This window comes from Schistocerca nitens, chromosome 6 (genome assembly GCF_023898315.1).
Source record: "Schistocerca nitens isolate TAMUIC-IGC-003100 chromosome 6, iqSchNite1.1, whole genome shotgun sequence".
Taxonomy (NCBI): Eukaryota; Metazoa; Arthropoda; class Insecta; order Orthoptera; family Acrididae; genus Schistocerca; species Schistocerca nitens.
In genome coordinates, this window is record NC_064619.1 from 252,508,029 (window position 1) to 252,652,207 (window position 144,179).

Here is a 144,179-nt window from a genome sequence, read left to right on the forward strand (position 1 = left end):
AGTTACTTGGATCTGAAGAAGCTTGCAGAGCATAGAGTAGCACGGAGAGATGCATCAAACCAGTCTCTGGACTGAAGACCACAACAACAAAAACAACAACAACGAATCTCATTTCAGATTATTTTGTTATGCAGTATGTTGGGGGCACAGGTACAAGTATTGTGACTATTGGCACCTTAATATGTACCCACTTTAGTGAGTTAGTTGTTTTTCTGCGTGTAAAGCAATCTTCCGCAAACACGTCACATAATTTACTGCACGATGTTTTGTACACAGCCGTAACTGCCCGACGAAGTGGACTGTGCCTCTCGGTATTGACTATCCATTTTGGATCCACACGTCCACATTTTAATTCCTGACCTGCTGCCTATGGGAAATAAACGTTGATGGCTTACTTGTAACTTGCGTAATTGGAGATACCAAACAAGCAAAAACATACAGCTTGTAATAGCTATAATTATTAGTCTGCATACGAAGTTAAATACTGATGTAACGTTGCTCAGTACGCTGTCATAAAAAAGTGCACTTATACTTATAAGCATATTTTCGCCTTGGGTTACACAGATGGTGTCGTTACCGATTTCGAATTATTACCAAGTCGTCATAAGGTGATTTCTTTGGAAATAAAGAAAGTGGATGGTATTACACTAGGAAGGGCAGTAAATTACAAAACAAACTAACTTTTGTACGCAGCAGTATGTACTTGTGTACGTTGAATAATAGCTCATAAACTGCGCTTGCCCGGAGAGACGTTCACGATGTAAAATAATCTGCCCTCTCATTGTTGGAAATGAAGGCTACTGTAAATTGAATAATAGCAAACAGTTGGTAATTCATAACTCACCAGCCATCGTAGCCGAGGTCGGTAACGCACATCTGTGCTGTGGTGCTTAACACGGAAGTTTTCAGATCCTGATGGTGGATGAAAGTGTTGTCAGTATTTGGCCGCCAAGGGCACGAGAAATGATGGCGTAAAGCTCCTCATAGTCAGTCTTTGGGCCAATGCCCCGGATTTAATTCCGTATCTTTCCGCAGCGTCTCACGAAGTGAGGGCTTGTGGCACTGTTGACGGTGATCCGTCCTTCGATGGGGACGTTAAGTTCAGCGGCCCCCTGAGGGGCTCGAGAGGGGTAGCCTATCTGCCAGCACCAGGTTTCATCCTCTCTCCCCTTCTGTCATCAACACCATGCAATACAAACATAGCACTGTACTACACATGCATCCATTACACTCACCTACACTGAACAGATACACATACGACACAACTCTCAGAATGCTGCAAGGAAAGAGACCAATGTGCGCGGAGGAAGAACACCCTTTCCTCGTGGGATATACCAGCCAACAGTGCCATACGATATGATTTTCCTACGAAATACAAAATATATAAAAATTTTCGCAATATAAAATTGACTGGAAGAGAAAGCCTTCTCAAAATGAAAACTGGTAATAAATTAATCAACTACCAGTAAATACGAGCTACACGTACACTTTAAGCTGGAGTGATGACGCACGCCTTCAGAAGCGATCGGCGAGTACCAAGATGGTAGTTGGTGCTGGGAAGTGTATGCTTACCAGCCAGAATTAATCTGCTGTTAAAACTAGATACTATACATAAGAGGTATCCGGCAAAGAGAGTAACTTAAACAACGGGAAAAAGGAAGAAAAGAGAGGGAAGAGACAATTCAAAAGGTAAAAGAATAGTTTCGAAAAAGGTTTGACTGCGGACATAGTTTTGATCATTCAACAATTATTGAGTTTCTTTTTAAAAATCAAGAAAAATTTCGAGCTCTCCAAATGTATTCAAATTGCATGTTTTGGGAACATAATGATAGCGAAAGGAAGAGTTTTGAAATGGACCAATGGAGTACGAAACTGACCAGCGGGAGGTCAAGTTTTGAAAAATAAAAATTAATTGTTTGAAAATAAGCAGGGTAATTAAGAAAAACTTAGTAATTTCAGGGAAAATTAAAATAAGCGAACAGCTTCTTCTAGCTGTGTAAATGAAATAGCAGTAAATATCAAAACACAGCACAAATTGATACTTTTCTGCTTTCTCTTGATCCACAGGATGACAACCAAATCGTAAAAAAAATAGAAGTGAAAATGAATGATAGTGATGACAGTGCAGGGGACATCAGTCAGTGTTACAGCTGACTATCTCCTAAGCACCCCTCCTGTGTGGCCGGGATCTGGGGTCAACTTTGCATTTTCAAATGGCAACCCCCATTTTTATTCTATATTCGGATTCTACGCAAAAAAAAAAAAAAAATACGTACCGTTTACTCCACTATTTTCCATTCGTTGTAGATGGCACTGTAATCGACAAATATCAAGTGTGTCCTTTTTTGCAGTTAAGAATCGACGCGTCTGATTGCACATTTCATTTACGATGTAAATGTAAACATTTGTGCTCTATAGGTTGAAATTTATGTTCGAAATTTACTTTAGTGTTCCATATTTGACTGTACAGTACGACATTGTTAGTCGTTTGAATGTCACGTTAGAAACTAGGGTTTAGAGTGATCTAGGAACAACGATGTGGATGTAATAATTTCTTTGTTCCCATAAAACCAAAATCAAGCACCCAAGTGGTGAGAGCCAAGGAGACTCACCCAGATCAAGCATCCAAATTGTTAGAGGTAAGGAGTTGCATCGAAATCAAGCACCTCAAATGGTGAGAGGCAAGGGTGACTCACCGAAATCAAGTGCCCAAATTGTTAAACGCAAGAAGACTCACCGAAATCAAGCGCCCCAGCGCTGAGAGACAATGGGACTCACAAACATTAAGCACCCCAATGGTGAGAGGCAATGGGACTCACTGAAATCAAGCACCCTAATTGTGAGAGGCAAAGGGACTCAACAAAATCAAGCACGCCAGCGGTGAGAGACAAGGGGACTCACCGAAATCAAGCAACCCAACCGTGAGTAACAGGAGGACATCAACATCAGGCATCCTGATGGAAACAGAAAACTAACACATCCAAGTCGTTCTTCCTAAACGTAGCTTCTAACAAGACATTGAAATGGCTAACCATATTGTACTGTACAATCAAATTTGTAACACTAAAGTAAATTTCGAACGTAAAAATCAACCATTAGAACATAAAAGTTTAGAGTCACATTGTACACGAAATGTAGAATTAGATCCATCGGTTCTTAGTCACAAAAACAGGCATACTTGATACTTACAGATAACAACGCCATCTACCACGAATGGAAAACAATGGTTGGAGTAAGCCGTAGGAAGTTTTTTTGGAAGAATCCGAATGTGCAATAAAAATGGGCGGCAGGGGTTTTCCATCTGAAAATATAAAGTTGGCCGCGGCCACGCTCGTGGGGTTGCTAGGAAGTGACCATTTGTTGCACAGACAGATGTTTACTTTAATAATACTAACTTTTGACCTATAACATTTTTTTCGAACTATGCGTCGTTTTCGAGACCTGTAGTTGTCTCAAGTTAAAACAAACACCCTGTATCTATTCTTAATAATTATATAATATCGATCGATATTTAAGTGTATTGAGTTTAATGCTTTCTATACAAGACACGAAAATTAAAAATGTTTGCGAAATATTTTTTTCTAATGTAAGAAATAAAATAGATTAGAGAAAGGTCTGACCCGCCTTCGAAAGTTGCTGAAAATCATGTAAGCAAATAAGGTGCCCATTGAGAATTTAAAGTTGAATGTTGAACTCAGAATCTAAGAATTTTAAAGAGTCCTGGAGGATATTTGTCTGGCGACATTTCACTTAGTGTGTCTTTACGCCGGTAAGTTATGAGTGTCTCAGCTGCAGTATATGATTTCGAACATTATTCAGAAAGCCGATCAATTATTTCTCTAATATATTATGTTTATCAATTTTCGACAAATGATTTCACGAAACATTTGTCTGGCTGTTTTTGATTTTTTTTAAAAAGAGAACCATAAGTTGTTTTGTCACTACGTGCTTAACAATTTTTCCTAAAGCGGACATCAAAAGAGCTTCCGTTAGGCCTATGCAAAATCTCAGTCAGGAGCCACGTTTTATGTTAGACGCAGCTGACTTCGAGTACTGACCGAGGTGATTTCTGCTTTAAGAGGAGCTGTGAGAGGCGGGCACAGCGGTAGCGAGGTAGCGAGCGCACGCGTCAGCGCGCCACCCCGGAGGCGCGGCTTCCACCCCCGGCCGGGTTTCGACACCGTGGCGGCGGGCGTGATCTGATGATCCGGAACCGCCGCCTCCGTGGTGGCCACGGCGAGCGCCTATAAAAGCGCCGCCTCTGCTGGTCAGGGGCACCAGTGCGCTCCGCTCCACCACAAGAGTCACCACTCCTCACCTGCTCCACAATGAGAACCGACAAGGTGAGCCGCTGCCGCCCGCCGCACCGTACCTCTCACGTCATACGGCGCTCGTCTTTCTAGCTGTCGACAAGTATCACTAGGAACAGAAATTCTTTTCCCTTACCACGTAAAAATCATCAAGTTGACCCCCATGAACCGGATCATCAAACATCTACATCTACATCCATACACCGCAAGCCACCTGACGGTGTGTGGCGGAGGGTACCTTGAGTAACTCTATCGGTTCTCCCTTCTATTCCAGTCTCGTATTGTTCGTGGAAAGACGGATTGTCGGTATGCTTCTGTGTGGGCTCTAATCTCTCTGAATTTATCCTCATGGTCTCTTCGCGAGATATACGTAGGAGGGAGCAATATACTGCTTGACTCTTCGGTGAAGGTATGTTGTCGAAACTTTAACAAAAGCCCGTATCGTGCTATTGAGCGTCTCTCCTGCAGAGTATTCCACTGGAGTTTATCTATCGTCTCCGCAACGCTTTCACGATTACTAAATGATCCTGTAACGAAGTGCACTGCTCTCCGTTGGATCTTCTCTATCTCTTCTATCAACCCTATCTGGTACGGGTCCCACACTGCTGAGCAGTATTCAAGCAGTGGGCGAACAAGCGTACTGTAACCTACTTCCTTTGTTTTCGGATTGCATTTCCTTAGGATTCTTCCAATGAATCTCAGTCTGGCATGTGCTTTACCGACGATCAATTTTATATGATCATTCCATTTTAAATCACTCCTATTGCGCACTCCCAGATAATTTATGGCATTAACTGCTTCCAGTTGCTGACCTGCTATATTGTAGCTAAATGATAAGGGATCTTTCTTTCTATGTATTCGCAGCACATTACACTTGTCTACATTGAGATACAATTGCCATTCCCTGCACCATGCGTCATTTCGCTGCAGATCCTCCTGCATTTCAGTACAATTTTACATTGTTACAAACTCTCGATGTACCACAGCATCATCCGCAAAAAGCCTCATTGAACTTTCGATGTCATCCAAAAGGTCATTTATGCATTTATGTATATTGTGAATAGCAACTGTCCTACAACACTCCCCTGCGGCACACCTGAAATCACTCTTACTTCGGAAGACTTCTCTCCATTGAGAATGACATGCTGCGTTCTGTTATCTAGGAACTCTTCAATCCAATCACACAATTGGTCTGATAGTCCACATTTAGCTGGCTTTGACGTCTAAATCTGAATGCTACATTTGACGACCGAAGGCCAATGAAACTTTCATTTTGACCTATCTTAAAGACTACAAGCAACTCTGGACGCATCTCCTTCAGTTACAAGTAGTCCTTCTGTCAGAATTGTTTAAAAATGTTTTCACTGGTGAATACCACAAACAGTATACCTACATCTATATTTACATATCTACACACATACTACGCAAGCCACCACATGTTGCGTGGTGGAAAATACACTGTACCACTACTAGCCATTTCCTTTTCTGTTCCATTCGCAAACAGAGCGAGGGAAAATCGACTGTCTATAAGCCTCCGTACTAACCTTTAATCCCTCTAATCTTATCTTCACGATTCTTACGCGAGATGTACTCTGATGACACTAAAATCGTTCTGCTGTCAGCCTCAGATGCCGGTTACCTAAATTTTCTCAGTATCCCTTCTAGAAAAGAGCGTCGCCTTCCCTCTAATGATTTTCCCTCCATTGATTTCCCCATTTCAGTTCTCGATGCACCTCTGTAGTACTTGCGTGTTTTTCGAACCTACGGGTAACAAATCTAGCAGCACGCCTCTGAATTACTTCGATGTCTCCCTTAAATCCGACCTGGCGCAGATCCCAAACACTAGAACAGTACGCAACAGTGGGTCGCAGTAATGTCCTACATGTGGTCTCCTTTACAGATGACCCACACCTTCCTAAAATTCTCCCTTTAAACCGAAGTCGGCCATCCATGCTCGTTCCATTTCATATCGCTTTGCAACGTTACGCCCAGACATTTAAGCGAGTTGGCTGTGTCAAGCAGCTCACTAGCAGTACTGTACCCGAACATTACAGGTTTGTTCTTCCTGTTCATCCGCATTAGCTTACAGTTTTCCACATTTAGAGCTAGTTGTCATTCACCACAGCAACTAGAAAGTTTGTCTAAGTCGTCTTGTATCCTCCTACGGTCATTCAATGACGACACCCTTCCACGTGCCATCACACCATCCGCAAACAACTGCGGACTGCTGCTTAGCCTTTCCACCACATCATTTGTGTATGGAGAAAAAACACCGGTCCTATCACACTTCCCTGGGGTATTCCTGATGATGATACCCTTGTCTCTGATGGACACTCGAGGTCGAGGACAGCATACTTGGTTCTGTAACTTAAAACAAGTACAGACGAAAATGCTGTGCGTTGCTTCAGTAGCAACATTACTTTCTTTTTGGGCGCTTTCCTTTGTGCTTGAGCACGTTACATTAGGAAATGAGGTACTAAAAGTAGTAGACAATTTTTGCTATTTCGTTATCAAAATAAGTGGTGAAGACCGACGAGGATACAAAATACTGACTGATAATATTTTCTAAAAAACGAGAAATACGTTACCAGCTTTCACTTGTTAGCATTTGTTCAAAATGAAGCCTTATATGGAAATCAAACGTTGACAGATATACGGTGGAGAGAAGAGAAGAATACAAACGTTTGAAATTTTATGTTGCAGATGACTGCTGAGGATTAGGCAGATCGAATAACTGATGTAGAGGTACTCAGTTGTGTTGGAGAGAAAAGAGCTTTATGGCATAAGCAGACTAAAATGAAGGGATGGACTGACAGGACATATCACTCTTCACTGTGAGTGGAATCGCAAGTGGTCGTAAGGAAAATAAACCTAACAGTTTCGTGGAACTCAAAACCCTGAAAGCTGAAAACATTATTGCGAAAATCCTTGGCTGAATATTTGATTGGTGATCGTAATTTCCTATTGAATAATTTGGGCAAATACGACGAGTGAATGATTGGTACCTAGAAGTTAACGCAGCCAAACTTTAGAAAAATCCAAGATTTTACTATGGCGCATGATTGTGTGCTATTAACTAAAACTTTAATAAATAGATAATTTGCACAGCACTGTTGGGGGATTAGAGCTGTTTCAGTGATCCATTGGACATTGACTTTCAAGTGACATTCATTCAGTTTAGCACTTCAATTTTACGTTTACTTTTTTTAAGTTAGCTTGTGGAGATAGGAATTAGTGGACTGTGCAGTACACTGGCGTACCTTTCAGGTCATAAGGCGCCCGTCTTTCTAACTGATGAGAAAATTTTAGACTCACTAGGACCACTACCAGTGGCACAACGTAGTGCACGCTTGATGTAGCACCCCCGTTCTGTGTTGCCCTCACTGCGCTGAGTTTCGATACGCCTTTGCGAGCCACGTTTTCTTCTTGAATACAAAAGTATAAGATGTACTAAACTAAGAGCTACCAGTTGAAGGATACATACTAGATTCGCAGCGAAACAAAGATGTCAGCGCCCGTCGAGTAACCTTGATTCATGTCGATTCAGCTACCGCTCCGACGGTCTACAAGAAGTGCGAGAATAATAGGCTGCAGTACCTACGCAGAGACGAAGAGACTTGCACAGCACAGACTAGATTGCAGAGCAAAGAATCCAGTCTTCGCACTGCAGACTGCAACAGCAACATTGCGTCCACGGCTGAATTAGCAGGTCGTAGGGCACATTAAAATTCCTATGCAACCGAGGTGGTAAAGCACGCTTGTGATGCGGCGCCTGACTCGGAAGTAAGCTGGTCCGAATCACTGTTGTAAAATATTTTCATTACCAGTATTTGGCCGACGGGGAGGCAGGCGCGATGGGGTAAAGTACCTGATCACCAGATTTTTTGCCAATTTCCTGGCTTGCATGACACGGCAATTCACAGCGTCTCATCAGGTGAGGGAATGTGATATTTTGGATGGTGATCCGTCCGTCGGATGGGGAGTTCAAGCTCAGCGAAACCCGCGATGCTACTCGAGAGAGACAGGCTACGTGTTGGGTTTCACCCCCTCCCTTTCCTTTATCCATAACGACACAAACCCAACACTGCACTGTACAAGCTCTCATCATAATTTGAAACAGATACACGCTTGACACTTCGTAACAGATCGGAGGCAGGCAGAGGTAAACCACCTCCACAAGGACCTTGTCGATTTCTTGAGTACGGGACTACTCTGAGGGAAAATAACTGCCTCTGTGTTCTGCGCCAGCAGGTGGGAGCTCTGGCTGCGCTGCTGCTGTGCGGCCTGGCAGCTGCCGAGGTGGGCTACGGCAGGGGACCAGCCGGAGGTTTCGGAGGCGGCGCTGGCGGCGGAGGCTTAGGAGGCGGCGGCTTCGGAGGCGGCGGCGGCTTCGGCGGTGGCGGCGGCGGTGGTTTCGGAGACGGCGGTCCGGTAAGTCATACAGTGCAGCTACTGGCCTTGTGAAATAAAAGCCTTTATTTGCAGAAACTGTTTAGTCAGAAACTCCACTGTGTTAATTCAAACCACTACTCATTCTGAAGTGCAGTTCTGTGATAGTGTTTCACTTGAGCACATGTCAAAATATTTAAAAATATCTGACACGTATATACCGAGTATCTGTCCTAAGAGTCTAACTACTGCTCATCACAAGTTTCGCGCAAAGCCAAGAGTCAAAAGAAACTGTCGGTTTGTTTCCCCTTACATAGAAATCTATTTTTAAGTGGAACTTTACGGACGCATTCGACAGAGCGGTCCTAAGTTAGTCTAGTGCGAATTTCGTTTTGTCGGCATGTATTAACTTCGACACTAAAACACAAAGAATAACAAATATTCCAGAGGTGATTCGCGTGCCACTCTACCACCATGCAACAGCGCTACTCAGTCGCTGTTGGAGTGCTGATTATTCGTCCATTTTTACTGTCGTCGTTAACACATGCCGATACAACTAAAATCGCCATAGACTAATTTGGGGCTGCTCTATCGATTAGGCACATAAAATTCAGCTTTAGATATCACTTTCTTTGTGATTCGAGCCAACGACGAAGACGCTGTGGTAACGCCGGTTCTCGTCAGATCACTGAAGTTAAGCGCTGTGGGTCTGGGCAGCATTTGGATGCGTGACCATCCGGTCTGCCGATCGGGGTGCAATCAGCCCTTGTGAGGCAAACTGAGGAGCTACTTGATTGAGAAGTAGCGGCTCCGCTCTGGGAAACTGACATACCGCCGGCAGAGCGGTGTGCTGAACACGTGCCCCTCCTCATCCGCATCCAGTGAGGCCTGTGGGCTGAGGATGACACGGTGGCCGGTCGGTACCGTTGGGCCTTCGTGACCGGTTCCGGTGGAGTTTAGTTTAGTTCTTTGTAATGGGAAACAAACCGACGTTTTCCGTTGATTCTGGGGGTCGCATGAAACATGTGTTAAGCAGTATTTGGTTGAGTAGTCTCCATATTGCAACAACGGAATTGCAAATGTCTTGCGAAGCACTAGAGAAAGTGCACCTAATGACTTTTCGGAGAGACACCCCGTACGTCACTATTAATTTAAAAGTTTTGACATGTGCTCAAGTAAAACATTTTCGCAGAACCCAATATGAAATTGCAAAAGGAGATTTTTATGAATAATTGGTTTTACAGTCAAAGGCGACCTTGATATCTTGCAAAAACGAAACACCGCCACGAAAAATTAAATGACTTCTCCATTCAGTTTCCATTCTACACTGGAGAACATCCGAGTCCATCGCTCTGAAACAGGGTTAAGTTATGTTGACGATATATTTTTACGAGACCATCTAAGAAACACGCTAACTTGTCGATAAAAGAAAATACTTTAGAAAGTACTATTTGAGTAGCATTACTTGACAGAATGAGCTATGAGTAATGACTGATGCATTAATTTCCACCTAGAGACATAAGAACATTTGTTCTTATAAATTTCTGTTTTTAATGCGTAACTTCTTTTACTTAGGTAATCAAGCAAGCTGTTTGTAGCTATGGAGCATTACGCTACTGTCCGCCCCACTGTCTTGGCAGGTATTATCCCCTCAAGAATGAAATATTAGAAAAAACACTTACGTAAAATACTACGATGAAACCCTTCCCCCTTCCCCTCTCAGACTTTCTTCGATAGATCTGCTTTGTATTCCATTTCTCTTGATCACTGACTGCTGCTTCAAGCAAAAACTTCGAAATTTGCAAAGCAAGTGAACGAACAGTTCTTAATGAATAGATGAACGAATAACTTGTAATCCAGAGTAATTTTCCTGAGGAGCGTAGTCAATCACATGACTATTGAGGTCTATGTGTGTTGACGTTTCCGTCGATGTGCTATATGGCAGAAGCACACATGAAATTCAGTGCCTAGTTATGCACCTAGAGGTAATTTCTTGTCGCTATCTTGTCGCAAGTAGACAAGCCTTATATTTTCTTTCCCTAAACCATGTCACGCAAGAATCGGGATGGTTTCATAATCAGCACACGACAGGTTTGTCTCCCCCATCCTTGTCCGACCATGCTAGTGACAGCGGCTCAGACATCAGTGAGACCACGGTTTCCCCCTTAATGTTAGGGCCTCGCCTTCAGTTTCGCAGCGCTCCAGACGGCGTGTTGTCCGCAGGCGCAGCCGTACAGCTTCCAGTACGAGGTGCAGGATCCGTACTACGGCACCGACTTCGGCCAGCAGGAAAGCGGCCAGGGAGGCAACGTGCAGGGCACGTACCGCGTGCGGCTACCCGACGGGCGCGTGCAGTACGTGCGGTACCGAGCCAGCGACGCCACCGGCTACGTGGCCGACGTGCAGTACCAGGGCACGCCCACCTACCCGTCCGGTCCAGGGGCGGGAGGATTCGGCGGAGGAGCAGGTACGTGTCCAGTCTCCAGCACTACGTGTGTCCCAAACCTTTGGAGGTAAAATATTACAGATCCGAAACGCAGTACTCTGAGATAAGCAATCAACGGCTACCACCGATTATTTGTTTTACTGCGACTCAAACGACTAACACTTTGCAGCACTAACTTAGGTCATAGCAAATGTTCAATATATGGCCTTCAGTCTAAATGCATACATGCATAAATCACTGATTTGGTTCAAAATCATTCGAACCTATTACTTCGACACGTTTTTACTGGTAAGTATGGAAATATAGATCAAGCTGTACTCTCCACATTGTATTTGTCAATGTGTACATTTCAGGGTCTAACAACCCTACCACAACAAAGGTCAAAAATTAATTATGATTGTAGTGTTGCTCACGCTGCTAAATATTGCATTTTCGGGCAACAACAAAGTTATATTATGTGGCAGGTGTCATTAGAGCACAGTTAATAAAGCCATTTCATGAAATAATGGATATACTAGGCACTCATCTTTTCGTGTTTCCCACGCTGGTCTCGTTGTGAACTCATGGCTCAATCGACGAAAATTAGGTAGTGCTGATTCCAACCTCGGATGCAAAGAGGCCTAGGTGTTATTCTGCGATAATCAAAAGTTTTATAGATGTGTTTCATAAACCCATCTTGAAGATTAAAACTTTTGCAAGTTAAGACGATGGTGATGTAAAAAAGTAATCAGCACTCCGAATTTTAGTTACACTTCTTTTTTATTACTTTTATTGCAACATCACTTCACAATATAAAACATACTGCAACATATCTTCCTCACTGTTAAAGTTCACATTTCATGAACAAACTACAACTTGCGTCTTTTCAACATCAGAGTTACAAGTACGTCAAAGATCATATTGACAAAAGAAAGAATACACATAAGAATAATATCATTGCAATATAAACATATCGATGTATCAAAGTACCTCTACATTAATGAAATCAAATCTGAATGTTGTCACAGAAATATGTTAACCATTTTACAGAAACAGGGTAGAATACTGCTGGTATCAAGAGGTTGAGGTGAGGTGCCGTAATGGTTACGTAAATCAAGTACCATTACAAGGGGCAATATGACTGTTGTTTGTTGATGAATCTTCTACCACACTATCGAATAACACCTCCTCAAATTCTATTGTGCGGAAAATTCTTTCTCAAGAATCTTTCCCAACTGTCTGTGGCTTGAATGAGGCCACGTATATACGATGATACCCACCTAGAATAATGTCTGTGGCGACAATTTCCTCAGTACTTATATTTGGCTTTTCGGATGCTCCATCCTGGTGCAATGTGCATTTAAATGGATCCTGCGTATTCTTGTAACTAGTAATCCTCGATCTTCAAACAGAGTCTTGAAAGAAAACGGTGGTTCGCAATGCACCGTGTACACGTTACAGCCGATTGTGTACTGTTTTCAATGTATCACTATCCAGCATCAATGTAGAAATTTGGAAATTTGTTGTAAGGTTCTATGGGACCAAACTGCTGAGGTCATGGGTCCCTAGGCTTACACACTAACTAATCTAACTTAAACTAACTTACGCTAAGGACAACACACACACCCAAGCCCGAGGGAGGACTCGAACATCCGGCGGGGGAGCCGCGCGAACCATGACAAGGCACCTTAGACCACGAAGCTACCCCGAGCGGCGTCTATGCAGAAGTCAGTGGTTTGTCATGAAACAACAGCAGTCGACAGACATGTAATTCACACAAATTGCTCGCTCAAGAATTCGTATCATCCAATTATTCATTTCCGACCATTGTTTCCTGATCTCAAAATAGTTAGTTTAGCATCCTCCATCAGCTGTGTAATTCAGATCCCAAAGACTTGTCACAGCTTCAATAAGTCTTCATAATTTTTAACTAACATTGAAATAACACAGTGGATTCCATAAATGTAAATTTTGCGCTGCCAGTAATTTCGTAAGAAAACACATCATTGATAAATGGAGACAATGAAACTACTGGGGTCACATTGTGTTTGTTAAAAATTTTAATGATCTTAATCGCAAGAGAATACAGTAAGAATACCGGTTTAAGCTGACTGGCAATCATCCTCAGATCCATGAAAATAAACGGAAATATTGCTCTTAGGAAACATATATTTTTATAAAAGTATTAAAACATAAAAAGTATAAAAAATTACCACGCATACTCAAGAACCGGTAGCTTTGTAAAATGTTCCGTTTCTTTTCTTATATCTGAGGAGGGTTGTTAGACAGTCGAAACCTTTAATCATCAAGTTGTCATCTTGTGGTCAAGACCATTAAAATATTTATTAAATAGTATAAATCTCTTTGTCTCCTACATTTGACGATGTCGTGAGGTCTTAACACACACTGTGTTTTCATCATGCTCATATCTTCGATAGAGCCAGCTCTCCATGCGCAATAGCAGATCCCACAAACATCTTATACACGTCCTAAGAAACGGTGGAGATGCGTTTTCACTACGAGTGGAAAAAAATCGGGGTGGGTTTCTTGGGTACTCAGCCAGGTGACACCATTCAAATGGTGCCACATTCCGGCAAGTTGACTCGTTGTCTTCTGCAGGCTTTCCATATGACACTCTTCTGCTGCCGCTGTCTAAAATCACACATTTCGGCCATCATTAACATGTGTATAAGAAAAAACGTCTTTTCAAGATTTTGTTTAGTTTTTACGCTGGTGATGCCATATGTGAACGTAAAAAGAAAATTTTGGCAGTTGAGGCTCTTGCATAGTGCAAGAAGCGCGAAGTCAGGTGAAAAGACCCACAACCATTAAAATTGTATCAGGTAGACAGATGAAATGCTTGACATAAATTGTTTTAAATTTTCATTATTTTACCTTCTTATCACGGAACTTGCTGCCGAAATCTGTTCACATAGATGTACTGCAACATCTTAGTTTGTTTGTTTTCAGTGAAGATAAAATTTTCACTCTTACGTTTGAGCACCATCTAAGACCTGCTGCCGTGATAACCTCAGTATAATACTAGGTTAGGTCACTTGAGAGTTACTAGATTCATTCTTTACGCTTGATTTCGAATCGTTGATGTTTCAGCTACTTTCATTTCATTTCCCACTTCCCTCTTGCCTTTATGACTGCATGCATATGATACTCCTTGTTTTCAGGACCCTGTGATAAATATTCCATTCGCCGTTGCCCCGTCAGAACATGTTTGACGAATAACATTACAATTTTTCTAAGATCGACTATCTGTTTCTATTCAAGTTTTCATCAAGTTCAAAAAATGGAATTCGTGCATCTTCCAACTTATTTACGGAATCCAGATTTCTACAATAACACATGCAAGAACTAAAATGGTGGCTTAAGGAAACCTACAGGTAGTGTAGCCTTACCTATTGAATACAACTTGCACTTGTCCAATTAATTAACCCAGTACTTCTCTAATACTATGTATTATATTACTCCCCGTTATTCTCTTTAGGTTATTAATCTATCAAAGTTCATTTACTCCGTCTGTTTTAGTCCGATGTGTTCAGGAGAAAGGCATTTCAAATCCTCACCAGACCGCCCTTATTTAGACTTTCTGAATTTTCCCGTATGTTATCTTGGCCGACTGTTGAGTCGGTTCTTACAGCATCGCGTCCTTCTTGCTTTTCCATCCTTTCCAACCGATCTCTGTTTAGTCGCTGTCGACAGAGTGTGAAATTCCTACGTTAATTCCTATCTTCTTCCAGAAAATTTCCGCATTCGTTCGTCCTCCTCGCCTGCATCCTGCTTGATAGACATGTGTACTAAATTCCGCTTAACGAAATTATTTTATTACATTTTTCCAGCCTTGCGACACAAAAATGGTATCAGAACCGGTTTCGACTTCATTCCTTTCCGAGGCTGGAAAAATGCAAAAAAATAATTTTTTATACAAGCGCGGTGTTCTTGTAGGTACGGATGGCCACTCTAAATATTGATCGTTGATGGCGACAGGTGGCGGCGGAGGTTTTGGTAGACCCGGAGGCGGCTTCGGTGGTCCTGGAGGCGGAGGTTTCGGAGGCCCTGGCTCCAACACGTACCTCCCACCTGTCGGCAAGTAGAGGGCCGCCAACTGCAGAAGCCACACGGGTACGGCGAGACTTGGAAGACCACAGCCGCAGGGTTCACGCAGCACAGCACTAGTTCCACGTTGGAAGCTTCCACCATCCACACAGCTGCACTGGAGAGGCGATCAGACTGTGAAATATCACGTTGCTCGCACGGAGCAAACAGTTTCCACGGTGGCTACTCCGTCGACTGTGCTGCGTAACCCACATTAGTCGATAATTTTGTAACTATTAGCACTGTTGAAAATGGTTTTATGTATATTTGTACTAGAAGCGCAGAAACGGCAATAAACGGTATCGCCTGCACAAGTTGCCTTTTGATTTATTTACATTAAGCTCATCCTAAGTCGAAACAAGCCACCTGGAGTAGGCGATACTCCTTCCGTACCACTGTGATCCTTGCGAGAAGGTACCACGACAAAACTACTGCAACTAGCAAAAAGATATAAAAGACAAAAGAAAATCATGAGATTTCCAAGAAGAACAAACTATTTATGAAAATCTCTCGGGTTTCCAGCCGAATGGCAGCGTTACGGCAGCGTCTCGACGAGTGTGGAAGACTTCGCCAGAACATGATCAGTATGATGGTCGTCGAAACGTCGCGATAACTTAACGCGGCCACCCGTCAGGAAAGCCGTGAGTTTTCATCATATTTTATGCACACGGAGAGTCGCTGTTCACAAGAAAATAGTTGTTCCAATTCCAAAGAGAGCTGGTGGCGACAGGTACGAATATAACAGAACCATCAGTTTAATAAGTCATGGCTGACACGAATTATTTACAGGAGAACAGAAAAACTGGTAGAAGCCGAGCAAACGAAGATCAGTTCCGGTTCCCGAATAATGTAGGATAACACGAATACGACTTATCTTAGAAGATAGACTGTAGAAAGGCAAACATACATTACTTTTATAGCATTTGGAATTAGATTAGAAAATGAAACACTAAAAGTAACGGATTAGTTTTTGTACTTTGGCGGAAAAATAACTGACACTCGCAGAAGTAGAGAGGAAATAAAGTGAAATTTGGCAATAGGAAGAAATAGGGATTTGACAAATTGAAACCTGTTGACGACAAATAAAAATTTAAGTGTTAGAAAGTTTTTTCTGAAGGTATTTATCTGGGGTGAAAACTAGACAATGGACAATTCAGACAAGTCGAGAACAGAAGCTTTTGAAATATGGTTCTACAGAGAAATCTAAAGCTTAAATTGGTAGGTTGGTTAATGAGGAGGTACTGAATCTAATTAGGGCAAAAAGAGATTTGTGGCGCAACTTGACTAAAAGAAGGGATTGGTTGATGTGAAACATCGTGAGATGTCAAAGAATTGTCAGTTGGTAACGGAGGGAAGTGGATACTTGTGTGGGAAGACGGGGGGTTATGTTAATAGAGAGAGAGAGACAGGAAGAAAGAGAGAGACAGAGAGAGAGAGAGAGAGAGAGAGACAGAGAGAGAGAGAGAGAGACCAATGCTTGGCTACAGTGAGCAAGTTCAAACGGATGTAGGGTACTGATGTTATGCAGAGATGAAGAGCTTTGCATAGGACTCGCTAGCGTGAGGAGCTACAAGACATCAGACCAGTCTTCTGACTGAGGACCATAAAAACAGCAGTACTAATAAAGCTTTTGGTTCATAAGTACCAAATATTTTTGAGGGAGTGTTAATGTGAAAACAGCCAGAGGACTAGAAGAAGAGGCGAAGGAAATTCAACGTAAGTGAAATTAAAAAACGCAAAATTCTGAGTGCGACTTAATGGAGAGTTTCAAGTTAGGTAAGAGAATTCTCCGAATACAAAACGTTTTTGAGAAGATAGTAAATGGACATAACTGAAACTACTCTAAAAGGAAATTTGGAGAGTTCGTAACAAGTATTATCTGGAGGACGTTGATTTTATATATGAAACCAAGTCTGATAATGCGAAGTATAGGGAGCATCTGCCGTCAGCAGAGGTACAAAGTACAGTTAGTCGCTGGGCACGGAGTGTGAGGTCATCAGAAGGCGGTTAGGCGAAAATCCGTGATTTGCAGCGGTCGGGGAGACCATCCACGGCTGTCACACCCGACATGTTGCAGTGAGCTGATGTTGTCATTCACGATGACAGACACTTTACGACTCAGAAGTTGGCGCTGCATCTGTCAATCAACAACAGAAGTGCGGATACAATTATCGCCGTTCTTGGATATTCAAAAGTGTGTGCAAGATGGGTCCCACGGTGTCTAACGATAGATCACAAATCGCACAGAAAAAATATTTGCCTTCATTTGTTGCAACATTTTGAAGCCGAGAGGGAGGACTTCTTGTTTCGGATTGTGACAGGTGATGAAACCTGGGTTTACCATTTTGAGCCCAAAACAAAACGACAGTCGATGGAATGGCGCCATTTTCACTCCACACAGAAGAAAAACATTCAAAGCAACTGCTTCCGCCGGTAAGGTCATGATTACCAAGTTCTGAGGCTGTGAAGGTGTGATTCTCATTGATGTGATGCCAAGAGGCGGTGCCATTAATTCAGAAGTGTATGTCAACACATTAACAAAACTCAAGACGCGCTTTCTCCGATTTCGGCACCACAGCAACCCAGGAGATGTTTTTGCTGCAACACGATAACGCTCGGTCCTACATAAGAGGACTGCTGAACACATCGGAAAATTGGCCTGGACGTTGTTACCCCATCCACCTTACAGCCCTGAACTAGCCCTCTCGGACTTCCACGTCTTTGGGCCATTAAAGGATGCCATTCGTGGTAGACATTTTGAGGACGATGAGGAGGTGATTCACTCATGAAGCAGTGGCTCCGACACCAGGATAAGGACTGATACCGACGGGGCATACATGCCCTTATTTCGTGCTGGAGGAAGGCCATAGAATGGGATGGAGATTACGTGGAAATATAGGGTATGTAGATAAAACACCATTATTTCGTTTGTGTGTAGTTCTCATTATGTTCAATAAAGAGTTGTTGAAGAAAAAATTACGCTGCATTACTTTCTTGGCAACCCTCGTACATCTACTGACCAATACTCATCAAATGACGCTCATTTCAGCCATTTCCTGCAACAAAGAGAAAGAAAAAACAAAATTCCTTAACCAAAAGTTTTCAATAGCGAAATCTTACGTTACAAAGTCTTGCTCAGTGAGACTCATTTGCGGAATTCAGGAACTTTCAACATCCACGATTTAAATGCTACCGCAATACAGAAGGCTACGTCGACGTGGCTGCACTGTCGTACTTGTCAGGAAAAATATGTAGTGTTGAGGAATACTTTTGCGTGAGACAATTAGCCTAAAAGCAACTGCTGTGAAGATGCGAACGTCTCAGAGCATCATAACATGGCGCCTGCCACTTCACTTACATCCTAATGAACCCGTAATAGTATCGTATCATCTGAATTCTAAATATCGTGTGCATTATTCGAGAATCATCAACAAATGGGAATATGTTGTTTACCTACTATAATAACTTCAATCTAGGAATAACTTCAATCAGGAACTGTATAAGCAAATAACTGAAGCTATGTTTGTTGTCTTCCATATATAAACTGTTGGAACTGCTGGGTGTATTATTTACAGTTCTTTTGACCACAGCGGTGACGTCAGTTCTTTGTCCCCCTTCCGTAGCACGATTTACGCCCCTGAATTTCCTCCTGAGTTTCAAAGGTTAAAGAAAACTAAGAACTGTATATGTAAAGTCGGACAATGAACTCGTGATCCAGTAGTACAAACGGAATTAAATAGACTAACTATGCAACCTATTGAAAAAAACAAAACAACATGAAAACGACGCATAACACTACAGATCTAAAAATATGATAAACCCAGGTTCATATTTTGTCTGTAACGTTACTCGAAAAATCTTACGTAAGCGGACCATTATTCAACCAGTACATGACAGACCTACTACTTTTACTTCGTCAAGAAAAAAAGCGCATCCTGCTCAAAAGAAATGTATCTTGCTTTCCTCCAAAGAATGCTCCTCCCGATCCCTGCAACATTGTTACTGCTAATGACGCTAACGTCAATGACATCGACAACAACAACGAGCACATCGATTCCACTAATCTTTGGGAAATGAACAAAGTTCTTTCTCGGCTAAAATCGATTAAACCTTCCTATATCGATGGAGTAAGCAACATGATGTTAAGAAACTTGCTTTCCAGTCCCATTGTAAATTCAATGTTAAAATTAAGGGATTTTCCCAATCATTGAAAGGATACCAAGGTAACTGCTATACCCAACCAACTAAACGTCGTAGATGTCCCAAAACTGCAGGCCACTTAATTTCGTAACTAGCTGTACAGATCATACTTCTTCGACTCCGCAAAACAAGCAACAACAAATCAGTACCTTGACCGAAACATTCAGCTTCATTACAGTTGTTGCGACTAGTGGAAGCAATTACAGTCAGCTGTAATGGTGCTGCATTTACAGTGGTCATATACCTGAACACTGCTCCAGCCTTCGATGGGGTATGGCGTAGTAGTTTATTGTACAAGTTAATAAAACTGAAATTCCTATAGTATGTTGTCAGATTAATTAGTTCTTGTCATAAAGACCGTACTTTTAGTGTATTCATTCGTGATGCTGCTTCTGATGTCTACCCTATAAGCTCTGGAGTACCACAAAGCTCCGTTTTGCGACAGACATTCTTTAACGTACATGTATCTGACACACCAGACTTGCTTGCAGTAGACATAGCTTTCTTCGCTGATGATACAACGATGTATTACTCCGACGACAACGCACCGGACATTCAAGACAAACTTCAGCGACCTCCGTTACTACGTAAAATGCGGTTTACGGAATGCCGAATCAAAATAAATATATGTTTAAAAGTCAATCCAAGGAGAAGAAATAAAAACGTTGATGTTTACCGATGATATTTAAATTCGGTCAGAGACAGCAAAGGACTGGAATGTACACTGTCTTGAAAGGAGGATATAAGATGAAAATCAATAAAAGTGAAACGAGGATAATGGAATGTAGTCGAATTAAATCAGGTGACGCCGAGGGAATTAGATTAGCACATGAGACACTTAAAGTAGTAGATGAGGTTTGCTACCTGGGCAGTAAAATAACTGGTGGTCGAAGTAGAGAGGGCATAAAATGTCGACTGGCTATGGAAAGGAAAGCGCTTCTGAAGAAGAGAAATTTGTTAACATCGAGTATAGATTTAAATGTCAGGAAGTTTTTTCTGAAAGGATTGGTATGGAGTGCAGCCATGTATGGAAATGAAACATGGACGATAAACAGTTTAGACTAGAAGAGAATAGAAGCTTATGAAATGTGGTAGATCACGTAACTAATGAGGAGTTACTAAACAGAATTGGCGAGAAGAAGAATTTGTGGCAAAACTTGACTAGAAGAAGGGACCCGTTGATAGTACACGTTCCGAGGCATCAAGGGGTCACCAATTTAGTACTGGAGGGAAGCGTGGAGGGTAAAAATCCTAGAGGGAGATCAAAAGATGAATATACTAAGCAGATTCAGAAGGAGTAGGTCGCAGCAGTTACTCAGAGATGAAGAGGCTTGCACAGGTGAGGGTAGTATGGAGCGCTGCATCAAACCAGTCTTTGGACTCAAGATCACAACAACAACTAATGTCAAGCTACACTTTACACAAGAAAAAGTAGTAGATGACGTGCTACAGACGCGAAATTTAACCGACCGGAAGAAGATGCTGTGATATGCAAATGATTAGCTTTTCAGAGCATTCACACAAGGCTGGCGCCGGTGGCGACACCTACAACGTGCTAGCATGAGGAAAGTTTCCAACCGATTTCTCATACACAAACAGCAGTTGACCGGCGTTGCCTGGTGAAACGTTGTTGTGATGCCTCCTGTAAGGAGGAGAAATGCGTACCATCATGTTTCCGACTTTGATAGAGGTCGGATTGTAGCTTATCGCGATTGCGGTTTACCGTATCGCGTCATTGCTGCTCGCTTTGGTCGAGATCCAATGAATGTTAGCAGAATATGGAATTGGTGGGTTCAGGAGGGTAATACGGAACGCCATGCTGGATCCCAACGGCCTCGTATCACTAGCAGTTGAGACGACGGGCATCTTATTCGCATGACTGTAACGGATCGTGCAGCCACGTCACGATCCCAGAGTCAGCAGATGGAGGCGTTTGCAAGACAACAACCATCTGCACGAACAGTGCGACGACGTTTGCAGCAGCATGGACTATCAGCTCGAAGACCATGGCTGCGGTTACCCTTGACGCTGCAGCACAGACAGGAGCGCCTGTGATGGTGTACTCAACGACGAACCTGGGTGCACGAATGGCAAAACGTCATTTTTTCGGATGAATCCAGGTTCTGTTTACAGCATCATGATGGGCGCATCCGTGTTTGGCGACATCGCTGTGAACACACATTGGATGCGTGTATTCGTCATCGCCATTCTGGCGTGATGGTATGCGATGCCATTGGTTACACGTCTCGGTCACCTCTTGTTCACCTTGACGGCCCATTGAACAGTGGACGTTACATTTCAGATGTGTTACGACCGTGGCTCTACCCTTCATTCGATCCCTGCGAAATCCTACACTTCAGCAGGATAATGCAGGACCGCATGTTGCAGGTCCTGTACGGGCCTTTCTGGATACAGAAAATGTTCGACTGCTGCCCTGGCCAGCACATTCTCCAGATCTCTCGCCAATTGAAAACGTCTGGTCAATGGTGGCCGAGCAACTGTCTCGTCACAATACGCCAGTCACTACTGTTGAACTGTGGTATCGTGTTGAAGCTGCATGGGCAGCTGTACCTGTACACGCCATCCATGCTCTGTTTGACTCAATGCCCAGGCGTATCAAGGCCGTTATTACGGCCGGAGGTGGTTGTTTTGGGTACTGATTTCTCAAGATCTATGCACCCAAACTGCGTGAAAATGTAATCACATGTCAGTTCTAATATAATATATTTGTCCAATGAATACCCGTTTATCATCTGCATTTCTTCTTTGTGTAGCAATTTTAATGGCCAGTAGTGTATGTTGCAATATGTGACTGACATTTATAAACATCTAGATATACACCACAAATCAAAAACTCTGTCGTAACGAACGGTGTAATGGTTCTCCCATAAAATATTATCTGTTCCGAACTCATTACATATCCCAGAGGTGAGTAACAAAAATTTCGTATTACCCGGAGTGTCCTCGGCTTCGGGTGTTCTGCATTAGTCCTAGCTTCTGTGTGAGCTCTGTTATCTGGGTTTCTTTTGGTCTCACCGTAACCTTGCAACCACGTTTGAGTAACAGCTAATTTGCGTGTGTTTGCATAATTACTTATAAGAACGTGGGAATGTGTCCCATCGAAGGACGGCAGTGTACTCAACTAGCGAAATCCCACGGACCAGCAGTTCTCAACAGGCAGTCGACACATGCGTTCGCTTCGTGCTTCTGTAGCGGTAAGTCGTTCTGGAGAACCACAGAGTCTCTCTTTTCTGAGTTCTCTCTTTTAATTCTGTTTCTAAATATTCTTGTATGATGCATGATTATTATTTTCCGCTACTTCATAACTGTCTTTCATCCTGAACAGTGGTTTCACACAGTGTGCCTTCTAACTGTTCTACGAAAACTATTTGTGTATGTGAAAAGTTGTCAGCGCCAGCATTAATGAAAAAAAAAAAAGAAATCTAAAACAGTTAATATTAATTCACATTAATTCAATATCTGGAAAAAAGACCAGGAATCGATTATTCAATCCATAGTTGCAAACTATGTGATTTTACTAATCCCAGTATGTACATTTAAAATCTAATTGTGCTAATCGCATTTATCTTGGCCGACGTCAAGTTATGGAATGCCAAGAAGAACAACATCCAAGTAAAGAGAGGAAATGACAGAAATTATCGACAAAGTTTTCACAATTCACATTATAATACCTTTTTAACAGTAATATATTATACCAAGACACTGAAACGAAAAATTTAAGACTACTTGTCACTGTACTAACGACGTACTTGACGACATATTGTATTACGTGTTGTAGCTGAATTCTGTCAAACTAAAAACTGTTATTAAAAGAAAGACATAATCTATTAGTGCTCATAAACCACGTTAAACCCCATACTCATGAAGTTGTGCAAGCTATGTCGTTTACTATTACGCTAATGGTTTCTAGGTAAATACAGGTAAACAGTTATGTTGCATGGTAATTTTAAAGAAGCAATGCAATTGATGCCAAGGCATGCCACTGAGCGACATACGTATATCGAACGCGCATCCCTCGAGGCGGCAGATATGGGTGGTGTTTACAGCTTTGACAAGAGCGAAGACAAAAGACGAATTTTTCGTAACTAAAGTAATTTCACTTACTTGTCAGCCACATCATCAGCGTGGACAATGCTGCGAGTGGTGGAAGCAGCCGAGAGCAATTCTTTATTTTCCACAGCCAAGATATACTATTGATATCTCTCTAAGAAATATCAGCAGAGTCTGACACGGAAGAGTTTTAGCAAATAACTGTAAATTGTGAAGTATAGATACTGGAAAATGTATAGCTAGTCTCAGTCTCCCGGTCGGCCTCCTCTCATAACTGAGGATTTCAAACACAACCGCTCAGTATTCTGCGTGTGGACCGGAGAATCGTCGGAAGACACAAATTCAACGAAATGGCTCACAAGTTCGTGATCTATGCCTTCTTTTTTCAAAGTTTTATAAGACTCCCAGCCGGCAGTTACAGCTTTGGTTCCTGGCAAATTGAAGTGCCTTTTAAGGGGGCCTGATATTTTCTTACCTCTGGAGTGTACTCGAAGTATAAAGCAGTTCCTACACTTCCATTCAATTCCTCGAAAAACCCAACATGTTCTATTTCGCTTTTGCGGAAGACGTCCTCTCCTGTACTTCTGAGAGGCGATATGTGACTTCTAAAACCTTGTTCTCACCATCGACATGGTTCATATTGTTCAAATGGCTCTGGGCACTATGGGACTTAACACCTGAGGTCATCCGTCCCCTAGAACTGATACCTACTTAAACCTAACTAACCTAAGGATATCACACACATCCATGCCCGAGGCAGGACTCGAACCTGCGACCGTAGCGGTCGCGCTGTTCCAGACTGAAGCGCCAAGAACCGCTCCCACCGGCATGGGCACTTCATTCGTGGTAATAACGTAGCACACATTACGGCAAAAAGCGTAGTAGTCCCAAACAGTATTCACTGACACTTCTCGATGCAGTGACTTGTAACGTGTAGTATTTTACGCAGCGTGACACTATAATAACCCTCTCCTCGATGGTTAATTTTGAGATATCATACCACGTGTTTTTCCTAATGGAAATCCTTTTTTGCATTACCTGTAGTGCATCTAAAAAGGAAAGTTTGCATCTGCGTCACGCATGTCTCCCCATGACAATCGACGCAATTGCTCAGATTGTGGTTTGGCTACAGCCCTTACTCCCAACAAAACTGTAAACAACAGGCTACACTACACAGTAGCGGAATTAACTTCCGCCGCATGAGACTATTCGAACTCGATACTACGCCGGATTCAGTCATCATTATAAACAACTTTACTCAACGTTCTGTTGTCAACGCAAAAAACAATATCCTTATTTGCCGCCTCGAGTGTTGCACGTTCGATAAATATCGGCTGAAGGCAGTCCGTGACTTCGATATGCAACGCTTCTTGGAAATTATCTTGTACCTCAGCGCATTGCCACTGAGCAAGCGGTTAAGATTAGCTGTTTGTATTTAAAAATGCCATTATTTATAATGGTCAAAAATTTAAGCGAATTTAATTGTTACAACAGATTTAAGGTCCGAGCTTGGGGAAACGGAATTATGCTTCTGAGCAGATAAAAATTTCTGTGCACACAATTACGTACATATCGTACCGTTTTCTACTTGCCTGCGAATTATGTGTTAGGCTTTAACTAATATGCTCTGATAGCAGGCTCTAGGAACGGTTAGATAATGTCTGCATCTTTGCCAGTCTGATAGAGCTGCAGAAGTAGGATTAATTAAATGATTGCTGCCCAAGTAATTGTATACTTTTTTTTACATCGGCATGGTTCCCACTGCAGCCCAATGAACGCAAACGTAATCCACATCACAGCTTCTCGTAGCGCTCAGCTACATACAACCATACGACGCATAGAGGGAAGGTTGGTAGAGCGTTTCTTGTGTCCAGAGATCGTATGTACACCGTAATTTCCAACAAAACCCTTTCGCTGCAACTAAATAATGTCTGTCCGGTGACTAACATAGAATTATGTATTATTGATTGTGTCATCCGTACGAAACAAGTTATAATAATTTTCTGAGTGTTAAAACAGTTTTACGTCCGCAGTACATTGTCAGAATCTTTGTACAGACGAACTTTGTTACATCACGTAACATTACATTACTGGACATTTTTGGCTTGTGACCATTTTCAAATCCCTGCAGCATCATATATCAGTGAGTTAACACAAGGTAGAAACATAAAAAAACTTTTGTAACTCCCGCCACACTTTGCAAATTGCAACTTTGTTACGTTACTTATAGCTAGGTCGGTGTATGTGTGCCATTGTATTTATTGTTGCCTGAGAACAGAGACTTTCTCCCAGACAGACGTCATAAATTTGCATGTATGTTCTTGAATGCCACATAATTTCGTATGGGAACGCACTGTGGAGCACGTTATATAGCGAAATTGATAAATGGTTTCCAAGTCCTTACCGAAGGTATTTATCAAGACAACGTGTCCTTTCACTTCTAGATATGTAAAGACAGTTGCTATGAAAACGAGGGAAAGGGTAACGCTAAAGGAATTTCCTTATAGCGTGGCATATCACAGAGTGTCGAAGTGTATCAACAGATAGAGTTACAGTCACCTGGCTACAGCGTTTACCCCTTAAGTGCCCTGTCATTACTCTTTAAAAAAACATTGCGTAGTAATTGCTTACAACAACGCTACGAATTCAATAAATTACACTTGTTACAGCTGTATGAAGTATACCATGGTTTTGTTAAAATTCTTCTATGCCATTGGGCCAGTTCTTAATGTTCCATCTTTTTCTTTAAGGAGGAAGAGAAAACTGGAAACTTTCATTTGAATTGGTACTTTTGGATGCTGTTCCATCCTTGAAGTCCGAAGATACTATTTTTTCATGGTCATAGTCATAGTCTATCAGCGGACGTAACTGAAAATAAAGCGACAATTCTTCGTTACAAAATCGGTATTTTTTTGTTCTTTACAGGGAGAATGGTCAAGTACGCTACTGGCCATTAAAATTGTTACAGACGTGAGATGACGTGCTACAGACGCGAAATTTAACCGACGGGAAAACGATGCTGTGATATGCAAATGATTAGCTTTTCAGAGCATTCACACAAGGTTGGCGCCGGTGGCGACACCTACAACGTGCTAACAAGAGGAAAGTTTCCAACCGATTTCTCATACACAAACAGAAGTTGACCGGCGTTGCCTGGTGAAACGTTGTTGTGATGCCTCGTGTAAGGAGGAGAAATGCGTACCATCACTTTTCCGACTTTGATAAAGGTCGGATTGTATCCTATCGCGATTTCGGTTTATCGTACTGCGACATTGCTGCTCACGTTGACCGAGATCCAATGACTGTTAGCAGAATATGGAATCGGTGGGTTCAGGACGGTAATACGGAACGCCGTGTTCGATCCCAACGGCAATCGTATCACTAGCGGTCGAGATGACAGGAATCTTATTCGCATGGCCGTAACGGATCGTGCAGCCACGTCTCGATCCCTGAGTCAACAGATGGGGACGTTTGCAAGACAACAACCATCTGCACGAATAGCTCGACGAAGTTTGCAGCAGCATGGACTATCAGCTCGGAGACCATGGCTGCGGTTACCCCTGACGCTGCATCACAGGCAGGAGCGCCTGTGATGGTGTACTCAACGACGAACCTGGGTGCACGAATAACAGAACGTAATTTTTCCGGATAAATCCATGATCTGTTTACAGCATCATGATGGTCGCATCCGTGTTTGCGACATCGCGATGAACGCACATTGGCAGGGTGTATTCGTCATCGCCATACTGGCGTATCACCCGGCGTGATGGTATGGGGTGCCGTTGGTTACACGTCTCGGTCACCTCTTGTTCGCGTTGACGGCACTTTGAACAGTGGAAGTTACATTCAGATGTGTTACGACCCATGGCTCTACCCTTCATTCGTTCCCTGCGAAACCCTACATTTCAGCAGGATAATGCACGACCGCATGTTGCAGGTTCTGTACGGGCCTTTCTGGATACAGAAAATGTTCGACTGCTGCCCTGGCCAGCACATTCTCCAGATCTCTCACCAACTGAAAACACCTGGTCAATGGTGGCCGAGCAACTGTCTCGTCACAATACGCCAGTCACTAATCTTGATGAACTGTGGTATCGTGTTGAAGCTGCATGGCCACTTGTACCTGTACACGCCTTCCAAGCTCTGTTTGACTCTATGCCTAGGCGTACCAAGGCCGTTATTACGGCCGGAGTTGGTTGTTCTGGGTACTGATTTATCAGGATCTATGCGCCCAAATTGCGTGAAAATGTAATCACATGTGAGTTCTAGTATAATATATTTGTCTAATGAATACCCGTTTATCGTCTGCATTTCTTCTTGGTGTAGCAATTTTAATGGCCAGTAGTGTAATAAGGCTGCACATAAATCGCACCTCATAAATTTAGTTACCATATCTTTTTGTTGAATTCATGTCAGTTTTTTGGTATGTGACAAACAAATTGTCTTTCATTTAAATGAAACGTAAGTCCTTTGGCGTCATGAGAGGGAAATGGGGCACCTGGAATGCTAATTAGGCACTTCGAACCGGATTTAGCATCTTTAACCCTTTGTACAAGGTCCTTTGTTTTTAATGATGTGTCAAATTTATTGTTAATTTTAGCTTTGTGACTTGATGTCCTCATTTTCACTAAAGTCTTTAGTTAATCTTAGGGGGGGGGAAGTCATTTCCGCCCCTTTCTGTGAGTCGTAAAAACTTTGCGTGTCGACGTATTTTTTAACTGCTTTTGTATCGCATTTTCTGAGGCGAGATTCTGGAGTAACCCAGCGTCTAAACGAGGGTGCAAAATCACCTTAATATCATACCAACCCTAACCGGTGTTTCACACCAATCGTCGTTAAGCCGCGGTGCGAACTCGATACGTGACTAGTTGGCTCGCATCCTTGTCTTGCTGTACGTTAAGCTATGCGAGCACGTCGAATCTTACACAATGAAGGTGTGGCATTCTTGCTGGCCGTGAAAACGTACAAAGTGCCAGTTGTGTGTCGGATCGTGCAACGCAGAGTGAGGTCCGCTAACTCAGAGACACTGAGGCCGAGCGTGTACTGGGACGCAGTTGTAATTACCGACCGGTAACGACAGAGTACGTATTGTCCTTGGGCGTGAAAATGACTGCGAATGAAACAGCGCTCTGTTAGCGGCGAAGGATCTCGGATCTCTTCTGATGAAACATTTTCGGCAAGTGGTGAGGTGATGTGTCGTATCCATTTATGGACAAAGAGACCAATCAGACGAGGGCCAGAGGGTAAGGGCGTGAGGCAGAGCGGTTTGTGGAAACCCGGCCAAGGACTGACCCGCGAGCCGCCTCCGGATGCCGACCCGGCCACTGTGACATCCGGGGGGTCAGACCGTGTGAGCGGAACAATGGCAGCCGGCGGCGTGGGAGGGCCCGGGCGTGGGCGTACCGCCTCCGCGACCTCCACCGTTCCTCATCTGCTGATCGGTAGGCGGCTATCGAAGGGAGGAGAGGATGTAACTGCTCACACCACATTCCATCTGGCGCGTTTCGGCAGGTGAGAAGACTAAAGCCTCTGCATCAGTATTTCGTCCTCTGTTTACTTACCAGCAGGCAAGTTCTACATCTACATCTACATTTATACTCCACAAGCAACCCAACGGTGTGTGGCGGAGGGCACTTTACGTGCCACTGTCATTACCTCCCCTTCCTGTTCCAGTCGCGTGTGGTTCGCGGGAAGAACGACTGCCGGAAAGCCTCCGTGCGCGCTCGAATCTCTCTAATTTTACATTCGTGATCTCTTCAGGAGGTATAAGTAGGGGGAAGCAATATATTCGATACCTCATCCAGAAACGCACACTCTCGAAACCTGGACAGCAAGCTACACCGCGATGCAGAGCGCCTATCTTGCAGAGTCTGCCACTTGAGTTTGCTAAACATCTCCGTAACGCTATCACGCTTACCAAATAACCCTGTGACGAAACGCGCCGCTCTTCTTTGGATCTTCTATCTCCTCCGTCAACCCGACCTGGTGCGGATCCCACACTGATGAGCAATACTCAAGTATAGGTCAAACGAGTGTTTTGTAAGCCACCTGCTTTGTTGATGAACTACATTTTCTAAGGACTCTCCCAATGAATCTCAACCTGCTACCCGCCTTACCAACAATTAATTTTAAATGATCATTCCACCTCAAATCGTTCCGCACGCATACTCCCAGATATTTTACAGAAGTAACTGCTCCAGTGTTTGTCCCGCTATCATATAATCATACAATAAAGGATCCTCCTTTCTATGTATTCGCAGTACATTACATTTGTCTATGTTAAGGGTCAGTTGCTACTCCCTGCTTCAAGTGCCTATCCGCTGCAGATCTTCCTGCCTTTCGCTACAATTTTCTAATGCTGCAACTTCGCTGTATACTACAGCGTCATCCGCGAAAAGCCGCATTAAGCTTCCGACACTATCTACTAGGCCATTTATATATATTGTGAAAAGCAATGGTCCCATAACACTCCCCTGTGGCACTCCAGAGGTTACTTTAACGTCTGTAGACGTCTCTCCATTGAGAGCAACATGCTGTGTTCTGTTTGTTAAAAACTCTTCAATCCAGCCACACAGCTGGTCTGATATTCCGTAGGCTCTTACTTTGTTCTACAGGCGACAGTGCGGAACTGTATCAAACCCCTTCCGGAATTCAAGGAAAATAGCATCTACCTGGGAGCCTGTGTCTAATATTTTCTGGGTCTCATGAACAAATAAAGAGAATTGGGACTCACACGATCGCTGTTTCCGGAATCCATGTTGCTTCCTACAGGGTAGATTCTGGGCTTCCAGAAATGACATGATACGCGAGTTCACGATTGAAAGAGATAAAGAGATTCCTTAAGATAGCTGAGGCACTCGTAGCACCAACACAGTAATGAGAGCGCAAAGGTGGCGTGCGAAAAGCCAGTGTTTTCAAATATGGATTACGCCACAGAGAAACATGGATTACCTTGAAATGACTCTGGTGACACAAGTAGCAAATCTAAGGAGTTGCTTCTGTCTTTGTGAATGTGAGGCTGTACAAACCTCAGGCAGCGTCCTGCACTGTCGCCTATGCGCGGTGTCGCGCTCCATCGAGGACTTAAGCAAAAGGTACCATCAGTGCACTTTAGGTTGTCAAGTTCTGGTCTGCAAATTTCTAAAATTTGTCATGTTATATTGCGTTCTTAGTTAAATAGGGTGGTCAGAAAGCCTGATAAGCTTGTAAGGGTGTCACAGGGGAGGTTGCGCTGAGAAATAATTTTTTGCGCCGTTTCCAATCAGGTCGTTGAGCTCACAGACTCAAACACTTGCACTCGCTGGAATCCCATAATGCACAGCCTTCTGTGGGTACGTGAACTACCATGTGTTGAAATGCTCGTTACCAGTTAAAATGTAATTGTTTCGGAAGCCATAAATTTAAGGTAGGTGAGAAAAAGCTACGTTTGTTCGGTTTGAAGAAACCGGAGGAAGACCATTTTTGGCGACACCGCCTCTGGCACGCTGCTTGAATTTGCGCGCGCGATGTCCTGATTGACTAACTTCAGTGATAAGTAATTCGGAAACATCAGAACGTATCGAACTTTTTTCTCAACAGTTATTTCTCAGCGCAACCTCCCCTGCAATGGCCTTACAAGCTTTTCAGACTATTTTGACCACCCTATGTACAGGGTGAAGAATAACTCTCGCACTCGGGATTCGTAGCGTGATTCCTCACACACTGTCAACACAAAAATGTCTATCATAAAATTTCGTCCTGCGCGGTTTTCGAGCATTAAATGAAACTTAAAGTTTTGCAATCTGGCAACACTGTAAACACATGTACGATAACTACCTCTGTCGGGAGGCAGAGCACCGCTTAGCATTTTGCGCAGTGGATAGCGTTTTGGGTTAGGATGCAGGAGGTAGGTGGTTCGATTGTGGGCACGAGACTTATTTGTTTTTATTTTCTAAAAGTAGTCTGCGTGGCACGATGTCTGGCGTCTTAATCGTCATACAGCAATTACAGTGGGACAATACATTTGCAGTTACGTGCTAAAGAAATGGAAGTAAAATCGTTTTCGTTGGTCAGCTTTTAAAGAACCGTTTTGCACGTCGTGGACGCAAATTGTTTCGAGCTACTGCATCTTACTAGATTCCAAACCTTCTTCTGTGTTCCCTCCCCAAAAGGTCCCATCAAAGTTATATGCAAAGCGCGTTTCTAGCCCTACTGCTCACGTAAAGCCCTAACGAAATGTAATGGACTTGAACGTGGCAGGTAGTTGCTGTTAATCGATGGGACCACTGGGAGGGGTACACACAAAAAGGGTTTGGAATCTAGTCGATGCATTGGTGCGAAACAATTCGCGTCCCCGACGTGCGAAAGATTTCCTTAAAAGCTCACCAGTGAAAACGATTGTAATTCCATGTATGTGTTCGTAGTACGTAACTGCAAATGTTATATAGAAGACCCACTGTAATGGCTGTATGACGATTAAGACGCCAGATACCGTACAACGCAGACTACTTTCATCGAATAAAAACGAACAAGACTCGACTCAGAATCGAATCCTTGACCTCCTGCATTCCAAATCAAAACGCTATTCACTCCACGAACTACACAGCAATGGTCTACTTCCTGACGGAGTTACTTACCTTACATGGGATTGTTGGCAGATTGCCAGTCTTTAACGTCAATTTACTGCTCGAAATATGAGCGGTACGAAATTTTGTGAGGGGCATTTTTGTATTGTTAGTGTGTGTGTGTGTGTGTGTGTGAATGGGTGTGTAAGTGTGTGTGTTTTGTGTGTGTGTGTGTGTGTGTGTGTGTGTGTGTGTGTGTGTGGTACGTTACTTCCTTCTTACATGTAAATAGGTTCACGGGACAAAAAAGTTAATTATTCTTTTAAAAGTGCATACCAGTCGCTTTGGAGCGCTCTACATGACGTAAAAATGGTACCTGGGGATCTTGTGATCACCAACCGCACACATAAATTATGACAGTAAAGTTATGTCTTGGTGTCACTCAGCACAATAAGATAGTTCGACGTGATACAATATCAGAAAGGATCCATCATGTTTGTAGGCGCTCGTGACTACTCGATAGATGAATTTGCGGATGTATCGACGTGGACTGTCCAGTGTGTCTACGAAAAATGGTGTACCACTCACAGTCATGTAACACAGGGAGAGAACAGCATTTTTAAACATATCGTAACCGCCAGGGAACGGAGACAAGTGTCACACCTGAAATGATAATTAAATCCTTACCTTAAGCTATCGACAGGCGTTGATATACATCAACGGGGACTGTTGAAAATGTGTGCCCCGACCAGGACTCGAATCCTGGATCTCCTGCTTACATGGCAGACGCTTTATCCATCTGAGCAACCGAAGGCACATTTTAATGTCCACACACTACATTCATAGTGCCCCTGCCACGTAAGCAGCAGATCCCGGGTTCGAGTCTTGATCGGGGCACACATTTTCAATTGTCCGCGTTGATGTACACTCCTGGAAATTGAAATAAGAACACCGTGAATTCATTGTCCCAGGAAGGGGAAACTTTATTGACACATTCCTGGGGTCAGGTACATCACATGGTCACACTGACAGACCCACAGGCACATAGACACAGGCAACAGAGCATGCACAATGTCGGCACTAGTACAGTGTATATCCACCTTTCGCAGCAATGCAGGCTGCTATTCTCCCATGGAGACGATCGTAGAGATGCTGGATGTAGTCCTGTGGAACGGCTTGCCATGCCATTTCCACCTGGCGCCTCAGTTGGACCAGCGTTCGTGCTGGACGTGCAGACCGCGTGAGACGACGCTTCATCCAGTCCCAAACATGCTCAATGGGGGACAGATCCGGAGATCTTGCTGGCCAGGGTAGTTGACTTACACCTTCTAGAGCACGTTGGGTGTCACGGGATACATGCGGACGTGCATTGTCCTGTTGGAACAGCAAGTTCCCCTGCCGGTCTAGGAATGGTAGAACGATGGGTTCGATGACGGTTTAGATGTACCGTGCACTATTCAGTGTCCCCTCGACGATCACCAGTGGTGTACGGCCAGTGTAGGAGATCGCTCCCCACACCATGATGCCGGGTGTTGGCCCTGTGTGCCTCGGTCGTATGCAGTCCTGATTGTGGCGCTCACCTGCACGGCGCCAAACACGCATACGACCATCATTGGCACCAAGGCAGAAGCGACTCTCATCGCTGAAGACGACACGTCTCCATTCGTCCCTCCATTCACGCCCGTCGCGACACCACTGGAGGCGGGCTGCACGATGTTGGGGCGTGAGCGGAAGACGGCCTAACGGTGTGCGGGACCGTAGCCCAGCTTCATGGAGACGGTTGCGAATGGTCCTCGCCGATACCCCAGGAGCAACAGTGTCCCTAATTTGCTGGGAAGTGGCGGTGCAGTCCCCTACGGCACTGCGTAGGATCCTACGGTCTTGGCGTGCATCCGTGCGTCGCTGCGGTCCGGTCCCAGGTCGACGGGCACGTGCACCTTCCGCTGACCACTGGCGACAACATCGATGTACTGTGGAGACCTCACGCCCCACGTGTTGAGCAATTCGGCGGTACGTCCACCCGGCCTCCCGCATGCCCACTATACGCCCTCGCTCAAAGTCCGTCAACTGCACATACGGTTCACGTCCACGCTGTCGCGGCATGCTACCAGTGTTAAAGACTGCGATGGAGCTCCGTATGCCACGGCAAACTGGCTGACACTGACGGCGGCGGTGCACAAATGCTGCGCAGCTAGCGCCATTCGACGGCCAACACCGCGGTTCCTGGTGTGTCCGCTGTGCCGTGCGTGTGATCATTGCTTGTACAGCCCTCTCGCAGTGTCCGGAGCAAGTATGGTGGGTCTGACACACCGGTGTCAATGTGTTCTTTTTTCCATTTCCAGGAGTGTATATCAACGCCTGCCAACAGCTTAAGGTCTTCATTAAATTATCATTTCATTCTAGAGAGCCGCACGGTCACCGAAAGAACAGATACCATCTTCATATAGTGTCAAATCTTGTCCTTTGCAGCTAGGTTTAAATTCGACACTAATTATTGCAGTTAGTGAATGCGGATGCATGTCCACCAATCTCTGAGCGCATACTGCAATGTACATGAGGAGTCCGGTCCTTCGAAAAAGCCATTGCTCACAGCTGCAAATGATGTTGACCGGCTTCAGTAGGCCAAAAACGACACAGAAACTCTACAGTGCCTGACTGGGGGCGTGTGGTGTGATTCAGTCATGGTTTTGCCTGTGTGCAACGACACCTCAATGAGAATTTTAACCTGTAGTGCGTGCAGGGTTTAGTTCAGACCGGATGAGGTTCCGCGATGTTTTGTGGGGGGTTACCGTGAACATAAATCACAATGTTTATTTCAACATTCTCGGTGACCAGGTGTTGCCCTTTCTTCCACATTTTCATGGTGAGTGTACTGTGGACGATTCCGTCTTCCAAGACGAGAATACCCCAGTCCACAGCACCACACGCATACGTGCCCGCTTTGGTGTTCACTCAGCCACCTTGCCACACTTCGACTAGCTTTCTGAATCTCACTATCTTAATCCTATAGAAAATGTGTAGGACTGTTCAGGGCAGTAGATGAAACGACCCTAATCCCAAATAACATTCCCCCCCCCCCCTCCAATTTGGTAGTTCCGTGGGATCTAAACACCAAAATGCTTCAGCTGGATATCGCGTACCTCAAGAGACCCATGTACTGTCTTCCGCGCCGAACTACGGAGATCATGATGGCTACACATGGTGTTTAATGGTATAAGTGTGATGTCTCGTGGTGGTGACAAATTTGTTCTGTGGTTAAATAAATAAGCAGATGATATCCTGAAAACGTCCGAGAAAGCTCTGTCTCACTGCAGCTTTTACATTATGGGAGCATTGCAGTAGTATTTTTTCTAAACTGATTACTATATAATGCATTTGGCCAAAACGCTCGACAGTCTAGTGCCCTACAGGCTTAGATTTAACACTGAAACTCACACTGCTTTTATAGATACTGAGAAAACTTTCGATTGATTTGATCGAAAAGATTTGTGAGCCATAATGAATGAGACTGCATACCCATCACGCCTCGTTAGGGCAACCGTGAAACAAAAATAATAACAAATACAGGAAAGAAATAAAAATCATTCAACGAGTAACGCAAAGGTGTTTTCTTTCATCCAGTCTTTTTGTTATTTATGTAGGCGATAACATAAAAAAACTGGAAGTCAGAGACTAATGCAAGAATTAAATTAGTTAATTAATACCATTTATGGGTGATCAAATAATAATACAAGAAAGTGAAGACAAAATCCTGCTAGCAACACACCGGCTAAACTACGTATCTACAGAATTCCATCTAAAAAGCTTCATTACATAATACGAAAATTATGGGCTTTCAAGGAAAATACCTAGAACAGTCGAAGATACCAGTTAGCAACAAAATTACGGAATTGGTGTCACATGTGAAGCGTCTAGGATGCAACATGAACTATGGTGTTAATAATGATGTAAGTGAAAACTGTACAGGTTTCAAGTAATATATGTAACTGTAAATCTAGAACTGATGAAAATTTGAAAATTTATAAAACTATATCGATAAAATTAGTTTAATATGGAAATGAGATTCAGTTAAATAAAGGAAAAAGAAACTTCCTGGTAGATTAAAACTGTGTGCCGGACCGAGACTCGAACTCGGGACCTTTGCCTTTCGCTGGCAACTGCTCAACCATCTGAGAGTGCAGAGTGAAAATCTCATTCTGGAAACATCCCCAAGGCTTTGGCTAAGTCATGTCTCCGCAATATTCTTTCTTTCAGGAGTGCTAGTCCTGCAAGGTTCGCAGGAGAGCTTCTGTAAAGTTTGGAAGGTAGGAGACGAGGTACTGGCAGAAGTACAGCTGTGAGGAGGGGCCGTGAGTCATGCTTGGATAGCTCAGATGGTAGAGCACTTGCCCGCGAAAGGCAAAGGTCCCGAGTTCGAGTCTCGGTCCAGCACACAGTTTTAATCTGCCAGGAAGTTTCATATCAGCGCACACTCCGCTGCAGAGTGAAAATCTCTTTCTGGAAAGAAAAAATACATTGGAAAAATACAAGCAGTAGAGATGAAATTATTGAGGACAGTTAAGACCTGTACAAGAAGACATGTAACTAGAAATGAAATCATTCCTTGTGAATTGGCTGTCTGTGCTATCAATGATGAAATAATTGAATAAAGTGAAAGGTAAGCTACATAAAATGAACGAATGAGACACTGCCCAAAACATCATGAACGGTGTCCGAACGGATGAAAAAGCAAAGGTCGACCATGGGAACGTTGGAAATAAATTCTATGAAGGTGGAACAGTCACGTGCCTAATCCCTGTATGAATGACGAAACAAAACTCGTATCTTGTGAAGGATCTCCTAGTATCTTCCCTATGCGATACGGCACTGAATGTGAAAACCTTTCTTAAAGAGCTGTACAATTCAGTGGTGGGGAGGCTTGCGTGCCTCAGCGATACAGATAGCCGTACCGTAGGTACAACCACAACGGAGGGGTATCTGTTGAGAGGCCAGACAAACGTGTGGTTCCTGAAGAGGGGCAGCAGCCTTTTCAGTAGTTGCAAGGGCAACAGTCTGGATGATTGACTGATCTGGCCTTGTAACAATAACCAAAACGGCCTTGCTGTGCTGGTACTGCGAACGGCTGAAAGCAAGGGGAAACTACGGCCGTAATTTTTCCCGAGGGCATGCAGCTTTACTGTATGATTAAGCACAACTTCACCAGAGGAAGAGATCGGTTGGTAGGACATGTTCTGAGGCATCAAGGGATCACCAATTTAGTATTGGAGGGCAGCGTGGAGGGTAAAAATCGTGGGGGGAGACCAAGAGATGAATACACTAAGCAGATTCAGAAGGATGTAGGTTGCAGTAGGTACTGGGAGATGAAGAAGCTTGCACAGGATAGAGTAGCACGGAGAGCTGCATCAAACCAGTCTCAGGACTGAAGACCACAACAACAACAACAAGAAAACTTGTCAAATACGCAAAGTGTCGACGCTGCACGATGAGGAATGTGGTTTCAGCTTATCCCATCACTTACAAACACTATTGATACTTTGCTATGAAAGGTAAATGTAGCGGTTGTAAGTGGGCTGCTTCTGTGTTGGCAGCGCTGTGTAGCGCTTTTCATTGGATCTCGGACTGCGCTTTCTTTGGAAGAGACTGTGCCTGGTTGGACTCTTTGTTGAAAGTTAATCGCCAGTAGTGTTGGGCAGTTGGAAGTTAGTCGCCAGCAGTGATGGAAGTACTGTTGGGCAGTTGGAGGTGAACAGCCAGCAGTGATGGATGTTAGAAGTTAGCATTGATGAAAGGTAGAGGTCTGAAGTGTTAGCGTAGGCTAACGATCTGTACGTGTTCGACTCGGGGATTGAATATTATTCATGATTATATACCTTTGTACTAGATGTCAATGAAGATTTATGTTTGTGTCTGAATTGGATGTCACATTATTAACATAAAAAATACATTATTTGGTTTGCAACAAAATCTTTCCTTTGCTAACCACATGCCTATTAGTAGTTAGTGGCTTAGTAGTTAAATAACTGGCAGTATTGACGTTCGCTGTATCGCAGTAGTTCACGTAATGAAGATTTTTGTGAAGTAAGTGTTTAATGAAATGTATAGGAAATTTTCAGGATTGCTTCTTATTCAGGGCCATTACTTTGTATTAATTATTTCAAGTCAAGTTGTAATTTTTTTGAGCAGTCAGATTGCGTTGCGCTAGAATACTGTGGGTCAGTGTTGACATGATAAGAAAAGGTAAAGAGAAAGTAGGCTCAGTACGTTCAGTTTTACTCAGCTGTTTCAGAATCAAATAACGTAGACGTTTCATTTTCTCAGTCATTCAGCAATTTAAGTACAGACACACTCATTTAAATGAAGAAGTTTCACGGTTTAGCTCCATTACTAGAGGTTTCGGTTTTTCATTGCCGCCAATTGCAATAGGTGAACTGTATATAAATCACAACTGTGCCGTTCGGGCGCGTTTAGTTATCGATAGTTCCCGCTCGTTATTCGCCTCTTCGAAAGTGATGGCTTCTCGAGCGGTTTGTCGTCTGCAGAGGGCAGGACAGGTCATTGGGGCAGCACTTCAGCGCTGTTGCGGCCAGGAGGTGCTCGCTCACGCGGTGATGGGCGTTTGAGCGGTGTGTTTTACAGCCGCTGGAGTAAAACGCCGTGACGTCTTGGCCGACAGAGTCCTTGGCCCGCTGCTAAAAGTTGCGTTTTTGGTCAGAGCGGTTTCGGTGAGATTGAGTGTCGGCTGGGGACGAGGCTATGGCTCGTTGTAAAAGCTCTGCGCTATGCACGGATTTTAACTTGTTCCTGGCATTTGAATTTGGAAGAAGCTTATGTCCATTGTGCAGCCGGGTTGGGCTCCTATCTGCCAGTTTCAAGTATCGGGTGCACGCGCATCTGGTGAATAGCATCCGTTGTTCCTGATTCTTACCAAACTCGCCGTAACGCCTGCTTGATGGCAGCCCTTGGTCGAGCGGTTCTCAACTTACGCTTCGATCTGCTTGAAACTATGGTGGCCGGCCGGTGTGGCCGAGCGGTTCTAGGCGCTTCAATCTGCAACCGCGCGACCGCTACGGTCGCAGGTTCGAATCCTGCCTCGGGCATGGATGTGTGTGACGTCCTTAGGTTAGTTAGGTTTAAGGGGCTCCGGAACGCCCTATACTTGCAATGTTAAAATAACGCTTATAAATTACATCTTTCCTCACAAAGTATTTGAGGTAGGAAGTTGAACTTTTTACAGATTATTTATTGGAATATGGGCTACAACTTAACACAGGGATTTTACAAAATTTTAGTTCAGTTATTAAAGATGATTTGCAGGCCGTTGTGGTCGAGCGCTTCTAGGCGCGTCAGTCTGGAACCGCGGGACCACTAAGGTCGCAGGTTCGAATCCTGCCTCGGGCATGGATGTGTGTGATGTCCTTAGGTTAGTTAGGTTTAAGTAATTCTAAGTTCTAGGGGACTGATGACCTCAGATGTTAAGTCCCATAGTGCTCAGAGCCATTAGAACCATTTTAAAGATGGTTTTTTTCAATTGTAATGAAAATTCACAACATTTTTTTGCAATTTTTTATTTATATATTCAAAAATATACAGTTTTTTGGAAAAAGGCTGTGTTAAATTATGCAGAAGGTACTGTGTAACATTTACTGAAAGTTTGAAAGAAATATGTTTGGAAGATCCTTAGAAAACATGTAATTAGTATGAGAAAATAAAAGTTTTGGGAATCGAGCGACAAAGATTGGATTAACTTTTTAGTGCATTCCAGGTCCATAGGATGGATTATCTTCATCCTCTGCAAACTCCTCCTCCAGCTTCTTCTTGTTCCTCCTCCTGTTTACTCTTGCTTGTATTTCTAGACTCTTTACAGCCCTGTCTGTAGCCCGAAGGCGTTCCTTGTCTACAGAAAGCATCGCTCGTTGTTGTGTTCGTAGATTTTGCTACCATTTTCTTCAGTTGCAGTTACTGCAACACTGTTCCAAAAGGTGGTCATGTATGAACACTTATCACATTTCAGTTGTATTTCACTAGCAAGTCCTAAGTGCTTTATTATGGAGATTTCCAGACCAACTTCACTACAATGAATACATCTTACACAGTTTGAAAAAATTCCTTTGAGAACCGACATATCAAATATTTCATTCACATCCGATTCGCCCATAAAACATTCATAGTTTTCACTCATTGAACCAAGCTTCTTCTGTGAAGTATTTTCTTTCCCACTTTGACTGCTATGGGCAGGTGTACTTGAGAGGTTAGGTTCACTCACTTGGTTATCGTCTTTATTGTTTACAGTAATAACACATACCTTTGGCTTTCCAACATTTCTCCTTTTCTTAAAAGCCTTCAGAGGATTTCTAATAACTTTACTTTTACTCATTATTATACTTCAACAAAACAGAGACTCAAGAAACAGAATTAATTACGAATATTTTCGAGATAACGACAGAGTAAATAAACATGAAACAATCGACAATCACACCAGCGATATATATTGAACCATCACAGGTTAGCCACAACACATACTTTATCTCACATCACTAAAATGTACCTGATGAACACGGACGTTAATAAGAACACGATTTGACAGCAGTTTAACAGCGCCACAGTGGGTCACGCGCATGTAGAACACATTTAAAAAAAATTTAAAAATAGTTGTAGTCTTCGGAATTGAATAAATTATATATCTATTAAAAGGTAATAGTCTGCAGATTCAGAAAACGCAAAAAAGTAAAAATTGAACTTTTCATGATTTTGAGCCTTTCCGGAGCCCCTTAAGTAGTTCTACGTTCTAGGGAACTGATGACCTCAGATGTTAAGTCCCATTGTGCTCAGAGCCAAATTATGGTGAGCGTCAGATAACCGTGCAGCGGCTATTCTACACTGAAGCGCCAAACAAACTGCTATAGGCATGTGTATTCAAATACAGAGATATATAAACAGGCAGGAGACGGCACTGTGATCAGCAAGGCCTATATAAGACAACAAGTGTCTGGTGAAGTCGTTAGATCAGTTTTTGCTGCTACAATGGCAGGTTATCAAGATATATGTGAGTTTGAACGTGGTGTTGTAGTCGGCGCGCGAGCGATGGGACACAGCGTCTCCGAGGTAGCGGTGAAGTGGGGATTTTCCCGTACGGCCATTTCACGAGAGTATCGTGAATATCAGGAATCTGGTAAAACATCATATCCGACATCGCTACGACCTTAAAAAGATCCTGCAAGAACAGGATCACCGACAACTGAAGAGAATCGTTCAACGTGGCAGAAGTGCAACCCTTCTGCAAATTGCTGCAGGTTTCAATGCTGGACCATCAGCAAGTGTCGGCGTGCGAACTATTCAACGAAACATCATCGATATGTGCTTTCGGAGCCGAAGAGACACTCGTGTACCCTTGATGACTGCACGACACAAAGCTTTAAGCCTACGCTTCACATGGGCCCGTCAACCCCGACATTGGACTGTTGATGACTGGAAACATGTTGCCTGGTCGGACGAGTCTCGTTCCAAATTGTATCGACCGGATGGTCCTGTATGAGTATGGAGACGACCTCATGAATCCATGGACTCTGCATGTCAGCAGGGGACTGTTCAAGGTGGTGGAGGCTCTGGTGTGAGGTACGTGCAGTTGGAGTGATATTGGACCTCTGATACGTCTAGATACGACTCTGACGGGTGACACGTCCGTAAGCATCCTGTCTGTTCACCTGCATCAATCCATTCCGACGGACTTGGACAATTCCAGCAGGACAATGCGACACCCTACAAGTCCGGAATTTCTATATAGTCGTTTCCGGAACACTCTTCTGACTTTAAACATTACCGCTGGTGACCAAACTCCCCAGACATGAACATTATTGAGTATATATGGGATGTCTTGCAACGTGGTGTTCAAAAGAGATCTCCACCCACCTCGCACTCTTACGGATTTATGGACAGGCCTGCGGGATTCACGGCGTCAAATTCTTCCAGCACTACTTCAGACCCTAGTCGAGTCTTGCTGCGGCACTTCTGCGTCCTCGTGGGGCCCTACACGATATTAGGCAGTGAAACTCGCCATACTGGTTGTCTATCGTGACCTGTAAACATTTTCAATCACGAATACTTTAAATGACCTCACTCAAGTTACATTTCTGTGACTAAACTAGTGGTGCTCAAGCTGTTTGACTAACTTTGGCAACACCTGTAATTAAAATATGTCATTTATTCTGGAATCAGGTGCTTCACGTGCAACGTTCGTCTTTCTCGAGTGTATTTGCAAATGTCTTTTTGTGTAGTAAATGCAAATTGCTAATTAGTGGTTCGTATTTTACATGATACCTTGGTGTATCTGTTGTTTATATTGTGGGTCCAGCTAAAGAGTCGTGGGTACGATAAATTCCTTTACTGAGAGTGTCTATCTCTTTATTGGCGATCGCAAGAAAGAGAAATGGCTTGGCTCTGCAAATTCCACTTGTATCATACTTTGAATTTAATGTTATCAGGCTATTCAGACTGCTTGGATACAGTGATATTCCTTCTAATTATCTGCAAACAGTCACATAATAGTGGGAGGTTGATGTTAATGACTTTTTATCTACTCACAATATGTTTTTAATCTTGTAATGTGGAATATGCACGTTAATTTTATAGACAAGCACCTCTCAATTTTTCAACTTAATGTTTTTTTTCAAAAAATAATTTTTCAAATTTCATTCAGTCACTTCTGAAAGTTATATAATATTTACCAACAGTTGTGTTTTTGGAATTTAATTTAATTTTTTCCCAAGGGAGCTGCTCAGATTGTCTTGCATCACTATTTGCGTTTTAATAAATTGGTTTGTGTTTTTAGTAAATATGTTAATGAATTTATGGCCCAGCATCCCTTCACTCAACACCAGCTCCCGAACACATTGCTACAAGAGCGAAGCTAATTAGACTGAAAAACACTGAAAGTCCTGCATTACGTTACAGTTTGTGTCCAAAATAATTTCTGTGAACTACAATATAAGTTTTTGAGTGCGACATTTTGTGACCACCAATAGTAAGCTATGTTCTGCTCCGAGGAGGAAATTCACATCTAGTAACTAAACAGTTAAGAACAGGAACGGGAACTTCGTCCTGAAACATTGAAGATTTAAGCTGATTGTCTCAGTGTACTTTCTCTGTCGGTATCTCGCTCCTATTTCGAAGTGCTTACTTTGTGAAAAAAAAAACAAGATATTTATAGTTCATGACTCCACAGCGGTTCAGCGATAAATTCAGCTGAATTGCCGCTACCGAAAGGCAGACGAATTTACACCAGTGAAGAAGTAACTGCAGCGAAAGTTCACCACCGGTCGTTGTGGCTGTGGTTTCCGTACCAAGCTTCCGCGTTTGAGGTCGTAATTGGCAAAGACCGGTCAATTCTGCAGTCACGTTTCGTAGGCGCGCCTCTGAGTTTCTGGTGGCTGACAAACCAACGCTAACTCTTTACTCCAACGAGCAGTCAGTAGAGGGATCACCACACCGATTAATCACCTTGGTCGGACCGTAAAAATAATAATAGTGTTGTTCACTGCGAGAAGTATGCCACTGAAGATCGGAAATAATTCGCCACATTCATTAATTTAAATTCTTTTGTACAACGGTACTCAGTATGAATAATCGCACCTTCAGCACAAAGGAAGTCCAATCTACTATAAATATAAAGTGACAATTAAAAACTATAGAGCAGCCACGAGTCGCGTGTAACTTTTTATTTTTACATGTTTCACTCGACCAACGTGAGGATCTTCAGAAGTTTTATAGCCGAAGGCCACTAGTCACAAATATAGGGCTGTGTGTAGTGGCGTCGTCATATTTGCATGTAGGAAGGCGCGGTAGTGAGTGAAACACGTAAAAATAAAGAAAAAGTTACATGCGACTTATGGTTGCTGTACAGTTTTATCTTCTAACGGCCGCTTTTCACTTCAGGCAAATACCTCCACGCGCTATAAAATGACAACTTAGCATCTCACACTATGAGTAATCTCGAATAGCGACTTTAAGAAACACTCTACAGTAGAGGTTGAAAATACTGCTTCAGTTGTAAATTTCTTTATTTTCACACGACCGGTTTCGGACTGTTATAAGTCCATCCTCAGGTGTCGTAGCTGTGCAGTGGTCCCCGAGCGCCACGTGTACCAGGCGCGGTGGGCTGCCTATGAGCGCAACTACGACACCTGAGGATGGGCTTATAACAGTCCGAAACCAGTCGTGTGAAAATAAAGTGATTCTACATCTACATCTACATCCATACTCTGCAAGCCACCTGACGGTGTGTGGCGGAGGGTACCTTGAGAACCTCTATCGGTTCTCCCTTCTATTCCAGTCTCGTATTGTTCGTGGAGAGAACGATTGTCGGTATGCCTCTGTGTGGGCTCTAATCTCTCTGATTTTATCCTCATGGTCTCTTCGCGAGGTATACGTAGGAGGGAGCAAAATACTGCTTGACTCCTCGGTGAAGGTATTCTCTCGAAACTTCAACAAAAGCCCGTACCGAGCTACTGACCGTCTCTCCTGCAGTCTTCCACTGGAGTTTATCTATCAACTCCGTAACGCTTTCGCGATTACTAAATGATCCTGTAACGAAGCGCGCTGCTCTCTGTTGGATCTTCTCTATCTCTTCTATCAACCCTATCTGGTACAGATCCCACACTGCTGAGCAGTATTCAAGCAGTGGGCGAACAAGCGTACTGTAACCTACTTCCTTTGCTTTCGGACTGCATTTCCTTAGGATTCTTCCAATGAATCTCAGTCTGGCATTTGCTTTACCGACGATCAATTTTATATTATCATTCCATTTTAAATCAGTCCTAATGCGTACTCCCAGATAATTTATGGAATTAACTGCTTCCAATTGCTGACCTGCTATATTGTAGCTAAATGATAAGGGATCTTTCTTTCTATGTATTCGCAGCACATTGCACTTGTCTACATTGAGATTCAATTGCCATTCTCTGCACCATGCGTCAATTCGCTGCAGATCCTCCTGCATTTCAGTACAATTTTCCATTGTTACAAAATCTCGATATACTACAGCATCATCCGCAAAAAGCCTCAGTGAACTTCCGATGTCATCCACAAGGTCATTTATGTATATTGTGAATAGCAACGGTCCTATGAGACTCCCCTGCGGCACACCTGAAATCACTCTTACTTCGGAAGACTTCTCTCCATTGAGAATGGCATGCTGCGTTCTGTTATCTAGGAACTCTTCAATCCAATCACACAATTGGTCTGATAGTCCGTATGCTCTTACTTTGTTCATTAAAAGACTGTGGGGAACTGTATCGAACGCCTTGCGGAAGTCAAGAAACGCGGAATCTACCTGTGAACCCGTGTCTATGGCCCTTTGAGTCTCGTGGATGAATAGCGCGAGCTGGGTTTCACACGATCGTCTTTTTCCAAACATATGCTGATTCCTACAGAGTAGATTTCTAGTCTCTAGAAAAGTCATTATACTCGAACATAATACGTGTCAAAATTCTACAACTGATCGTCGTTAGAGATATAGGTCTATAGTTCTGCACATCTGTTCGACGTCCCTCCTTGAAAACGGGGATGAACTGTGCCCTTTTTCAATCCTTCGGAACGCTACGCTCTTCTAGAGACCTACGGTACACCGCTGCAAGAAAGGGGGGGCAAGTTCCCTCGCGTACTCTGTGTAAAATCGAATTGGTATCCCATCAGGTCCAGCGGCCTTTCCTCTTTTGAGCGATTTTAATTATTTCTCTATCCCTCTGTAGTCTATTTCGATATCTAACATTTTGTCATCTGTGCGACAATCCAGAGAAGGAACTACAGTGCAGCCTTCCTCTGTAAAACAATTTTGGAAAAATACATTTAGTATTTCGGTCTTCAGTCTGTCATCCTCTGTTTCAGTACCATTTTGGTCACAGAGTGTCTGGACATTTTGTTTTGATCCACCTACCGCTTTGGCATAAGACCAAAATTTCTTAGGATTTTCTGCAAAGTCAATACATAGAACTCTACTTTCGAATTCATTGAACGCCTCTCGCATAGCGCTCCTCACACTACATTTCGCTTCGCGTAATTTTTGTTTGTCTGCAAGGCTTTGGCTATGTTTATGTTTGCTGTGAAGTTCCCTTTGCTTCCGCAGCAGTTTTCTAACTCGGTTGTTGTACCACGGTGGCTCTTTTCCATCTCTTACGATCTTGCTTGGCACATACTCATCTAACACATATTGTACGATGCTTTTGAACTTTGTCCACTGATCCTCAACACTATCTGTACTTGAGACAAAACTTTTGCGTTGAGCCATCAGGTACTCTGAAAACTGCTTTTTGACACTTTTGCTAAACAGAAAAATCTTCCTACGTTTTTTAAATATTTCTATTTACGGCTGAAATCGTCGATGCAGTAACCGCTTTAAGATCGCTGATTCCCTGTTCTGCGTTAACTGTTTCAAATAGTTCGGGTCTGTCACCAGAAGGTCTAATATGTTATCACCACGAGTCGGTTCTCTGTTTAACTGCTCAAGGTAGTTTTCAGATAAAGCACTTAAAGAAATTTCACTGGATTCTTTGTCCCTGCCACCCGTTCTGAACGTTTGAGTCTCCCAGTTTACAACTGAAGCGGTATTTTCAGTCTTGATATAATGCTCAGTTGCGGGTGTTCTTCCAACGGGATTGTTTGTAGTAAAACACTCTACAGTTACTTACATGTACGAAGGAAGGAAAATTAGTGTTGAACGTAATGTCTTTGATTAGATCATTAGAGACTGGGCACAAACAAGTACGGGTTGTCCAAGGTTTGAGGAAGCATATAGGCCGTGAGTTTGTCACCTCAAAACAGTTACGAAAGCCATGTATAACATAAAAAAATGACTGGGCCCACTCCTCGTCAGTGCAAGCACAGTGGATTAGTTCAGCGCTACATCGAACTCTCTGTCGATATAGTCTACTAGCTTACGCACTAGTTTGCCACTGAGCGTGTGCCTTATGTGTGATTGAGAGGACTTCCTATTTCTGCATTCTACTGAAAAAATATCAGAAAACTTCAAGAAATACTGTCAGAATATTGTCAAATAATCTGGTGATACGAACTTTTTTGGAGAAAATGCTTGTTAAGATTTTGTGGCCGCAGAGAACTACATGACATATGCGCTGCCTTGTCTATAACCTCAAGCAGAGCTAGGAATATGGTGACAGAACTACACTTTCAAGGTTTACTGTGTTAATGTGTTGAGGCGCTGAGAACAATAAGGGCCTAAGGTACACCATCATCAATTTTTGAATGCTCCTGATATTTGTTGGTCTTACGGTGAACCAGATTTATCTATATCTGTAACCCCTCATTGTGTACATGATCAACCACGAAAATCTGCCTCTCCGATTTCTCGGATATTCGTTTGCATATGGACCCAAAGAACAAAGTATAATTTTTTTGCTCTGTGATGCTCAATTGTTATCTTGCAATGACTGTATCATTTAGTGTATATGTCAAGTACTTGGTGGTAATACTTCGTAATCGGAGGTTATCAACAGTTTTATCTAAACCTCAATCCACAAATGGTTCAAATGGGTCTGAGCACTATGGGACATAACGTCTGAGGTCATCAGTCCCCTAGAACTTAGAACTACTTAAACCTAACTAACCTAAGGACATCACACACATCAATGCCCGAGGCAGGATTCGAACCTGCGACCGTAGCGGTCGCGCGGTTCCAGACTGTAGCGCCTAGAACCGCTCGGCCACACCGGCCGGCCTCAATCCACAGAATGTGCATAATGAAAATGTTGATAATGAGGACCATGAACTAATGGAACAGGTGATAATTATATATTGTATAGTATCCGTTATTTCTGTTCTGATTATAGTTTCACAGTAATTATAAACTTACCTACTGTCAAAAGACGCTATTTTCAGTAGCCTGCGTATGGAGCTTCTGTGAATTAATATTAATAATAAATAAAATTTTTAATATTAATTAATACTTCGTAACAGAATGCAAACGTTATTTGTTTATAGGAAGTTTAAGATGTTGAGACTTGATTAAAACACGATTCAGACCTGTGAGACAGGTGGTTTGTCCATAAATTTTATTTCGAGAAATATCTATTTTTCTGAAAACATTGGTTCTGTGCTTTGGACCATTGCGGTTCTCTGAGCCTCAGTTGATAATGCCTAATGACCTTTTACAGATTATGTTTTTCTCTTTTACGAGGTTTCAACATACTTCTTTTTCCTTTTCAGAGAGTCTAGCCCTAGTTTTCTGTTTGTTCTTTTTCACATTTTCATTGATTCAGGAAAAGATAGGTACCCGACATTACTCCTTGCAAATATTATCTGCGACATTTACATTACACTTTTATGTCATGGAAAGTGGCCGCATCAGTTATGTTGAAATATATACAAAATTGTTGCATAGCGTACTGGAAAATACACAATATACACATTCACAGTTGCTATTCCCAGTGATACATGAAACCCAAGTCAGAACCACATAGTCAAAGAAAATTACATGAAGGAACTTATCCGTGTGGCAGCATTAAAAGACGCGATCAAGGTATCAGATGTTAATTTTATACAGAAAGGCAGAGATTGAGCTGAGACTAGCCCCGAAACGTGGAGCCCAGCGCTAAAAAAAATAAAAAAGTGTTGCTTCCACGTGAATGAAACACGTTACAAGAACAGAAGATTCCTCATGTACTGGGAGTGCTCAGATACCAACCTACACGACGTGGCCCTGACCACTCCTAAACTGGTATAATCGTTGTCAGATTTAACAAACTTCTTCAGAAAAATGCCACTGAATAAACATTAACTAACCAAACGATCAACCGGAAACAACAAAATGAACAAAGTGGAGCTGTTTTGTACTTGTAACTTGTGACTCCATAGCACTCTGCTGGCCTGCGTGGTGTATGATGTTGACTTAACCAGATCTAGGACACGAATAATTGCTCCCCATGCATTCCATTTGAAACTTACGCCAAAAGCATCTGACATAGATAACCCAACCACCTCAAAGAACTTAGTGTATCATTCTCCCACCGATCAACTTGTCACAAACCGTTATAAGTCCTGTCAAAAGGAAACTCATTGGACCTCAATCCGTGGCTGTTGGCAGGATACGAACGACGAGAAAAGAAGGGAAGATAAGACTTCTTTCATTTGCACTGTTTAAAGCTTTGGCTTAACGACATCTCAGTGACATCACTAACTCAGCGTCGATTTTAAGCCCAGCAATGTAAAAAAAAAAAAAAAAAGGAAATTAGGCACGGATATACTAAGATAACAAAAGTCATCGGATACCTCCTAATATCTTATCGGACCTCTGTAGACGTGGCATGGATCACCAAGTCCCCTACAGAAATACTGCTTCTGTAGCATTCCATAATTGCGAAAGCGTTGTCGATGCAGGATTTTGTTCATGAACTGACTTCTGGATTTGTCCCATAAGTGTTCGATGGGATTCATGTCGGGTGGCCAAATCATTCGTTCGAATTTTCAAGAATGTTCTGCAAACCAACCGCGAACAATTATTGCCGAGTAACATTACATCGTTGTTTTGGAACATAAAGTACATGGATGGCTGCAAACGATCTCCAAATAGTCGAACGTAACCATTTCCAGTCAACGATTGGTTGAGTTGGACTAGAGGATCCAGTCAACTCCATGTAAACACAGTCCACACCGTTATTGAGCCACTACCAGCTTGCAAAGTGTCTTGTTGACAATTTGGGTCCACAGCGTCATAGTACTGCGCCACACTCGAACTGTACCATCAGCTGTTACTATCTGAAGTGTGGACTCATCTGAGCAGGTCAGGGTTTTCCAGTCGTCTAGCGTCCAACCGGTAATGTCACGAACCTAGGAGAGACGCTGCACGGGATGTCGTGCTGTTAGCAAAGGTACTCGCTTAGGTCGTCTGCTGCCGTACCCCATTATGCCAAGTTTCGCCACTCTTTCCGGGAGATACGTTCTTCGCACGTCACACATTGATTTCTCCAATTATTTCATGCAGTAACACTTGTCTTTTAACACCGACACCTTTACGCAAACGCCTTTGCTCTCGGTCGTTAAGTGAAGGCCGTCGGCCACTGCGTTGTCCGTGGTGAGAGGTGATGTCTGAAATGTGGCATTCTTGGCACACTCTTGAGACTGTGCATCTCGTAACATTGAATTCGATAACGATTTTCGTAATGGAACGTGTTGTGTCGATTCCCTAAGGTCTCGACACAATGAGTGGCTAGGTGCACGCGAAGCTAACGCAGACGGGCGTAAATTCTGAAACAGGAGACTGGATGAAAACTATAAAGAAAAGAAGAGAGATTTTAATATACTTAACTTTAATGTAGTCTTGTTCTTGTTGAAATACATCTCTTGCATAGTAGTAAGCAATTAGCAATGATACACATGGCGCCTTGCTAGGTAGAAGCGATGGACTAGCTGAAGGCTATTTAATCTGTCTCTCGGCAAATGAGAGGAAGACGTGATACGTCTTGTCGCAAGCTATGTCGTCCGTACAACTGGGGCGAGGTCAAGTCCGTGTCTTGTGACCTGCCCTGTGGTGGCGCTACGTTTGCGAATACACAGTGGCGACACGCGGGTCCGACATGTACTACAGGACCGCGGCCGATTTAAGTTACCACCTAGCAAGTGTGGTGTCTAGCGGTGACACCACAGAACGTCCGACGCAATTAGCTCCAACTCCCCTTTCGCGTTTGAAGTCCGCTAATTCCCGTCGTGTGGCCATAATCACATGGGACACCTTTTCACATGAATCACTTGTGATCAAATGACTGCTCCACCGAAGGACTGCCATTTTATACCTTAAGTAGGACATACTATCGCCATCTGTGTATGTGCCGTGACTTGCGTCACCACGGTGTATGTCAGTAGTGTTTGATAGGTATTCCTGTACAGGATATTTACACTCCTGGAAATGGAAAAAAGAACACATTGACACCGGTGTGTCAGACCCACCATACTTGCTCCGGACACTGCGAGAGGGCTGTACAAGCAATGATCACACGCACGGCACAGCGGACACACCAGGAACCGCGGTGTTGTCCGTCGAATGGCGCTAGCTGCGCAGCATTTGTGCACCGCCGCCGTCAGTGTCAGCCAGTTTGCCGTGGCATACGGAGCTCCATCGCAGTCTTTAACACTGGTAGCATGCCGCGACAGCGTGGACGTGAACCGTATGTGCAGTTGACGGACTTTGAGCGAGGGCGTATAGTGGGCATGCGGGAGGCCGGGTGGACGTACCGCCGAATTGCTCAACACGTGGGGCGTGAGGTCTCCACAGTACATCGATGTTGTCGCCAGTGGTCGGCGGAAGGTGCACGTGCCCGTCGACCTGGGACCGGACCGCAGCGACGCACGGATGCACGCCAAGACCGTAGGATCCTACGCAGTGCCGTAGGGGACCGCACCGCCACTTCCCAGCAAATTAGGGACACTGTTGCTCCTGGGGTATCGGCGAGGACCATTCGCAACCGTCTCCATGAAGCTGGGCTACGGTCCCGCACACCGTTAGGCCGTCTTCCGCTCACGCCCCAACATCGTGCAGCCCGCCTCCAGTGGTGTCGCGACAGGCGTGAATGGAGGGACGAATGGAGACGTGTCGTCTTCAGCGATGAGAGTCGCTTCTGCCTTGGTGCCAATGATGGTCGTATGCGTGTTTGGCGCCGTGCAGGTGAGCGCCACAATCAGGACTGCATACGACCGAGGCACACAGGGCCAACACCCGGCATCATGGTGTGGGGAGCGATCTCCTACATTGGCCGTACACCACTGGTGATCGTCGAGGGGACACTGAATAGTGCACGGTACATCCAAACCGTCATCGAACCCATCGTTCTACCATTCCTAGACCGGCAAGGGAACTTGCTGTTCCAACAGGACAATGCACGTCCGCATGTATCCCGTGCCACCCAACGTGCTCTAGAAGGTGTAAGTCAACTACCCCGGCCAGCAAGATCTCCGGATCTGTCCCCCATTGAGCATGTTTGGGACTGGATGAAGCGTCGTCTCACGCGGTCTGCACGTCCAGCACGAACGCTGGTCCAACTGAGGCGCCAGGTGGAAATGGCATGGCAAGCCGTTCCACAGGACTACATCCAGCATCTCTACGATCGTCTCCATGGGAGAATAGCAGCCTGCATTGCTGCGAAAGGTGGATGTACACTGTACTAGTGCCGACATTGTGCATGCTCTGTTGCCTGTGTCTATGTGCCTGTGGTTCTGTCAGTGTGATCATGTGATGTATCTGACCCCAGGAATGTGTCAATAAAGTTTCCCATTCCTGGGACAATGAATTCACGGTGTTCTTATTTCAATATCCAGGAGTGTATAACGATAAATTCTTATCAAAACATAATCTTTTCACTGCAGTAACATATTAAGATGCTGTCTCGCTGCAGTAGAACACTTCCATAAATGTAAAACTGGAACAAGGTTCACTGGTTTAATTGAATATAATTATGTTATACTACTTTACAAAACGATAGTCTTCGTTTCTGTATATCAATGAACAGAATTAACAGCAAAAATTATAGCTGCAGCACGGACTTATTTATTTGAAGCTGAAAATGTTATTAGACGATCAAATAATCTGTAGTCTTCTTGAAACTCATTTAGCACAGTGCAAATCTGCAGCACATTAATCAATCTCTTTGTTCTGATACTGATGGACATGTGTAACACATAATAGATAGAAAATAAAACATAAAATTGTCACGTCTTACAACAAGAAAACCATGTAATATTTTGGCGTCGGCCATTATTCGTTTATTTATAACTGTTCTTTTTAATGGTTTACGTCATGGACTTATTACCTAACTTTCTACGTGACACTATTCTGTGTTACAGCACTGTACAAAATCATCCATTTTCGTCATTGTACATCAATGAATAGCGTTGACAGTAAATGTTCACTGCACGGGCTTATTCCGGCACCATTATGTCACTTGAATGTGCAATGATCCGTCATGGTGAAGAACCAAATTCGGTCTCATTGCCAAAGAGAAACTTTTCAGTGACAAGAGAAATTTAATTTTCAAGAAGCCTGAATGTAATATCTGTAGGACGATTTGCCTAATAAATATTGTGAAACATGTTCTACCAGTCTCAAGTTACTGGCTGAGAAGCGTTGTAAGTGATTGCGAGCAATAATAAGAGCCTTTTCGTAGAATCAGTAAAGTGTGTTACGAAAGTTATTTACTCCGTTACGAGTGAGAACAACTTCATCAACGAACGCCATTAATGGAACTATTCAACGACCGGGAATGATACAAAATCGCGATCATCCATGCACATTTGTTTTTCAAAATTGGAACACCTGTTAAGGGAAGGGATAAAGCCTCCTGAAGCAATTATTTTCATCCATAATGGCTATGTTTGTGCACCGTGACTGTGTGGCATAATTATTTATTTCAAGTTTCTGCTACCAGTCACTTCTTATTTTATGCTTAATTTAACATAATACATCGCGTTTCGAACATGTTCTCTTCATCTTCAGGCGTTTATACATACATACATATAGAGGAATGTTACTTAAAAATAAACAGTCTTAAACTAGATTAATCTAGAACACTTTGTTCATTGTTTTTTACTGTAGCTGCTGCTGTGGCATTTGGGGAGAAGGAGGGGGGGCAGTGTATGTCTAGAAATCGAAATCAGTGATGTCTTCTGCTGGTTTTCTTCCTTATGGTTGACTGTGTATATCACAGCAATTTCATCATCTTGCTGTTTCACTTGTATCACTGGTGTAATGGCGGAGCTGTTGATTGACATTACACTATTGAATATTATATTTTGTCATTGATTGCCAACGTAACTCACTGCACAAATTGCTTCGATGTTATACACACAACACATTACACCAGCGATGCAAGTGAAGCAGCAAGATGATGAAATTGCTGTGATATACATAGTCAACCACAAGGAAGAAAACCAGTAGAAGACGTCACTGATTTCGATTTCTAGCCATACACTGCCCCCCCCCCTCCTTCTCCCCAAATGCCACACCAGCAGCTACAGTAAAAAACAATGGCAAAAGAGCTCTAGAATAATCTAGTTTAAGACTGTTTATTTTTAAGTAACATTTCTCTATATGTATGTATGTATGTATGTATAAACGCCTGAAGATGAACAGAACATATTTGAAACGCGTTGCATTATGTTACATTAAGCATAAAATAAAAAGTGACTGGTAGCAGAAACTTGAAATAAATAAATTTCCTGAAGCAAGATTAACCTTGCCTTTCAACAAACGTTTGTAGAAATTCTTCGTAAGATGGACGTGACACTACGTTCTACTTCTACTTGTTTCTTCGCGTATTCATAAAATATGGACCTAATGGATGTAGCATTAAAACGACATACCTTGTTTTTCTACCTTTCTTTCGTTACAAAACTTACACTCGTTCTTTTCCGCTCTGTATCTAAAAACATTTTTCCGCTGTCGATTCTTCTTTTTCGTTTAGTATTTCTAACTTCCTGTTTGTCTTCTCGGATCCAGATTGTAGTTTCGTTGGCCATTGTCATTCATTCATTAAAAAGCTTTGTTTTTTTTATATGCTTTAATATACTTCAGCTTTTCTTTTCAGTTTTCAGTCTTTCGTGCCTCTTCCTTCACCTACATTTTCGTTTTATTCTTCTCACAAATACTTCTAGTTGGTATGATTTATGATATAGTCCTTGGCACACGCTTGCACGAGACATTCACTGCGGAATTGTAATTTGTAAATTTTTCTGTTCTAGATATAAATTTCTTTGTTAATATCCTTAGCTATTCCACACGATCTTTCTTTTTCATTCATCCTATAACAAATTTTTCTGATTCGATTGCTTGCATTATCTCTCCTGCATACTTGAACTTTTTTTCTTTCCTATGTGATCAATGTATGTCACCAAAAATTTTGCTGCACATTTTATGTTAGAAATTTCTTTGGAGATTCTTAAACATGTTTTACTGGCTATCTTTCCTAAGATGTTGACTTATGACCCTGTGCCTCTTAGATTTTTAAACATGTAGTGGTTAATAAAAAAGAAAAAAAAAGATGAAAAGAAAAGGAAAAGGTTGAAAATGTGGTAAGAAATGGTGAATAAAAAGAGGGATTTAAAATCGTAAATGACCGTGAAAAAGGGAAAGAATGAAAAGCAAATCGGACTTCGTGTTACAGAAAAGCTATCGGACTTCGTGATTCGGAAAAGCTATTGTTGGGATTGTCCTTGTGGCGTTTTTGAGCAAAAGTTAAACCAATTTCCACTACAAAAATTATTGAAGAAGAACAGAGAATAACAAAATGTAACTGGCAGGGGTACATGGCGTAGCTTAGAGTTAATTCTTTACCATGTTAACATGTCTTCTTGTTTCGTGCGGCGTTCAGGTCTTCAAAAATCTCCTACTTCATTTCTGCGTGAAAAGTCTGCTCCGAAATCTTGCAATAAGTTTCATTGTCCAGGAATTTCTAATGTACACAAAACCATCTTGATATTAAATGAAATTTATTTTACGTTGCTTCCATCCTCCAAATTTCATAACAACTTCCTCAATATGTCTACACATTAAAATCAGATCAAGACTAGCTATTAAGTTTTTTACGTCAGCCTCAGATCACGTCTGCATTAAGCTTCCACTCTCGAGAGACAATAGAGAAACGGATAGAAAAACAAAAAAAGTTACAATTTTAGTATTTTCTCTGCCGTCGAGCGCTCATACCACTGCGACCTTATAATTTTTATCTGAGGGAACGTGTGTAGCGCGGCGAAATTCAAAGTCCCGCTACATCGCCCCCTCGACTGTCACGCTAAAACATTTAGCGTGGCAGGCTAGCAAATAATATAAAAGATATACCTAAACGTCAATATATACATATTTTCATAGGAAAGGCCACGTGCATTCATAGGGAATAATCTTTGTCAATACTTACACTTTCTAAACCTATATACTAAATACAATTGTTACAGTTTTGATCCTTTTTACGAAATTAATATACATATATTTACATAGTGTGTGTTTAAGCAAGCTGCTCGCCAGCGCAGTTAATGTTGTGCGCTTCCAGCGTTGGTTTCCCAGTGCATCTCTGGCAGCACGTAGTCTTTGCGCATGCGCAATAGCATCACTGAATTTCGCGTGCGGCAGTTTCAAAATGGCTGTGCTATGACAGTCTTGCACAGTATTCACTTTCACATAGTGTTCATTACAAGTTGTTATTCCAGCATAAATGGCATGCTAAGTCCGGTGACACCATAAGATTGAGCGTGTGCGTGATCTGAAGCAATGTCCATGTCTTCTGTTACGACACAACTCTCCAGGTCCTTGTGCGTTTTCATGACTATTGTTCCCGGGGCATATATGGTCGATGTAGGTTTTAGCCTTCACATCGCCTACGACAGGTGCTGAGTTTTTTGTCTCCAAAGCATCTGAAGGCCGGCCAGGAACAACGGCGTCGATGTTCGCAAAGGTAGGTGTATCATCACGTTGTTTACACTCGCCAACAAACGTTCATTTGCAGTGTGAAAATCCTCATTATCGTCGAAGTAAATTGCAGTTTATATCAATTTACAAACAGTTATTTGGTTTATGCACCATAAGTTTCACAAATAACACAAAATTCGTCGTTTATAACGTTTACAGTTTAACACAGTTTGCAACACTTTTTTTGCCATATTTAAATTTTAACAAAGTTCACTGTGTCCCAGCATGTTTACATTGTTAATTATGAAAGCTTACATTTCGTGGTCACATTTCAAAATATGTTGACAATATGCAAAGTTTTAACACATATACAAATACATGTAAATTTACAAGAATATGCATGTGAAATATTTACACTAAAAAATATTATACTAAGTCCCATTGGCTTTCTTTTATTGGGGTATTAATTTTTTTTATTCAGATTTGGGCGTGCCAAGGGATATCAGACTTAATACTTAAAGCACGGGCTTTCCTTCATTTATTATTTCTTTCTTTCTTTTGATTCCATATCTTGGCTAGTGGTTGACCAGGTTTGTAATGCCATCAATATTCATGTCTTTTTATTCATACCTGAAAGTTTACTGTCACACAACTTACTCTTACATTCCATAAACAAACAGACCCGCTACAAACAGCTCAGCAAAATTATCTGTAAATAACAATCCCTTTATTTGAATATATTACGTCCTTCTTCTCAGCTTTATTGATAATAACAAGAGTCAACAACTTTCTTTTTATTCGTTAGTCTCAGTCTAGGACAGCAGCATCGTGTCTCCCAAAGGAAAATTCCTAAATATACAGACCAAAAAGTAATTACTGTAGAGGAATGAAATTTCGGGAAAACATTTGTCTGGGTAACAAAATTAAGTTATTAACAGTACAAGATCACAGGTTAATGTAAGCGTGAGATACGTCTTTGCTAATGTGAAATGGTGGCAAGTTATCAACCGGAGTAAACAAATAGAATGCAAGCGTGCATACATTGTGTTTTGTAGGTGCTGGATATCAGTTTGTGGAATGGAGTTCCGTGCCTATTGCATTTTGTTGGTCAGTACAGGGACGGTTAACGTTGTTCGTGGATGACGCTGGAGTTGTCGTCCGATGATGTCCCATATGTGCTAGACTGGAGACAGATGCCTGATGGTCGAGCAGGAGAAGGTGACATGTCGACACTCTGTAGAGAGATTTGGGTTACAACAGCGGTATGCGCGCGAGAGTTAACCTGCTGGAAAACATACCATGGAATGCTGTTCGTGAATGGCGGAACAATAGGTCTATTTACGAAATTGACGAACAAATTTGTAAATAGGGTGCGTGGGATAACCATGAGAATTATCCTGCTGCCGCACGAAATTGCATTCCAGACCGTAACTCCAGGTGTAGGTCCCAGTGTGTCTAGCATTTAGAAAGGTTCGTTGAAGGCACTCAACTGGCCCCCTAACGAACACACGACTATCACTGGCGACGAGGCAGGACCAGCTTTCATCAGAGAACCCAATAGACATCCACCCTGCCGTCCAATGAGCTCTCGCTTAACACCAGTGAACTCGCAAATGGTGGCGGTTTGGGGTCAGTGGAATGCACGCTACGTGGCGTGTGCTCGGTGCTTTCTTTGAAGTAACCGATTTGTAACAGTTAGTTGAGTCACTGTGGTACCAACTGCTGCTCAAATTGCTGCTGCTGATACAGTATGATGCCTCAGAGCCATACGCAGAACACGATGGTCTTCCCTCTCATAGAGCCACGTGGCCGTCCGGGCCCCGGTCATCTTGCGACCATACGTTCTTGTGACCGCCGCTGCCAGCAGTCATGTACAACAGCTGCGTTCCTGCCTAGTCTTTCTACAGTATCGCAGAAGGAACTTCGAGCTTGTCATTGTCCTTTTACATGACCTCGTTTATACTCAATGAGGTGCTGATAATGGCGTCTTTGTAGCCTTAAAGGCATTCTTTGCTAGCATCAGCTTATCACGTCCGATTTCAAAGGTAACTAACACTCAGGACCGTCACAGTGCGTATTTAAGGCAAACCTGATATGCATCCTCGTAGTGGCACTATAAGCACCACTCTTGAGCGATTGGCGCGAAATTTGAACAGGCGTCATCTTTCACAGGTAAAAACACTTGTACCAACTTTCGTTTATGTCGCATAACTCTTTCTTGGTGTTGTGTTTTTTTCCGTCGGTGTAAATGCTATATCGAGCTATTCAGCACTTGAGGAGATATACGACATTGGCAAAAACACTTGTTTCAACGAGCAGTGACATGCTTTATCTGTAAGTTATAAGTCGGATATCCAGATACATATCACCGGTTGAGAACTTGTGGCAATCTGTTCGTATGCCGCCCATCAGCAGTATAACACAGGTTTGCTGTGTGTTCATCTCTGTATAACGGCTCGGTTTGCAGGAGTACTTATATAGCTGAGGCAGATTCAGTATTTCACATTTTTGCTCTTATTTCTTCCCTTCACAGACATTCTCTACTGTATCTACAAGACCATCGTCTGTGGAAAAAAGGACGAGGCCACGATTGGCGCAGAAAGAATTTCACCTCGCGGGCAACCGCGTGTGTCCTGATAGAAATCCTTCGAACCTCGGTTGCGAAGAAGCGCTCCGTGAGCGAGTCATCACTCAAAACCTATGCGGTATTGCTGCAGTCAAATGAAGGCCCATTAGCAATAACTGTTGCTAGTTGATTGTATTCTCCTATCCTCTACCAAGCCATAAATACTGAAAGTGCTCATGAAATTATATTTTAGTACAAGGCCGGCCCGCAGTAAAGCATTTTCCAATTACTTTGTTAGTATTTGGTGCGCCATTAGCAGAGACTATCAGAGAAACCGACCTTTTAATTATAAGGATTATTTCAGTCAAACGCTCGAGTAAATTCTTCAGAGGCTAAATCAGTTTTGAATGACTATTCACTAATGAAGAGTATATAAGAAGACTTGTAAAGACACGACATGAAGAAACTATAGGAACACCTAACTACACTGCAGAGTATTTTAAAAATGATACTATAAATATTTCTTAACAATTGGCCGCGCCATAGAATTCTAGGAGTCAACATTTCCATGAGGCTCCTATCACAATGATTGGCGCTAGTCATTGGAAGTCCTTGTGTGACTGTGGAAGTTGTTGGAATCGGTTTATATACTGTACATGATTTAAAATGAAGATAAATGAAGTTGAATCATAATTTACGATAAATTATAGTAGTCAAGAATTATTTTCACGATTATGACGTGTTTTAAAACACACACACACGCACACACACACACACACACACACACACACACACATATATATATATATATATATATATATATATATATATATATATATATAAACAGAGTGGGGGCCCATTTATCCACCTTTACCTATATATATATATATATATATATATGTTAATTTCAGGTGATTATACTAAAAATAAAAGGTGTTATATAAAAAAAACAGAGTGGGGGCCCATTTATCCACCTTTACCTATATATATATATATATATATATATATATATATATATATAGGTAAAGGTGGATAAATGGGCCCCCACTCTGTTTTTTTATATAACACCTTTTATTTTTAGTATAATCACCTGAAATTAACATAAAACATTTCTCTAGTATGTCCGGCAATAGTTACGACATGTTTTGGTCCAACTTTTTAATATTTAAAACAAAATTTTATTTTTTTGCTGATACTCTGCATTTTGTTGCGTCAAGAATTTGTGCTGGTAATATGGGTCCCAAGGTAGTTTGAAATAAAAAGAAACAAAAATTTGAAAAATATAATTTTTTTAATTTTTCTGTATAGTGAAAGAAAGATTCACTCTGAAAATTGTTAATTAGTCTACTGGTGGGATGATTTTCACAGCCCTCGCCTAGCCTATTTACAATAGTCACACACATAAGCATCTTTTTCGCATCCAGCGCATTCGTTTTGAGCCCACATCTCACAGGCTATACACTGGACCCAAAGTTCACCTTTTGTGTCCTTTGAAGAAATCCCTTCACAAAATAGACATACAGCGTCGTCAACATCAGGGACAGAAACACCAACTTTTTATTTCTTGTGCAAAGCTGGTAGGCCATGCGCCTGACGTCATTTCTGGTAAGGCCGTAGAATTTGGATTCCATAATGAGAAGATATTTAACCAGTTCGTCCTCAAGTCCATGTAAAACCGGTGGAAAGCCTTTCGAGCGTAGAACACTTTTTTCAACCCCATTTTTTTCTCTTTAATAGCTACAATAGCATTTGCCATATTTGCTTTGTCCCACGATTGCCGTTTCGATTTTTTTGGGGGTACAAGATGTGTTCGAGGCATCTGAAACATAAAGAGTAGCAATATCTGATAGATTTTTCGGGGCCCATAATACCAACAGCAAAAGGGGCCCATATATCCACCCTCGCCATCTTGGGAAAAACGATCTTGCCTACGGTTAGTTTGGTTCGTAACCGACGTTAATTAACGTAAAACGGTATCCCAACAGCAAGCCAAATACGTACCTTACCTTAGTTCTACTAATAACATGTTAGAAATTTGAGTTTTATTCAAGTAAACACTAACCTCTCAAACTTTTGATGACAACGAAAAAATTCATAGCACAACTACTCACAAACCATGACAGCTACTACGTCTGCGCACTGTACAGTGAAGTTTGGCAACTAGTTTTAGTAGATCATGTGCTCTCCGCTAGAATTCGTGGCCTGTACTTCCAAATATGTAGGGGGCCCATAATACCAGCAGGGGCCCATTTTTCCACCTTTGCCTCTATATATATATATAATGTTTCGACGCTTGTATGATGGTCCCCTCCAAAGATAAGATCTCATTAGTGCTTGTTGTTTTTTATAGTCAGGTCGAAGATGAAGAAGTCGGCGATGTACCTAGTGAACATATGAGCTGGCAACAATTACTTGCAATAGAACACCTAAGCAAGCTGGGCTGCATAGTTTTTCAAAGCGACGGCGTCGTCAACCGTGCTTTCTAAGTATAGAGCTGTGTTCGTTAAACTTATTTCGCAAGAGTCAATATTGGCATTGTGTGGCTGCACCTCAGGTCGCATATGCACTGGATCCAACTATTAATTGATAATCTACATAAATTGGTATGTTATGAGCCCCCAACTACACTATCTGACCCAAGTACCGCATGTAGGCACCATTCGGAACTCTTCGTGTCAACAGTGGTTTGTTTCAGATTGCTCCCGACTTCAGCGATCTGACAGTTATGACACTATAGTTGCATTGCGGAGAGTTGTCGGTTTCATTAAGAGTGCGAATGATTTGATTAATAATAGTATTTCTACTTACATTTAAATGCACTGTCGAAAATGAGATACTATCACAAAAATTTGATAAATTACAACAGCCTTAATTAATTTAATGTTCTTAGCTACAAATAAGTACCACATCTGATTATGACTTTCTCTGTAATGCGCATTGATGAATCCATGTTTCGTCCATGTCAAAATTTATACGATAGTGGCTGATCGGTACGATAGATACATAGATATGAGTAGTGTCTGCTCTGTCATTCATGAGCGACAGAACAGACACCACTCATCATAATGTTAATACATGCACACAAAATCTGAAGTACCAATTTTTAGTATTAATTATGCAAGGCGCCCAATGACCCTTACAAAGTCGAAAGGTATTTGCCATAAATGTGTACAAAGAAAAAAATAATGTATGTAAGTAGCCGTTAAGGTGGTGAAAGGAAGTAGAAGCTTTTTCATAATACTGAAGTTACATTCGTTCTCTGTCACGCATTAAAACCTCCGATACCTGAACATCGAAAATTGAAGGGCTAACAACCTCCGCCCTGCGCACCGATCAGATGCTGTGGTAGAAATGACACACGAAAGTAACAACATTTCCTGAAATCGCATTCTAGGGGCTTTCATGTTTGCGTGGTTAATTTGCAGTAAAACATGCATACAAGGCGGTTGCAATGCGACAACTGCTAGGTAGATTACATTGTCAGCAGTGAAAACCAACACATCTGTAAATAACATTGTATATTGGCGTCGTTATTCCGCTTACTTTTCTGTAAGAGTGACTGTATGGTCATTTGCTGTCATTACTAGAAAACTGAAAGTAAGTTCCTAATTTTTAATTTCTTCATTTTTGAATAATCACGACTTTCGACTTTCCTTATTATGCGGAAACTATACTTGCTTTAGGGTATGCCTAGAAGAAGAATGTCAACGGGTCAGAATGAAAGACGCAGAGCTAGACAGACACAATTTTTGCGTAGATAAAGTAATAGTAATGTGGGGACTCATTATGATAACGCATTTGCTTTATTTAACTATCATAAATTAGTATTGAAGTACCGATTTTTAAAATTAATTTACAGGGAGGAAAGGAACTTTGTCGTATATGTGCACAAAGGAAAAAATCATGTGTATACATAGCCATTAGGAGAGATAAAAGGAAGTAGACACACACATGAGAAAAGTTTTCCTTCGTCTCTGACATTGCTATCAACTTTTACCAAGCTTAACAGTCGGGTACTATGGTAGAAAAGACACACGAAAGTAACAACGTTTCTTGAAGTTGCATTATAGAGACCTTCATTTTGAGACAGGCAGATACTTCTTTTGCAGTAGCACACCCGTACCGGACAGCTACAATGCCGCAACTGCTGCGTCGTTGATGTCAGCTAAGGAAAACGAAATGTTAAAAAAATGGTTCAAATGGCTCTGAGCACTATGGGACTTAACTGCTGTAGTCATCAGTCCCCTAGAACTTAGAACTACTTAAACCTAACTAACCTAAGGACATCACACACATCCATGCCCGAGGCAGGATTCGAACCTGCGACCGTAGCAGTCGCGCGGTTCCGGACTGAGCGCCTAGAAAACGAAATGTAATAACGAAGCCGTCGGGGGCAACAAATGATGTTTATTAGCGTCGTTCTTTCACGTACTTTGTTCTAAGACAAGCTGAACTAACTCTGAGTTCGTTTACACCGTCACCACAAAAATTAGAGTGTTCGTAATTCTCACTGTCTTCATTTTGTATGGCTACAACATTTCTTATTATAAGGAAACTAAATTTGTTTTAGGCTATGCCTCAAAGGAGAACATTAACGGGTAGGACTGAAAGACGAAGGGCTAGAGAAATACGATTTTTATGTAGAAAAAGTAACAGGAATAATGCAAATGTTGATAGCGATAATTCTATTGCCGTTCTGTAAGATACATTTAGATGTACATTGAACATAATTCCAAATAATTTTGAGTACTGTAAGTGTGGTTTAATGAATTTACAGTGCAGATTTTGTAATGCAAATAATTTTGCGTCTAAAGTGACTTTACGCGATACAACGGGCATTCACTTTGTGTTGTCATAAGGTTAGTTTGCCACCACTAACACAAAATTTATTTTTGAGCGCAGTGTATCAATGACTCCCTACCAATATAGGAAGACTTACAGAGAAATCAAAGTTTATATCAAGAATACACTTAGCTACAATGCAGCATTTGCCATGGATGATTTCTGCGGCTAAAATTTCAGACACTTCTTCATGAATTACGTTTACTATCACAGATCAGGTCCACTGACCCGGCTGGTCGAATTTCGACCACAGGCGACACTAGTATCTGTAATTCTACGGGCACGACGACTGTTTGATGAAAAACTTTCATTGCGGATACACGACCAAAGTCCGAAGTACGGGAATCAGTAATCTTGGAGTAGAAAGTTAGTGTGCAGGAGTCGTGAAGCGAGAATGAGATGGGAATTTTAGTCTGCCGTAAAGCGTGTCCGAATGGCCCAGGCGACTAAGGCAACCGTTCTAGAGGAGCGGAGCACCCGGATTCGAGTCCCGGTCAGGCACAAAGTTTCAACTCTCGCCGTTGCATTGCCGTATTGCCCTGTACAACTGGAAGCGTCATTATTTCCCTCCTAACCCTTTCCGCCGGCTGGTGTGGCCGAGCGGTTCTAGTCGCTTCAGTCTGCAACCGCGCGACCGCTACGGTCGCACGTTCGAATCCTACCTCGGGCATGGTTGTGTGTGATGTCCTTACGTTAGTTATGTTTAAGTAGTTCTAAGTTCTACGGGACTGATGACCTCAGATCTTAAGTCCTATAGTGCTCAAAGCCATTTGAGCCTAACCATTTCCCATCCCGTTTCCTTTCAATTGCTTTGATCCCAAATGTACATAATGGGAACGACTCGCAAACGTAAATGAGTTATCAGTACGGAAGATAATCAAGAGAACAGTGCCCGTGTACATACTCTAATCCCAGGATAGCGGGCTGCTTACTCCTCTAACACTGAGGTGGGCGGTGAACTTTACTTAGCTCGTGGCCAAATTCACTAATGTTAATTAAAATTAAGCACACTTTATTACTGTCTCTGTATTTTTTGTTCTTTACTGAGTGGGAAAATTCTGATCCTAACGTTAGTTGGCGTTTTGAACTCGGTTGTTAGTTGCTAGATGCATATTATTATGAAATATGGCTGAGAACCGCAGACCGCGCGCATACTTGATTCAGAGACCGAGCACCAGGAAAGAACGAGTAAGGAAGGCCATCGTGTCCTTTTCTGAGGAACCATCTCTGCGTTTGCCTAACTGATTCAGTGAAAGCACGGAAAAATGAATAAGAATAAAACAATCTCAGCAAAGACATTATTCTCAAGAAAATCTTGATAGAAAATATTTTTTTATACCTTAGACATTTCAGGAATATCAAAAATTATCATGACTTCCCTGCATGTCACTGCGTAGAAAATCAGCATGGCCGAGTAGGGATTTGAACTGCGTTTCTCCGTCGAGACTAACATTCTCTTACGGTAATTTCAAAAGTACCGAAAATTATATTGCTCGGTCACAGAGTTCTCTGTTAGCACATAGTGAATTTGATTAATTCAAACGACAGTTTGTGCTTCTATTGTTCCAAATTCGTCAGACGCATCTTTTGCCAATCCTTCTCGGTGACAACTATAACTATAAATACAAGAGCTGGTGTTCAATGAGCTTACTCAACAGTGTTGTTTAAACCCTGATGATGCCATTTTCCCTCTCACGGATTGAAATAGCTTCAGATAAGGTACCATCAGTGAAACCTAAAAGGAAGGAAAGTATTTCAGAGAAACAAACCTTAAATGCGCACATAGACCTTCTTGGAATGTCTCCACTCATCGAGTATTTCGTTCCGGGAAAGTTTTGCCTGTCTGTAAATTCGTAGTCTAATATCTTTACGATCGATCTAAAAGTGTTTAAGAGTGTTTGCTGATTAACGTTATTGTTATCTGTTTCGAGGATTCCACATGGTGTAGTATTTAGAATAAAAAACGACGCTGACGTAAAATTTCTCAAGGAATTCAGCAGAATCCAGTCACGTAATCAATATTTCTATACATGTTTTACACAAAGAATATTTAGCTGTCAATGAAATTAGAATGATTGATCACGCGTGTGTAGAAACTGCAAGGTGTATGAAACTATTGGTACGGGACTTTATGGATATACAATAATAGATGAACCCCGTACAACATCAGCAAAAAATTTCCGGATTCCTGAATTTATAGTTGCATTAATTTAGATTTACTAGAACTTGGTTTCTTAGGTCTAACAGCTCCGTGAGCCAGAATTATGTACGACCTTTTCCAAATAAGCTACTCAAATGAGATTTGCGCAACATACACAATTGGAAACGTGACTAGCCTTAGACTGAAGGGGAGCAGGGAATAAAAGAATAAGCCGAATCCAACAATGGAAGGCAGTCAGTCAGAAAGCTCAGATCATTTCATATGGGTGAAATCGAAATTGATGCTGACGTGAGTAACTTTCAACATCGTTTTAATCCACACTGGGCATCCTCCTTAGTATGCTTTTTACAACGTGGTCGATACTTTGCTGTCCAGGCCTGCGCCACTCTTTGACTTGTGCCTTCCTTAGATCATGCAGGGCGTGAGTACGTTCACCGCATGACTGCAAGTTGCCAGCGACCTCAAACGTTCACAGTTGGTTCATGCCAGCCGGCACCGCAGGCCATTCCTTTGCGCTGAAGTCAGCAGCGGAAAGGAAAGTGTTCATGAGACGGAAGCTGTGCGCTGGTGTATTATAATCGCTGCCCTGTTGCCAGTCGGAGTCGACAGTAGATTGGGGTTCCCGCACAGTACTCAAACTACCCACGTTAGCGATAACACGCGTCCGATGTCCCTTACACTTAGGTGACAAAAGTCACGGCACAGCGATATTCACGTATTCGGATGGTGGTAATCTCGCGTACATAAGGTACAAAAGGGTACTGTATTGGTGGATCTATCATTTGTACTCAGACGATTCACGTGAAAAGGTTTCCGACGTGAGTATGGCCGTGCGACGGGAATTTACATACTTTGAACGCGGACTAGTGGTTGGAGCTATACGCGTGGTACATATCAGTTAGGATTTCGTTAGGGAGTTCGATATTCCGAGATCCACAGTGTCAAGAGTGTGCTGAGAATACCACATGTCAGGCATTACCTCTCACCAAGGACAACGCAGTGGCTGACGTCCTTCACTTAACGACCGACATAAAAGTAGATATCTTAGGTGGTGCGAAACAACTCAAATCACTTAAGAAAGGCAAGTCTTCCGGTCCACATGGTATACCAATCAGGTTCCTTTCAGAGTATGCAGACACAATAGCGCCTTTCTTAGCAATCATACACAACCGTTCACTTGACGAAAGGTCTGCTCCTAAAGACTGGAAAGTAGCACAGGTAACACCAATATTCAAGAAAGGAAATAGGAGTAACCCATTGAATTACAGACCCATATCACGACCTCAATTTGCAGCAGGAATCAGGAGCATATACTGTACTCGAACATTATGGTTCAAATGGCTCTGAGCACTATGGGACTCAACATCTTAAGTCATAAGTCCCCTAGAACTTAGAACTACTTAAACCTAACTAACCTAAGGACATCACGCACACCCATGTCCGAGGCAGGATTCGAACCTGCGACCGTAGCAGTCCCGCGGTTCCGGACTGCAGCGCCAGAACCGCACGGCCACCGCGGCCGGCTCGAACTTTATGAATCACCTTGAAGAAAATGACTTACTGATATATAACCAACACGGATTCAGAAAATATCGTTCTTTGCAACACAGCTTTATTCCCATGAAGTAATGAGTGCTGTCGAGAAGGCATCTCAGATCGATTCCATAATCCTAGATTTCCAGAAGGCTTTTGATACCGTTCCTCACAAGCGACTATTAATCAAATTGCGTGCATATGGAGTATCATTTAGGTTGTGTGACTGGATTCGTGATTTCCTCTCAGAGAGGTCACAGTTCGTAGTGATAGACGGTAAATCATCGAGTAGAACAGAAGTGATATCTGGCGTTCCGCTAGGACATGTTCTTTCGGACATGTGCAGATGTACAAAGTGTCCGAACTCTTACGGGAACTGACAGTAAAGCCGCGAGTAATGAGTATAATAGGCAGGGGCATTATGAATATAGTGCGGGACAATAAGTTGGGAACGCACGTCTCACGGGAGGCGTGCCAGAGATACGTCCCTACAGTCGCACTGTCTTCTGTGTCCTCGGTGGCACAGATAGAGCGTCTGCCATGTAAGCAAGAGATCCCAGATTCGAGTCCTGGTCGGGGCACACTTTTTTAACTGTTCCCATTGACATACACTCCTGGAAATTGAAATAAGAACACCGTGAATTCATTGTCCCAGGAAGGGGAAACTTTATTGACACATTCCTGGGGCAGATACATCACATGATCACACTGACAGAACCACAGGCACATAGACACAGGCAACAGAGCATGCACAATGTCGGCACTAGTACAGTGTATATCCACCTTTCGCAGCAATGCAGGCTGCTATTCTCCCATGGAGACGATCGTAGAGATGCTGGATGTAGTCCTGTGGAACGGCTTGCCATGCCATTTCCACCTGGCGCCTCAGTTGGACCAGCGTTCGTGCTGGACGTGCAGACCGCGTGAGACGACGCTTCATCCAGTCCCAAACATGCTCAATGGGGGACAGATCCGGAGATCTTGCTGGCCAGGGTAGTTGACTTACACCTTCTAGAGCACGTTGGGTGGCACGGGATACATGCGGACGTGCATTGTCCTTTTGGAACAGCAAGTTCCCTTGCCGGTCTAGGAATGGTAGAACGATGGGTTCGATGACGGTTTGGATGTACCGTGCACTATTCAGTGTCCCCTCGACGATCACCAGTGGTGTACGGCCAGTGTAGGAGATCGCTCCCCACACCATGATGCCGGGTGTTGGCCCTGTGTGCCTCGGTCGTATGCAGTCCTGATTGTGGCGCTCACCTGCACGGCGCCAAACACGCATACGACCATCATTGACACCAAGGCAGAAGCGACTCTCATCGCTGAAGACGACACGTCTCCATTCGTCCCTCCATTCACGCCTGTCGCGACACCACTGGAGGCGGGCTGAACGATGTTGGGGCGTGAGCGGAAGACGGCCTAACGGTGTGCGGGACCTAGCCCAGCTTCATGGAGACGGTTGCGAATGGTCCTCGCCGATACCCCAGGAGCAACAGTGTCCCTAATTTGCTGGGAAGTGGCGGTGCGGTCCCCTACGGCACTGCGTAGGATCCTACGGTCTTGGCGTGCATCCGTGCGTCGCTGCGGTCCGGTCCCAGGTCGACGGGCACGTGCACCTTCCGCCGACCACTGGCGACAACATCGATGTACTGTGGAGACCTCACGCCCCACGTGTTGAGCAATTCGGCGGTACGTCCACCCGGCCTCCCGCATGCCCACTATACGCCCTCGCTCAATGTCCGTCAACTGCACATACGGTTCACGTCCACGCTGTCGCGGCCTGCTACCAGTGTTAAAGACTGCGATGGAGCTCCGTATGCCACGGCAAACTGGCTGACACTGACGGCGGCGGTGCACAAATGCTGCGCAGCTAGCGCCATTCGACGGCCAACACCGCGGGTCCTGGTGTGTCCGCTGTGCCGTGCGTGTGATCATTGCTTGTACAGCCCTCTCGCAGTGTCCGGAGCAAGTATGGTGGGTCTGACACATCGGTGTCAATGTGTTCTTTTTTCCATTTCCAGGAGTGTATATCAACGCCTGTATGCAGCCAGGAGTATTTATTTCACTGTAATTTCAGCCTAACATGAATGACACACTTCCTTGCTGCAACCGTGGTATTGCATGCCTGAGAAGTGTGAACTGGTACATGATCCGCTCAACACTCCTTTACGATGATTGTCAGGCGTCAGACAAACGCTGGACTCATCGATTAAGAGAACCCTACCCTACTGATCCAGTTTTCAGTCATGGTGCTGCCTTGCCCTTATTCTTCGGTGCACCTCGGTTGTGACAGGTAAGTTGCGCGTAATGGACATGTAGAGGCAAAATTGATCGTGAGGAGATAGTTGCCAACACAACCCTTCCAGTTGCTTTCAAAAAAGTAAGACACAATTACGTTTTGCATTCTTCTTAGCTTATCTAAGAGGCATAATTTATAAGTAGCTGTGCCCAGTTGGTGCTGTTGACCACGGATGACCATTGCGAGATACATTTTCAGTGTTTGGTGTCTCACAATAGCGGTTAAGCGTTCGAATGGTATTACTGTGGTGTAAATCAATTCGGCGGACCACTACACTAACAACCCTTCTTGCCATCAAGTGGACGTGCACTCTTAGACAATGCTTGAAATGTTTCGTCGAGGTTTGATGACAGACGGAACAGTGTCAGAATTCGCATTTCTCCGCTTCATGATTGCAGTCAGAGCGCATTCTGCTAACTGCTTTGAGAATGCACTTTTACTTTTATATCGTTTTCCTAGGTGATTGACTGTAGCAATTTCCTCGGATCAATATAGCATTACGGAAGAACTTTGCGCTCACAAACACTTAACTATTGAAGGCATGAAGGTGACGCAAAATTTTTTTGGGACCGTTTACTTTACGAAATGTTGAGTGTTGCATTAACCTTCCCCAGTGTTTGTTCGCGCACAGAAAAATTTCCTTCAAATGCAATGATCAACAAGTTAAAACGAGTTACCTCATAAATTGGAAATAATGAGAACCTCAGCTTTTAACCTACGTGTCTACTTATTTATTCGTCGCTGTGGGGCTTCGTGTTGCGTGTAGTTGTTCCGACGCATGTACACCCATAACTTCTCTGCAGTACGAAGCAATGAGAGTCTCGTTATTTCGTTACGATAAACCAAGAAAGAAAATGGGTTATATCTCTTTAAACCAACGCAAGCAGAAATTTATAACGTTCTGTCAGAATAAAAACTCATATTCCTATTTATTTTTACCACGGCGAGCTCATATTTGTTTCGCCGCAGCGTAATGAAATACCACTACGGCGAAGATTGCAGCACGCCTCAGCACGAAAAAGACGAACTAAGGAAATCTCACCCAGCTTCCCAAAAATCTGGATAGTCCAAGTCGTAATTGCAGCGAGTACATATTCTCAATAAACAAAAAAGATTGTGGTGAATAGCGTCGCATGTTCCTTGACGTAACCCGTTGACGACTCTGCGGGCTAAATATGCAACGCCAGAAGGGTACAGCCAAATGCAAGGAGTCATACAGAGGATCGACGGTTGGTGCAGGGCCTGGCAGTTGACACCAAACGTAAGTAACTGTGTTGTACTCTACTTGCGATAAATCACCGGAAACAAAAAATGGTTCAAATGGCTCTGAGCACTATGGGACTCAACTGCTGAGGTCATTAGTCCCCTAGAACTTAAAACTAGTTAAACCTAACTAACCTAAGGACATCACAAACATCCATGCCCGAGGCAGGATTCGAACCTGCGACCGTAGCGGTCTTGCGGTTCCAGACTGCAGCGCCTTTAACCGCACGGCCACTTCGGCCGGCCACCGGAAACAATAACAGTCGTAAAATAATTGGGGCTAACAGTCTGGAAGGACCTAAAGTGGTATGAGAGCGTGACGCTAGCTGTAGGAAAAGCAGGTGCTCGGCCGGGATTCGTTAGAAGAGTATTATCGATAAGTAATTCATTCACGAATGAAGCGACTGACAAAGAGAAAATCATTAGGACACGGATATCTGGACATACTGCAAGACCGGTTATTCACAGTGACGATTGAGTAACTGACGCTTATTTTACAAAAACAGATTTGCTTGCATCATACTAATGTACCCATATTGACACCTAGCCCTTTACATAGGTGACGCCAATGAACGAACGCACAAATACATCAATGAAATGCTGCATCACACCTATCAGTATACATCGCCTGTATCGCTACGGGAGATGAGCCTTAAGATTTCGAAACGAGTGTGGTGCTAATGGCGAAATAAGTAAATCTAAAAATATTAACTGGTAACTCATCCACTTCCCGCATCTTCTTCTTTTCTTGGAGCACCTACGGTCGAAACGCATTAATGTGAAAAGCCAGTCCCAGCATCCATGCACCTCTTACGGTTCATCCATTCTCTCCCGTCAGAAATTCAACCAACTCCACGCACCCAAAGATGAAATCCATCCTTCTAGTCCTGGTCATAAAGCTCAACCTCACCCCATAGGACAGTCCACTGAATGGACAACTTAGTAATAAAACTAGCCTACTGTCTTTTCAGTAGCGTTCTATGTTTTGTGATCTGTAACGTCCGTTATTAAGCTTATCCATCATGGATGTTTTAGAACGCGTAACTGTTTATTCAATGTAAACACATAAAACTGCAACCAGTCACTTTTTTGAAATAGTTATTTTTTATTCCATGAATCGCTTTTCCATCCTAATCAGGCTCATCTTCAGATGGTTTTCCAGAAGTTACTTAGCTATTTCAAGCATAATGCTGTGCTGGCTCTGTGACAAGAAGATGGAACATCCTTTAACGCGTCGCCATGAATATTGTGTATCTGTTGATTTAGATCCAAAATTTAGTTTTGTACTACGGCGACAGTATGGGTGGCAGCCAAATCGACAGATAAACAACATTCATGGCGATGTATTAAAGCATATTCCACCTTCTTATCCCGGAGCACTGGACAAGAACAGATTATTATATTTCTGTAGAATACTTTATAAGTAATAAATCTAGTTAAGATGCGTTGCATAACAGGCAAGTTACTTTTTAGCTTTGTTCTACTGAAATATCGTAGTAATTTGTGATGATCTTTATAAACTGTAGTGGTTTTTTAAAAACCATGTAAAGAACATGTTACTTCATTGTGATGTAATTTGCGACAGAAACCAGCGCAGTTCGCAGGTAAAAATAAGAAGCACTACTTGTATTCTTCTGTAATTTTATACAGGTTGTTAAAAAAGTATTCCATATTTTGAGAAGTGGTAGCATAGATAAAAACAATTAAAATTGTACCTTAAACTTGGGCTCTGGAATACATACCTTAAGAGCTATGAGCACAGTCTAACATATGTCTGTTGCAGGCTCTTTGCTGTTACGATCGATCAACAGAATCTTATAAACAAATGAGAAAACGTTATTCCGTTACTGTGAAACAGCAGAGTTTGTAATGTAATATGCTTGCTATTATACACTCCCTGGGCTTGTGAACCATTTCTAAAGGATGTGCTCAATATAGTAACCCTTCAAGACAGGGCATGCTTCTGTCCGACGTGTAAGGGGTCAACCACACCGTGAAAACTTCAGATTCATCAGGGATGCGCTGGCAGGCACTCACAACTCTTTGAGAAGCCGTAGTGTCGCAATGTCTTTGTAGCATGTTCGGTAAACAAATAGTGTAAATGATGATTTGTGTGTGTGATATTCTGTATAATGAAAGAAGCACAATACGTGTAATTAGTCAAAGAAAAATACCATTTCTAACATTGGCGTTAAAAAACACTCGAAGATTCATTTTGTCCGATTTTCTGATTGCAGTCTAACTTTAAAAAGACGCAAGGAAGGCAGAAAATCACACATGAAAACATCACCAAACATATTCATGTAAGCAAATGCACAAATGCTCAAATGAACTTGAAAATGAGAATAAATTCTCGAATCTCTTTGTGCTAAGCATCGAAAAATAAGTAACTGGTGCAATTTTCATTATTTAAATCATGGATGATCCAGTTGCAGGCTTTCCTGAATCATCTAATGTGATGAACGAAATTAAGTACATAATTTATTTCATTTATTTTCTCTAATTAAAACAGTTATTTAATTAAAAACTTGGGCTGAAGACAGGTCGAAAGATTGTTATAGGATGAGAAGTGGCAGTTTTGTGTGCGATATTGGCAATAGTAAGCACCTTTCCTGAGTTCACGGTAGAGGAGGTTTTCTGGATTCCAAAGTTTATGTTGTTGTCAAGCAGTCAGTCTGCGGGAGACGAGTGATTTGGTTGTAGAGCGTGGTTGGAAGCAGATGTATGTAGCAATGCAGACGTATAATTTCGGAATGCTGTTGCTGTAATTTGTTATTTATCAAAGAAGGCAATATCTAGCCACGCGCGCCAGCTTTGCAAAAAGTGGGATGTAGCATTTAGGGAACATTTTCCTTTTTATTTTGTAAATTTTCGTAACTCGCATTGTTTGCCTGTTACGGTATTGTTCTTTCGTAGTCTTGTAAATACATGAATTAAAGAAAGAAACACATCACTCTTTTCTTCTTTTCACTTTTAAATGCTGAATATAAGTTTCATGAAAATTTTGACGTTGAACTAACTTACTAAATTTACTGTTCATTTCCAAATTTCAGTATTTGTTAATAACAATGACCAGTGATGTATGTTCATATTTGGTTTTCGCTAAGCAATACAAAACTGAAGTGAAGTTGGTTTCCAAACTGTTTGAAACTGAGCCTCTACATCTCACTTCCTATTCAAAACATTTTAAAAGTGTTTCGGACTCACATTTAATTTCGCAAGTTCCGACTGTTAACTGTGTATTGAGCTGCCGCAATATCTTACATTGAAAATGGGAAGATTTTGTAAGAGATGACAAAGCAGCGTGACATATTTCAGGCGAGAAGCTGCAAGACATAGTTGTGTACCTGTTGTCGGACAGGTCAGCCAACAGTGACTATTCGAACCTGAATTGAACATTGCGTTGAGCACTTAAGGAAAAATGATTATCCACTCGATCATATTCATGATCTGATGTTATTCATTTCAGTGGCTCTATAAGTGTTTTGCATTAGAGACCAAATATTGAGCTTACTCGCATGTGATAGGCAGATGAGTTTTGCTCATGAAGACTGCATACAGTGTACGTAGTAACGCATATAGGCACTTTCAACGTAGGAGCTTCATGTGCAGTTTAAGTAGTGATTGCATGCAGCCACTAGAGACCATAAAATTACAACGCTGAATACGTATTAGTCTATACTTAGAAAATTTACAAGGTTTTATATGCTGACAGCACGCCCCCTAGTAGAAAATTGAAATAAAAATAAAAGGAAATGAAATACATCCCAGGTTTGATAGGACTCGCGTACTGAGGAGTCCGTACATACTTAATTATGTGCATAGACAATTTATCTATTCCGGCAATCGAGGGTATTGACTTTTTTGCCTGTTATCGACATTGATACTGGCAAGATCTCGGTCCAAGAGATTCCAATGCTTTCCAGAAATTTTAATTTCAAGTCTGAAGTCGGATAACAAATGAGTAAAGAAATATTTTTTGTGTGATGTAAATACTAACAATTTCGAATTTTCCACTGTACTTGTACTGTGAAACCTTTCTTCTTGTCAAATATCATGATGAGTGAATTTTCGTGTATCAAAGTTTGGGACCTAAATGGCCGTATCTTTTGATTGAAATGACTTAAAAGCTTAAAATTTTTGCACTTGCAAGGGACCGTAGATCTTAGTATTTGACGCAAAGCCGAACTTGATAAGCTACACTCATCCAGAGAAAAAGGTTCTTAACAGAAAACAGACAGACGGATAAAAATGAGAATTTTTTTTTTATGTTATATAATTCGGAATTACCAATTACAGGATTTGTCCCCTCACTTGTACTGTCGAACTGCGATTCTTGTCAAATTTCATGATTGCAAAAAAATGGTTCAAATGGCTCTGAGCACTACGCCTTAACATCTGAGGTCATCAGTCTCCTAGACCTTAGAACTACTTAAACCTAACTAACCTAAGGACATTACACACATCCATGCCCGAGGCAGGATTCGAACCTGCGACCGTAGGTTTTCATGATTGCAGATCAACGGCAAGTACCCTATAGGTTTTGATGAGTGAGTTTTCGAGTGTCAAAATATGTGACATAAATGGCCGTAACTCTTGATTGCACTGACTTAAGCTAAAAATTTTTAGACCGCCGAGGAACTATTGATTTTAGTGTGTGACATGAATTTTAACTTGATCCGTCGAACTTTTCCAGAGAAAAAGGGTCTTAACAGGCGGACAGACAAACAGTCTGACAACAAAAGACAAAAAATATTTTTTTCTTGTGATATAATAACAAATTTACAGTTCTTGGATATTTGGCTTTGGTTGTACCGTGAAACGTCGCTTTCTGCCAATTTTCGTGACTCTATGCTAATAGGAAGTGCTCTATAGGTTCTGATGAGGTACTTTTCGAGTATCAAAATACGAGACATAAATGGTCGTACCTTTTGGTTGCACTGAGTTAGAAGTTTACATTTACTGCAGCGCCAAGGGCCTATAGACCTTTGCGTGCTACAAAAAATTCAACTTGATACGTCTGCCTGTTCCTGAGGAAGGGGTAGTTAACACACACACACAGACACGCGCGCGCGCGGAAGGACAACAAAGTGATCCGATAATGGGTCCGTTTTCATAGACTGAGGCACGAAACGATAAATGGAAAAACAGAGATAATTGTTGCGATTTATTTTGTTCGTAGAAGAAGATCAATCTTCTAAATACGGTGCCATGGAGTATATACAGGGTGGTCCAATGATAGTGACTGGGCCAAATATCTCACGAAATAAGCGTCAAACGAAAAAACTACAAAGAACGAAACTCGTCTACCTTGAAGGGGGAAACCAGATGGCGCTATGGTTGGCCCGCTAGATGGCGCTTCCATAGGTCAGACGGATAGCAACTGCGTTTTTTAAAATAGGAACCCCCATTTCTTATTACATATTCGTGTAGTACGTAAAGAATTATGAATGTTTTAGTTGGACCACTTTTTTCGCTTTGTGATAGATGGAGCTGTAATTGTGACAAACGTATAAGTACGTGGTATCATGTAACATTCCGCCAGTGCGGACGGTATTTGCTTCGTGATACATTACCCGTGTTAAAATGGACCGTTTACCAATTGCAGAAGGTCGATATCGTGTTGATGTATGGCTATTGTGATCAAAATGCCCAACTGGCGTGTGCTATGTATGCTGCTCGGTATTATGGACTACATCATCCAAGTGTCCGGACCGTTCGCCGGATAGTTACGTTATTTAAGGAAACAGGAAGTGTTCAGCCACATGTGAAACGTCAACCACGACCTGCAACAAATGATGATACCCATGTAGGTGTTTTAGCTGCTGTCGCGGCTAATCCGCACATCAGTAGCAGACAAACTGCGCCAGAATCGGGAATCTCGCAAACGTCGGTGTTGAGAATACTTCATCAACATCGATTGCACCCGTGCCATATTTATATGCACCAGGAATTGCATGGTGACGACTTTGAACAGTCGTGTACAGTTATGCCACTGGGCACAAGAGAAGTTACGAGACGATGACAGAGTTTTTGCACGCGTTCTTTTTAGCGACGAAGCGTCATTCACCAACAGCGGTAACGTAAACCGGTATAATATGCACTATTGGGCAACGGAAAATCCACGATGGCTGCGACAAGTGGAACATCACCGACCTTGGCGGGTTAATGGTGCGGCATTACGGGAGGAAGGATAATTGGCCACCATTTTATCGATGGTAATGTAAATAGTGCAATGCATGCTGCTTTCCTACGTTATGTTCTACCGATGTTACTACAAGATGTTTCACTGCATGACAGAATGGCGATGTACTTCCAACATGATGCATGTCCGGCACCTATCTCGAGTGCGGTTGAAGCGGTATTGAATAGCATATTTCTTGGCAGGTGGATTGGTCGTCGAAACACGTTCACTGGATCTGACGTCCCCGGATTTCTTTCTGTGGGGAAAGTTGAAGGATATTTGTTATCGTGGTCCACCGACAACGCCTGACAACATGCATCAGCGCATTGTTCAAAAATGGTTCAAATGGCTCTGAGCACTATGCGACTTAACTTCTGAGGTCATCAGTCGCCTAGAACTTAGAACTAATTAAATCTAACTAACCTAAGGACATCACACACATCCATGCCCGAGGCAGGATTCGAACCTGCGACCGTAGCGGTCGCTCGGTTCCAGACTGTAGCGCCCAGAACCGCACGGCCACTCCGGCCGGCAGCGCATTGTCAATGCATGTGCGAACATTACGGAAGGCGAACTACTTGCTGTTGAAAGGAGTGCCGTTACACGTATTGCCAAATGCATTGAGGTTGACGGACATCATTTTGAGCATTTATTGCATTAATGTGGTATTTACAGGTAATCACGCTGTTACAGCATGCGTTCTCAGAAATGAAAAGTTCACAAAGGTACATGTGTCACATTGGAACAACCGAAATAAAATGTTCAAACTTACGTTCTGTATTTTAATTTAAAAAACCTACCTGTTACCAACTGTTCGTCTAAAATTGTGAGCCACATGTTTGTGACTATTACAGCGCCATCTACCACAAAGCAAAAAAAGTGGTCCAGCTAAATTATTCATATTTCTTTACGTACTACACGAATATGTAATAAAAATGGGGGTTCCTATTTTTAAAAAATGCACTTGATATCCGTTTGACCTATAGCAGCGCCATCTAGCGGGCCAACCACAGCGCCATCTGGTTTCCCCCTTCAAGCTAGACAAGTTTCGTTCTTTGTAGTTTTTTCGTTTGACGCTAATTTCCTGAGATATTTGGCCCGGTCACGATCAGTGGACCACCCTGTAGACGTTAGCATCCCGATGGAAATTCTTTGACCTGGACCACTGACGAACACAGAGCCGTGTCTCTGGCTGGGCGACAGACTGTCGCTTTGCGGGATGAAGTACTTATCAGAAGCTAGACATCTCGGACGAAATGAAATTATGCTTCACGCCTGGCGGAAGTCGTGACGCTCTCGTAGCTGCTCCGCGCGGCAGACGAAACGGGCGCTCTGTGAGAACTGGCTGGCGGGGCGCGGTCGCCGCCTTGCGACACTGGCGCCCGGCGGCGTTATTACGGCCGCTCAGCGAGTGGCCGGTAGCCGCAGCGGCTGCGACAGCGGCAGGTGGTGTTTCGGGTGGGTGGGGGTGGGCCGCATCCCGGCGCGGCGCGGCGTCCCCGTTGGGTAACCGGAGTGCGCAACCTTCAACCGCAGCCGCTGATAAAGTGAGAGGCATCACGCCTGCGGCGGGGATGCCGCTCTGGTTCCATTCTTGACCCGCGTGACCTCTCCCCTGCCCCCCTCCTCGCCGTCGAGAAGAAAGAAGCGCCTCGGATGCACCAAAAAGCGGCGCTAAGAACCGCCGACGAGGTCCGCCCTCCCCCTCTTCCCGGATCCGTAACACAATTATTCACTAATGTCACGCCCTGATCTCCCTGGGAACTAGCGGTACGGTATTCGGGTAGCTCGTAAATGTGTTCGCTATATAAGCTCCGCGAGATGAGCAGGCGGGCATCAGTCAGTCGCAAGCACCGCATCGAGCAGCACCTCATCCACTCTTCTGATTGACACCGACAGCCGTCGACATGATTAGCTCGAAGGTGAGAATTCGGGTCTGTATTGCCTCCGTGTTGAAATAAACACCCAGTCAACTTCACGGAATATCAACGTCTTTCTGTAGACAAATGTCTTGTCACGTAAATGTCTGACCAACCAGTTAGGTTTTAACATCTCATTCTCCCTCCGCACATCACCGTATGATGTCCCACAATAGTGACCAGGTGAATTTGTTGTTAGTTAGCGACAAAGAGCATCAACTTTAAAAAAAAATGTTTCTGCCTCTTTTACATTTTATTTATTTATTTACTTATTACGAAAATCCCAACGGAACTCCTACCTGGATATAAAACTGTGAGCGAAGAGTTGCGGATGAGCCCTTAGTTTAAAGCGTCCACATTCGTTCATATAGTACACATCGGAGAAAGAAGTAGTTTTTTGAGAACTGAGGACATGGAAGAAAGAACTAACATGTATCACTGGTTTCGTCCCCTCTGGCATATATTTTCTCGGAATACTATTTGACGATTATGCTATATAGTTCCTTCCTCTTCGGAAAAAAAAGATAGTGTGTAGTGATGTGTAAAGAGATCGAAGTCAGTTTCGAACAACATTCATACGAAATATCAATAATTTGGATTTGTGTAATTATCCACGTTAGTCAAGACACCATTTACTTGTAAGTAAATTCAACGTTTTGTAAGAAATGAAGGAATATTTTGGTGTAAAATGTAATTGGCGATGAGATCAGTGCAAATGAATCATAAATTTTGATTGTTATACGAGAAAAGAATAGAATTTACCTTGTCCTGTTCAAAGAAAAAATCCTAGCAGTCATCTATACCCAAACTGGGGAAAACGCAAAGCCTAAATCTGGGTGGCTAGATGGCATCTGAGCTCCACTCGTCACTTAGGCCTAAGCGCGGCCTCTGAATATACCGTTGGTATATCACAACTTTCTTAACAGTGGGGCGCGTGGACTCAGAACTGTCGGTAGGTGCAAATTCAGTTCAGGAGCAGACACGGCATATGGTGACCAATGCAGTCTTTGTTGCCAGGGAAACGTTTCAATTGTGAACAGTAGTCTAGTACTAATGTGGCACAAGATATGAATAATGTTCGTTTTTTTACTGCTATAAAAGCAAAATAAATATGACATAAAAGTTACGACAGTGACATGTGATTCGGTTGTCAGGTGGTCCCCGAGAAATGGAAACAACATTCCTCCACAGCAACTGCTTGAGCTTCGCTGGCATCGAGAAGACAGTGTGATGCTTAGCAGGTTCTAGCTGGCTCTAGACATTTACTGTTGGTCCTCTAACCAGTAGTTGTACGGTTAGAGGCTACTTTGCACGTAGGACATTTTCTTCCCGTTACAGTGACTTGAAATCCATTCATTATAACCGGTTCACATGCGCTACAGTTTTGTCTATTCAGTCGACTGGGTGAACAGTTTTCTAGGTGGGAAGAATGAAAGGGCACGCCACCTCCAGCACAACTGACGCCAATGATATCATCCTTTTTTTCAACTTATGTCTCTTAATTCCGCCTGACATTCAAATTTATCATATAGGGTAATGGCGGCGTTTTTGTTCTTTTGTATGTTTATAATGTCTTTGGAATCTCTAGTTCTACTTTTATTAGCCATCTTAAACACCTAATTTAATTATGTTTTATTCTCTGTGAATTGTTATATTGCCTTTTATGAGTTATTTCTCATATGTAGCACGTTTACATATTTAAGATATTCAACTCGATAATGTTGTCTCAGTAGCTAATTTTATTGATTCCTGATGATCTGCATTTAAATCGAGGCGATCTGATATTCAATTAGGTCGTTGTGGGAAATTTAATGGAATAAATTGTCCGTAGCACTGCCAAAGGAACCGTCGCACTACCTTCTTGGACTTCGAAAGTCAATCTGGATTCTGTACCAGATAGGACTGATAGAGGAAATAGAGAACATCCAAAGAAAAGCATTGCATGTCGTTACAAGAGATGCTCAGCTTTAGTTGCAGACGCTGGAAGAGAGGCCTTCTGCTCCACGGTGCTGTTTGCTGTATGCGTTCAGAGAGCATACGTTCCTAGAATAGTCATCTAATATACGTGTTCCTTCCTCGTAGGTACGTCTTTGCAAAAGACCATGAAAGTAAAGTTCGACATTCTAGCCTACACAGTGGCTTACTAACAATCGTCCATCACGCGGACCATTCGCGACCTGAACAGAGAAAGGGAGCAAGTAACTGTGGTACACAAAGTGCCTTCCGGCGCACATCGTGAGGTGACTTTCGTAGTATAGAAGTAGTTGTATAAGTGAGTTAGGGAAAGAACTGAAGAGGTGTTAAATTGACCAGGCCAGTATTTGAACCGCTGCTGGCCCTTTCATAACGTGTCAGCACAGTGGACAATCATGATGGAGTTTAGCCAAATGTATCCTGCGAGACTCTGATAGAACGGGGACGTATGGCGATTTTGATGATTCTTTCTTGGGATCTGAAGCCAGAACTCGGCAGTATTCCAAATCCAAGACAGGTTTCCAGTAAGTGGCTTTCTCATTTCTTGTGATTACTGTTCAAATTTTAAAAAAAAGGAAGAAATCATAATGTCTCACAACCAATAACTACAGATAATTACAATTGGTGAGAGAGTGGTAGTGGAAAACTACCTGAAGCTTGATATCTACTGCCGCAATTCTCAATCTAGGGTTACGTGAGCTCGCTTTGATTTGAAACCAGCTAAACTTGTAAGAGCAGGGCGTGTGTAGTGAAGTGCAACGTGCGTAACGCAGTGTGTGTTGCAGATGCTGGTGCTGTGCGTTTTGATGCTGGCTGCGGCGCCGCTGGTGGTGCGCGCTGACGTCGGCTACGGCAGGGGTCCCGGAGGCGGCGGCTTCGGAGGCGGATTCGGGGGCGGCTTTGGAGGCGGCAACGGTGGATTCGGAGGCGCGGTGAGTATTGAGACTTCTGTGACAGATGAGGCCGAAAAATGAACGGAATTCAAAATTCTACGACTCATCATTCTTCTACTTCTTTCCCTTCGTCAACGTTCCAGGCATGTCTTCTCCATTGTCCTCGGTCCCAGCCTCGCCTTTTCCTTAAATGTTTCTCCCTCAGTTCCTCGCCTACACAGTGCATCCATCATCTTGCTCTGTCATCTTCCACCACAATTTCTACTATTCTCTTACCAACATAGCGGTCGTACCTTTTCATGAAATGACCATACCATTGCAGACCTCTCTCTTGAACCTTATTTGATATTTTGTCACTTTAGCGCTGCCTCTTGCCTTCTTGTTTCTGAACCTTAGTCCCTGCTGACGCTACAAATCCTTCTCAACATTCTCAAAAAAAAAAAAAAAAAAAAAAAAAAAAAAGGGGCTTTGAGCACTATGGGACTTAAACTGCTGTGGTCATCAGTCCCCTAGATCTTAGAACTACTTAAACCTAACTAACCTAAGGACATTACACACATCCATGCCCGAGGCAGGATTCGAACCTGCGACCGTAGCGGTCGCGCGTTTCCAGACTGTAGCGCCTAGAACCGCTCGGCCACTTCGGCCGGCCTCGGCCTAACATTCTCGTTTTAGATATATTCATTGCCTTGCAATACGCCTTAATCATGCTCCTATCTCTGCTCCACTCAGCATTGCAGATCTCACTACTACGTACACACTATTTATTTAGTCTTCAGATCTATTCCTCTATCGCACAATACACCTGAAGCCCTTTTCTAGTTCACCTAAACTATCTGCATTCTACAAGCTATTGCTATGTATGAATTACCACCGGTAGACACTGTTGATCCTAAGTATTTAAAGCTATCGGGTTTCTTTATGTTCTGTCCATCCGACTGATTTCTTACCCTTGCCTTTTAAGCACATATACTCCGTTTTCTTCCTATTTATTTTCTCTCATCCGCCTTCCAAAGCTTTTAGCCAACTTTTCAATCTGATTTCTAGATCATCCATGTTGACACTACATAACATTATGTCATATGCGAACGTCATATACCAAAGAACTTGCTCTTTAACTCATGACAAGACTTATATATAGTGGCTCAATGCAGACCTTTGATGCAACTCAACTTTAGCTAGTATGCAGTCTTTTAGCCCTACACTGCTTCTTAACCGCCCGCATTCTGGTACCATTACACAGTACCAGTCCTGAATAAGACTTACATATTTATCTGGCATCCCCCCCCCCTCTCACACTCCATCAGATTTATTGCGGTAGCGCCCTGTCCTAGGGCATTTTTAGTTCTATTAAAACCATATGAAATTGCTTCTCCTTCTCCATGTGTTTGTCTGTTAGTTCCCGAAATCCATAGACTGCACGCATCCCTTACTCCGGCATGAATCTTAACTGTTCAACCCATATTGCTGTTTCTTGCCAGAGCCGTCTTTGTACTATCTTCTCCCAGAGTTTCATAAAAAAATGCCATTAGTTTTATTCATCTACAATTACTATAATCCTCAATTACCCCTTTTCTTGGAATAAGTGGATTACGACCAGTCATGAGAGATGGAAAAAAAGTTCGGATGGGGAAGGAAGGAGAGTGAAACTGGAACTTTCCATGTCAAATGAGTCATCACAGCATTTGCCTTAAGCTAAGTAGACAAACCAAGAAAAGTTTTAATCTGGCCGCGGAACTGAATTGCCGTCCTTCTGAATGCAAGTCCAGGGTGTACCACTGCATCACCTCACTCTGTCTCGGCTCCCAATAGGGGAAAACTGTAGAAAATGATTGCATTTTTACGGCGTTACGTTTAGACTTGTGAGCGACCTCGCCTAAGCGGTAACACCGGTTCCCGTTAGATCACCGAAGTTAAGCGGTGCCGGAATTGGCTAGCAGTTGGATGGGTCACCGTCTGGGTCTGTCCAGTGCTGTGGGCGAGGAAGGTGCGCTCAGCCTTTGTGAGGCCAAATCAGGGGCTACCTGATTGACAAGTAGCGGCACCGGTGACGAAAACTGACAACGGCGGTGAGAATGGTATGCTGACCACTTGCCCATCCGCTTCCGGTGATACCTAAGAGTGAGGATGACACGGTGGCCGGTCGGTACCGTTGAGCCTTCAAGGCCTGTCCGAAGGAGATTTTTTTGTATTGTTTGCACGTTTAGACCGGGATGGAGCTGAATTCATCGCATTATGGAAGTCAGTCGACTGATTCCATTCCGCTTCAGTTCTCGGTCCTTCAGAATGAAGATGACATTTGTAGCGTTTAAGAAGTTCGTTTTCAATGACGCTGCATGCAAAAGAAAAATATCACATAAACATGGATATTCATCTGGTGGCATGTCGAATGTCATGTCAAGAATACAAGACACCTGCAGATCCCACAGAGGGAAATGTTATTTTTTGCATGGTGTTTGGATTTCGCGTTCCTTGAAACTGCCGCCGTATTGAGTCTGAATTAGTGGACATACTGATTATTTTCGAGTCAGTGTTCATCGTTTAGTCGCTTGACGTTATTGAATACGTCCAAGGCTACCATGTCCTACGGCATTTATGCATCGGAAAAAAATTATGGTGACGTCAGAGTAATACCATTACTTTTTGTACAGAAAAAATTATTTCAGGGGGTTGGAAAGCAAAGGAATCATTCCTAGCTCGTAAATATAGTACCACCGTAGAATTATTGAATATATTCTCAATTCTAGAATTATATGTCAATTGGAGATACATTAGTTACTAAGGGTGGGAAACTGAATAGCTGATAGAAAAGTCACCACCATGCCTCTTGTCATATGCAGTTTTGCCCACAGTGATGTGACATAAAGGTATAGTGGCATAAAAAATGGTTCAAATGGCTCTGAGCACTGTGGGACTTAACTTCTGAGGTCATCAGTCCCCTAGAACTTAGAACTAATTAAACCTAACTAACCTAAGGACATCACACACATCCATGCCCGAGGTAGGATTCGAACCTGATACCGTAGCGGTCGCGCGGTTGCAGACTGTAGCGCCTAGAACCGCTCGGTATGGTGGCATAAGATGATGATAGAACCACCTGCAATGGAATTATCCAGGACACTAGTGAAGCATACATTCGTGAACTGCTTTGCCACAAGAACTTTGTAGGTAAGACAATAACAGAAGCACATAAGGGATGTCATAGTGTAGCACCCTAAAGATGGTATGTTTATTAGAGACGGTAATAAGTAGTGGCTGAATACGTACAAGTGAATTTTCATTCCCATTCCGGACACCCTTAAATAATTGACTTGTCTCTGGAATATTTCTCAGGCCCACGCGTACTGACATCAAGCGATAAATTACTTACATATATAGTCTGTTCTAACCCCAACATTCAGTTTGAGAAATGATAGAGAGATAACACTGAAAATATCTGCTTCACGAGCATAGTGCGGCCTTTTGTCAGCACAAAAGGGACGTCTATTCGCTTGCCAGCCAGGATGTTTACCTTTGTCGTGAGCGCGAGATGGGAGGATGGCTACAGCCGGATGACAGATAGCATCTTTTGGGGAAACTGGGCGACTCCCGCGGCGAAGGCATCATCTCTGGGACCGCGTGAAAGTTCATGGACGTCCGTCTTACTTTCTAGCTGTCGTTAAAGCCTCGTTTCCTCCTTGTCGTCGGCTGCGATGGCACGGCACGACGCGCGCTTTTCAGACATTCCGTCAGCTGCCACTACTGCCCATCATTCCCTTCTAATGGCTCGGAAACTACCTGAGTGCGCTTTGTGAGGCACGAGCTTCGAAAGTCAGTTACCGAGCAGGCAAGGTCTCCAACTCATACGGGAGCTCGCTGGAATCTCAGAAATGCCAACGACGTCTTACACGTTAACCTTAAACGGAAGATGTGTACCGAAAGAGAACTATTTCACTAAAGTTCACTCACGAGGAGTTCAGTACTTCTGTCGTTCAATTTTCCATGTAAAGACATGGGTAAGTTATTGCATTATACGGTTACGCATATTTATAGTATTGCTTTCAGACTGAATCTTTCCTTCTTGCATAAGGACATGATTTGCAGTAAATACTGTAGTATACAATTATATGGAAACTCGAAATGTGCCATCTTACTCGTAATCATAAGAAGGGGGTAGAACCTTCCAAAACCATTGAGCGATTCCGTTGCCATCTTTTTCAAAGGAAGTAATTTCAAAGACCTTATTGAACATCGTAGAAAAACAGGTGGATCTTCCAATGGGTGAGCATGAAGGAGAATTCATAAAACAGAGATCCTGCGTAATGCGAATCACTTAGCTCTTGAGGATTTTGAAAGTAAAAACTATCAGGTAAAGATACATGGAACATTTGTGTTCCTTGATTTATGAGAAGCGTCCGAGTTGATCGTAAGATAGACAGTAGTTTCTCAAAAATTTGGCAAACTTCGCAGTAGATATAATGACAAGACCTCGTATGTAAGACATGAACGGAATCTCCGAAGGTAAACGTTTCATGGGGAAGTCATTTGAGAAGCAGACAAGAGTAAGACAGGCCAATGATTTGACCCAATTCTTGAGGAACCACAACCCAGAAAAAATAATTAGAGCACGAAATATTACAGTAATGGGAGGTATCTGTCCGGGCAAAAAAGAAACTGGCGCTGAAGGTAGAGTGTGCAACATTTTTTAAATGGCCTGTCATTAATAGCAAAGGGTAAAGAAGAAGTGAAACGACATGAACGTATGGGAACCTATGTGAAGTTTGGAAAGTAAGACAGAGGTACTATCAGAATTAAAGAAGTGACCGCAGGTCGTGAGTCGTGTGCTCAAAATTTTCAGTCTGCCAGAAAGTTTCAGATCAGCACACACTTCGCTTCAAAGAATACTTGAAACCATGTGTGATGGCTATTATTTTTCAAAGTCCGATCGGTGGCGAAATGGAAACTACAATGAAAATAAAAAATGTTTTATATGCAACATCTGGCTACATCTTGCAGCTACTTTTCTGTGTAGCCGCCGCTCTCACTTACACACTTGCTGCAGCGTTGTACGAACTCTCCAATATATTCGACATGGAAACCAGTGGCCAGTGCTTTCAGTTAATTCGGTTCCTGTGCAAAATGTTGTCCTCTTAGCCACATGTAAGCAAAGAGACGAAAATCAAATGGAGCCACAAACGGACTGTATGGGGATTGATCAAACGCTTGCCATCGAAAACGCTGAAGGGGCGACTTTGTTGCAGCTACAGTGTGTGGCTGAGTAGTGTCATGAAGAAGAACAATGCCTGACAAAAACGTTACTCTTCGATTGTTCTGAATTGTCCTTCGAAGACGATTTTCTCGATTCACCTGATCCACTCGCTGAACAAGATCATCTACTGAGACCCGCATCCTTCTCTGACCTCCATAATTATGAACGTCCGTACCTCCTGTTTCAAAGTTTCTGTACCACTGCCGCACTTTTTCTGTCACTCATAACAGTTGCGTTATGCGGGCTGCGCGGAAATCAGGCGGAACCTCTCAACATGAAGAAATCGAATAGTAGCAGAACTTCACACACGGCGGGAGACGGTACTACACGTTCCCGATATACTGTTGGTGGAACAGCAACCTATTCAACATTGAAAAAGTGGATGTTTTTAGTCTATAGTCGCAATTTATTTATTTATTTCTGTGGGTTGCAGCAACAAAATTGGAGAATGATACGACAGCAAAGAATTAAATGAAACTCTGAAAGTGAACAACATAAATAAGGAATTATAGGTTACATGTTAAACAGAGCTGTGTAAAGATTTTAAAAAATCACCAGATAACGAAGAGATTAGAGATCAGTATATAAGTAAATGGGTGAGTAACTGTTCCACATGCAGACATAGAAGAAGCTGTAAGCATGTCAAAAAATAGGAAGTCTCCAGGGAAAGATAGGAAACCCTACGAATTACTGAAGTGTGGAGGATATCCACTAACTAAACAATTAACCAATCTGGTTAACAAAGTTATAACTGGTAATGAAATTCCAAACGACTGAAGAACAAGTATCACAATTCTCATGTACAAAAAAGGAAATAAGAAAGATCCATCCAACTATAGAGGGTTAAATCTGCAGAGTCCTTAAATTTAAACAAAAATAATAGGAAATAAAATAAAAAGCATTACTTCATTTGCAGAGGGGCAGTACGATTTTAGATCCGGTAGGTCATGGACAGATGCAGTATTCATTCTTAGAAGATTCTAGAGAAATCCATTGAACACAACAGACCAGCTTTCCTTTGTGTTATTGATTTACAGAAGGATTTCGATAGGATTCAGTTAACAGATGTGGTAAACCAGCTCTACATTCAAAAGATTCCTTCCAGCTTAATAAAACCAGTTGTAGGCATTTATTCCAACAATAACATCCAGGCGAAAATTGGATCCAGGTTAACTAGCTGCATAGCAGTTAACAGTGGTATTACACAAGAAGACTTTTTGAACCCGCTATTTCTTAATATAGTCATGGACGAGATGATAAAAAAGTTATTGGCTAGCAGTGGTTGTAGAATGGGGGATGAAGGAGTAAAAGTCAGTTGTAATGCTGACGATGCATTTCTGTTGGCAAATGGCGACGATAACCTGAAGAAGCTTTTACGTGTTTTTAACGTGACAGCCAAAAACATAAATATGGTGACACTCACTCAAAAACACAAATGTTTTATGACATCTGTGGAATCAGTTGGACGCAGACTGGAAATGGACGAAAAAATTATTCAATAGGTAATGACACTGAAGTATCTTGGTATTGAAGTGTCCAGTAGTGGAAAAGTCAAATAGGAAGCCAGTAGCAAAAGCAGACAAAGGGTGTTTCAATGATACTTTTTGAAACACACGGACACAGGATTAAAATGGCTCTAAGCAATATCGGACTTAACATCTGAAGTCATCAGTCCCCTAGACTTAGGACTACTTTAAGTTAACTAACCTAGGGACATCACACACATCCATGCCCGAGGCAGGGTTAGAACCTGCGACCGCAGCAACAGCGCGGTCCCGGACTGAAGCGCCTAGAGCCGCTCGGCCACAGATGCCGGCTGACACAGGAATAGAAGCAAAGGCAAGAGTATTCAAAACAATAGTCAGTCCAATTGGGACATATACAGGTGAGGCAAGACCGGAAAAATTGAAAACAAGCAGACTTCTGGAAACCACGGAAATGAGAATTTTCCGAAGGATTACAGGGAAGACAATGCGAGAAACAGAGAGAAGTGAAAGCATTAGGAAAGGATGTAAAGTGAACTCCATTAATAAGTGGGTACATAAGAGAAATCATGAATGGTAAGAAATGGTAAGAAATAAATTAGAAGTTGGTAAAAGAAGTACTGACTGTCGAAGGAAATGATGGAGCAACATCCTCGGGGTAGGCTGAGCGGTACTGAAGTGAACAGGCTTTGGCCTAGGAAGAAAGGAAGAAGAGTAAGAAGAACATGTATTTATTGTATACTGCCTACCGTTTTCGGACACAGTACCACCTTCAGGCCATCCCCTGGCACGGATTCATCACACTCTGTCGTTCAAGGCACCTTTACGTGCTCATTGTGCACTCAGAACTGAAAAGTGCGGCGTGACACGATTGACTGGCATACTAGAGACACTGAACAACACAGCTGCACAAAGATTCGTCGGACTTTTAAATAAAGCTCTTATGTTACTTTTTGGACAAGGAGAAATAGTCTCATTTACGTGATATATGGCTCACGTACTGAAATGCACGTTTGTTTTGTATTCCCCTGCAGCCGCAGCCGTACAACTTCCAGTACCAGGTTCGCGACCCGCCGTCGGGCAACGACTTCGGGCAACAGGAGAGCGGCGACGGGGCGGGTAACGTGCGCGGCACGTACCAGGTGCTGCTGCCCGACGGCCGCAACCAGGTGGTGCGCTACACGGCCAGCGACGCCACGGGCTACGTGGCCGACGTGCAGTACTCCGGGGGCGGCGGCGGCGGCTTCGGGGGCGGCTTCGGAGGCGGCGGCTTTGGCGGCGGCGCCGGCTCGGGCACCTACCTGCCGCCCTTCGGCAGGAAGTGAGCCGCCCACCGCCCCCGTCCACCGACGCTGTACAGGACGACGCGCCGCCCTCGCCGACCACCCCGTTGTTCCCCCACTGAGAGTCAGACGCGGAATGTTACATTTATTAATCTTTTGTTTTAACACCTCCTCCGCATTACTCTTCGTTCAGCGCGGCCGTCTTCCCTGCCTGGCCGCCTGATTAACAGTACAAGCGTGGGGATCTGGGATCACCGCTTGTTTCCTACTCAAGTTCCTTGCAATAGCATCAGCTAACACTGAAAGTAGCTCTCGATATGACAGCTGTCTCGTTAGGCAAAAGACTCTGACTTCGTACTGTTTTTGACACAGCTATTGCCTGGTTCGTTGAGGAGGAAACAGCCCCGCGCAAGTGTTTTACTCTGTATGCTGTAGACTGAGAACGCTGCTTTATGTAGCTAGTATGTATTTTAAGCATGTTTTAGTTCATTCATATAATAAATTATTTTTGAGCATATAACGTGGTTTTACTCTTTTAACAAGTTACAAAATCCTGGCTAATATTAACAGTTGGTGCTGTTTTTAGTCACAAGACTACTTAGATTTTAATAAGTTCACCCGTAGAATTTAAGGAGTATCTGCAGTGTCACACCAATTCCACTGTCTATTGACAAGGCATCTGACACTTTAACAACACACTCTGCACCTGCCATTCACCGAAGTGGTGTTTGCCATTGTTTGCCATATCGAGGAAAGTGTCCTCTCTATCGTGATGAAAAGCTACAGCAAATATCTATAAACGACACACATGAAACACCGACAGAAAATGTGAAGCATATTGTGTTACAATAACCGAGACATTTGAAAGGTATTGCACAATGGGCTAGTGGTATTCTAAGATCGCGATTGCCATATTTGGCACTCGAAAAATACTGAAGAAAAATCTTATGTTACGGCGCTTCAGAAATTTCTAATAGCAGTGAAAAATCCTACACCATAGAGCACACTGGAATCGGCAATGCAATGGAACTTACAGATGAAGGATGTTCGTTGAATTCGGTACCACTTTCCTAAATACAGTGGCGTGACAAAAATCATGGGATACCTCGTAATGTCGAGTCGAACCTCCTTTTCCTCAGCATAGAGCAGCAACTCGACGTAGCATGGACTCAACAAGTCGTTTGAAGTCCCCTGCAAAAATATTGATCCATTGCTGCTGCTATAGCTGTCCATAATTGCGAAAGTGTTGCTGGTGCAGTATTTTGTTCACGAAGTGACCTCTAGATTATATCCCATAAGTATTCGTGTCGGGCGATCTGGATGGCCAAATCATTCGCTCGAATTGTCCAGAATGTTCTGCAAACCCATCGCGAACAACTGTGGCACGGTGACAAGGAGGATTGTCATGGGAAGATTAAGTCGATGAACGGCTGCCAGCGCTCTCCCAGAAGCGAAACATTACCATTTCCAGTCTATGGTCGGTTAAGGAGGACCAGAGGACCCAATCCATTCTATGCAAACACAGCCCACAGCATAAAGGAACCACCACCAACTTGGACAGTGTTGGTGACAAATTGGATCCATGGTTTAATGGGGTTTGTGCCACACTCGAACCTTACCATCAGCTCTTACCAAATGAAATAGGGTCTCATCTGACCAGTTCACGGTTTTCCAGTCGTTTAGGGTCCAACCGATATGGTCACGAGCCCAGGAGAGTCGCTGCAGGCGATGTCGTGCTGTTAGCAAAGGCACTCGCGTCAGTCGTCTGCTGCCGTACCCCATTAACGCCAAATTTCGCCGCACTGCCCTAACGGATACTTTCGTCGTACGTCCTGCCTTGATTTTTGAGCCTATTTCGCACAGTCTTGCCTGCCTGTCAGCACTGACCACTCTACGCAAATGCCGCACTGCTCTCGGTCGTTAAGTGAAGGCAATTAGCTACTGCGTTGTCCGTTGTGACAGGCAACGCTTGAAATCTATTCTCGCATACTCTTCACACTGTGGATCTTGGAATACTGAATTCCCTAACTACACTGCTGCCCAAAATTTAAGCAACAAACCGCTGTTTCCTCTCCTATGTTTAATTCACTAAAATGTCCGTACGCTCATCTTCTGCACGGGAGATGGCATTTCGGTCAACGGAAAGCCACGCCAACGATGACGTCAGGGCATCTATCAAACGGCTTGTATCGGTTTTTCGGGTAGTCCCACATCCACAATCGCTGTGTACACAGTCACAGATGGTGCAGTATGGCACGGAGAAGACACCCACCAGGCTGTCTGCGGCGGAGGACTATAGGGAGGATGGAAGCAGAACACCGGCAAAATCATGTAGCCCGATGGCTTAACGTGAATCCTTCTGTTGTCTCTCGGATGTGCCGACAGTTTAGAGAGACTGAAACTGCATCACGGAGACCAGGCCAGGGCCGAATACGTATCATATGAGAAAGAGAGGACCGTTATTTGGCTGTAAGGACACGAGGGTACCGCCTTAGTAGTGCATAGCAACTGGCATCGGAGCCCGCAGCATCCACTGGACGTGTTGTATCGAGGCAAATGGTGTAGGGGAGGATTCGACAGGGTTGCCTTTACTGTCGGAGATCTGCTGTATGTGTGCCTCTGACGCGTCTCCTCAGAGGGAACATCTGGAGTGAAGTCGTCAACATGCCACTTAAACAGTCGAAGAGTGAGCCAGTGTCCTTTTTCACAGATGTCCTGATTCGGTCTGGAGAGTGATTCTCGACGGATTCGCATCTGAGGGGAATGTGGATCACGATTTCGAGATCCGAACATTGTGGAAAGAGACCGATTTCGAGGAGGATCGCTAATGCTGTGGGCATGGATTATGTTGACCATTCTAACACCTCTTCATGAAACCGTGCGGCTGAATCGGAAAGGTTTAACTGCTGTCAGATACCGTGACAATGTCTTGAGACCTCATCTGTGGTTGTGCGCCTAGACTTCGAATTGATGGATTATAATGCTCGACCTCGTAGAGCTCGGGTGGTTGATGTTACCTTGGAAACGGAAGATACTGCAGGCATGGCATGGCTTGCTCGCTCTCCGCATCTGAATACCGTTGAGCATGTCTGCCATGCGCTAGGGACACGGGTTGTATCACGTCAACATTCACCAACCACTCTCCAAGGCTTGCGAGCAGAATGGGCGTTATTACTTCAACAAGACATTGATGACGTCAACATGACATTGATGACTTTATTCACAGCACACTCCGTCGTTATCAGGCCTCTATTGCTGCCAGCGGCAGTCACACCCCACAGTGAACACAGTAACCAGTTGTCGGAATGTGTGTTCAAGTATATTAAGTTAGAAATAACGAAGAACATTTTCGTCCACTGTTATGCATGTTGCAGTTGGCTAATGGTTCTAATGGCTCTGAGCAATATGGGACTTAACATCTTAGGTCATCAGTCCCCTAGAACTTAGAACTACTTAAACCTAACTAACCTAAGGACATCACACACATCCATGCCCGAAGCAGGATTCGAACCTGCGACCGTAGCGGTCGCGCGGTTCCAGACTGAAGCGCCTAGAACCGCTCGGCCACTTCGGCCGGCTATGTTGCAGTTGTTGATATTCTGTTTTCTTTACACTGTTTCTACTTTGCTATCACCTGTCTATATTATTTTGTGGCAAAATAAAAGCAACCTTGCTAAATTTCCGTTTATTGAATTAATGTTGGACACCAGTGTATTTCCGAAAAGGACTGACCCATGAGTCTAGCTCCACTACCATTCCGCGTTCAAAGACCTAATTTCAGTCGTGCGACCATAAATGACAGCTCAGCTAATGCACGGACCTTTTATACCATGTGTACGCTATACTACTGGTATACTATTGGTATTCCATGACTTTCGTCACAATAGTGTACATAGATCGTTAACTTGAATGTGTATCACGTTGGTGATTCATCCAATTCTTTTACAGTCAAATCAAACAATTGCCTAAAACACGTATTTAATTGAATTTTAATTGCCCTGTAATCATATAGCAGCCTCTGCTCCATGCATGTTAAGTAAATTGTACGGAACGCATATTATAAGGTGGACAATTTGCTGTGACATTTTTCTTTCCAGGTCTCGCTGGAAAAGGTTTGGGATAGTTTGCGTTAGCTCTCGTAGCACAATACCAGGATCGCCCTACTAAAAAAAATGGTGGGATAGAATACTTGTACGTTCCTGAGTTACCTACGTGACGTGCATGGCGTACGAGAGTTGAGAAGTGAGGTTTCTCGCCTATTCTGCCAGGGAAGACGTTTCATTCACTCTTTTAGACTCACTGCAAAAGCTTGTAGTGTTTTTCGAGAACATTTTTATATTTTCGAAGGTGCCAAGAACGTCTTCCTCCTGCGCTTTCCCGCAGGTTCTGATTGGACCAGTAATACGCGCCTTAGAGAGTGGCACTGGACTGGTCAAATACGATTCACAGAAAGCGCGTACGCATAACTCCACTTTGGAGAGAGTCAGGCGAGGTAGTGCCAGAAGTAGAGTGCAGTAGTCGGTAGGCAGGCGGGCAGCAAGCAGCCAGCACAGAGGAGAAGACGATGCCTGAGGAAGTAGCCTCTGCTAGCTGAGTGTGTAAGTCGAAATCCAATTGCAAGTTGGTTTTGGTAGAAGGTTAGGACGCTATGGAACTTAATAGTATCAGAGCTTTCAGGAACAGAGAATGTTAATAGTCGTCCACGTTAGTTTCAGTGAGGAGAAAATAGTCATAGCGAGTCAATCCTGGTGTCTACGAATGTTGCATGGCCAGATATGTGGAAAAGTAAGGGTCTTTAGTAACACATGCTGTTACCGTGAATCAATACTTTGTTTAATGGAACTCTAACCTTTCTCCTCGGGTTGAAATCCATGCTCTACTGATAGAACATTTCGTTAATATAGCCAAATGTGGAACAACGTCTCCTTTCATTGTGAAACGGTGCATTCTTAGTACCCACATGTCTAATAATCTTTCTAGTGCTACCATCTTGAACAATAACCGCTTCGCTGCTCTTGTAAATAATTCATTAAACGATCGGTTTCGTAGCCTAGGAGCCACATTATCAGTGGCCAGTCCATAGCTGGCCACTTTCCCGCCTACATCTCCATGTATTGCGGTCTGTTGTATTTATGTCGCTCTGGATGGGTTGGACCTCTATTTCTAATGGTTAACAGTTACCTTCGGCCTACTGTAGTTTCTTTGGATTCGTGGCACTGTTGAGGAACTGTGGACCCATACTTTCCACGTACCTCACGATTGCGTCATTTATTCATAGAAAACGAATGTTCCGCCCCGTCCATGGTTCGCCATATTTAACTGATGATGCGGCTTCTAGGCTACGAAATCAGTCGTTAAATAAATTATTTACAAGAGCAGCTAAGCGGTTATTATTCAAGATGTCTACTTATGGCTGCGGTTGTCACTCTTACAATGGTAGACTACAATCCCCTTCAGCCCCAGAGGTACTACTATGCTGATCATATTGTATGCTGTATTCATTTCTGACAACAAACTCGTCACGACAGTATCATTGAACCAACCACAATGATTTTATTAATTGCTTTGGTGTTATATATTTAGTTAACGTCAATAAATTGTTAGTTCGAGATCCACTTTGTTCAGTACCAGATAATCTCACCATGAGCCCCGCCCTGTTCTCCTTTTTGCTTTGGCAATCTAAAATACATAAGGTCTGAAAAGGTTTTTGAAAACAAGATTGTTGTCTGTGTTAGGCTGCACTGAGTCGAGAGTTTTCCTTGCACAAGTTTAAACAGGGATGAGACTCTTTTACTTTCAGGGTTAAAACTATTCATAAATTATTTACGACTTGGTATAGCCATGGCAGTTGTGCTGAAAGACTAACTATACGTAGAGAGAGAATTTTATTAGAAGCATTTCTGATGTGTTGTTCTAGGGAAGTATGCAGTAACAGACTAGCGTTTCATGTCACTTTTAATTTCGACCATCATTATCTTCAGTCTTTTCACCAACCATGGGCTAAACGAGACAACTAGCACCTTTCAAAGACACAAAACTGTATACAAGGGTATATGACTGTCAAACCTAAATTTTGAGAAAACTGCAAGTTTATGGCATAAAATTCTGTAAATTTTGTGTTTTCGTGAATAATGATTTAAGACCCATAGTTTCCACAGTGAGTCCCATCCCATTGCCAAATTGCCAACCTCTCTCTGCAGGCCAATGTGTGGCAAGACGGAGTGCTGTTACTAATACGAGGTGCATTCAAGTTCTAAGGCCTCCGATTTTTTTTCTCTGGACTGGAAAGAGATAAAAACATGCGCATTGTTTTAAAATGAGGCCGCGTTCATTGTCAATACCTCCTAGAGATGGCAGCACCGTACGGCAGATGGAATTTTACCGCCAGCGGCGAGAACGAGAACTGTTTTAAATACTTAAAATGGTGACGTTTTCCTTACTTGAACAGTGTGCAATCATTCGTTTTCTGAATTTGCGTGGTGTGAAACCAACTTAAATTCATCGACAGTTGAAGGAGACATGTGGTGATGGAGTTATGGATGTGCCGAAAGTGCGTTCGTGGCTGCGACAGTTTAATGAAGGCAGAACATCGTGTGACAACAAACCGAAACAACCCCGGGCTCGCACAAGCCGGTCTGACGACATGATCGAGAAAGTGGAGAGACTTGTTTTGGGGGATCGCTGAATGACTGTTGAACAGATCGCCTCCAGATTTGGCATTTCTGTGGGTTCTGTGCACACAATCCTGCATGACGACTTGAAAATGCGAAAAGTGTCATCCAGGTGGGTGCCACGAATGCTGACGGACGACCACATGGCTGCCCATGTGGCATGTTGCCAAGCAATGTTGACGCACAACGACAGCATGAATGGGACTTTCTTTTCGTCGGTTGTGACAATGGACGAGACGTGGATGCCATTTTTCAATCCAGAAACAAAGCGCCAGTCAGCTCAATGGAAGCACACAGATTCACCGCCACCAAAAATATTTCGGGTAACCGCCAGTGCTGAAAAAATTATGGTGTCCATGTTTTGGGACAGCGAGGGCGTAATCCTTACCCATTGCGTTCCAATGGGCACTACGGTAACAGGTGCATCCTACGAAAATGTTTTGAAGAACAAATTCCTTCCTGCACTGCAACAAAAACGTCCGGGAAGGGCTGGGCGTGTGCTGTTTCACCAAGACAACGCACCCGCACATAGAGCTAACGTTACGCAACAGTTTCTTCGTGATAACAACTTTGAAGTGATTCCTCATGCTCCCTACTCACCTGACCTGGCTCCTAGTGACTTTTGGCTTTTTCCAACAATGAAAGACACTCTCCGTGGCCGCACATTCACCAGCCGTGCTGCTATTGCCTCAGCGATTTTCCAGTGGTCAAAACAGACTCCTAAAGAAGCCTTCGCCACTGCCATGGAATCATGGCGTCAGCGTTGTGAAAAATGTGTACGTCTGCAGGGCGATTACGTCGAGAAGTAACGCCAGTTTCATCGATTTCAGGTGAGTAGTTAATTAGAAAAAAAATCGGAGGCCTTAGAACTTGAATGCACCTCGTAAATAAATGCGTAATGATAGTTGAAATACATGTAACATCAATGTGTTAGTCTTAGCGCACAAAATAAACAAACAATATTAAGCCAACATTTACATGACAATTACCATTTGGCGTTGGCGACAGGCGCAGTATGCTATGCTCGTTCCATAGATATTACTGCTCTTTGAGCAGTAACTACAAGCACAGTTGCTACAATTTATTCATACATATCATGAATGAATTGAATATTTTTGCTCTGTTCGTCATATGTAGTAGTTACAGAATTGTGTACACACATTTACAAAATTTTAATGTTATGCAGTTTATGGACTTTACTGAGGTAGAGGATATGAAAGAATTGTTTCATTTATTTATCGAACAAAACACAATAAAGCAATATTAATACGTAGCTGCATACTGAATCTACTAAGGGGAAGTAGCCACAACGGATATCTTAACGATTTTATTTACCTTCCTTGACAACATTACAAACACAGCATATGTATAAAAACCTTTTGCTGACAACGAATGTACATATTTGCTTCGACAAAAACGTGGTTAAGAACAGCTGAAACTCACTGTACTCATTTCAAGGCGTTTACTTAATGTTCAATTGACAAAACAGTGGTGTACAAAGTAGATGGTGTGACTAGTGAACGCGGCCACAGTCTCTGCCGAAGAGAAGGGACGCTCGCTGGTGAATAAGCAGTAGGGCGATGGAATGTGATAGACGAACACAATTTCAAAGTAAGATAAGGATTTTTTATCCAGATATTTTATCTTTATAACAGTTAATTTGAAAAATTTCAGTAAATATAATTGACGATAGCCAGATGATAAGAACCTGTCTCTCAAAATGCATAGTTGCCTGTTACAATAATTTACGTTGTGTTGTCTCCTAAATAAATGTAACAACATTTACACAATTTTAAAAATAAAATACTGAATCAAAATTCGTTCAGTTTTATTTCTCTCGCAGCCAACTGAACACAGCTACTAGCATACAGCACGTGATGATGAATTCCGTACACAGGTGAACAAAAGTTAATCTGTCTTTGAGCATAGAAGCTTGTCTTCTAAATTTGTCAAAGAGTGTGGATAACTATGGACTGGACGTCGATATGCACAAAATGCAATTTATTGTCTTCAACATTCAATGCTCACTTCACCTGATTGTGGTAGGCCTTACAGACTTTGATTGTGACTGCATCGTTAGGACGTACAGAGGTAGCTCAAAAATATCATGCGTTTTGTACACTATTTTCATAGGCTTCCTAATAATTTGCGTCCGATTTCCGAAAGAGATAAAGGCAAGCGTCACAACTTAGATTTTATTACTTTTTCATTATAGGAAAAGAAAGGAATCCAGTGACATTTTTGACCTTACCGTATTGGCGCCCGTGGGTTCTTAAAAAATTAAGCTGCGGCTGCATTGCGAAGTCGCTTCGTAGTACGCCCGTGTCCCGAAAACCATACAATTTTGTGTTATGACGAGCAGTAAATTCTTTCCCTTTGCTTTCGATGTGTTTTTAAATTTTTAATTTTCCTTCACTACCACGTAAATTAAAATATTTATCTCATATCGTCATTCTCCGTGTCAGTGTACTAGTATTTAGTTTCCTATCGCGACTACTTCAAACTAAGTACGATGGATTGGAGATCTGTATAATCCGGAGATAATGGCTCAGACTGCGATGTACACATTTTGTCAGTAAGTGAAAAATGTGTATATGTCCAACAGATTAACTGGTAACACACTCCCACACAACAGATATCACCTAGCATCTGTCTCGTAAATATATGGCCATACGCTCACACAAATTAGCTCTGCTACTCTATCCAGCCATTACACTACGTCTCATATCTGTATGATAACTGGAATTAGATCTTTGTGACACTTACCTATCAAAAGTAATCTATCCCGTTTTGACGAAATTCGAGTTCAAGGAGATTGATGTTATGAATTAATACTGATGTGAAAATAGAGTAAATGCGCGGAATATTAAAGTCTATGTTTTAGCGCAAAATGTTAATAATAGTGTCATACTGTCACTACTTGCGTTTGATGTCGGCCACATGCGCAGTAAGAGATGCCCGCTCCAATATACTGGATGTATCAAAAAGAATTATCCGGTTTAAAAAAATCATAACTATTATATTATTTGAGACATGCGCGTGAACAACGTACTGTTGGAAAAAGCAAACTCTCGAGTTTTACATGGTTCCCTCTAGATAGCAGCAGTGTACGTCCATTTCAGTTCTAGTAAAAAAGGCGTCGGGACAACAGAAAGCGTTCTGCGTTCTACGTTTGGCGCAGTGTGGGTCAGTAATAACTGTTCACCGTGACTTTCGTACTAGGTATGTTGTGGATCCTCCTACAGCACAGGCGATGGAATGAACAATTGCGAGAAAGAGGTTGTTTGTGTAACGGCAAATCTCTGCGCCGTCCCCGAGTGTATGACACAGACGTCGAACGCATCCGCCATAGTTTCACAAGGAGTCTACAGAAATCCGTTCGCCAGGCTGCTCGACAGCTCAGCATGCCTCCGATGTCCGTCTGGCGTGTGCTTCGTCGACGGTTACACATAAAACCATACAAAACTCAGCTACTGCAAGCTCGTCGTGAAGGTGACAAACAACAACGTTTGGAGTTCTCTAATTTCGTTCTTAGTAATATGGAGGAAGACAGTTTTCTTCCACGCTTAGTCTTTAGTGACGAGGCAGCATTCTATTTAAATTGAAAGGTGAACCGTCTTAATGTGAGAATATGTGGCACAGAACAACCACATAAAGTACAACAGTAGAGGGGCTCTCCAAAATTTAATGTGTTTCCTGCAGTTTCACGGGAAAAGGTGTATGGTCCATTTTTCTTTGCCGAAAACACTGTTACGGGAAGCATATATCTCGATATGCTTGAGAATTTTCTTTTCCCACAGACTGATTTGAACAACTTCATTTACCAACAGGATGGCTCTGTCATCTGGAAGTGTGCGAATCTTTAAATCAAAGGATTACTGAACGATGGATCGGTCGCGCTGGACCAAATGATTTAGCCTTACATTACTGGTCTCCAAGGTCACCAGACCTGACTGTATGTGATTATTTCTTGTGGAGCTTTATAAACGACTCTGTTTATGTGCCTCCGTTGCTAGCAAAGATGAATGAACTGAGACATCGCATAACAGCGGCTGTGGACGCTGTAACTCAAGACATGCTCGCTGCAGTGTGGAACCAATCTGGATACCGCATTGACGTATACCATGTATCTAAAAGGGGGCATATTGAATACCTATGAAAAGGTATGGAAACAAACTTTCTGAGTTTCCCGCTCATCAAATAACAAAATTCATTGTATATGTTGATTAGTTTCAGAAATATAGACGTGCCAAATCGGATGATTCTTTTTGATACACCATGTATTCCTACTCTGCAGTATTGGCATGGAGGTACTAGTCTATATCTCCATCTATATCTACATAGATACTCCGCAAGTCACCGTACGGTGCATGGCGGAGGGTACTCTGTACCACTATTTGTTACTTCCTCTCCTGTTCCACTCGCAAACGGAGCTAGGGAGAAACGACTGTCTATGTCTCCGTATGAGCCCTAATTTCTCGTATCTTATCTTTATGGTACTTACTCGCAATGTACACTCCTGGAAATGGAAAAAAGAACACATTGACACCGGTGTGTCAGACCCACCACACCATACTTGCTCCGGACACTGCGAGAGGGCTGTACAAGCAATGATCACACGCACGGCACAGCGGACACACCAGGAACCGCGGTGTTGGCCGTCGAATGGCGCTAGCTGCGCAGCATTTGTGCACCACCGCCGTCAGTGTCAGCCAGTTTGCCGTGGCATACGGAGCTCCATCGCAGTCTTTAACACTGGTAGCATGCCGCGACAGCGTGGACGTGAACCGTATGTGCAGTTGACGGACTTGAGCGAGGGCGTATAGTGGGCATGCGGGAGGCCGGGTGGACGTACCGCCGAATTGCTCAACACGTGGGGCGTGAGGTCTCCACAGTACATCGATGTTGTCGCCAGTGGTCGGCGGAAGGTGCACGTGCCCGTCGACCTGGGACCGGACCGCAGCGACGCACGGATGCACGCCAAGACCGTAGGATCCTACGCAGTGCCGTAGGGGACCGCACCGCCACTTCCCAGCAAATTAGGGACACTGTTGCTCCTGGGGTATCGGCGAGGACCATTCGCAACCGTCTCCATGAAGCTGGGCTACGGTCCCGCACACCGTTAGGCCGTCTTCCGCTCACGCCCCAACATCGTGCAGCCCGCCTCCAGTGGTGTCGCGACAGGCGTGAATGGAGGGACGAATGGAGACGTGTCGTCTTCAGCGATGAGAGTCGCTTCTGCCTTGGTGCCAATGATAGTCGTATGCGTGTTTGGCGCCGTGCAGGTGAGCGCCACAATCAGGACTGCATACGACCGAGGCACACAGGGCCAACACCCGGCATCATGGTGTGGGGAGCGATCCCCTACACTGGCCGTACACCACTGGTGATCGTCGAGGGGACACTGAATAGTGCACGGTACATCCAAACCGTCATCGAACCCATCGTTCTACCATTCCTAGACCGGCAAGGGAACTTGCTGTTCCAACAGGACAATGCACGTCCGCATGTATCCCGTGCCACCCAACGTGCTCTAGAAGGTGTAAGTCAACTACCCTGGCCAGCAAGATCTCCGGATCTGTCCCCCATTGAGCATGTTTGGGACTGGATGAAGCGTCGTCTCACGCGGTCTGCACGTCCAGCACGAACGCTGGTCCAACTGAGGCGCCAGGTGGAAATGGCATGGCAAGGCGTTCCACAGGACTACATCCAGCATCTCTACGATCGTCTCCATGGGAGAATAGCAGCCTGCATTGCTGCGAAAGGTGGATATACACTGTACTAGTGCCGACATTGTGCATGCTCTGTTGCCTGTGTCTATGTGCCTGTGGTTCTGTCAGTGTGATCATGTGATGTATCTGACCCCAGGAATGTGTCAATAAAGTTTCCCCTTCCTGGGACAATGAATTCACGATGTTCTTATTTCAATTTCCAGGAGTGTATGTTGGCGGCAATGGAATCGTTCGGCAGCCAGCTTCAACTGCAGGTTCTCTAAATTTTCTCAATAGCGATACTAGAAAAGAATGTCGCCTTCCCTTGAGAGATTGCCATATGAGTTCCCGAAGTAACTCCACAAGACTTACATGTTGTTGAAACCTACTGGTAACAAATCTAGCAGCCAGTCTCTGAATTCCTACGATGTCTTTCTTCAACATGACGTGGTATGGACCCCTATCACCCGAGCTGTACTCAAGAATAGGTCGCGTCTTTTACAGGTCCACCACCCTTTCCTAAAATTCTCCCAATAAAGCGAAGTCGACCAGTCGCCTTCCCTACCACAGTTCTCACATGCTCGTTCCACCCCATATCGCTTTTCAACGTTGCTCCCAGAAAATTAAACGACTTGACTGTGTCAAGCAGGACACTGGTAGTACTGTATCCGAACATCACAGGTTTGACCTTCCTACTCATCCGCATTAACTTACATTTTTCCACATTTAGGGCCAGCTGCCATTCATCACACCAACTAGAAATTTTGTCTAAGTCGTCTTGCACTTTGATACAGTCACTCAGCTTCGACACCTTACCGTACACCACCACATCATCAGCAAACAACCTGAGCTTGCTGCCCACCCTGTCAGCCAAATCATTTATGGATATAGAGAACAACAGCGGTCCTATTACCCTTGTCTCTGATGAACAATCATAATCGAGGACAGTATACTGCGTTCTGTTATTAAAGAAGTGTTCGTGCCATTTAAATGTCTGTGAACTCATTCCATACGCTCGTAGTTTAGTCGACCACAATACCGTTGTATCTGGGACAGAGTACCATTCTGTCCTCTAATCGCGAATCAGCGCGATCGCGGTTGACAGTACATGCACAATTGACCTGAATGCAGCGACATTGCGATGCGTTTTCCTTAGTCACCATTGTACTTGTTTACTGTAACGTCACGTCCGATGAAGTCTACGTCTATGTGCAATAACATCGTGGTCGAGTAGTGAAAACAAGGGAAGGACGCGTTGCAGACTTACGCTCTACGTCGTTCCGAAGCCGGCGCCGCCATGATGCCCCAAAACATTGTCAGACTATTGTTTACGCGGAGATTACTTAAGACTGCTTTTTGTTTATTGTTTCTATCGTGTGCATGTGACAGTTGTTTTGTATAGTAAATATTACAGTGGTTACGCTAATAACACAGAGCCAGGAAGGCATTGTGAGACTTTCTTCTGGTCTTAAATGAGTATTCGATCAAAAAATACCAAGCTTTTGCCCTCATAAAGGTAACTTTATTTTTGTTTATACGTTTCAAATAGCCAATAAGGAAAGTAAATTATGTGAAAAGAATGTTTTCGGTATCTACTTAAATCCTCTTTTACATCAATGCGTGGTGTCTCTTCTTTCGGACGCGCTATCATGACTTATGAATGTCAACAATGTGACAGATACTCGAAACGGCGAAGGTACAGAACCGCATGGAGGTATACCTCCACGCAGTATTGAGTTCTTGTTTTGCTAGACTGTCAGTGTGTAAGTGCCACTGCAGTTTACTCAACTTCACACTGAAATCTTATTTGTAAAGTACCGTTCAGTGTGTGGGCAATAATAGCTAATAAATGAATAAATAAATAAAACCGATTAATTCATTATTGAAAGCATGTTCCAGCAACTTGGTACTAATGAGCATTTAAACTAATACCTCCTATATTAGTTTGTTCGAAAGACCGCATTATGAGTAAAGCAACAGTCTCAGTAGCCTAGACCCTTTAAAATGGGTATTTAGCTTCAACGTGTAAGTAACTCATTTCTTTAGTAATTGTAGCCTGATTTCCATAGGATGTAGACGCTTCTTAAACAACTGTTTCACATTTATTTCAATAAAGATTTAATGAATAGCGTGTTGATTGACAATTGTTTTTCACACTAAATTATTGTATCATTTTAACTCTTAGCCTGTTTGCTTCATTCCCAATATATTTCTTGCCAGGGCCTCTCCATGCCACTTTATTAGGAATAACCTGCTTTATTTTACGTTTGAATTTCATTTTGTTGTTTTCAAAGTACATAAGCCTACACAAAGCTTTGTGATAAACCAGTAATTATACTAGACTGCCAGGCAACTACGGCTTTCATTTATTAATTCGTCCATCGTACAAGAGATCATATTTGGTACAACGTACTTGTCCAACATATTCATGAACACAGATGTGCATAATTCGAACTTTTACGTACATACTGTATGAAGGATGTATAGAAATAACGATTAAGCCGTAACAAAATTTAAAATTTAGTTCATAATATCACCTTATAGAGGAGTGGAAGTACTATAATGAGCAATATTTGTTTTTGGTGAAAACGATCGAGGGGCTCGAAACTTTGTGCTGAAGTTTTGATGTACTGGAGAAAAACCATCAAGGTCCACTTGGTGCTGACGAAGAACGATCCTTTTTCTACTTAAGAGCTTCTCCTTTTATGTTTCATCTTATAATACTGTAGCTTGATGTTACTGGCCTTTCAACAACACTTGCCAGTCACTGACACTTTGTAAACGAATGTCAAAATGTTACATTGTTTAGTAATAAAGTAAAGACCGATATAAAATTGCGCCACATGTTACATCCAAAGTACGCTGGGAAAAGAGTTTTTTTCGGTACCGGTATTGCGCATAAAGTTATTTCTTAAGTGAAAGCAACGCATCAAAGTAATGCACCTAAAAGTTTACAGACACCATCTTTGTTACAAAGCGTTACTGTTTATAAGTGATGTATTACGACAGAGCAGGAGCCTGTGAACACTAGAGACACTGCCACAGGTTACCCCAAAGTCGTAACGCAACACACAGACGTTGTATTAAGACATATGAATCCACTTGATGATCTAGATTTAAACCTTTGAAACGCGATGTGGATGTAAATAAACAGTGACTGGTAACAATAAACTTGTTATTTCATTTGATACAAATAATAGTCGCGGCGGAGCACAACCTAAAATGTTAGCATTTAAGCCAAACTTCACATTTCAAGAAAATTTAATGTAATGATTGATTTATCAACTAAATTACTACGGGAAAGATGACCGTTTTTTAGTATTTGTACACAACATATGCTATTTAAGAATATTCTCTTCGATGAATTTGAAAAAAAAAAGTTTACTGAAAATATTACTGAAAATATCCTTAGAGTTATAGCCGTGAACCTTTTCCACGGCGCTACGCTCGCTTAGTCGAAACCTTGGTCAAACATAATGGGTATAGCGGATCGAATACTCGCAAAGTTTTCGGAAATGAGGGGCCGTCGCATGAAAAGCTACTAGCCAAGTATACTGGACAGGTCCTTCCACAACACACCTAAGATTCATAATAAAAACCCGTGATCAACAGCTCTTATGGTGCCCTTGTGGGGGGCCGCAAATCACATAGCATTCATCATAGAAAACGGTTACATTTGCCAGAAGAACTTAATATCCGAACGTTACACCTGCTATATACAGAGAAAAACCGTCCAAACCCTGTGTCATACGAACAACAGCAACTGATTTTTGTGACTAACTACAAAATAAGTTTTGGCTACCCCAGAACTGACACATGTTCAGTGTGTGAAGAATTTAGAGCCGACTGTTATAAACCTGATTCACAAATAAACAACGAGAAACATGCATCTCAGATACAAGCTTTGAATAAGGAGAAACAACATCTAACAAGAGGAAAGCAGACAAATTTTACAAGATTAAACGTTCCGAACGTTTGAAATCCAGAAAATCTGTAATTAAGAAAGCAATCTGTATGGATTGCCAGACGAATCAACAAATGAAGCGTACTATTACCTCAGGCACTTATTCAATATTAATTTTCTTTCTTCCTGGAAATGTGTAATTTAAACGTATGACTAAATACTTTCCAAGGGAAGACCTGTCTAAGTGTGCTCAATGGTGTTCAATTTCTGTTCGGAAAATTTGCCTGACTTTGTGCCTGAAGTCAGTGAATTCAGTGATTCCTGTTGTGAACGGAATATAAACACTTGACGGTAATGTTTTGGGGTAGCTTGATGGCCTACATCGGATTCAAACTTTTGACGTCATGACAGTTCGCCTTATTTTGTCCTCCACGGGAACTGGTCAGTGAGAACTGGTCAGTGACATTTCCGATACTGGATGCCTAACAGCAGAGGTCTGAGCTTGTTGCCCAAAAGCGGCCTCGAATATTCTATTTTCAGACACCTTTACAATAAAGGTAGTATGACAGATATTAACAATTACCAGTGGGTCTCACTGTTTAGCTCCATCTCGAAGGACTGGAAAAGATTATTTATACAAAATTAATAACACAACGATCCACATGAAGATACTTACTGAGTCTCAATTTGAATTCAAAAAGGTGTTTCACTTCACGAATAAAATATTTTATACCAAATTAAAAAGGCAAAATACTGCCAACTACTATTTTATGTGATCTCTGAAAAGCATTTAACTGTACAATTAACAGTGTCTACGTTACTAAACGGGTGTCCCAGCGCACAATCCTAGCTGCAGGGAGTCCACTCAGGCTTCCAAGGACAACAAGAATGTGACTTTCAGTATTTCATATAATCATGGACCGAAAAAAAATTTTAAAATTCTCTCATAATATACTCATTAAGTTTTATAATCTTATGTTATATGTTTAAGACAGTAAGGCTAGTATTGCAGTCGGAAATCTCTATATATACACTGAAGCGCCAAAGAACATGGTATATTTATTTATTTATGCATTTATTTTACCTGGCAAGATTAGGGCCTTCAGGCCCTCTCTTACACCTAACCAGGCATACTCAGATTCAACAAATTTCAGTTTCTACAGAACATTAAGGACATATTACATGTTATACAGTATTAATGTTAAGAAAAAAAATAGAGATTATGAACGTAGTACAATGATAATTATAACAATCAAAAATTAATTATAACAATCAAGAATAATAATAATAGTAATAATAATAATAATAATGACTATGTATATGAAAGTAAACATATTTTTCTTTTATGAATGTCAGTCCTATTGCTAGTTGGGAATTTTCTCGTTATATTCTTGCAGCTTGTGAGTTATTCTCATCAAGCAGAGACATAAGACGATAGAATGGGGTGAAAGAGATATAGAAGAGGTAGATAGGTTAGAGGAAGAGAAATAGAATGGTAAAATTCGAAGCTATGATGGAGAGGAGAAAGAAAGAGATGAGGGGCCCAACAATGGTGGCTATACCGTCCCTAATATGTAAGTCTTGAGTTCACTCTTGAATGTTGAGTGGTTCCGGATAAGACGCAGATCACAGGGGAGCGCGTTCCATAGTCGTATGGCTGAGATGGAGAATGACATGGAGAAAGATTTTGTGTTATGTAAAGGTACAGCCAAGATGCTAGACGTATCCGATCTGGTATTGCGGTTGTGGAATGATGATAGGTGTTTAATGTGAGAAGATAAGTATTGGGGGCACCAGTGGCTAAGAAATCGATGAAGTAAGCACATCGTGTGGAGATCGCGTGCCTTATGTGGGCGTATCCAACCTAGCTGGGAGTATGAAGGACTGATATGATCATACAACCGTATATTGCATACGTATCTAACGCAAGCGTTCATCACTAGCTCGAGGCGTCTCGAATTTTCACTATTTGTGCCGTGTTGAACTACATCACAGTAGTAAAGATTAGGCAAGACTAGTGTTTGGACTAATTTTTGTTTAACATGGGTTGGAAATATTTTTCTAAATTTCTGAATTGCATGTAGGGAGGAGAGCGATTTCCGGCAAGCTGTAACTGTTTGTTCTTCCCAGTTTAGGTGTTCATCCAAGATTATTCCAAGGTCTTTTACTGCTTTTTGGTATGGTAGTTGGGTACCATTGAGGTGTATTTGAGGGACTGTTTCGTGAAAGTGCCGACTGGTTAACTTTGGATGAGATATAAGTATGACCTGGGATTTCTTGGGGTTTAGTTTCAGACCTAGGTTCTGTGCCCATCGAGAAACAGAGCAAAGATCCGCGTTCATACTCGCTACTGCGTCAGCAATGTTCTTGGGGCTTGCACTTATGTACAGTTGGATGTCGTCGGCATATAGATGGTAGTTGCAGGAGTGAATCACTGAAGAAATATCATTAATGTACAGTGAGAAGAGTAATGGACCAAGGACGGAGCCTTGGGGAACTCCAGAGCGCACGTTTTTCCATGATGACTTTTCCGACCCACAAATGACTTGTTGACTTCTGTTTTTGAGGTAGCTGTCGAACCAGTGTATTGCGCTGTTTGAGAAATTCAGCTGCTTCATTTTAATTAGTAATGTATCAAAGTCAACTGTATCAAAAGCCTTGCTAAATCAAGCAGTGTTAGGATGGTAGCTTCACGTCTGTCCATAGCATGTTTAATGTCATCAGTTACTTTGATTAGTGCAGTTGCTGTACTATGGTGCTTTCGAAAGCCTGACTGATATTTGTCATGGATGTTATGAGTTTTGAGGTAATCCGTCAGCTGTTCATGGACGATGTATTCTAGGGCTTTAGATATTGCAGGTAGTATGCTGATCGGCCTGTAGTCACCTGGCGACTTAGGGTTGTCAGTCTTGGGTATAGGTTGAACTAAACTTTGCTTCCACTCAGTAGGATATGTACTACTGACAAGAGACAGGTTGAAGATGTCTGTGATAACTGGAGTAATAGTGTCTACGACGTTCTTGATCATGCCAATGCTCACTCCATCATTTCCTACTGCCTCGGAAGAGATTCTCGTAATTGCCTTGTGTACTGTGCCGGTAGTGACATGTTTTAGGAAAAACTTGTCTCTCGAGAGATTGATATCTTGGGGCTGGTAATTTGTCGCTGCGTGGCAGTTTACAGCTGTTGAGAAGAAATCGTTTAATTCTTCTGCAGACGCTTGATAAACAGCGTCAGATCTTCGCTTCCCTATACCGAAACTGCGCAGCTTTTTCCACAGTGCAGCAGGTTTTGATATGCCGCATACGACAGAGCGGGCATGTCTGATTTTGGCATTCCTCACGCTCTGCTTGGTTCTACTTCGGAGTTTCCTATAATCTTCGTACGCCTCGGGAGTTGGGTTACGCTTGAAGGCCCTATGTGCAGCATCACGTTTATTCATTAACTGGCGTAATGCAGTGGTGAGCCACGGAGCGGGAGCTCTCTTTACCTTGACAGTGCGTTGAGGAGCATGTTTATCATACAGTGCAATGATTTTGCGACATAATTCCCGAATTTTTCCGTCTAAAGTCGGTTCATTGCTTATATCATACCAAGGGATGTCTGAGCAATCCTTTTGAAGAGCGTCATGGTTAACATTTTTTAGGTTTCTGTAGGTTACCAGGTGAGATTTTTCTTTGGTAGTATGCACTGAGTAATTTAAGAATATCACGTCATGAGCAGAGAGTCCTGGAGCGGATGTCTGATTGGCGCGAATTATTTTATCTGGTCGCTTTGTTGCCATTATATCTATGAGTGTATGGCTGTGTGGCGTGTGATGAGTTGGGTCCAGCGGTGTTAAACTCATATCATTGGAGTGGAACAGTCTCCTTAGTTTTTCTGCAGAGGGAGATTTTAACTGTAAGTCGATGTTTGTGTCGCCCATAATGATTATGTGTTCATACAGTGTCACGAGCGAGGACAGGGCAGACTGAAAGGAGGACATAGCACCGACGTTTGGAGGTTTATAGATTACTCCAATTAGCAGTTTCTGATTTGATGTATTTATTTCGAAAAACAAGAACTCTGCTTCTCCTTCGCACTTTGCATCCGATGTGCATAGTATAGTAGGTCTCAGATCAGAGCGAACATAGGCACCCACACCACCCCCGCGTCGTGTTTCACGATCTGCCCTTAGGAGAGTGTAACCAGTGATTCGGATAGCGTCGGAAGAGATGTTTGGTTTCAACCAAGTTTCAGAGACGAGGATAATATGGAACATGCGCGTTCAAATAAAAAGATATGTAAACAGCCAGAAAACTGCGCTGCGGTCGGCAACGCCTATATAAGACAACAAGAGCCTGGCGCAGCTGTTAGATCGGTTGCTACTGCTACAAGGGCTAGTTATCAAGTGTCTGAACGAGGTGTTACAGTCGGCGCAAGAACGATGGGACACAGCATCACCGAGGTAGCGATGAAGTGGGGATTTCCCTGTACGACCATTTCAAGAGTGCATCTTGAATATCAGGAGTCTGTTAAAACATCAGATCACCGACATCACTGCAGCCGGAAAAAGATCCTGCAAGAACGGGAGCAACGACGACTGAAGAGAATCGTTCAGCGCGACAGAAGTGCAACCCTTTCGCAAATTACTGCAGATTTCAATGCTGTACCATCAACAAGTGTCAGTCTGTGATCTATTCAACGATACATTATCGATACGGGCTTTCGAAGCCGAAGGCCCATTCGAGTGCCCGTGATGATTGCACGAGACAAAGCTTTACGTCCTGGGCCCGTCAACACCGACATTCGACTGTTGATGACTGGAAATATGTTACCCGGTCGGACGAGTTTCGTTTCAAATTACACCGTAGTGAAAGGACGTGTACGAGTATGGAGACAACTTTATGAATCCATAGACCATAAACGTCAGCAGGGACTGTTGAAGCAGGTGGAGGCTCTGTAATGTTGTGGGGCGTGTGCCGTTGGAGTGATATGGGAAAACTGATACGTCTGGATACGACTCAGGCAGGTGACACGTAAGTAAGCATCGTGTCTGATTACCTGCTTCCATTCATGTCCATTGTGCATTCTGATGGACTTGGGCAATTCCTGCAGGACAATGCGATAAGCCACATGTCCAGAATTGCTACAGAGCGGTCCCAGGAACACTCTTCTGAGTTTAAACATTTCCACTGGCCACCAAACTCCTAGTTATGAACATTATTGTGCATATCTCGGATGCCTTGCAAGGTGCTGTTCAGAAGAGATCTCCACCCCCTCGCACTCTTACGGATTTGGACAGCCATGCGGGATTCATGGTCTCAGCTCCCTCCAGCACTATTTTAGACATTAGTCGAGTCCATGTCACGTCGTGTTGCGGCACTTGTGCGCGCTCGCGGGGGCACTACACGATACTAGGCAGGTGTAGCAGTTTCTTGGCTCTTCAGTATGTGAAAGGCAATGTCCTGACTTACTGACTGACTATCTGACTGATTGGCTCATCATCGCCCAGCCCAAACCGCTAAGGATAGAACTTGAAATGTGGAGAAGGTGTGGATCATAATGAAGGGATTTTTCGAAATTCCAACCTTGAGGGTATGAAACAGGGAATGAAGTTTGTCTTTTTTTTTAATGTCGCTATTAAGGTTATTTTGAAGCTAGTCCTACGAAAATTGGTATTTGGTTTCTCGGTAAGAAATGAAGAAATAGATGTTTCAAAATTTTTGAAAATTTAATACTATGGTGAAGTACTTTAAAGCTACATCTATGAGCATTGGTATTTGACTTCTCGGTTACAAATAAAAAAATATGTGTTTCAGTGTTTTTTGAAACTGAACCTCTAATAGAGTGAAATATGAGACGATATTTTCTATGAAAATATTTTATTATGAAAGCATTTTTAAAGCTAAATCTTTGAAAATTGGTGGCTGGTTCTCGGTTAGAGATAAAAAAAAGCAGAGTACGTATTTCACTGTTTTTGGAAATTCAACCCCTAAAGTGGGTGAAATGGGGTCAGACTGATTCACTGACTCATCATCGTCCAGCCCAAGCCGCAAAGGACGGAAAATTGAAGTTTGGGGACGGCGTGGATGTTATACTGTGGCATCGTTGAAGAAGGGATTGTCCGAAATTCCTCTCTAAGGGGATGAAATAGCGGATGAAAGGATTTCTGAAAGTATGCCTCTATTAAGCGTATTAAGGGAATTTTGAAGCTACAACTACGAAAACTATTATTTGGTTTCTGAGTCAAAAAATAAAAAATACATGTTTCGGCATTTTTGGAAATTCAACTACTAACAGGGCAAAATAGTGGGTGGAAGTTTTCTGAAAATAAATAATTAGTAAAGAACTACCAAAAGATTCTTAAGGCTACGTTTGTGACAGCAAGTATGTGAATTACCAGTGAGAAATAAAGAAAAATAACTGTTGCAGTGTGTCTGGCAATTCAACTCCTAAGAGATTGCAATAGGGGACGAAAATTTCTAAGAAAGTACTTCGTTCCATGAGTAAAATGTTAAAGCTAAATTAGTGAAAACAGGCATTTCACTCTTCGGTTTGATATAAAGTTATTTGTTAGGGGATGAGAAGTGCTATCGAAATATCTCCACAAGAAAGTACTCGTAAAAGGCGTGATTAACAAAAACTTTGGACTCAAGCTGCCAGAATCGCTTTTTGGTCAGAAGTACATTCGGAAAAGACCATGTTTCTAAATAACCTAAAAATTCCATTAAATAAAAGCAAAAAATCTCTGCAGGTGATACAGTCTGCGCGAGCGATGCTGCTGAGGCTAGCTGTATGTATTTCCTGAGGCAGTGCAACTCATGTCGAGCAAATTACCCAGGTTATACCTCAAGTATTCTAGAATGAGAGCACTCAGCGACTTTACACATAGTTTCAGATATTTAGGAAACTTTTTCGCAAACGATGGAAGGAAAAATGTTAACCGCTATTTAGGATGTCGCTAATCATGCATTAAAACTTCTGCACCAGGGATAATATTTTAAAGCATCACTTCTTGCCTACTAATAATCAGAAAATTAGTTGTGGCTTACTTGCATATTTTCGTTCAAATCAACGCCATGAGATGCAGCAGAGCTCTGTACACAGATACTATAATTAGTCATACTTTAAATACGTGCATTTCGTAAAATCAAGAATAAAGTTAACATTTACGAACTTCCAGCATGTTGGAGTAACTTGCACAGTATGCACTGTAAATGTTCATTGCACATGTTTGACTTTGTTACGATGACTTGAAAATGGATCTCGGCCCAAAATTAGTCATCGAAGGAATAAAAAGTAAATAGTTTGCAACTTGGACTGGCAATTATCACTGTTACTTGCGAAACATCTATTGAAATACGATAGGCCCAAGTGTTGTGCTGATCTCCTATAACGTATCACGGTATCCGAAAAAAAAAATGGTTCAAATGGCTCTGAGCACTATGGGACTTAACAGCTGTGGTCATCAGTCCCCTAGAACATAGAACTACTTAAACCTAACTAACCTAAGGACATCACACACATCCATGCCCGAGGCAGGATTCGAACCTGCGACCGTAGCAGTCGCGCGGTTCCGGACTGCGCGCCTAGAACCGCGAGACCACCGCGGCCGGCTACGGTATTCGAGGAAAATGAAAATGACTGTTTGAACATGTGTTTAAACATGTCAATGAACTATACAAGTATAATTTAAAAAAATAAAAAGCACGGAATTATTTTAACGACTGAGAGTATGTATAACGTTTTTGATAGTATTTGACTATTGTATTGCTCAATGGAAGAGTTGATATGAGTGACTGCAGCGATGAACTGATTCTTGCTGGTCTAGGCCCGGACTAGTACGGACGTTTTGGCAATTTGAGAAGAGAGAGTCATTATTGGCCGCCATTAAGGATAGCTTTCCGTATAAAGCCTTTTAATTAAATATATAGAGATTGTATTGGAAGAAGTCTTTCAAGAAAACAGCTCTATGAATTGCTGTAAACATTTCAAGTGATTTAAAGGTAGAAATAGATTTATATTTCCTTTTCCAGATATTAGCTTATATGGATATGAGATATCATCGGAGACTTTGTGTGATTTTGTTGCTGAAGAGACTCCTTTGCGATACCTGCTTACACAGTTAGGTAATTGAGTTCCTGATTTCATCGCCGATGTGCATTGAACCTACGTTTAACAGCAGGTTCATTTTAGCAATATTTACGGCTCTATCACAGCTCTACCGACAGGAACCGCTGTTTCTCTCCGGGGGAGTAAGTTTTTTTTATAGGCAGCCGTGAATTTCGTGAGCTGCGGTGAATAGAGCCACGAGATCAACGGCGACCGCCGTTGCATCTCAAACCATATTCATTCTTCGAGAGATAAAATTGCAACTAGAAAAGAATTAGTTTTGTAAAAATTCAGGACAACAGTTCAAGTCAGTCCTTCAGTCAGCTTAAGGAATTTGAAATAATCTTACCAACAATAATAATTAATGGCAGCTAACTTTCTTCCCACAGGAAGATCTCGTAATCATAATTGTAAATAAATAAATTATCTCTTCGAAACTTTCCAGTCACGGTTAGTAATAAATTAGATAAATACGTAAATAAATAACTAAATAAAAATAGTAACAACCATAATGATCATCCGCTAGTTGACTTGCCGGATCTTTAAGTAAGTTTACAAATATGTGTATTAAATCGCTAGTTCACTGATGCAGACATTGTCAGTGACAAAAGTTTTATAACGGGTCATGTCCGCCAGCTTAGTTGAGTGGTAACGTGCTTCCCTACCACGGGCCCGTATTCGATTCCCGGCCGGGTTGGAGATTTTCTCCGCTCGTGGACTGGGTGTTGTGTTGTCCTCATCACCAGCATGCGAGCGTCGACTGAAATAAGACTTGCACTCGGCGGCCGAACTTCCCCGGATGGGACTTCCCTGCCGACAATGCCACACGCTCATTTCATTTTTTATAACGGGTCATAATTGCGTGGGCCTTTAATCAAGTGCAGAACTTTTCATGTGACTACGGTATGGCGGGCGATGCAGGCGACAGAAGTCAGCATCCAGGTGGAAGTTCCTCGCTCCAAGACCAACACTGATACAACAGATAAGAGATTCATCCTGGTTCACGTTACCTACCGCTTGAAACTACTGCAGATAAAGGATGGGTAAGCTTCAAACCAACAGTGCATTTATGTTACATCTAGAAAATTTCTACTAAAATTGGTATACTTCAATGGAAACATAATAGTAGGTGCTTCTTGGTCGTGGTCGTTAGCAAATAATAAAATCCCTGCTAGGTTCCATTAAGGAAGGTTTACCCCCGTAATACCATGCTGTTAGGCGCTCAGGACAATACCATTGCACTTAAGCTGCACCTGGACATGTGAGACTTTCGCAAAAGCCAGTCAGGAAACGCGCAACTGAAGTGTTTGCTTCGCCCTGAAAGATTTGTCCCGCTTTAACATTAACTGACAGCAGAGGACCACCGCTGAGCCTCAAACGTCTGCGGACGCTTCGGCGAAGTACAAGTATTCCTATTACAAACAAGCAGGTCGCGTTGTACTCTCCTTGACAATTCAGAAAGACAGATAACCACTTGAAGTAACTCCTAGCATTGTTATGCGAAAATCCGGCTCGCGATCATCTGTGAGACGTGCCACAACGGGAAGCGCATGGCAGCGATGCAGGATCTCCTATATTAGGCATCAGCCGCTGCTGAGGGACTTTTCGCCTCCCAAGGTCGGAAATTTTGGCTCCCTGTACGATGTCCGAGTGGCATGATTGCGCACTGACGACTGTTCATCGGGCAAGGTTTCAAACTGAGCCCACCACCGATGACACGATGCGACATTCAACGCCCTAGACAGACTGAAGAGAAATAAATATAACTGCTGAGCAAGGGCAGCCTCAAGATCAATGAGGCAAGGAAGGAGAGCACACAGTCAAGGAGAGAAAAACTATCAGACAGTCAGTAGAGGCCGGACAATCATAAAAATAATAACAACCGTAATAATCATCCGTTAGTTGACTTGCCGGCTCTTTAAGTAAGTTTACAAATGTGTATACTACTGGCCATTAAAGTTGCTACACCAAGAAGAAATGCAGATGATAAACGGGTGTTCATTGGACAAATATATTACACCAGAACTGACATATGATTACATTTTGACTCAATTTGGGTGCACAGATCGTGAGAAATCAGTACCCAGAACAACCACCTCTGGCCGTAATAACGGCCTTGATACGTCTGGGCACTGAGTCAAACAGAGCTTGGATTGCATGTACAGGTACAGCTGCCCATGCAGCTTCAACACAATACCACAGTTCATGAAGAGTAGTGACTGGCGTATCATGACGAACCAGTTGCTCGGCCACCATTGACCAGGCGTTTTCAGTTGGTGAGAGATCTGGAGAATATGCTGGCCAGGGCAGCAGTGGAACATTTTCTGTATCCAGAAAGGCCCGTACGGGACCTGCAACATGCGGTCGTGCATTATCCTGCTGAAATGTAGGGTTTCGCAGGGATCGAATGAAGGGTAGAGCCACGGGTCGTAACACATCTGAAATGTAACGTCCACTGTTCAAAGTGTCGTCAATGCGATCAAGAGGTGACCGAGACGTGTAACCAATGGCATCCCGTACCATGACGCCGGGTGATACGCCAGTATGGCGATGACGAATATACGCTTCCAATGAGCGTTCACCGCGATGTCGCCAAACACGGATGCGACCATCATGATGCTGTAAACAGAACCTGGATTAATCCGAAAAAATGACGTTTTGCCATTCGTGCACCCAGGTTCGTCGTTGAGTACACCATCGCAGGCGCTCCTGCCTGTGATGCAGCGTCAAGGGTAACTGCAGCCATGGTCTCCGAACTGATAGTCCATGCTGCTGCAAACGTCGTCGAACTGTTCGTGCAGATAGTTGTTGTCTTGCAAACGTCCCCATCTGTTGACTCAGGGATCGAGACGTGGCTGCACGATCCGTTACAGCCATGCGGATAAGATGGCTGTCATCTCGACTGCTAGTGATACGAGGCCATTGGGATCCAGCACGGCGTTCCATATTACCCTCCTGAACCCAGTGATTCCATATTCTGCTAACAGTCATTGGATCTCGACCAACGCGAGCAGCAATGTCACGATACGATAAACCGCAATCGCGATAGGCTACAATCCGACCTTTATCAACATCAGAAACGTGATGGTACGCATTTCTCTTCCTTACACGAGGCATCACAATAATGTTTCACCAGGCAACGCCAATGAACTACTGTTTGTGTATGAGAAATCGGTTTCAAACTTTCCTCATGTCAGCACGTTGTAGGTGTCGCCACCGGTGCCAACCTTGTGTGAATGCTCTGAAAAGCTAATCATTTGCATATCACAGCATCTTCTTCCTGTCGGTTGAATTTCGCGCCTGTAGCACGTCTTCTTCGTGGTGTAGCAATTTTAATTGCCAGTATTGTATATTAAGTCGCTAGTTCACTGACCGTGGCGTTGGGTCCAAGGCCTGTCGTCACTTTGTGACATTCTCATTTTGTATTCCACGTTAGATGGAGTTTGTTACAGTCTGATGCTTCAGCCGTTAAGTAACCGAATGTGTATACCTCATTTAAGCTCAGTGTGAGCTTCACAAATTGAGAATGCCAATAATGCGTTGGTCCACCTCTTGTCTTTATGTAAGCAGTTATTCGGCTTTGGCATTGATAAATAGCGTTGTGGTATCCTCCTGAGGGGTATAGTGGCACATTCTATCAAAATGATGGTTAGATAGTCAAAATCTGGAGCTGGTTCGAGGGCCCTGCTTATAATCCTCCGAACGTTTCCAGTTGGGGAGAGATTAGGTGACCTAGCTGGATAAAGTAGTTTGGTGAGCACGATGACAATCAGTAGAAACACTCGCCGTGTGCAGAATGGCATTTCTTGCTAAAATCTGAGCTCAGGACAGCTTACCCTGAAGGGCGAGAAAACGGGATGTAAAATTTCGTCATTTTGTCAACGTACCGCTGTGCTGTAAGGGTGCCGCGAATGACAGCCGAGGGGGTCCTGCTATGAAAAGAAACGGCACCCCAGACCATCGCACCTGGTTGTCGGGCCGGATAGCGGGCGACGGTTAGGTTGGCATCCATTGCTGTCTTGCGCGTCTCCAGATATGTCGTCTGCCCGGAATCTGATTGAATGGAGTACAGTTGTCTTCAATGATGAGTCCAGCTTCGAAACGAATCCCGATAACTAGCCAGGAACTGGCGCGGGGTGTGGTGAGATACCAACCTGAATGTCGCCCTCCATACGGCCCGACAGCCAGGAATGATGGTCTGGGGTCCCATTTCTTTTCACAGAACGACCCTTTCGGTTGTCACCTGCTGCACCCTTGCAGCATGGTGGTACGTCGACTATGTTCAACGCCCCGTATTGTTGGCCTTATGTGAAGCTCTCCTGAATTTACATTTCAGCAAGATAATTCGCACCAGCACACGACGATGGTTTCTACTGGTTGTCTTCGTTCTTTTCAAACACTACCTCGGCCACCAGGGTCACTAGGTGTCTTTCCACTTGAGCATGTCTGGAGAATTGTAAGAAATACGATATTGCTGTGCCTGTGTTATTCTGATTACGATGCAAAGTGCTTTTGGACGTGCATGCATGCCCTAAGGAACAGGCACTGCAGCTACCACAACCGTTATGAAATACATTAAATGAATTCGTAATCGCGAATAAGGACAACCATCAGCTGTAGAATGGAATGATGACAGTGAAAATTTGTGCTAGAGCGGGACTCGAACCCAGCTTTCCTGATTATCGCGATAAGCGGGAAACCCGGGTTCGAGTCGCGGTTGGTCACAAATTTTCATTGTCGTCATTCCCTTCTACAGCTGATGGTTGTCCTTATTCGCAATTGCGAATTCTTTCGATGCATTACGGCAAGACCCTCCATTCAACTCTGGATCTAACCCACCAATTGGACGGAATCTGCCAAACTAACCCTCTGTCAATACATGAATCTCCTTCTCTCGAATAAATCATACATTTTTTGCGAAACTGTCATGATTTGTCTATCTCTTCATGTTTATGACATCTACCAGTTTCCGTCCTGTTCGGATAATTCCTTCAAGGTACGTCTTCTTTTATCCGTGAGTGTATTACGCTGATATTGATTATGCTAGGTAATCATTGCCACCAACAGATGCCGTGTGTGAGGGCAATAACACCACGTCAGCGCCTAGTCTCACTCTATGTGGCGGGACAAAGAGTCAGATGTCAACCAGTGGAAGGAGTTGAGCTGGGCTGTATTGTCACCTCAGAACTGCAAGACATAGGAGATGGAGTCTGTAAGCTGTCAGTGAAAGCCACACAGCACGAGAGGATATTAACACGTCTCGACAACATCGTATCAGTCACACACCAGCAAATAACTCCGAGTTTGTCCGGAGTGTTGAGATGTCGTTTATCCATGCTCAATCAAATCCACACTGAGATTATTTTAGTACTGTTCATCTCAGAATGATCATAGGAATAAACGTACGTCCTTATATATAAAATTCTCGTGTCACAGTGTTACTTACCATACTGCTCCGAAACGGCTCGATCGAGTCTGATGAAATTTCACATGTATATTCGGTAGGTCTGAGAATCGGTCGTAATCTATTTTTCATACCGCTAAGTGATAAGGGTGGTCAACCCCAATTTTTTTTTTCTTATTTTTTGGACAGAACTTTTTATTTTTTTTAATGATGTGCCATTACAAGATACACTCAACCCTAAAATTTCACCCTTCTACCACCAACCCCTATTTTTAATAGCGATTTTAGTAATTTAATAATTTTCAACCCCTGTCGATAACTGATCAATTATCACTTGATCAGTTATCCCCGCCAGTTGTCTACCGGTGACAGTCTTTCACTATTCGATAGATAGGTAAGCTAAATGAAGAAAACGTAAGAAAAACAACGACTCGAATATCCCTCTTAGAATCGACGTAACTAGACCGAGAAGTTTAACTAGGTAGCACGCGTCACTCGCCAGACCGACATTTAGGCCAAGCGCACACGCATCGATTTTTATCATACGGAAATATATCGTACGATCAAATTCTTTTAGTGGAACAAAGAAGTTCCTATGCTCTCCTTTGTTCCTCTAAAAGAATTTAATCGTACAATATTTTTACGTACGATAAAAATCGATGCATATGCGATTGGCCTTATTCATAATGCTGGCGAACACATTTGGGCAAGAAATTGCCGATATGTTTTTATGCTCATGGACGAGCCGTGTATCGGCTGCAATTGTTAAATCCGCGCGATCTACCGTAGAAACGCTAGAATTAATAGTGGCCGATACAGCCAGACTTCCCCCTAAGCATTTTCTCACTCCCTACACAGTTTTAGACCATTATTGTTGTTTGTGTCACGAGGTCCCGCCAACAACGGCTATTGTGTTACACGTATCCATTATTCTTATAGACTAGAGATAATTTATATGGCAAAACAACGTTTGCCGTGTCAGCTATATCATATAAAGATTTTCAGAGGCGGAACGAAGCTAGTATTACCGTATATTATCATTTTCCATCTTATTTTTATTATATTTTTTTACTCTCCCACTCTGTCTTCCAGAGAACTGAATTTCTCATCACATCGTCTTTGTCGTTAGTGGTTTTAGTTTACAAAATCTCTCAATGAATAATTGACACTGCCTAGCTATTCCTATCAGGCTTCGTACAGCATGACAAAATTTCCGATTCGATGAGGCGAGAACCTCAACGGCAGCTGGCATGTAGCATGGGAATCCCCACATTACTTCCTCAGTTCTTGTTATGACACTTCTAAGTGCCAGCCACTAGCTGTAGTTTTTCGTGGACATTGCTAAGAATTACTTCAAGTATTTGTCAGAATTCCTGGGTTCTCAAGAAGACTGCAACCCAACAACAAACCCACTTGTTTAGAGCGCTAATGTGTGTGCTTCAGTGAAGTGTCCCCATGTGCTTTGGGCTCGGCGATAGCCCTCTACTCACAGCTAGTCTTTGAACACAACTTTCTCAGACCTAAGCAAACACTTCAGTTGAGCGTTACCTGTCTGGCTTTTTGGAAAATCTCACTTGTCCATTTGTGGCTTAAGTGGAACCCTGTTGTCCCACTCACTTGATGATGAAGTATTACCGCCTGCAGTATTGTCAGTAGTTTTCATTTATTCGTATATCACTACTGCAGATACGTGGGCCATTCAATAATTAAAGAGACAAATTGGTCTGGGAAAAAACTGTATGTAGGGCAGGTTTGGTACTTTTATGGCTTTATGTTGGCATCACTGGGATGAATCCCGATCGCCGGTCGCGGTGGTCTAGCGGTTCTAGGCGCTCAGTCCGGAACCGCGCGACTGCTACGGTCGCAGGTTCGAATCCTGCCTCGGGCATGGATGTGTGTGATGTCCATAGGTTAGTTAGGTTTAAGTAGTTCTAAGTTCTAGGGGACTAATGACCACAGATGTTAAGTTCCATAGTGCTCAGAGCCATTTGAACCATTTTTTTGAACCCTGATCAGCTGCTGTATCAACATTGTTTTGTTTATAACCTCAAAAATACATTTTAAGGCGGTAAGTCGGCTTGAAACGTGCACATCAGTTGAACAGCGTTCTGTTATTCGTTTTTTGCTTGCTGAAGCCGAGAACCCAGTGAATATATACTGTAGAAAGTCTAAAGTTTATGGTGGAGGTTGTATGAAACGTGCAAATTTTTACAAGTGGGTAAAGCAGTTCAAAATGGTCGCGACTCAGTGACTGACGAACACCGTTCTGGCCGAACAGTTGCAGTTTCAACTCCCTCACTTGAAAGTCGAATGGATGACATTATTCGTGCCGACCGCCGTGTGATTGTGGAAATGATAGTTGATAAGGTTCAAGTTAGTACTGGTACAGTTCATAACATTATGTGTAACGAGCTGAAGTACCGCAAAACATGTGCAAGATGGGTCCCAAAGGAGTTGACGCGGTTACACAAGGAAACAAGGTTGGCAGTGTGCACAGAGCTAAAGGAAAGAGAAGGTGAACACTTCCTCAACAAAATTTTAACTTGCGATGAAATTTGGGTTCACTGTTATGAGCCAGAATCAAAAAGACAAAGCATAGAGTGGAAGCTCACCAACTCTCTGGTCAACAAAAAATTCAAAACCTGAGCATCAGCAAAGAAAGTCATATTGACGGTGTTATGGGATGCTGAAGGTCCAGTTTTTTGTGATTATCTCGAAGAGCAGCATATAATGAACAGCCAATAGTACTCGGATTTGCTTTTAAACAAGGTGAAGTCAGCAATGAGAGAGAGATGTCGTGGATCTTGAAAGGTGGCTACACTGAGCCACAGCGCCAGAGATCGCTAGAGAGCATTGTTCCGCCGCCTCCACGGGCAGTCATTATTGAGATGTGCTAGAGGTCACTGCTTGGGGAGAGCTCGTAGTAGTCAGTTGGTGTTCAGATGTGCTAGTAGGGAGTGCTTGCTGAGATGTGATACTGAAAGGTTCTTGTTCAGATGTGGTAATAGCGAGGCGGTGTGGAGATATATTGTAATTATGAGAGTGATTTTGGTCAATATATGAAGGTAACGAAACTTGATTTATTTTTCATTATTTCCATGTTTTAAATAATGTGTCATTACAGGTTCAGTCAACAAAGCATCTGGCTTGGGTTCTTGGATTAGAGTGTAATTGTGGTTCTCTTGAGTAATTATGGTATTTGTATTTTCTTTAATTAATTCAGTATAATGTTATTTAAAAATTGTTGTGTTGTTGAAGAAGAACCGTGCCAGATGCGTACGTTGAGTCACACTCCCACACACAGAACAGTTACTCTTGTGCTTGTTGTTGCGTTGGTTATATAGTTGCTGGGGGCTTAATTAATTAACTGTGTTAGTGAAAATTTCCATTTCATTCTTTGTTATTGTTCTAAGCAGTCAGATTGCGTAACAATAACAGTCAGGGCCAACCGTTACGAGACTTCGTAATCGGACAGACAGCTACTAAAGCAAAAGCAAAAAAAAAAAATTAAAATTATTTGCATTAATATTATTATTAAGCCCCCATGCACGTGGCGACCCTTGCTTCGGATCGTCCCTTGGAATCTTCTGATTGTAAAAATAGTAGACAGTAGCATTGTTGTAGTAATTTGTAGTTTAGTAATTACAGTCTATTTTGCATGTGTAGATTTGGTAATTGTCATTCTTATAATGGTATTTTTTCTCTGAATTTGATTTGTTGTCTTGTATACGCGTTTGACGACTTAGTGCAATTATTTCAATTGTTCGTTAATCGTGTTTGAGGGAAACATTTCGAGTGAATGGTATTGTTGATGTGTAATTGTGTGTAATTTGATGTGCAATTGTGTGTAATTTTCGTACAGTGACGAGTTTTGTATTTTTTGTAAATGATTACGCGATCGATGAAAAAGGCAAAAATGATGGATAGTGAGAATGACGAAATTGTTAACATGGCGAACTCGCCAACAGAGGAAAACAGTATCATGAATAATGAAGTGGAAAATAATTTAATAAGTCGGGAAAATAGTCCGGAACCATTTCAAAATTTTTCTCAATCAGAAAATTCACAGAATACGAGATTAACGATAGAAGATTCTGAAATAGTATCGAACACAGATAGCTTTACAGCCATGACGAAAGAAGTTGGTTTTGCGGGAAATGTTAGGGGCGAAAAGAATTTCGAACCGGCTATTATGGAGCAGTTGATGAGTGCGATATTAAATTTACGATCTGAATTAAAAACAGATAGGGGAACAATGGAGCAGTTTCGATCTGAATTAAAAACAGATAGGGGAACAATGGAGCAGTTTCGATCTGAATTAAAAACAGAAATAGGAACAATTACAACTAGTATGGGAACAATGGAAACACGGTTAGACTCACTGGGATCACAAATAGGAACAATCAAAACCGAGATGGGAACTTTGGGATCTGAATTAAAAACTGATATGGGAACAATGGAAACACAGTTCAGATCTGAATTAAAAACACAGATGGGGACAATGGAAACACGGTTAGACTCACGAATAGGGACATGTTTCAAAAATATGAAAGATGAATTAAAGAAAGAAATCAGAGAAGAAGTACAACCGATTTTGAATTCTCACAATAATAGATTAATTGCAGTAGAGATTAGACAAAGGGAACAGGATAGAGAACAGGAGGAGAGAGATCGCGTGATAGTACAGAAATTTTCAGAGTTAAATTTACAATGTGCACACGATAAGGAAGAAATATTTGAGAGAATCGCGGAATCCGTACCAAATGACAGAATAAATAACTTAACGCAACAGTGTGAACAGTTAACTACTAAATGTGACAATACCGAAACCCGAGTCGCGACACTTACGGAAGACGTAAATAAACAGAAAGAGCAATTAGGTGACTTATCGGAAAGAGTTGAGGAGATTTCAGATAAATTGACAAGTCTTAGTTTAAATGGGGATAGAGATTCAGATGATACAGCTCCATTACCATTTGCAGAAACTGAAGAGTACCAGAACATAAATAAGCATGTTGAAAATCAGGGAAAATTTAATGAACGCGTTAAAAGGGAAGTTGAGGCATTACGAAAGCAAGTCAAACAAATTGAAGGCGAAATCGTAGGAAAAGACAGCAGAAGAAATTTAGAATCACAGATAGCAGAGGGGTTTGAAGAAAGTAATTTGTTTCATTTACGGGATGCAACAAGAGAGCGCCAGGCGCGGGAACTTGACAATAATCGACATTTGGACTGGGACAGACGCGGTAGGTCTTTGTCGCCACGAGGCGAAAACTTTGACTATAAACACTTTTTGACTGTTCGGAAATTTAAGATCTTCCGCAATTCTAAGAATGACATACATCCATGTGTATGGTTGGATCGATTTACGTGCGCACTTCCGCCAGATTTACCACTGAGTCACAAACTGAAATTTATGTGCAGCTATTAAAGTCCTCAGGGGATTCACTATACTAAGTGAATATGTGCCGTAGCGAGCATAGGGCCCCGAGCTGTAGTGGTGCCATTTCCATTTTAGTTTTCTGCACCGCTGCCTACTCTTTCACTATTCTTTGCATCTATAAAAACAGTTCTTCTACTATCCATCTATCTAGACAGTAGGTAAAGATTAACCGTATATGACGATTTTACGCGAAAGTGACTTTGGAAATTACCGTTTGAACTTACTGTATCTTCTGCAGCATTCATTCGTAGTTTAAATGAAATTTTACCTGTTTATCTTCGTGACAATATTACTTCTTATGTTGACGACATTCTTATTGCTAAACGTTCTTGGAGTGAGCATAACAAAATTTTGGATTCATTATTAAGTATTTTTGCAAGACTTGGCATTACAGAAAACTTGGAAAAATCTGAATTTGGTCGTTCTAAGGTGAAATTTCTCGGTCACATTATTTCTACAGAAGGTATTCTTCCCGATCCAGAAAAACTAGACGCTATTCGTAATTATGCTGTTCCTACCACAAAACGTGATGTTCGTAGTTTCCTTGGTGTCTGTAATTTTCTTAGACGCTTTGTTAGATTGGACAATTTGGCCACACCTCGTTTATGTGAACTATCTGGAAAGAAATCTAATTGGTGTTGGGATGAGGAAGCTCAGTCAGAATTTGAACAACTTCGTGATGCTCTAGTTGCTGCTCCACTTCTTTCACATCCGGATTTATCTAAAGATTTTTGTTTGGCGACGGACTCATCATACAAAGGCCTAGGTGCACACTTATTTCAAGAGATAGAAGAAAACGGCGTTGTAGTACAGAAGACAATTGCATTTGGAAGTCGTGTTCTCTCTAAATCCGAAAAGAATTATTCGATTACGGAACTTGAAGCCTTGGCTGTTGTTTGGGCTTTTACAAAATTTCGCACATTTTTGTTTGGCAGACATACTAAGGTTTACACCGATCATCGAGCTCTGGAATTTCTTATGTCGACAAAATTAACTCATGGAAGATTGTCACGATGGGCGCTGTACCTACAGGAATTTGATTTTAGTATTGTTTACATACAGGGATCTTCAAATATTGTTGCTGATGCTTTATCACGTGCACCTATGGGTTTGAAACAAAGTGCTGAAGAGGACTGCAAAGAAAACCATTATTGTTTGATGTACATTCAAGGTGTTGCGTTTGAGAACTTTATTTCGTCTTCGCTCCAGGACATCGCTAAGGAGCAAAATAAGGATCCAATCTGGAAGGACATTAAGGAGAAGTGGAGGAGAAAGGAAAGCGTAGCGATTAGACAGCATTATTTAGTTCGCAATGACATTCTTTTCAAACGAAAATCGGTCGACAACTCTGTTTGGTTAGTTTGTATTCCTGATGAGTGGGTCAATAAATTGATTTGGTACACACATTTTAGTTATGCGCATTTTGGTCCCAGAAAATGTTTTCATAAATTACGAGAAAATTGTTACTTCAGTAATATGGAAAAACGTATTCGATCCGTTCTGGCCAAATGCAAATTATGTCAAAAGGCTAAACCGCCAACGATTTCTCACAGAGCACCGTTGTTTCCTATCATTCCAGCGAAATTAAAGGACATGGCTGCAGTCGATTTGTTCGGTCCAGTGGTTCGTTCTCCTAATGGTTTTGCGTACATTTTCGTAGCAGTGGAATTGACATCAAAATATGTGTGTTTTACACCTTTACGCAAAGCAACAGCTCGTTCAGTATCTAATGCTTTCATCAAACATTTTCTTAAGGAAGTTGGTCATGTTGATAAGGTTATATCAGATAATGGATCACAGTTTCGCTCTAAAATTTGGCTTCGTACTCTACGGCGTCGTAAAATTAAACCAATTTTCATTTCACTTTTTCACCCTCAATCTAACGCTTCAGAGAGATGGATGAAGGAAATCAATAAACTGTGTCGTCTTTATTGTCATCAGAATCACAGAACGTGGGATCAGTATCTTCATATTTTTCAAAATATTCTGAATGAACTCCCTAATGATTCAACTTCTTTACCGCCTACACTGATATTAAAAAATAAAGTACCAACAAATCGCATTTCTGAAATAGTTCCTTTTCCGCCTTCACGAAAACTGCGGCATTCTGAAGTTGTCAACCTGGCTCTACGAAATATTGCATCTGCAGCTGCTAGAAGAGAGAAATCAGCTAAGCGTCCTGGTCGTTTAAAAACTTTGTCAGTTGGTCAAAAGGTATTAATTAAGTCTCATCGTTTGTCTCACAAAGGAAAGGGATTGTGTCGCAAATTTTTTCTGCTTTATAACGGTCCGTATAGAGTTCGCAAAATTATTCATGATAACACTGTTGAAGTAGAAACTCTTAAATCTCGGCGCTCTAAGGGAATACATCATATATCGAACGTAAAAATTTTTGTGGAATGACATACTTTTGAGAAACCAACAGCTACATGTAAACATGGAGAGAGTACAAGGATACCGCGCTGTGTTTGGCGGCGGCACATACTCAAAGCAACAGTCAGTCTGCGCGCCGCACAAGGCAGTCGTTGACCGCAAACAATTACCTTCCTACGTCACGCGCCTACAGCTGATCGAGCGCTCAGTGCGAATGCACTGACAGACGTAAACAAATACACAGTCTAATTTCTCCGACTAAATTCTGTATAAAGCTATAAGGACTTCATAAATTATGTTATTAACGTTCAGTATTTTTCAGGATACGGTTGTATAAAGTATTTAAGACCTTCAGGTAAATTCTGTGCGTGTCCGACGTTAAGACGACTTGCTTTGGAGAAAATTTTCAGGAAGAAGGTCATTTCGAAGATGAAACTAATAAACTAAAAAGGGTAACTATTAATTGAGTTTATTTTTCAGGTAACATAATTTCACTTAGGTACGTACTTTAGACGTAATTTGCTGCTCGCGATTACGTGACTCATACTTTGTGCTAATTTCATGTTCTATGAATTTACTAGTGAAGCGACGTGCTTACGCACATTAACTGATTTTGACAATGATTAACTAATGAACAGGGTTGTTATTTGTATATATTATGCATCGCTTGGCTGCTATGCTTTTTCACTGATGTCATATTTTTTTATTATGTGCCTGCTGTGCTTATTTATTTAAATTATAATTGTCACCTGATTAATTGTGCTGATGTGGTTAGATATGTAAGTTATACTTTGTGATTTATCTGCTTGCGCCTTCATGTTTACTTATTAAGATTACATATAAACATTTATTTGCTTATGCTGATATGATGCTAATGACCTGTTTATTATGATAGATAACATATTTGCTGCCTTGCTTATGGATTGCATATTTACACATTTCTGTTTTGTTGTCATAACTACTCTTCAATTTAGTATATAGAAATGCTGATATACTGTGTACAAACATAGAGACTAGGTTACACTATGGTATTAATTGTAGATTGTTCGCTTGGCAGAGCCCTGTTATAGGGATTGTGCTGCATCCACTTGTTGACATTCTGTTCTCTACTGGTATATTTACTCGCTATTGCATGTTTTGCTTACGCTCAGTGCCTTATATTTTTAAGATAAGAAAATGAACTGCTATAATTCGACGAACGACATTAGTAAAAGAAAGTCATAGAAGTCACATGAGCTGAGGTTTTATGGAAGCTGTATAAATTTATGCTAATAGGAAGGAAGCTAACGACATGACAGACCAAAACTAGGTTTAGACCATTGACAGTATTACACTGCATTTTCGTGAGCAATTGAAATAGGAAGTGACAATTGACACAAAAAATACTCCACATGTTTGCTTCTGCTATGATTCTTGAAGTGGTGTACACACTGTGAAATGTTATGATCATTCACACTCCGTAATCGTACTTAATTACTGAGAGTTATTCGAACTAAGGTCTGTTAGAGGTCATGTATGCATTTCTTTTATTTAATGATGGACAAGGAACCAAAATGTATCTTATAATTTATAATGAGTAGAAAATTTGGGTCAGATGGATTATACAGAGGTTGTGTGTGGACACTGTGTCTTCGGATTGTATGGGATGATGAACTGAAGTTTGCACTAGGATTTTATCTGTACTTGTTCGAGGAGACTGACTAGAGGAAAGAGTTGTTATGGAAGTGAAATGATATTGGTGCTGAGGTTTATATGTATCGACGTATTATTGAGGTATTGAGATTATGTGAAGTTGATGATTATTGGAGTTTCGTGGACAAGAGGTAAGGTAAATGAGGTATTAGTGAAGTATTGAGATTAGTGATGATTATTGGAGTTTTGGTGGATAAGAGGTAAAGTAAATGAGGAGCATATTGTTTTTGTTGGTTTATATGGAACAAGGAGGATGAAGATGGCATACTAGAACACAAGTAGAAAGAAGATTGCCTACACACACACTTTGTTAAATCAATAAGCAATATACATTTTTTTTTGAAGAGAGGAAGTATTTGCATATCTTGGCTCACTGACAGTTGTTCAGCAACAGTACAATTTGATCTGGCTTGGCAAACATTGGTCTTGACATGATAACTATGACGTTGACTAACTATTATTGACTGTTATACATTGCTGCCACTACTACTTGATACACATGATGAACATAAAATTTTGACAGAATTGCATTTACACAGTTAACACTATTCAATTACACAGTAGTACTTAATGTGGATGAAAGATGAGTGGATGTGTTTTGTGTGTTTTCCTTTTATAATCCCAGAGAAGTGATCCCAACCTATCTCCTAAATATTATTTCACTTGTTTGTTGTGGCTTGCACTGACACCCATAAATATTATAGGTTAACTGTTATTGTGTACTGTAATAGTTAATGTGACAATTAACTGATATCATTTGTGTGTTTATTATGATTTGTATGTTTAGTGTAAGAGCATTGATTATATTTTGTTAAAGAAATTGTATGTGCATTCAAACTATTGTTCATGACTGAACTGTCTCAGTAGTTATGGTGAATAGTATGGACTGTTACTTGCACTTTTTCTACATGATTGGTGCCACAAGGACATGTTTAATTTCTGCTGATGAACTGTGTGATCAGTGATTGTGAAAAAATTATGGACTGTTACTTGTACCTTCTCTACATGATTGGTGCCACTAGGACATGTTTAATTTCTGCTTATAAACTCTGATGAACAGTGTGATCAGTGATACTAGATTTTATGGAACTGCTTCTGCTGAGAAATGTGACTTGTTGCTGTGTGTACCTACTCAACATTGCTGGGTGCCACTGATGGATTGCTTCTACTGAAATGAAGTCACCTGTTGCTGTGTGCACCTGATCAACATTGCTGGTGCCACTAATGGACTGCTTCTACTGAAATGGTGTTACTTGTTGGTGTCTGCACCTACTCAACATTGCTGGGTGCCACTGATGGACTGTTTCTACTGAAAAGATGTCACCTGTTGATGTCTGCACCTGCTCAACATTGCTGGGTGCCACTGATGGATTGCTTCTATTGAAATGAAGTCACCTGTTGCTGTGTGCACCTACTCAACATTGCTGGGTGCTACTGCTGGAACTGTCAACTGCTTATTCTTGAGCTATGGAAAGCGTTTATGTGAATATTTGTATAAACTGATTTTTTGTGTATTACTGTTAGTGAAAAATTATGAGACTCTTACTTGCACATATTCGTCATTGCTGACGCTATTGATTGAACTGTTTAACCACATAATACTTGTGTAAACTATTATGTAAAGTCACATGTATGAAAGAATTTGTATTGCTTACTGTATTCTATATAATAGGTTATTGAAAGGTCAGTGCAAAGCCAAAATTTTATCTAGTTATATGATATTTACGTATTAATATTATCTTTTATTTTTGTCTGTATTTTTTTGACGAATTTGGTGGTATTTTCACCACCAATGCTGGCAAAAATACCATCAAATTCTAGCCGTGGAGGAAGGGCATATGAAAGGTGGCTACACTGAGCCACAGCGCCAGAGATCGCTAGAGAGCATTGTTCCGCCGCCTCCACGGGCAGTCATTATTGAGATGTGCTAGAGGTCACTGCTTGGGGAGAGCTCGTAGTAGTCAGTTGGTGTTCAGATGTGCTAGTAGGGAGTGCTTGCTGAGATGTGATACTGAAAGGTTCTTGTTCAGATGTGGTAATAGCGAGGCGGTGTGGAGATATATTGTAATTATGAGAGTGATTTTGGTCAATATATGAAGGTAACGAAACTTGATTTATTTTTCATTATTTCCATGTTTTAAATAATGTGTCATTACAGGTTCAGTCAACAAAGCATCTGGCTTGGGTTCTTGGATTAGAGTGTAATTGTGGTTCTCTTGAGTAATTATGGTATTTGTATTTTCTTTAATTAATTCAGTATAATGTTATTTAAAAATTGTTGTGTTGTTGAAGAAGAACCGTGCCAGATGCGTACGTTGAGTCACACTCCCACACACAGAACAGTTACTCTTGTGCTTGTTGTTGCGTTGGTTATATAGTTGCTGGGGGCTTAATTAATTAACTGTGTTAATGAAAATTTCCATTTCATTCTTTGTTATTGTTCTAAGCAGTCAGATTGCGTAACAATAACAGTCAGGGCCAACCGTTACGAGACTTCGTAATCGGACAGACAGCTACTAAAGCAAAAGCAAAAAAAAAAAAAAAATTAAAATTATTTGCATTAATATTATTATTAAGCCCCCATGCAATCTCAGAGGAGAGGTGTGATTGTCCAGCAAGACAATGCACGTCCTCATATTGCTCAACTAAACCATGAAACCATCGACAAATGGGCTGGGAAGTACTGCCATATCCCCATTACAGTCCTGATTCAGCACCTAGTGATTTTCATTTGTTTGGTGCACTGAAGGCATTACATGGGAAGAGGTTCCAGGACAACGAGGACGTGAAAAAGTTTATGGGAAATTTGTTCAAACAACCGAGATAGAAAAAGCTTGTAGCCCATTGGAACAAGTGCACAAATGTCCAAGAGGATTAGTTGAAAAGTGTAAAAAGTATTGTTTTGTAAACGATTTTTTCATCAGATCAATTTATCTCTTTAATTTTGGAATATATATATATATATATATATATTTTAAGAACACCGATAATAATATAATTCACATATACAGGCATTAAAAGACTCACAGGTCTAGTTTCACAAGGACTGGACATGTCACTTTCACTACTGTAGCAGCCTAGATTACATAAGAGGTCAGTGCCTTGTAGAAGATCGACGCGATAAGTGTAATAAATATAGTCGTCTTCAGAAACTAAGGAAGTTACCCCTTGAAAGACACTACTCGTATTTCTCTACTGGCCAAACGACTGACTATCTAAATACCGAGAGTTTGGTCCTAGCTTCTGACAAGATGGGACAGTGTTCCGAGAGTCGATTGGTATTCGATTATCGCCTAGTCTCCCAAATAGGGATGAAGCTTTTTGTCTGAACTCTGCTTGTCTGTTGCTTTTTCTTTATTAAAAGTCAGGCATCAGTTATTTCCCTACCTGCTAGTCGTTCGCTTCATTACAACATACATGCCTGTGGAAATGTCCCCTTTTAATCATCCGTCAGTGAAACTCCTGTTTCCTTCGGGTATTTATAAATTCTATTGTGTTATCTTCCGCACTCTGCACTGGCAGTGAACAACACCGAGACTCGGTCTTGGAGACACGCAAAGCAGGTACACTGTAGCACTTGTTGGGCAAGTTTCACACACACACACATACATACACACACACACACACACACACACACACACACACACACGAACACTGTAATACCGCCGTCAGGTTTTATAATGGTAATCATCTTTCCTACTGTAACATTCGAATTCTGATATTTACTTATTTTAAATTACGAGTTATAAAATAAACAAATAAAAAAATTAAATAAAATATTAATTATTGTATATGTATGATAGTGATTGGTTGTAATTAATATTTGCTTATCTAGAACGTGGACGTTTAATTATTTGGTATCAGACGCTTGACAATGGCTTTTTCGTAAATGCAAAGTTATTCGTAGTTGACCGTGAAATGTAACTCAAATAATCGGACTTCGTATTTAAATCGTTTCCAAAGACTGCTGCGGTAGGTGCGGACTCAAAATCTCAGTATTAGAATAATTTGCCAGTCATGTCAATACGTCGTATAGATGTGACTGTCTACTAAACATAAAAAAGTTTACACAGTTAGTTAAATCAGATATATTCAACGAATAAGCCTACAGTTAAATAATTCAACTTACTTTCATAAATATGGAATCTTTACAGAGTCTAGTGTCTAGTGAGATTGCAACTCACAGTGTTCTTATATAACATCAAATATGGCGGTGTGCCAGTTAATAAAATATAAGTGCTTCCCGCACCAGCTATTGTACAAGACCTACTTCTTCTTAATAAAACATAAGAGTGTCGTAATTGTATTTTGTTTTATCAGCGGTATAGCGCTGCAGTTCTGTGCCATAGGCTTTATTTATTTGTCAGAGATTAATTATTCAATTAAGATTTCGCGTTTCCGAGGAAACTCACGCATGGCATGCAAATGTGCCTGTATAGAGTGTTTACATTTGTGAACGGCATTACATTCACAGCAGTGTGATTGTGTGCGTGACAGTGCACGGTGACGCGCAAGTCACGTAAACATTGACCAGTTTTTCTTCGTTAACGGACCGTTGCTGCTTTTTGACTGTGGCTCTGTGGCACGCCGCGCTTCCCTCTGGATTTTGCTAACGAACGATTAACAAGCTATGTAAGACACTCTGGTGCTAGTTCTACGATCGAGTAGACGAGTTACTAACCAGTTGTCTGGTTAATTTGCTGCATCGTTAGAGTCAGTCATCTTGATAATTTTGGACTTCATAAAGCTTAACGATCTGCTAGAGGCGCAATACAAATGATACAAATAAGATTCATTATTATGCAATAACTTATGAAAATACAGCATTCCTTAGTTGTGAAAAGGCAAATTTGGTTTTTATTCCAGTGATACTGCATATCAGAAACCCAGCATGTTTCTCATCAAAGCAGACGTTCGAACGGATGTAATCTGGTAGAAAGTGAAAAAACCTGCGTACGGTCAGAATTTTTGGGAGAATTTCATTCCCCGCAAAAGTGTTTTCCTCCATTGCAGGTTTTTATAGGAAGGAAAATTACGTTTTTCCTAAATCGGAAAATGATTACTAGAATCCAATCCACTGTCTTATCATTGCACGGGCAATTTCCGAACTACCTGTCACAAGCGATCTAACGTGTTTATGAGTTGTAGCCTACGACGCATTTACCAGCCAGACATCGGGCGGCAGGATTCTTGACAGAAATTTTTCAACATCAGACATGAGCGCCACTATACAAGCTCACTTCGTCATACAATAAACTTAATACAAGTGCTTTGCTGATTTCTCAACGATTAGTTAGAACATTATCAGAAGCAGTCATCAAAGATTTAATTCTTTAATCATTCACAACATTACTCAGACTCAGACTTCACATTGTAAAGTAAATACTAAAGTACATCACATTTTCATTCACAAAAATTTACAATATACGGAGGTTATCGCTGATATTTCATCAGCTGTTCAATTAACTCCATATCATAATTTTTTATTTATTGAGGCAATATACTACTATAGAACGTGGATTACAGGCAGATACCCAATATTCTGTTATAACTAACATGACTGCAAGCACATGTACTAAGATAACTTTATTTTAATGTGTGTTTTAACAGAAAATATTCAAATTAAAGAATATATCATCTGCTCAAGTTTGATAGAGGTGAGTTTAATGATTTCTACAAGGCCTAACAACACTTAATTTACGTAATACGTTAAGTAACAAAAATACGGCGTTTACAGAACTACACAAAAACATATGCTCAGAAGTATAAAACTGGAAAAGTTTATTTAACAGTATAGAAGGTATGTTACAGTCAATGTAGTGTAAAGAAACGGCTGTTTACAAATGAATTTGGTGCCAATAGCTGTAATTTGTTCATGAAAACCGAAATTCCGAGATCGAGCCAATTTAACAAAATGTTAGGTACCTAACTGTAGAGCAGTTCAGTGCATTGCTATCCGACAGCGCGCAATACACCTCCATATAATTCTTCAAACACAGACGGTGACAACAATAAGCGCAGAATCAACTACGAATGGAGTCTTATTTAAAGTCTACCTCATTAAAAAAAAATATATCAGTTATTTCACTCCCACCACAGCTCTTGTAATATGTCCCGTCAGGAATCATTTTAACAATTTATCTTGACAAAATAACTACACCTGACTTACAAGATGTATTACAGCCATCGGCCGGCCGTCGTGGCCGTGCGGTTCTAGGCGCTACAGTCTGGAGCCGAGTGACCGCTACGGTCGCAGGTTCGAATCCTGCCACGGGCATGGATGTGTGTGATGTCCTTTGGTTAGTTAGGTTTAATTAGTTCTAAGTTCTAGGCGACTGATGACCTCAGAAGTTAAGTCGCATAGTGCTCAGAGCCATTTGAACAACCGTCAGTGAAAATACTGTGGCTATTGGATTTGACTTTTGTTGAGCACGCACTGATAATACTACTTGAAGATAAATGTAAAAATGTCAGTCTTTATGTAGTAAGTAGGATGACTGTTTCTGAGCATTCTACAAGATGTACCCATCGAGAGCACCACCAACTACAAGGGGGAATTGGTTTCTTCCTTCTGAATGGGAATGGATCAAAAGCCAGTCTCTAAGAAAGATGATAGTCCTTGAATTCTTTTAAGAAAGTAAGGCTACCTTTTTCAACAACTGAACGAGAACGTGAAGAGGTGGCTGCTCTTTCCGGCTATCCATATCTCATCCATAAGCAGAGACGGAGTGCTGTAGTATGCTAATGACATGTAGAAAGTGACAAATGCGCTTAGAACCGTAAGGATGGATATGATAGTGACTGCAGGGAAAATACTTTCTGTGCTTTTCCTTCCTCTGTTGGGCTTTCATATCACGAGGTGTATAGGCAGACAGTGTGTCGTCCAGGGAAAACGAGCACGAGGCAGCAGGGGATCACCGCAGGGGTACTTTCTGGTGACGATGTCCTCTCATAAGATTCACTTTCTCGTGTTCGAAGCAGACTTCGCAGCTGGAGACTCGGTGTCGGACAGACTCAGTGCAACGCATGCCTGGCGAGCAGAGACGGAGGGCGCCCTCGACTTATTACGGTTCGGCGCTGACCATCGGAGCTCGTGGGAAGATTTCACTGCAACAGCAGGACGACAGGAACTGGTAGGCACAGTGACTCATGACCCCTCTAGCGTTCGCTCTGCCGCAACAGCATATTCTTCATTTGCCACCAGCATATATTTGCCTTCATTTGCCTCCAGCATCATGCCTTGCAACCACTGCATACCTACCATAAGAGTTCGTAACTCTAAAATCACTATAGTGAACCGTCCTGTACATTTGGTACAGGCCGTAATGTGACGAACCGCATACTGCTGGAAGTGCGACTGTGAATAATAAATTTTCGATCCTTGCCAGTCTTAATACGTTGTTTGTGTAATAAATCCTGAATATATTGTGTACTATGACTGTCTTTCATAGTCCGTGAATACCATGTCGCATAAAGGCGTAATAGACAATTCAATCAGACCCACTCAGGAGAAAATGCTCAGGGCCTGCTATAGCAGATCGCATTAATTAAATTCCGTTGCGTAACTTTATTAATAAGCACTGGCTTCTAAGTGGTGATTTGTGTCGTCATTACAACGTTTACGTTCAACAACTTTTTATATAGGCACCAAAACCGCCTTAGGGGGTTCGAATGGCTCTGAGCACTATGGGACTTAACTTCTGAGGTCATCAGTCCCCTAGAACTTAGAACTACTTAAACCTAACTAACCTAAGGACAACACACACATCCATTCCCGAGGCAGGATTCGAACCTGCGACCGTGAATTAGAGGGAAAAATCGTCTTTATAATGGGCAGTTTAACACCTATTTAGCTGGCATTAAATAGAAGCAGAGCTGCGGCTAGGCAGAGTGAACGAAAGAACGTCTTGGATTCATAGAAATTGCATTGCTCAAGTACAAAAAGAAATTCGTGAAACAGCACGATGATGGCAATAATATAGAAAAGGAAAACTAAATTAACTTGGTATCTCTTTCGGCGCAACGACTTCCTGAAAAACATTTTCCAATAAATCAGTTTGGGAATCAAATTAAAAAGCAGTTTCCGGAAATCCGTACTATAAAGAATAATCTCCGTAATGACTGCAACAATTACTGTACGTGCATCTATAGCGTACAGATGTCGAGGGACGAGAAAGAATTACTGAATTACCAAAGTTTTATCTGTTGTGGATCTCGACGATTTGTCGATGAGCCATACCTCAGGAGACACCAGGAGACGACGAGCGGTTCTAGGCGCTTCAGTCTGGAACCGCGCGACCGCTACGGTCGCAGGTTCGAATCCTGCCTCGGGTATGGATGTGTGTGATGTCCTTAGGTTAGTTAGATTTAAGTAGTTCTTAGTTGTAGGGGACTGCTGAACTCAGAGCCATTTCAACCATTTGAACACGTGAGGAAACAGTCAGAGATTTCTTCACTAAATGTGAATCGGAATAAAACTCTTTTGGATATAGCACAACGTCATTTCATAAGAGCAAACCAAAAATAAAACCTACCATGTTTGGCAGCGGTCCTCCACACGGTACCTAGCCGAGCAAGCCGCAAAAGACGGCCAAAATAAAGGTTTTATAGTTCTCTATTGTTATAAAAGGACACGGTCTAATATTCAAAAGGATTTTATTCAAATATTTCTTACTTTTTTGCGCTCTCTCGAAAATCTGCTGTTGTAGAAGGGAGATACCGCAGATTGGGAAAGGAAGGAAACCCACAGCCAGTTGAAGAAACGTAGTCCTCTCTAACTGCTGCAGGGTACCGATCCTCCATAAATCACGACTACCTGCAGTATCATGCTCTTCTGAGGAGCCACATGTTCGTTACGATTTTTCCAGCGAGGTCAAGAACTTATCTACACCAGTGGAAGTGGAAAATGTAATTATGAACACCCTGATCGCGAGATTATTTCCGGTACAGAAAAATGTCGTTACTACAGATGAATGGACTGACCACGTGATGGCTATTGGAAGTGACTAACGATACTGGAATTATGAGGTCGATATCGCAACACAGTGAGCGCAAAGTACGTGCAGATGCAACTTATTGCCACCCTTGGACTTCACGAAAGTGTATCAACACGGACAAGGGAGTGTAAGATCTACAGATCGCGCAGACTGCTGACTTTAGTGCAACGACTTCAGAACGAGTGGTGAAGATAAGGACTCAGGGCAACAGCGTGGTCATAAGGTTAGGCTCGAATCCTTACTGAAGGACCATACAATGAGACAATCGTCGACTGAGTCTCGCAAATAGATGGATGACAACGGCTGAAATGTGGATAGATGATACATCTCATTGTACCAATTATTGTTCTAGGTTTCTCTCGTTTCATTGAAGTTGGAATCGCGGGAAGAACGATAGCTAAAATGCATCTGTGCGTGCTTTAAGTGGTCTAATAAACTGGAGAGCCAAAGAAACTCGTACACCTGCATAAAAAAGTACAGAGCATCCCCGAGCACGCAGAAGTGTCACAACACGACGTGGCATGGACTCGACTAAAGGATGATGTAGTGCTGGAGGGAACTGACACCATGAATCCAGCAGGGCTGTCCATAAATCCGTAAGAGTACGAGGAAGTGGAGATCTCTTCTGAACAGCACGTTGCAAGACATCCTAGATATGCTCAATAATGTCATGTTTGGTGGCCAGCGGAAGTGTTTAAACTGAGAGAAGTTTTCCTGGGACCGCTTTGTAGCAATTGTGGACATGTGGGATGTCGCACTGTCGCCGGCCGGAGTGGCCGAGCGGTTCTAGGCGCTACAGTTTGGAACCGTGCGACCGCTACGATCGCAGGTTCGAATCCTGCCTCGGGCATGGATGTGTGTGATGTCCTTAGGTTGGTTACGTTTAAGTAGTTCTAAGTTCTAGGGGACTGATGACCACAGCAGTTAAGTCCCATAGTGCTCAGAGCCATTTGAACCATCGCACTGTCCTGTTGGAATTGCCTAAGTCCATCGGAATGCACAGTCGATATGAATGGATGCAGGTGATCAGACCGGATAGCTACGTACGTGTTACTTCTTAGAGTCGTATCTAGACGTATCTATGGAGTTTCATATCACTCGATCTGCACACGTCCCACACCATTACAGAGCATCCACCAGCTTGACCAGTCCCCTACTGACATGCAGGGTCCATGGATTCATGAGGTTAGCTCCATAGCTGTACACATCCATCTGCTCGATACAATTTGAAAAGATTCGTCCGACCAGGCAACATGTTTCCACTCATCAGCAGTCCAATGTCGGTGCTGAAGGGCCAGAGCCGAGGCGTAAAGCTTTGTGTCGTCCAGTGATCAAGGGTACACAAGAGGGCCTTCGGCTCCAAAAGCCCATATCGATGATATTGAGTTGAATGGTTTGCACGCTGACACTTGTTGATGGCCCAGCACTGAAATCTAGAGCAATTTGCAGGAGGGCTGCACTTCTGTCACGTTGAACGATTCTCTTCCTCGTTGGTGGTCTCACCCTTGCAGGATCTTTAATTGGCCGCGGCGATGTTGGAGATTTGATGTTTTACCGGACTCCTGATACTCAAGGTACATTCGTGAAACGGTCGTACGAGAAAATCCCCAATGCATCGCTACTTCGAAGATGCTATGTTCCATCGCTTGTGTGTCGACTATAACACCATGTGCAAGCTTGCTACTTTCTTTTAAAATCTGGACTTTGATAAAATGGCAAGGTACTGTTAATCAGAACACAAGAAGGAGTTGTGATCTAAATAACAATAGATTTATTCATTCGTAACATCACAAGACAAGGAAAAGACTGAAGAAACGTCACACAAACATTTTATTAATGACACGCGCCCCAAAAATGCAAGTATGCAGTCTCGCGTTCAGCTAATTCGGAACGCATGTACTTCCCTAAGAGCCTTTGAAAGCCCTGTGGAATTCAGTGTGCAGATGGACCCGTTTGTTGGTCTACCAAACCAATCTGACTCCGTCCTATGACTACGTGTGATGGAATATGTCAAATGTTTATACGGACGACTCAAGACAAATAAGTACACCTACACATCACCCGTTGTGTGTGTGTGATGCTAGAAGCAGTATCTCTGATGGTTCAGAAGGTGACTGGCACAGGCTCTAAGTGGTACACTAGCAAAGGACACAAGTTTAGGTAGAGACCTGCAATTCTTTACCAGCGAAGCGCCAGTACAAGCAGTACAAGACAGACCACTTTTCTTTCTCTCAGCTTTCCTCGCCAGCTAGGTAGCAAATTACATTTACATATTAGACTACTCCCATTTTAGCACTAGCCAATCACGAGCTGGAGCGCTGCATTCGAAGATGGGAGACTGCCCCTTGCTCTGCCTACACAGATTTGTCCAATCAGAGACCTTAAGTAGTAGAGTCTCTAGCTTCTCTACTAGAGACTTTTAAAGTTAACTGGTAGAAAAGGAAAAATGATTCAGCTTCGCAGCCTCTTTCCCACGCGTTTATGCCGTGTTTTTTGCTAACAACATGACCAGGATGGAACACAGACCTCCATAAAAAGATTGTTATATTCCCTGTTCCGTCCATTTTCGAACTTACCAAAGAACGGCCATAAATTCACTAAAAGCCTCGTGCCTTCACAAATATATTTTGTAAATTAAAAGAATTTCTAGATGACAACTCCTTCTACTCATTGGCTGAATTTTTAGATATAAATTAAGGGAAAAAAACAAACAACAACAACAACAAATTAAACATCCGTGTCATGCAATATTTTGTGTAATGTAATATCTTGTACAGACATCTTTTATTAACCTAACACGTTCCACATCATTACGAAGTGTCGTATTCATGATCTATGGAACAAATATTAATCTAATCTAATCTAATCTAATGTAATCTAAACAGAGTCTGGACATCTGTGCGTCAGTGATCTGTCCAACGGAAATTCGCAGAACACTCACAGTCTCTCATCGACTTTCTACCTAACAAGGGCCCATCCTTTGCTTCATTGCTGGTCTTCAATGCTTTGCAGTGTGTGTGTTATTCCAAATTGCGATGCAATGTTCCTTCAGACAAGCATGCATTGTAATTTAGAATAACCCAAGCACTTGCAATACCGTATTTATCCTTTGAAACTAGCCACGCGACTCTCAGGTAAAAATATCTCCCCTGTAGGGAATGTGCATATTGGATTTACGAGTAAATGTTGTAGATACAGAGTTAACGATATATGGCAGTTTGGGTTTTGGCCGTGAGATCTGCTCAGATAGCCTAACGGTAAGGCGACTGCTTGCGATAAGCGAGAAATCCGGGTTCGAGTTCCGGTGCGGCACAAATTTTCATTGCCATCATTCCATTATACAGCTGATGGTTTTCCATATTCGCAACACCTCATTTCTGCCATGTAGCCTAGTATTTTTTTCCCCGTCCTTATGGGAGCGATATGTAGGTGGTTGTAACATATTCCTAGAGTCATCCCTTAAAGCTGGTTCTAGAAACATTCTAACTGGGTTTTCAAGGGATATTTCGCACCTGTCGCCAGTTCAGTTCTTTCAACATCTTCGTAAAACTCTCCTACGCGCCGAACAAACCTCTGGCCGTTTGTGCTGCCCTTCTCTGTATACATTCAATATCCCCTGTTTGCTCTATTTGTTTGGGTTTCATATACTTGTGCAATATTCGAGGATGGGGCTCACAAGTGATTTATAAGCAGTTTCCTTTGTAGTCTGAATGTATTTCCCTAGTATTCCAACAATGAATCGCAGTCTTCAATCTGCTTTCCCTACGAATGAGTCTATTCATTCTCCTGCAACCTATAGCACCCAGATATTTGTATAAGTCGACTGAGTTCAGCTTTGACTCACTGATATTACAGCCATAGGAAACCATGATTTTTTTTTTCATTTTGCCAAGTGCACAATTTTATAGTTCTGAACTTTTAAAGCAATTTCTGAGTCTCACACCCTTCCAACTCCTGATGAGGAGAGCTACCAGATATGACAACAGGACAGATTTGGCAATTGTTGAAGAAATGTTGAATTCTTGCCAGTATACGGTAAGGATAGCGAACCCTGCCGGAATATCCTTCATGAGCAGTGTGCCAAATGCCATGATAAGCAGAATAAAGCAAGATCCTTACCCTCATTTGCCTCCCTATTAACAAGAAATGAAAATATAATAGTAAATTAATTACTAATTAAATATTTTATTGTTCAAGAGATAGCACCAACAACATTATTATCTTTAATTTTGTTGATTCAAATAAAATGCCACAGATCATTCCAAAAACGCCTTGAGGAACGTACATATCCTTTACCGACCTACCTGTTCCCACGATTTGTCACCCATAGAGCTTGTATTGGACGCGGAGAGAGGAGAAATATTTTCATACCAGCCTACAGCCACTAATTTCGCCGAACTGCCACAGCATGCGTTTCAAGCACGGACATAAGTTCCTCAAGATGACATTCGGGGGCTGTTTGCCCCCTTGTCGCTGCGAATACGGGAGCGACCCGTGGGGGTCACACATCATATTGATGTTCATGATGGACGTGAGCTCCGAATGGAATGAAACTTGACCCATTTAATACCCGTTCACCGCCACATTGTTTGATAAAAAATCGCACTGGTGCTTTATGGTGGAACAGTTTCAGTTTCCGTCATCGCAAATTAACTCTGAGTCTCACTTGAACTGTCAGAGGATAAACCGACATCTTAATCGTGGTTTCCAGATCCAAACTGCTATCCAAGTCCTTCATTTTGTCGATTAATATGTGACGAAATTCATACTGTCCTTTCTTGAATCATAGTTTTCTACATCCTATAAGTCTATAAGTCACTAAGCGTAGCCTGGTGACATTTCTTGCAGCAGCAGTCTAAGAGAAACCGAGTAGCAAACTTCGTTCCTGTAGCACAAGGCTGGTCACCTTAACGCGTTGCACTGCTTCTACAGTATATTTATAGTTACGTTTCATTACATTGAAGGATGTTTCATTTCATAAAGTAATTAATTTTCCCTCTGTTTGTAAACTGCAGATCAAATCAGTTTTCTGCAATTAATGGAAACTGCCTTACGTTTGTGTGGAATATGTGTGACTATGGTTTTACGTAAAATCTGTTCCGTGAAAAAAGTAGCACTAGACTGTTATCGGATTCTTGAGGTTAATCACTCCGGCAATAACTTCATTTCAAAATCATACACGTTCTTTAAATTTGGAGGGGGTATAACGGTTGAAAATTATTTGAAAATATAGTTTCTGCGACATGGTATTTTCATTTAATTACGTAACTTTTCCTGAAGCTAAATAGTTTTTATAAAGTTTAATTTACATCCGTGTTTGGAAAGTAGCTTTTGGAAGTGAAAATATACGATAACATGAGGTAGAGCGGTGAATGTTGTACCACTGAAGTAAATTATCAACAGTTGCGGCAAGAATTATTTCAGTTTTACCACTGCAAGACAATTTATTATGTACAAACAAGAATGGATAAAATCCACAATGCCGCAAATGGTATTAGGTCCATTCAATGATTACTTCCACTCTGATGAGAGAACCTTATTGCTCTACATCTGTCAAATGTATAAAGCAAATTCTTCATTAATGTGAAAGCTTTCCACAAAATTTCCTACGTCACGAAAATAAAAAAAAAAACAGCTTTTCCCCGAAACAAAAATTCCAACATAAGATGCACATTATGAGCAATATTCATTTAGTCATAGAGACTTTTGTTTTCAAGGTACCCCTAAATCGCTTAAGGTGTGTACCGAAGTGGTTCTTTTGAAAAGGTTAAGGACAATTTTTCCGCAACATCATAGTCTATAT

At 42.4% G+C, this 144,179-nt stretch overlaps 2 protein-coding genes across 4 annotated transcripts; both read left to right on the top strand.

Moving 5' to 3' along the window:
* Positions 1-4,291: 4,291 nt before the first annotated feature.
* LOC126263036 (uncharacterized) lies at positions 4,292-15,523 on the top strand. 2 transcript variants are annotated; one of them, XM_049960004.1, is made up of 4 exons: positions 4,292-4,343; positions 8,559-8,741; positions 10,923-11,166; positions 15,124-15,523. In XM_049960004.1, the coding sequence occupies exons 1-4, from the start codon at positions 4,329-4,331 to the stop codon at positions 15,228-15,230; spliced, it is 549 nt and encodes a 182-aa protein (XP_049815961.1). In that variant the 5' UTR covers positions 4,292-4,328; the 3' UTR covers positions 15,231-15,523. The 2 variants fall into 2 exon arrangements, with proteins under 2 accessions (XP_049815961.1, XP_049815962.1); XM_049960005.1 differs by having other exon boundaries at positions 8,562-8,741.
* Positions 15,524-22,568: 7,045 nt separating this feature from the next.
* Positions 22,569-90,608, top strand: LOC126262715 (ctenidin-1-like). 2 transcript variants are annotated; one of them, XM_049959501.1, is made up of 3 exons: positions 22,569-22,646; positions 81,966-82,112; positions 89,840-90,608. In XM_049959501.1, exons 1-3 carry the CDS (start codon positions 22,620-22,622, stop codon positions 90,128-90,130), a joined length of 465 nt encoding a protein of 154 aa, XP_049815458.1. In that variant the 5' UTR covers positions 22,569-22,619; the 3' UTR covers positions 90,131-90,608. The 2 variants fall into 2 exon arrangements, with proteins under 2 accessions (XP_049815458.1, XP_049815459.1); XM_049959502.1 differs by lacking the exon at positions 22,569-22,646 and adding an exon at positions 79,127-79,209.
* Positions 90,609-144,179: the final 53,571 nt, after the last annotated feature.

Bases quoted from the DNA above. Each gene is read 5' to 3' on its own strand.
- LOC126262715 (XM_049959501.1), top strand. From the start codon at position 22,620: ATGCGTTCGCTTCGTGCTTCTGTAGCG. The intron at 22,647-81,965 runs GTAAGTCGTTCT...TGTGTGTTGCAG, and splicing joins CGCTTCGTGCTTCTGTAGCG to ATGCTGGTGCTGTGCGTTTT. The intron at 82,113-89,839 runs GTGAGTATTGAG...ATTCCCCTGCAG, and splicing joins ACGGTGGATTCGGAGGCGCG to CCGCAGCCGTACAACTTCCA.
- LOC126263036 (XM_049960004.1), top strand. The intron at 8,742-10,922 runs GTAAGTCATACA...TGTTGTCCGCAG, and splicing joins GTTTCGGAGACGGCGGTCCG to GCGCAGCCGTACAGCTTCCA. The intron at 11,167-15,123 runs GTACGTGTCCAG...TGATGGCGACAG, and splicing joins AGGATTCGGCGGAGGAGCAG to GTGGCGGCGGAGGTTTTGGT.